Source organism: Stegostoma tigrinum, chromosome 2 (genome assembly GCF_030684315.1).
Source record: "Stegostoma tigrinum isolate sSteTig4 chromosome 2, sSteTig4.hap1, whole genome shotgun sequence".
In the NCBI taxonomy this organism is placed as follows: Eukaryota; Metazoa; Chordata; class Chondrichthyes; order Orectolobiformes; family Stegostomatidae; genus Stegostoma; species Stegostoma tigrinum.
The window spans coordinates 84,500,837-84,640,468 of NC_081355.1; the positions used below are offsets into that span (position 1 = coordinate 84,500,837).

Consider the following 139,632-nt stretch of genomic DNA (forward strand, 5'->3'; position numbering starts at 1 on the left):
GGGTTTGGTATGGTTCACAACACCATTCTACTTAGTATAGAAAAATCATGTGAATCATTTGAGATGCTTACGACAATGCGACAGCTTATTATCGCTATTTTCATCTTGTGTTAACTAACAAATTTCCAGATTTATTGAATTCAATGTCACCATTCACCATGGTAGAATTTGATCTCTTGGCTTTGGATTACTAGTAGAGTACCAAACCACACTATACTTCTCATATTACTTTGTCCATGTGTATATTTACTAATTATCAATATTTCCCACCGGTAAGTAAATGTCTGTATTGATCCTTTACGTGGACAGTGGTATAAAACATTCCTGGTTTCAAGCCACACACTACTCAAGCTCATCCATTTTGCTTTCTGTGGTATTAGCTGCTGAACTGGGTATATATCTTTCCGACCAGGTTCTGAACTACCCATTTTGCTCCTTTGATAACCATCTACCTTTCTGGGAGCACAGGGAGTAAGTTATTTTGTGCTGGTAATATTTTCTTCTAATTAGAATCAGATATCCGGATCTATGTCTCAAGAATGGACAAGGTATTAGGGGTTAGATGCCACATGCAAAACCAGAAAAAGGGAGCAAGTTAAAATTAATATATTTGGAACAAGGAACTTCTTTCTGCAATCAAAAATAAATTGAAGTATTATTAAAAAGTACAAACACAATGTTTCCGATGAAAGTGTTAAATTTTATTTTAAATCTAAGTTCCAAAGTTGGTAATTTTTAATTACATAGGACCTGTACGCTTTATTAAAAAATATTAGAAATGACAGGTATTTCACATTGTAATTGCATGAGATCTCACTAAATGTTAAGTGCACATAAATAAATGCAATGAAATATTTTGGACGCACAATATATTTAGGCTTGTGTTTTAATTTCCATCACAAAAGTAGATTCAAATGATGGATGGATGACAATCAGGTGAAGTCTCAAACAGTATTTAACTTTATGGATAATCCATGTTTGAGCTAAGCTAGTTTTGCACTGGTTTATCCAGTAGAAAAAAATTGTTAAACAAGAAACCTAATTTTAGCTTCAGAGTAAACTATAAATGGGAACATCTAATGTTCACAAATCTAAAATGTATGCAGAGATACACAACCCTTATTTTAAAACAGCGTACCATTAGCTGAAATACAGACTAGCAACTGTCACAGGTTAAACAAGAGCAAACACCTAGAAGTTCAGTATGTTAAATAAAGAAAAATCTAGTTTGATAATTCCACAAATTTAGCACGACAACAGTAATGCAAAGTGTCAGAAACAAATATTCACACAATCATGAAAACAAAGCCTTCTAAAGGAAGTTTAATACAATCTCATGTCATGTCCAACTCAGCATCACAGAACTTTATTGGAATTTTCATTGCACACAGTAAATCAGTGGCTTTGCCAGTACACTGGATTTTTTTAAAAATGCAACTTTCCCAATTTGACAATGATCATAATGGACTCCATTTTTTTAAGCAAAGACAATGTCACTACACATGATGGAAACTTTAAGAGGCATGTTGACATTTTTAAATAAATGCTATTAGTTTTGTAAATTGTTATTTTTTCATTCGGGACAAATAAACTTGTTTGTTTGGCATTAATGGCTTCAACATTCACTGTCTCCAAGACCAATGTACAATGGCATCAGTGCACAACACTCATGAGATGCACTGAAACACAACTCAGTAAATCTTCAATCCCTACCATTTAGAAGGACAAAAGCAGCAGAGAAACAGGATCACCACCACCTGCAAATTCCCATCCAAACCTTGCAGCATCCTGATTGAACTATTCAGCTGTTTCTTCATTGTTATTGGGTCAAAATCCTGGAATTTTCCTCACAATACTGGAAGATTACCTGCACTGTGAGGACTGCAACAGTTCAAGAAAGCAGCTAATCACCATCTTCAAGGGTATTAGGGACGGGCAATAAATGCTGACCTGGCCAGCCACATCAATATCCCAGAGTGCATTAATTTAATTTACAATTATGTTCTGTACAGCAAAGCAGCTATTTAAAATACATTCATTTCAACATTTTGGAAACAAAAATGTTTACTTACCTACAATCTAAAAATAAAGTTAATGTTACAAGACGGAATTATAATACTCTCCAGGCTATTTGAGGTCAGATTTGTCCCTCTGGAGGCAGCAAGAAAACAACAATTTCAAGCATGAAATTTACATCAAAATACAAGATATTGCTTGGTCTTGCCAATTTCCAGATTGAAACTTAAATGAATGTTAAAAAGTTTATTAAAATTCCTACAACCCCTTACTGTAAGGGGTTGAATCCATGCAATGAGCAATATATGGCGAATACAGTGGGGAAGAGATAGCTAACTATTTCTACTGAAATACTTTAAAAATCTTTTATTTTGGATAAATGCAGTCTTTTTAATATATATCCCATACTGAAAGTTTTAAAAGTAGTATGCACAAAATCCTGTAATATTTCTTTTATTTTGACATTAATACTTATTTGAATTTACATTGGAAATTAAGAAGAATAGTTATGGGGAAGAGAAAAGATACCTGCACTAGTTTTATGAATACATTCAAACTAAGTCACTCACAATGGACCATATTTGGTCATTCACTCAAGTTTTATTTTTAATCCAGGCTTTTCATCCGTTCCTACTGATTCTAAAAACGTAGGAACCTGTCAGTTTAACCAGGGTCCTTTTATAATTTGACAAGTACTTACTGCTCAACAATCTACGCACATTACAGAATGATTTCACTGTAAATTCGCTTATTCTGAGCAGACAACTATGGACAAGACTGTACAGTTCAGTAATGTTCCTTTAAAGTTTCATATATTCAATAAATTGTAAATATATAATCTGAATGGAATAGAATTCTCTTTTATTGGAATTCTGTGCCATGTATATACAACAAATGCATTAATGGTGCCAAATGCCAATTATCTACCTCAACTATTAAAAAAATTACAAAGCAAAACAACATTCTGGCAATACTGAACACTGTATGCTTATGGAGACATTGAATAAAAGCACCTGGGAGTATGTTTGGATCAGTTCAAAGTAGAACTAAAGTTAATGCTTCACTGGACCAACTAAACAAAGCAAATATTTGTCCTAAGAGATAGCAAGAACTGCAGATGAGGGAGTCAGAAGTAACTGCGTGGAGCTGGAGGAACACACCAAGCCAGAGGAGTCGGAAAGTTGATGTTTCAGGTCGGGACTTCAGAATCGTTCGCTTACCCGCTCCTCTGATACTGCCTGGCCTGCTGTATTCCTCCAACTCCACACTGTGTTACCTATAACTCCAGCATCTGCACTTCTTCCTATCTCTGAGTGAGTTACAACCCTACTGTGAAGCCTCTTCCAAGGATGCCCACCTTGAAGTTGTCTTCCTCCCTCTGGAAAGGCCTCAGAGGATCTCTCTCCCACTGCAATCCTCTGGTAATCAAATGTTTGTCCTAATTCTGCTGCATAAACAAATGACAAGCTGCAGTTTTCACTTCAGCGCGCTCGTTCTAAAATAGGAGCCATTAAAGGGCAGCATGGTGGCTTAGTGTTCAGCACTGCTGCTTCACAGTACCAGCGACCCTGGCTCAATTCTAGCCTCAGGCAATTATCTGTGTGGGGTTTGCATGTTCTCCCCTGTCTGCATGGGTTTCTGCTGGATGCTCTGGTTTCCTCCCACAGTGCAAAGATGTGGAAGTTAGATGGAGTGGCCATGCTAAAATTATCCATAGTGCTCAGGGATATGTAGATTAGGTGCATTAGCCATGGGAAATGCAGGGTTACGGGGACACAGTAGCGGAATGGGTCTGGGTGGGATGCTCTTTGGAGAGTTGGTGTGAATTGGTCCGAATGGCCGGTTTCCACTCTGGAGATTCTACATAAAGCAGCTCAAAAATGAAGGAATTTTCTGTAAGTTAAACTGGCTGCCATTAATTTTCAAGCTTCATTCCAATAGATATAGATTCTTAAGATTTATGCAATCAAACTTTGTACATATCAATGAAGGCCCATATCGGATGCTTCAAATCAAATGTACGCCAAATTTAACTAAATAAAATGCAGTTTACAAACTAAATAGATAGACAACTTCTAAATCATAATAATCATCTTACAGCTACACAAATTAATGGTATTTAGAATGCAGAAGCCTGTTTTTAAACTACTGAAGGTTAATGCTTTCCAAGTCCTACAGATTTCCAAGAGCAATGGAAAACTCGAAATTTTGTCAAAACCAGCTTCCTAATAAACACTATAAGCATAGAAAACATGGGAAATTTATTTTAGGTTTGGCACATTCAATACGAAGTACACATTTCAACAGTTAGTGGCTTAGCAAACCACCAAACACAAATGAAAACTACAAACATATCGGAAAAAGTTTGAACATCATGCATTCCTTAATTTCCTTAAGTCAGACCAATTTATTTATGCTTATCATAAGCAGTTATTTTACATATGGCTCAAACTAAAATAAAAGCATTTGGAAAGAAACTGAATTCAGTCATTAAACTAGGTGAAAAACTTCCACACAATCTAACAGTAAACATCACTGAATGACATTGCAGCTCTATAACACACATTCGTAGTTTTTAAAACAGGAAAAACACTTTAAAAAAAACCATAAATCTGCAAAACAATCCTAAAGAACTCACATGATTTGAAATTGTACAAAATATTTTTTGTCTTTAACACTACAACAGTAAATTTTCACATCTCAAACTACCCGGGAAATCCATTATAAACAATGATAAATTGTAAATGAAACTCATTTCAGAAAATTTTAATTAGCACTCAGCTGTTTCAGGAAAATTGCTGAACAATTATAAACTTTACCACAGTCATGTGGCTCTTCATAAGTGCAAAACCTCAAAAACAGAAAAAAGTTCATCTATACACAAAATATGGTTGACCTGCAATACTGCAAGAACTCAAATATAAGTGGCAGTACTAAAAATGTGACCCCCCAAGTGCAATAAAAACTATCAAAGATTAACATTTGGTATTATATTATACTGGACTCATTATTTTCTGTAACTGCTGGAATTTACTCAAGCCTGAAATCCTGTTTAAGTGCAGTAAATTCTTCAGCCAAGCTATCATTTCAAAATGAAGTACAATGAACAGAAAGGGACTACCATGTAAAACTCACTCCAGTTCTGGTGACCAAAACGTCCTGAAGGCTACTGAAGTCATTCACAAGCAAAACATTTTGCAAGAAAAGCACATGCAAGTAGTGGAATATTACAAATTGAATTTTAGTGCAAAATTTACTCACATCTTTATTCCAAAGACTTTCAGAAGAATGAACAATTTAGTAAAATAAATAAGGCCCAAACAATTGTGGGAATCACAAACAACAGTGTGAAGTCAACTACCGTTTGAGAAATTTGATTGACTGCATTGTGAGAAACTCTCAAATTCCCCTGCCTGCCACCTTCCTCCAAAATGATGAAATCTGGTTTTACCCACTTTGATGCATCTATAAATATTACATTCCTGCTCAATATGTAACATGCTGGGCACAGTTGCACAGTGCCTTGCTTACAAGGTCATGCTTCATGTGGTTTTAAACAATTACCACTGGAATAGTGTTAAATTGCCGAGTGCTGTGTAAACACACTTTTCAGGAGGAAATAGTTAATGTTCCTAAGGAATGCTGAACCATTCACAATGAAATCAGTGAACTTAGTCCTCATCAATTCTAGGATTTTCTAGTTTGGCTGTCTCAATGCACCATTACCTGTTGTCAACTGGAGAAAAGGCAGGGAATGTTATGTGAAACTAATTGCAAGAATTAGTTTTTAAAAGTTTTGATAAATTAGAAAGGACACTATTTTGAGAGTTCCTGATTCCGATCTCACATCCTTCTTTTAAAAATGGGTTAAAATGGCACTTAAACATTTTTGTGCTGTCACACTGCAAGATCTCTGCCATTGGCATATGTCGTTTGAAAAGTATGTTATACAACTTCAAGATATTTGCTACTGAATATGCAGATGTGAAGTTCAAAGATAATTCACTGCAAAAGAATTAAGTGAAAGATAACATACTGCAGGATCTGTAAATGTGACCTAAATTAAGATTGAAATCTTACCATGATTTAAACAGATATCAGTAACAATGATTTATGGCACCTTGCATATCAAAAAAAAAATCACACTCAACTACTTCAAACTCTTGAGCAATTTGACTAATAAAGATGGTTAAAAAATCTAATCAGGTGAATAAGAATGTGGCATCACCAAAGTTACCTGACAGTTTCCTACAAATATGTCTAGAGTTAGAAAGAACATATTGATACTTTAAAAGTGTATGAACAAGATGTGCCTAAAGCATTCTGTATGGCCATTTTTGTCAAAACACAAGTCAGATTTTTACATGAATTAACTCATGAAATGAAGTGGAAGTCTGATTTAGGAAACAGTCATGGTGAACTCAAACGTGTAATAAATCCTTAGCTCGTCTCCTCTCCTTCCCTTTCTTCCTGCTACAAAACTTTTCAAACGCCTAAATTGTAGCAGCAAATGCAATCATCTTTTTGTTAAAAAATGTAATAAACAAATTCTAGCACATTGTTAGTAAGAGCTGATATAATCAAACAATCATAAAACATAATTCATCATACAAAGTGAAATGGCTGTTAACACTGGAACTGGTTACTCAATCATACCAACTAATTTACAAATTGTTGGATATTTCACTTGTACACAGAGCAGGAGTCCCTAATTAGACCAGTGTTTCAGTCCATATTGACAACATTTCAAATTAGGAGTTTTAAACTGATTAATTTACTTTGGACAATTAACTCTTTATTCCACAAGTAAAATGTTTTCTTCACTTTAAAAGAGAGAAATGTAACAGCAGCCTAGTACTAGCAGTGGTTGAAATTTGTTGGCAGCTTACTTTTTCCAGTAATGCAACATCACAATCAAAGCCAACATATCTCTTTCAAGTCAGGAATAATTCAGTGAACGAACTCCCAGCCTATTCATTTTATCAGTGCTCCATAGAGATATTCATTTTTTCATACTGCACCTACATGTGAACTGTGAAAGAAAGCTACTTTGCCCAACATCAACACAGCATAGGGATAGAGGGAAAAAAAACGTCAAACTCCTCAGCATCAGGAAGTTATGATTTTCAATGAACTGGGATACCTAAAGGTATCCAGAATCAAACTTAATGTTAGCAGATATCCCAAAATGTTTCCTCATAAAATTGGAAATAATTGCAGTTTAAAGAAATAACAGTGAAAATATGGAAATGCTGAACTGGAAATAAAGTAACATCATAACCAACAGGTATATATCCAAATAGGAAATCCCGGGAAATAGCGTATCAAAAGATGCTACCTTTTTAGTAGTCATTCCATCAATTATCCCAATACTTAAAGTTGCTTTTGAATCGATCATAATGTAACCAAACCTTTTCATCATGTGCATTTACATCAATACGTTTTCTTCAGATTTGATATTATGACGAATTGTAGTGTTGCGCAAACTTATGCTTTCTTCCTCTCAATACACAATTCTTTGAGGTTTTTCCTCTTTATTAAATACAAAAGTCAAAATACGTACTTGAGCCTGCTCAGTCATTATTTCAGTTATTCGTTCAATCGTTCAACAGTTGACAATGTGAGAAGCCCCAATAAAAACACTGTTGCACACAGTCTTTTCAGTGCAACATAGTTATCTTTGGGAATGGCTATTTGTACAAGATCATTTGTGATTTGAGAGATTTCATGAGCAACTAGCACAAAAATAAAAGTGCTGACGATAATGTTGAGCACTGGGTTGCCAGGAATGAGTACGAGGATTCCTTTGGTATCTGCTGCAAGCCAGATATGATATTGGCATATGAAAAGCTGAAAGAAAAAGGTTTTGATATGAAAAATATGTACAAATCAGTTCAACAAGACCAAGATTCTGTTGGAAGTTAGGGTGAATATAATCAACTCCTACAAAAAAAATGCTCAGAATCTGGAAGAAGCACAGAAAATGCTGAAAATATTTGTTTATGCAGCTCTTGGAGATCAAAACAACTAACAACCCAAATCCTCTCGTCTCCAGATAATCAGAAGCCAGATGCCTGTTGAAAATGTATGTTAGTACTCTGTACAAGTGGTCCTACATGGGAACTGCCTCAGAAGTTTAACGGGTGTTAGAACGGACAATGCCTCTGTTTCCAAATATTTTCAGCATTTTCTGTTTGCTAGCTGAATGCCTGTGACTCAGCTTGATTCAGAGACGTTGGAGAGTTTTGTGATGCTTGTTTGAATAGTTACCCATCACCTTACTAGCAACTACTCATTCATCCATTCACTCACTTTCTGACATTCAAAGACTGGGCCTTACCATACAATAGCTAGTATCATAAGAAGGGAAAAAGTGTTCTTCTGCATTGATCATTTTGTCGGTCTGCATGTTAACTTTGCACTGAAGGAGTTTTTCCAGACAATACATCTGAATTTGGGTTCTTTTATATGTAGCTTTTTAACCAATTCGTATCAGATACATTGGTTTGGATGCCAATTTCAAGGTTTGGGTAATTGCTTGACATTAATAACCTTTTTCTTTTCATTCATTCATGGGATGAGGACATCACTGGCAAGTCAGCATTTATTGCCCATCCCTATCTGCCCAGAGGGCAGTTCAGAGTCAGATTCAATCATGTTGCTGTGGGTCTGGAGTCACATGTGTGCCAGACCAGGACATTAGTGAACCAGATGGGTTTTTCCAACAATTGACAATCATTAGACTGTTAATTCCAGACATTTATTGAATTAAAATTCCACCACCTGACGTAGCGGGATTTGAACCCGGGTCCCCAGAACATTATCTGGGTCTCTGGCTGAACAGTCCAGCGATAATACCACTAGGCCATTGCCTCCCCTTCAGTTTTAAGTGCTCATATGTTTCTCTCAACAGGCATTGTTAATCTGAGAAGTATTTTCAGCAATTTTTGTAATTATTTCTAATCAGATCAACTGCAATAAATTCATACTCTGATAAAAAAAATGATAAAATTAAAAGCACAAAACTTACTTTTATCAACATGCCTCATGGTTGAAACTGCTATCATCAATCAGGCTAATTGTGTTAAAAACTGACTTCTCAAAGATTAATTTGTGTATCCTTTCATATGATGGCCATGCTGTCCATTTTTAGGATCATTTTATTTCAAATTTTCTACGCACAATTTGTTTTTAGAAAGGGTCAAAATTTACTTGCTTTAAAACGGAGTGAAATTCCATTCACTTTGGCTCCACATCAATTTACAATTATCCAATTGGAGTAGTTAGTTCTGCTAATAACATTTGTTTCATGAACACAAACTGGCTGTAATGGGACTGATGAATAGTGGAACTGTTTGGATAATGTGAACTTTCTGCTGTACAGGTACAGCGAGTTTCTTTGGCGATTTCCTAGAACTTAACCGCAATTTTCTATAGCATGAGGTCACACAACAATGCTACTATCGTCTTATAGGAGAACTTTTTGTACAGAAATCACTACTCTGCAGGACATCTGAACACAGAGCAGTAATCCATTCAGGCCCTCCAATCTACTCTGCCATTCAATAAGATCACAGCTGATTGAACATCCACATTCCCTTCCATCTGTGATAGTCCACCATGCCTTTGTTTACCAAGAATCTATCCATCTCTGCCTTAAAAATATTCTAAGACTCTGTTTCCACAATGTTTTTTCTGTCCCACCTGCCCCCTCACCCCATTCCCCAAAAGGAGTGTGTTCCAGATTCCATTCGGTACAAGAACATCTCTGTTTTGAATAGATGGCCCCTTATTTTTAAATTGTGACCCACAGCTCTAGATTCTTCGAGAAGTAGAAACATTCTCACCACATCCAACCTGTCTAGACTCCTCAAGATTGTACAGCTTCAATCAAGTTGCTTCTTACTTTTCTGAAGTCCAGCAAATACAAGCCTGTACAGTTCAACCTTTCCTCAAAGCAACAGGGGCGTGAGCAAGGTAAATCTTCCGAAGAAAACAACGGGAAGGTATTCTTGTTCTCCCTTTAGAACCATGGTTTATTATATGCGTGTTCAACAGAAAAATAGGACTGCAAAGGAGTGATACCCATTCTTGCCTTATTGGATGATTTCTACTTGTCTTGAATTCAGAGCACTGCTACTTACTTTAATCCTACCTGACAAGAATGCCTCAGTTTACTTTTCACTTCTTAGCAGTTTCACAATAAAGCTACCAACTTAAATGCTGCAGAGATAATGGGAACTGCAGATGCTGGAGAATCTGAAATAACAAAGCGTGGAGATGGATGAACACAGCAGGCCAAGAAGCATCTTAGGAGCACAAAAGCTTATGTTTCAGGCCTAGATTCCTCATCAGAAAAGGGGGAGGGGGAGAGGAGGAGACAGATCGAAGATGGATAGAGGAGAAGATAAAAGACCATTTTGCAGAACACCTACGCTCGGCTTGCAACAAACAACTGCACCTCCCAGTCGCGAACCAGTTCAACTCCCCCTCCCGTTCCTTAGACGACATGTCCATCCTGGTCCTCCTGCATTGCCACAACGATGCCACCCGAAGGTTGCAGGAACAGCAACTCATATTCCGCTTGGGAACCCTGCAGCCCAATGGTATCAACGTGGATTTCACGAGCTTCAAAATCTCAACCACCCACCCACCGCATCCCAAAACCAGCCCAGCTCGTCCCCGCCTCCCTAACCTGTTCTTCCTCTCACCTATCCCCTCCTCAAGCCACACCTCCATTTCCTACCTACTAACCTCATCCAGCCCCCTTGATCAGTCCGTCCTCCCCAGACTGACCTATCCCCTCTCTACCTCACTCACCTTTACTGGCTCCATCCTTGCCCCTTTAACTTGTCCGTCTCCTCTCCACTTATCTTCTCCTCTATCCATCTTCGATCCACCTCCCCCCTCTCCCTATTTATTTCAGAACCCTCTCCCCAACCCCCTTTTCTGATGAAGGGTCTAGGCCCGAAACGTTAGCTTCTGTGCTCCTAAGATGCTGCTTGGCCTGCTGTGTTCATCCAGCTCCACACTTGGTTATCTCTTTCTGTAGTTGTTCCTGGCATACATCCCACTGAAGTAATGTCACATCTCTCACACCATCACACAAACACTCTCAACTCCACGATTTTTTTTGAAGCCTCCCTGCAATATATGCTTTTTCTTTGCATTCCTCCCTTCACTTGATTATATTCCTCTGCAACCCTATCTTCTTCTTGCTCATCTACCTTAATACACCAAATCAGCGGATCAGCTCTGCCTGCTACCAATGCCCCCACTCTGAACTGGAAAATCTGGGTTCAAGTCACACTTCAGAAATTGAGGGCAAAAACCAAGGTTGCACTCCAGTGCATTAATAGGGGGTGCTGCACTGCTGGAAGTCTCTTTGGCATATCAGGTGGATATAAAATCTACAATACAATAGTGATTACAGTTCAAACATACTTCATTGATTTCAAAGAGATTTGAGATGTCTGGCATGTATGAAAATATATGCACGTGTCTTTTTTTTTTGCTTTAACTTCATTTGATGTAAATTCCCCAGAAGTTGAACTCAATTTTTAAATTCTCAGAATTACACTTACTTGAAGTGAACTTAACATTGTATGAGTCACTTACTTCCAGGGAAATCTTGCCAAACCAGGCAAAAAATGAACTGTACACAGAGCGAACATAACCAGGAATGTTCCTAATAAGAATGAAAGACAAGATCTGGAAGAAACAAAAAGCTGAAATGTTGTATCACGTCTGACGTATATAACATATTTATAGCAGAATTTAAATTTGAATTTGAATCAAAAATGAAAAGGAAATACCTGCAACACAGAGAAGTAAGGATGAAGTTCATTACACTCAGTTTTGCTTTTACAGTTGGCACACCATATTGAATAAGTCTGAATAAATAACATTAGTTGGTTACTTGTTGTAACGTACACTTACACATCAAAAACCAAAACATATAAAGATATTCCGTATAACCTGAATTGAGATTGCTAAGTTATACACTCACTAGACTTGGAGTTCAGTCTTTCTTTCAATAAAGTAGTTGGTCTTTCAATGAGGAATACAATCTGAGTATATTAGGTGGGTTAAGAGCAAATTTTAATTTTAGTAGATTACCTACACCGCTCACTGCTTCAACAGCACCACAAATAGGTTCACATTTCAATTTCTGTGAAGCACATAACTGCAGCTTTGACAGTTTCACACTGCCCCACACCATACAAAACTAGTGTTAATAATCTTTTTTACCTACTTTATAATTTGTCAAACTCACCAAAAATACAACTACTGAGGTGAAAAGTAAGAAGGATGACAACCTAGGTGCAAACAATGTCTCGCCTTTGCCTTCAGAAAGGAGGTGACTTTTCTTTAATATACTATAGAGGAAGGCAAATACCATACCATGTAGGACTGCCTGTACAGAAACATAATAACATGGAGTTATAATTACATAGACTAATTTTAACTAATTGTAGTCATGCATGGACTTAAAATCATAGAACAGTACCATCACAAACCTTTTTTTATGCTTTATAAGGTATGCAGAATACAGTTTAAAATGATGTTAGAATGATCTGCAAGTTAAAAAATACATTTTGGGTGAGAAGTGGTCTTTGTATCTAGCTTTTAGCTTCTGTTATAGATGACCTGATATTCATACCCCAATGAGAACCTTCCCTGCTTATTCATCAAGTCTATTTAAAAAAGACAAGTCCTCTCAAGCACACAATCGCTTGTTTGAACCAAGGTTGGAGTACATCGTCATTCTAGTATTACAGCTTTACCAGGCGTAACATAACAATCTTTTTTTCCCCGTTACCAAGATGACCAATCGATAGAAGTTTTAAAACAACATCTTTCAACCAGGTTTCCTCATATACAGAATTATTGGTTTACTATCAAAATAACATTGTACAATAAATTCAAAACAACAAATTTAGCAGACAATTATTAATACAGAAAAATAAATGTTTGTCCCTTTAACTGTGCACATATGCAAACACACACACACTTCAGTAAAAGGAAAAAAAAGAGATAACAGTGTGGAGCTGGAGAAGCACTTCTTCTGAAGAAGCGTTCCTACCCGAAACATCTACTTTCCTACTCCTCTGATGCTGCCTGGCCTGCTGTGCTTTTCCAACACCACACCATGTTATTTCGGACTCCAGCATCAGCAGTTCTTACTATCTCTGATTGAGCTCTCTCTACAGATGTTGTTTATTGAAAAAAGAGACTCTGGCCAAGAGGTTTATTAATAAAGTCTAAAAGCATATAAAATTGTGGAGTCTGAAGACAACAAATGCCAGAACATCAGAGAAGGTCACTAACCGTGCATGGCTGTCACTCAAGTCTTGCCTACACAGCTTGATCAGAAAATGAAATCTTGAAAAAAAAGAACAGGCTTCACTTAGAAATCAACAAGGCCTTCCTTTCTTAAAATGAGATTGATTGGTTACTTGTTGTAGCAGGGATTCCACTAACTCAGCTTGTTCTAAGCAGGGTTCCCTCCAATTGAGCCAGATAAAACAGACACATCTCCAAGCAAATCACTGTTCACAACAGGGGTCTACAATAAAGCAGAGATAACACAAGGTGGAACTGGAGGAACACAATAGGTCAGACAGCATCAGGGTAGCAGTAAGGTTGACGTTCTGGGTCGGAACCCTTCTTCAGAAAGGAAGAAATTTATCAGTCATGTGACTTCTAGGAAGCATTGTTGAAAGAATCTCCAACATCCACAGGTGATCTTTCAATGGTCTTCTTTAAAGAAGAGTCCCAAGTATTTCCACAAGGCTCAACATAATTCTGACTTCCGTAATTCTACAAAACTCAAGTCATCCAAGCAATGTTTAACATATCGCAGCTTCATGGCAATGCCACCATGTGGGGGGGTGGAGAAAAAAGGGGTGCACAGTAACTTGTGATCAAAATAAAACTAAAAAAGAAATTAAGACAACCATACATTCATTCTCGTTTCCTCTTTACATGTAACTTATACACGTATGTCTGATATCTTCTTAGTACGAAAACAGTTCAAACAAAGGTCATATTCTTGACAAGGCATTGGCAATCATTTCTTTCCTGTAATGTGAATAATTTTGGATGTGAGTTTGCTTGCTGAGCCGAAGGTTAGTTTTCAGACATTTCATCACCATTCTAGGTAACATCAGAGAGTCTCTGGTGAAGCACTGGTGTTATGTCCCGCTTTCTATTTATCTGTTTAGGTTTCCTTGGGTTGGTGATGTCATTTCCTGCATTGGTGATGTCACTTCTTGTTCTTTTTCTCACAGGGTGGTAGATTGGCTCCAAATCAACATGTTTGTTGATGGAGTTCCGGTTGGAATGCCATGCTTCCAGGAATTCTCGTGCATGTCTCTGTTTGGCTTGTCCAAGGATGGATGTGTTGTCCTCATCAAGGTGGTGTCCTTCTTCATCCGTATGTAAGGATACTAATGTACATCAACTAGCCACAAAACGACATGACCCACTATCACTAGCATCCTTACATACAGATGAGGAAGGACACCACTTTGATTGGGACAACACATCTATCCTAGGACAAGCCAAACAGAGACACGCACGAGAATTCCTAGAAGCATGGCATTCCAACCGGAACTCCATCAACAAACACGTAGGGTGGTAGATTGATTTGGAGCCAGTGTGTTTGTTGATGGAGTTCCGGTTGGAATGCCATGCTTCTAGGAATTCTCGTGCGTGTCTCTGTTTGGCTTGTCCTAGGATAGATGTGTTGTCCCAATCAAAGTGGTGTCCTTCCTCATCTGTATGTAAGGATGCTAGTGATAGTGGGTCATGTCGTTTTGTGGCTAGTTGATGTACATTAGTATCCTTACATACGGATGAAGAAGGACACCACCTTGATGAGGACAACACATCCATCCTAGGACAAGCCAAACAGAGACATGCACGAGAATTCCTGGAAGCATGGCATTCCAACCGGAACTCCATCAACAAACATGTTGATTTGGAGCCAATCTACCACCCTGTGAGAAAAAGAACAGGAAGTGAAATCACCAACCCAAGGAAACCTAAACAGACAAATAGAAAGCAGGACATAACACCAGTGCTTCAGTGGAGACTCACTGTTGATGTTACCTAGAATGGTGACAAAACGTCTGGGAACGAACCTTCCTGCTCAGTGAACCAGCTTACATCCGGAACGCAATAAAGACCCACTCTTTTGTGGGCCGAGAAGAGGAGAGCGTAACTGTGTTGGAGCTGGAAGGAAGACGTCGGGTTGGCTGTGCACCCTTGCAACCGGTGGATCTTAATGCTGGTTTTGGCCTAACGCTGGTTCAGGGGAGCAGCCAACCTGCAACGATGGCTGCGGCGAGTGCTTGTGCCCCAGGTCAGGGGGTCCGGAACACCATCCGCGTTTCTGTGAAGAAGGTGGATGAAGGTGCACCTGTGGACCGCACCTTCTTCTGTTGGAGTGTTGTGGGTTCGCTGCTGCGGACATTTACTGGCTGCAGGATTTCCCCGGTGGAGGTTTTTATGATGTAACCTTCAGGAGTGCCAAGCTTTGCGAGCGCTTCCTGGAGGTTTTCAAGGAGAAAGGAGGTGAGGGCCCCCTCTCTGTATTGACCGCTGTCCCGCTGTTAGTGATGCCAGCACAGAGGAGCCGTATGGTGACTGTACACACGTACAACCTGCATGTGCCAGCAGTTGATGTCCTGACCTTCCTTGGAAGGTACGTGAAAGTGGAAGGGGACCTAACCAACATCATGGACGCCTTCGGCATCTGGACCAGTAAGAAGCAGGTCAAGGTGACGCTGAGGATGGGCGCGGACGGGAACATTGTACACTCACCGTCCAGCTTCGCGATCGGCAGGAGCAAGGGCTACTTGACCTACGCAGGGCAACCTAAAGTCTGCCATGCCTGTGGTAGGTCAGGTCACGTAGCGGCCGACTGCAGAGCCACCATCTGCAGGGAGGAGGGACACCTTGCAAAGGATTGCCCACAAGAAAAAAGCTGCAACCTTTGCAGGGAAGCGGGCCACCTCTATAGGGCATGCCCGCGGCGGGGGACCACCTACATCCAGGTTGCCAGCAGGGGCAATGCGGGGCAAGCCCCCACACCCCCCCGGACCCCGGAGGAGAAGGCAGCACCAGGTCCCTGCAAGGAACCCCCCTAATGTGCAGGAGGGCCAGGTCGTGCAGGAGTGCCCAGCCCCGCAGGATGGACTTGAGGCCAGCAAAGCGCCCCTGCAGGCTCCGCTCCACCCCCGACAACCCAGAGTCGATGGAGGCATCGACAGGTGACCCAGGGGAGTGGACGATGGTCCGGAAAGTGAGGAGGAAGGCGCGCCGGCGGGCCCAGGCACCACAACCATCAGGCGGGAAGAGGCAGCTACAGGGGGGCTATAGGAGCTCCTCTGACGAGGGAGATTCGGAGGAGGCCCGCCCAAAGCAGAAGCTAAAGATCTCAAGGGAGAAGGAAAGCAGCACCCGGCTTCCAGGTGACGGGAGGCGTCCTGAGGCTCCCTCCGACACCCAGTCACGTGCCGCTGGGGCCCTGGAGGGCCCCCGGAACTTCCAGGCGGGAAGGAGGAAACAGCGTGTCCCCAGCCTGACCCAGAGCCGGACTCTCCTGCCTCCGAACCCCCAACGGGGGGATGCCACCCGGAAGGCAGCCCGGACGGTTTCCTCAGCCCGGAGAGCGTCCAGCAGTTAGCCCGGGCAATAGGCATGAAGGGGCTGGACCTTGGACTTGGGTAGGGTACTGCAGTCACTGCCCACAATGGGGATACGAGTTGCAAGCATTAATGTGCGCAGCGTCAAGTCCACCGCAAGATTGTGTCCACGTTGGCCTACCTGACCACCATCAAGGCAGACCTCCTGTTTCTGCAGGACTGCGGGATACCGCACCTCGGCAGGTACGGGAAATGGTCCGGCGCCTGGACCTGTGGGCCTTCGATCTGGTCGGGGGTGGGGGGGGAAACGACTGTCGGTCCTCGGGCCTGGCTATTCTGCTGCGGGGGCGCAACTTCACCATCTCTCAAGTTCAGGAGGTGGTGGGGGGGGCGCCTCCCAGTGGCTGACATCACCTACAGGAATGCTTCCCCGAGGCTGATCAACGTGTACGCCCCAGCGGTATGGAGTGAGCGGTGGGCTGTCCTGCAGCAGCTTCCACCCCTGCTGGCTACGTCCAGGCCGGTCATCCTAGGCAGAGACTTCAACTGCATCATCGATGCAGATGGAAGATCCGGCGTGGGGACAGCGGGTTGGGGCGGGGGGGGGGGGGGGGGGGGGGGAGTCAACTGGACGTTACATCCAGATTCCTGATGGGCACGGTGAAGGACGCCAAGCTGCTCGATGTCTTCAGTCAACTGGACGTTACGTCCAGATTCCTGATGGGCACGGTGAAGGACGCCAAGCTGCTCGATGTCTTCAGCACCCCTGCAGACGGAGCGCAGCGGAGATACACCTGGTCGCGGCCAGACGGGTTTATCGGCTCAAGGATAGACTTCCTGTTTGTGTCACGGGCGTTTTTCGGTCAGGTCCACCGGCGTTGAGCCGGTGTTCTTCTCTGACCACTGCCTCCTGCTGGCCGACTGTCACTTACAGGACGACCAGCAGGCCGGAAAAGGGGACGTGGAAGATCAACACGACTCTGTTGACCCCAGAGAACGTCGAGGAGCTTAAGAGGGAGTATGCCAGTTGGAGAACCGTGAAACTCCTCTTTGAGTCTCCGGGCGACTGGTAGGAGACGGTGAAGGAGAACATCAAGAGGTTCTTTGTCCTCAAGGGTGTTCAGAAGGCGAGAGAGGGGCGGGGAAAGCTGTCGCGACTCCGGAAAAGGGTGCAGAACTTGCTCCTTCTGCAGGTGATGGGGGTCGATGTCACAGAGGACCTCCGCCAGGAGAGGGGCCAGCAAGTCTCGCTCTTCGCCGCGGAGGCCTCCAGGATAATCTTCCGGTCCAGGGTCCGCTCCGTGGAGCGGGACGAGACGTGCTCGCGTTTCTTCTTTCAGAAGGTGCACAGAGAGAGCTCTGTGCTTAGCCGGCTGAAGGAGGACGATGGCTCGGTGACGTCGTCTCGGCCCGACATTTTGAGGATCAGCAGATCCTTCTATGCCGGACTATACGACGCAAAGCCCACGGACAGCATGGCCTCAGAGTCGTTCCTGTTGTCTATCACGAAGGTCTTAGACGACGGCACAAGGGAGTGGCTGGACCAGCCGATATCCCTGGACGAGCTGACCAGAGCCCTCAAGTCCTTGGAGAGGAATAAGACTCCCAGAAGCGATGGCTTACCAGTCGAGCTGTGTTCCGCTCTGTGGGACCTGGTCGGCCAGGACCTGCTGGAGGTGTACAATAGTGTGCTTCAGGCAGGGGAAATGTGTAAGTCCATGAGGAAGGACATCATCACCCTCATTTACAAGAGGAAGGGGAGGAGGGAAGAAATTAAGAATTAGCGTCCCATTTCACTATTGAACGTGGACTACAAAATCCTGGCCAAGGTCATAGCCAACTGGGTCAGGTCTGTCCTGGAGTCAGTGATTCACCCTGACCAAACCTGTGCTGTGCCGGGCAGGAAGATCGCTGACAGCCTCATGCTCATCAGGGATACGATCGCCTACGTGCAGGACAGGCAGGTGGACAACCTGCCTCATCAGCCTGGACCAGGAGAAGGCCTTCGACGGGGTCTCTCATGCTTACGTGAGGGACGTCCTCTCCAAATTGGGGTTCAGGGAGGGCATTCGCAATTCGATCTGGCTGCTCTACACCAACATCGTTAGCGCAGTCTCGATCAACGGGTGGGAATTGGACAGTTTTCCCATCAGAACTGGAGTCAGGCACGGCTGCCCACTCTCTCCTGCCTTGCTCGTGTGCTGTGTGGAGCCCTTCGCCGCATGCATCAGGAAGGACATGAGCCTGAAGGCCGTGACTATCCCGGGCAGCGGAGGCCTTCAGGTAAAGACCTCCCTGTACATGGACGACGTCGCCGTCTTCTGCACCGATCGTCGGTAGGTGAGTAGGCTGTTGGACATCTGCGGCCAGTTTGAACTGGCCTCGGGTGCCAAAGTCAATAGGGGTAAGAGCGAGGCCATGTTCTTTGAGAACTGGGACGACCGCTCCTTCATCCCCTTCACCGTCAGGACAGACTACCTGAAGGTGCTGGGTGTTTGTTTCGGTGGAGCTGGGGCGTGCACTAAGACTTGGGAGGAGCATATCACCAAACTGAATCAGAAGCTGGGCAGGTGGATGCTCCGATCCCCCTCCATCGCAGGTAAGAACCTGGTTGTCAGGTGCGAGGGGCTTTCGGTACTGTTGTATGTGGCGCAGGCCTGGCCTATTCCCTGGACCTGCGCCGCTGCAGTTACCCGGGCCATCTTCCACTTCATTTGGGGGGTCGAGGATGGACCGGGTCCGCAGGGACACCATGTACAAAGACCTGGAAAATGGGGGAAAAGGGCGTTCCGAACGCCACCCTCACCCTGATGGCTACCTTTGTGTATGGCTGCATCAAGCTGTGCGTAGATCCTCAGTACGCAAACACCAAGTGTCACTACTTACTGAGGTTCTACCTGTCCCCGGTGTTGCGAAGGATGGGCCTGGCGTCGTTGCCGCGGAACGCTCCGAGTAGTTGGACCGTCCTGTACCACCTGTCCTTCGTGGAGAAATTTTTGAAGGGAAACACCTTTCACCACAAGGCCGTCAGGCAGTGGTCAGCACGTAGTATCCTCGAGACCCTTCAGGAAAAGGAGAAGTTGGATCCCGTCGTGTGGTTCCCCACGCAGACTGCCAAAGTCGTTTGGCAGAATGCCTCATTGCCAGAGCTTTCAAACAAGCACAAGGACATTGCTTGGCTGGCGGTGAGAGGGGCTCTGCCAGTGAGATCCTTTATGCATGCCTGGAATCTCTGCGCCACCGCACGCTGCCCTCGAGGCTGCGGGGGGGCGGGGGGAGACGAGACTGTCGATCACCTCCTTCTGGAGTGTGCCTATGCGCAGGAGGTCTGGAGGGGGATGCAGTGGTATTTGTCGAGGTTCATCCAGAGCAGCTCCGTGACGCGGGACTCCGTGCTCTATGGGCTGTTTCCCGGGACGCACACCGAGACCAACATCAACTGCGCCTGGAGGACCATCAATGCGGTGAAAGACGCTCTTTGGTCTGCCCGCTGAAAGAACTGACCCCGACCGAGTGTTGCAGGCTGGCACACTCCAAGGTCCAGGACTACGTGCTGAGGGACGCGCTAAAGCTTGGGGCAGCCGCCGCCAAGGCGCGGTGGGGAAAGAACACCGTATGAAACCCCTCGTCCAGAATAGAAAAAAGGGCCCTATCCGGTAACTGGGCCCAGCTGGCGCCTTCCCCAACTGGTCAGGGGGCCAACGGGGACTGTGCGGGGAGACGACTGCTAGGGTATTTTCTTTGTTTTTTTTTCCTTTAGTTGGTGTACGTACCCCTTGGGTAACCCAGAGCGGCTTGCATGACTGGGTAGGTGTATAAATATGTTTTATTTTTTGTACGTCTTATGAATAAAGTATATTTTTTCAAATAAAAAAAGGTGACGAAATGTCTGAAAACTAACCTTCCAGCTCAGCGAGCAAACTCACATCCAGAAACTCAACCTGAGCTAAAAATCTTCTCAAAAATCGCTACGTGAATAATTTTTAAAAGATAAGGCTGTAGTAACAGAGTCCATCAAAACAGTCACAAAAGTTAAGGGATTCTGATCAGTGGATACTAATGTCTCTCTAAGCATGGGGAACTTTCCAAATGCTGGTACTTCTCTTGCGCTTAACATCGAGACAAAGGAAGTAGGAACAGGAGTATGCAATTCAGTTTGAGCCGACTGTCATTTAAACATGGTCTTGGCTGATCTTATCCTGATCTCAACTTTAATTTCCAGCTTGCCCTCCACAGCCCTTGCTCTACGATACCAGGCTCGTTTAGAGTCTAAAAATTCATTGAGTTTATTGCCAATCAGCTAATTGTAATATTGTCAATAAAGCTTCCAGTTGCTGCAAGCGATCATTTTAAAAGCCATTGTATATCTGTACATTATTAAGGTAATCTACACCATTAAAAGGACATTGGCCACCCACTTCAGACATCAGTTTCCAGGAAGGTGCTACAGAATAGAAACAGGAGGCTAGAACAGATGAATGCATGATGAAGGAGCTGTTACAGGGAAGAAGGGTTCACAGTTTTGGATCATTCAAATCTCTTCTCAGGTAGAAGTGACCTGTTTCAGAAGGACGGGGTTGCACCTTAATTGGAAGGAGAAAAATATAGTGGCAGGGGATTTGCTAGAGATACATGGGAGGATTCAAACCAGTAAAGGGGAAGGGGGAACACAAAGACATAGTGACAAAAGAGACCGGTCTGAGACTGGCACAATTGAGAAAAAGAGCAAATCCAACAGTGAAGGCAGGCAGGAGCAAAGTGCAGAACAAGGTAGGACTGATAAATTAAATTGCATTTATTTCAATGCGAGAGGCCCGACAGGTAAGGCATAATTGGAAACATAGAACTGAGACAGAAGTTAGAACAGCATAGCCTAGGAACAAGCTCTTTGGCCAAAAGGTTGTGCCGAACAAGATGCCAAATTAAACTAATCCCTTCTGCCTGCCTTTGGTTCACATTCCTCCATTCCTTATGTTTTCATGCGCTTATCTATAAGTCCCTTAAATGCCTCAATCGTATCTGCCTCCTCCAACACCACCCCCGGTAGTGCACAATAACTTACTCAAAGCCTCTTCGGACTTTCCCCTTCTCACCTAAATGCATGTCCCCTATTGTAAGATATTTCAACTCTGGGAAAAAGATTCTGACCATCAGCTCTACCTATGCATCTCAATTTTATAGACCTCTGTCAAGTCTCCCCCTCACCGTCTACTGCTCCAGGGAAAATAACCCCAGTTTTTCTAGCCGCTTCTTATAGCTCTCAGTCTCCAATCCAGCCAGCATCCTGGTAAACCTCTTCTGCATCTTCTCTGAAGCCTGTATGTCTTCTTATAATGTAGTGACTAGAATTTAACACAACACTCTTAAGTGTGGCCTAACCAAAGTCTTATAAAGCTGCAATATGACATCCTGACTCTTGTACTCAATTCCCTGACCAATAAAGGCAAGCATGCCATATGCATTCTTTATGATCCTATCTAATTGCATGGCCATTTTCAGGGAGCTATGGACGTGAACCCCAAGATCCCTGTCAATGCTGTCCAGGGTCTGCCATTAACTGTATACTTTTACTCAACATTTTATCCCCCTAAATGCAGCACCTCTCACTTGACTGGATTAAACCCCATCTGCCATTTCTCTACCCATACCTGCAAGGGATCTACATCCCGCTGTATCCTTTAACAACTTCCTACACTAACCATAACTTTGCCGATATTTGTATCGTCTGCATACTTACTAACCCACTCATCTACATTTTCATCTAAGTCATTTATATATATCACAAACACGAAAGGTTCCAGTACAGATCCCTGTGGAACACCACTAGTCATGGACTTCCAAACTGAAAAACATATTTCCACCATGACCCTCAGTCTTCTATGGGCAAGCTAATACTGAATCCAGGCTGCCAAGACACCATGGATACCACGCATCTAAATCTTCTGGATGAGCCTACCATGAGGACCTTATGAAAAGCCTTACTAAAATGAACTGAACTGAGCCACTTAAATGAGTTCAGGGGCAGGGTTGTTGGGGGGGCTCAGCGGGTCTGGCAGTATCTGTGGAGGAGAGAACAGAGTTGGCGTTTTGGGTCCGGTGACCTGATATACCTGGTGCTGCTCCTGGGCAATCTCCTGCACTCTCCATTGAACCAGGGTTGACCCCAGCTTGATGGTAATGGTTGAGTGAGGGGATACGCAGGGCCATGAGGTTACAGATTGCGCTAGAGTACAGTTCTGCTGCTGTTGATGGCCCACAGCGCTTCATGGATGCCCAGTCTTGAGTTGTTAAGTCTGTGCGAAGTCTGTCCCATTTGGCACGGTGATGATGCCACATGACACAATGGAAGTTATTCTCAGTTTAAGGTGGGACTTCGTCTCCACAAGGCCTGTGCAATAGTCACTCTTACCAATATTGTCATGGACAGATGCAACTGCAGCTGGCAAATTGGTAAGGATGAGGTCAAGTATGTTTTTCCCTCTTGTTGGTTCCCTCACCGCCTGCCACAGACCCAGTCTAGCAGCTATGTCCTTTAGGAACCAATCAGCCCGATCTGTAGTACTGCTACTGATCCACTATTGGTGGTAGTAGATTTTGAAATGCCCCACCCAGAGTACATTTTGTGCCCTTACCATCTTCAGTGCTTTCTCCAAGTGTTGTTCAACATGGAGGAGTACTGATTCATCAGCTGAGGGAGGACAATATCTGGTCATCAGCTGGAGGTTTCCTTGCCCACGTTTAACCTGAAGCCATGAGAATTCATGGGGTCCAGAGTCAATGCTAAGAACACTCAGAGCAACTCCCTCCTGAGCCACCAACTCTGGAGCCTCTGACCTGCCGGTGGGACAGGGCATATCTAGGGATGATGATGCTGGTGTCTAGGACATTGTCTGTAAGGTATGATTCTGTGAGTTTAACTATGTCAGGCAGTTGCTTGGCTAGACTGTGAGATAGCTCTCCCAATTTTGGCACTAACCCCCAGAAGTTAGTGAGAAGGACTTGCAGGGTTGACAGGATTGTTTTTGCTGTTGTTTTTTCCGGTGCCTAGATCGATGGTGATCTGTCCTGTTTAATATCTTTGAGACTTTGCAGTGATTTGTACAACTTGAATGGCTTGCTGGACCATTTCAGAAGGCAGTTGAGAGTCAACCACATTGCTGTGGGTCTGGAGTCGTAGACCAGACCAGGTGAGGATGGCACATTTCCTTCCTTGAAGGACATTAGTGAACCAAATAGGCTTCCGACAATTGGAAATGATTTCATGGTGATCAATAGATTCTTAATTCCAGACATTTCTTAAAATTGAAATCAAATTCCACCATCTGCCATGGTGGGTCCTGGGAACATTAGCTGGGTTTCTGGATTAATAGCCTAGTGATAATATCACTAGGCCATCACCTGGCCTTTTGCAACATGAACCCAAGATCACGGTTGAGGCTGTCTTCATGGGTAGGGAACTGGAGCGGGAGCTGGATGAACTTGGGATCATTTGGGAGGCAGAGTCAGTGATAGACAAGAGTTTCAGGGAAGTAGTTACTCCTAAGCGTGAAGAAAGCTGGGTAACTGTTAGAAGGGGGAGAAAGCAGTCAGTGCAGGGATCCCCTGTGGTCGTTCCCCTGAAAAACAAGGATACCGTTTTGGATACTTTTGGGGATGGGGGGACTTACCAGGGGCATGCAGTAGGGTGCAGGTCTCTGACACAGAGTATGTCCCTCTTGCACAGAAGGGAAGGGGGGGGATAGGAAGAAAAAGTGATAGTCATTGGGGACTCAATAGTTAGAGAGACTGATGGAAGGTTTGCCAGGAACGAAAGAGACTCACGGTTGGTATGTTGCCTCCCAGGTGCCAGGGTCCGTGATGTCTCGGATTGTGTCTTTGGGGTCCTGAAGGGAGAGGGTGACGAGCCCCAAGTTTTGGTCCACATAGGCACCAACGACATAGGTAGAAAGAGGGATAGGGATGTCAGGCAGGATTTCAGGGAGCTAGGGTGGAAGCTGAGAGCTAGAACAAACAGAGTGGTTATCTGTGGTTTGTTACCCGTGCCGCATGATAGCGAGGCAAACAACAGGGAGAGATTTCAGCTGAACACATGGCTGCAGGGATGGTGCAGGAGGGAGGGCTTCAGGTACATGGACAATTGGGGCTCATTCTTGGGAAGGTGGGACCTCTACAAACAGGACTGTCTCTACTTGAACCAGAGGGATCCTAATATCCTGAGTGGGAAATTTGTTAGTGCTATTCGGGTGGATTTAAACTAGCTCAGATGGGGGATGGGAAACTGAGGTGTAGTCCTAGTACACAGGAGGATGAGAGTAGGGAGGACATGGACAGGACCTCACTGTCACAGGAGTATGCTGGCAGACAGCAAGCTGGGTTCAAGTGTCCCTACTTTCACGCAAGGAGTATCCAGAATAACGTAGGTGAGCTTGCAGCTTGGATAGGTACCTGGGACTTCGATGTTGTGGCCATTTCAGAGACATGGATAGAGCAGGGTCAGGAATGGATGTTGCAGGTTCCAGGGTTTAGATCTTTCATTAACATCAGGGAAGGTGGTTAACGAGGGGGAGGTGTGGCTTTGTTAGTCAAGGACAGTATAACGGTGGCTGAAGGAACTTTTGATGAGGACTCGTCTACTGAGGTTGCCGAGGAAAGTTTGTCGACTGAGTCAGTATGGGTGGAAGTTAGGAACAGCAAGGGAGCAGTCACCTCATTGGAGGTTTTCTACAGACCCCCAAATAGCAGTAGGGAGATCGAAGAGCTCATAGGCCGGCAGATTGTTGAAAAGTGCAAACTTAGCAGGGTTGTTATGGGTGACTTCAACTTTCCCAATATAGATTGGAACCTCCTTAATGCAAGTGGTTTGGATGGGGCCGTTTTTGTCAGGTGTGTTCAGGAGGGTTTCCTTACTCAGTATGCGGACAGGCCGACGAGGGGGGAGGCCATTTTGGATTTGGTGCTCGGCAATGAGCCAGGACAGGTGTCAGATCTCGTGGTGGGAGAACACTTTGGCGACAGTGACCACAACAGCTTCACGTTTACCACAGCCATCGAAAGGGAAAGGACCACTTACCAGAGGAAGATATTTAACTGGGGTAAAGAAAGCGATGACGCTATCAGACAGGAGTTGGGAAGTACAGATTGGGAGCAATTGTTCCACAGAAAGGGCGCAGCAGACATGTGGAGCCTGTTTAAGGAGCAGTTGTTGCGAGTGATATATAAATTTGTTCCTCTGAGACAGGTAAGAAGGGGTAAGATTAAGGAGCCTTGGATGACGGGTACAGAGGTTCTTCTTGTCAAAAAGAAGATGGAGGAAGCAAGGGTATAGCACAGCTTTAGAGGATTACAGGCTTGCTCGGAAGGGCTCAAAAGTGGATTAGGAGGGCCAGGAGGGGGCACGAAAAAGGCTAGGCAGGAAGGATTAGGGAGAACCCGAAGGCATTTTACTCATACGTGACGAATAAGAGAATGATCAGGGAGAAGGTAGGGCCGATCAGGGATAGTGTGGAGTCTGAGCAGATAGGGGAAGCCCTAAATGAGTTTTTTGCTTTGGTTTTCACTAAGGAAAGGGGCCTTGTTGTGAATGAGAACTTTGAGGAGCAGAAAAACAGGCTCGAACCGATCGAGATTGAGGAAGTTGATGTGCTGGAAATTTTAGCGAACATTAAGATTGATAAGTCGCCAGGGCCAGACCAGATTTATCCTAGGTTGCTCCGGGAAGCAAGAAAGGAGGTTGCTGAGCCACTGGCAAAGATCTTTGCTTCCTCACTCTCCAGAGGAGTCGTACTGGAAGATTGGAGGGAGGCAAATGTGTTCCTCTTTTCAAGAAAGGGAATAGGGAAATCCCTAGAAATTACAGACCAGTCAGTCTTACTTCGGTGGTCAGCAAGGTTTTGGAAAGAATTCTGAGGGATAGGATTTATGACTATTTGGAAAAGCATAGTTTGATTAAAGGGAGTCAGCATCGCTTTGTGAGGGGCAGGTCATGCCTCACAAATCTTATTGAGTTCTTTGAGGAGGTCACAAGACAGGTTGACGAGGGTCGAGCAGTGCATGAGGTGTACGTGGACTTCAGCAAGGCATTTGGTAAGGTTCCCCACAGCAGGCTCATTCGTAAAGTCAGGAGGTATGGGATACAGGGTGATTTGGCTGTCTGGATTCAGAATTGGTTGGCTGACAGGAGGCAGAGAGTGGTTGTAGATGGTAAGTATTCTGCCTGGAGGCCAGTGCTGAGTGGTGTCCCGCAGGGCTCTGTTCTTGGGCCTCTGCTCTTTGTAGTTTTTATAAATGACTTCGATGAGGAGGTTGAGGGGTGGGTTAGTATGTTTGCTGATGACACAAAGGTTGGAGGTGCCATTCATAGTATCGAGGGCTATTGCAGGCTTCAGTGAGACATTGACAGTATGCAGAGCTGGGCTGAGAAATGGCAGATGGAGTTCAACCTGGATAAATGCGAAGTGATGCATTTTGGAATGTCGAACTTAAATGCTGACTATAGGATTAAAAGGCAGGATTCTCGGCAGTGTGGAGGAACAGCGGGATCTTGGTGTTCAAGTGCATAGCCCTCTCAAAGTTGCCACCCAAGTGGATAAGGTTGTTAAGAAACATATGGTGTTTTGGCTTTCATTAACAGGGGGATTGAGTTTAAGAGCCGCGAGGTAATGCTGCAGCTCTACAAAACCCTGGTGAGACCACGCTTGGAATATTGTGTCCAATTCTGGTCGCCCTATTATAGGAAAGACGTGGAGGCTTTGGAGAGGGTGCAAAGGAGGTTTACCAGGATGTTGCCTGTACTGGAGGGCTTGTCTTACGAGGAGAGGTTGACTGAGCTTGGACTTTTCTCTCTGGAGAGTGGGAAGAAGAGAGGTGACCTGACCGAGGTGTACAAGGTAATGAGAGGCATGGATAGAGTTGATAGCCAGAGACTTTCCCCAGGGCAGGATTGACTGCCACGAGGGGTCATAGTTTTAAGGTGTTAGGAGGAAGGCATAGAGGAGACGTCAGAGGGAGGTTCTTCACCCAGAGAGTTGTGAGCGCATGGAGTAGTTTGCCAATGGTAGTCATGGAAGCAGAGTCATTAGTGACATTTAAGTGACTGCTGGACATGCACATGGACAGCAGTGAATTGAGGGGAATGTAGGTTAGGTTATTTTATTTTTGGATTAGGATTATTCCACGGCACAATATTGTGGGCCGAAGGGCCTGTACTGTGCTGTACTTTTCTATGTTCTATGTTCTAAAATCCATGTCAACAACAGCCACTGTTCTACTCTCATCACCTTATCAAAAAATTCAATCAATTTACTAAGACAAGACCCGCCCTAACACAAAGCCATGCTGTATTCAGGTGTCAGTGAGGGAGCATTTTGGAGCCAGTGATCATAATTCTATTAGTTTTAAAATAGTGCTGGAAAAAGGAATAGACTTGACCTAAAAGTTAAAATTCTAAATTGGAAGATGACAAATTTTTACAGTAATAGGCAAAAACTTTCAAAAATTGACTGGGGGTGCAATTATTTGCAGGTAAATGGATAGCTGGAAATGGGAAGCTTTCAACCATGAGATAACGAGGGACCAGAGGCAGTATGTTCCTGTTAGGTGAACGGTAAGGCTGGTAGGTGTAGGGAATGTTGGATGACCAGAGAAAGAGGGGTTCTGGTCAAGAAAAAGGAGGAAGCATACGTCAGATGTAGACACCAGGGATCGACTGAATCCCTAGTAGAGTACAACTGCAGTAGAAATATACTTAAGAGGGTGATCAGGAAGGTAAAAAGAGGACATGAGGTAGCTTTGGCAAATACGATTAAGGAGAATCCAAAGGGATTCTGCAAATACATTAAGGACTAAAGAATAACTAGTGAGAGAATAGTACCCCTTAAAGATCAGCAAGGTGGCCTACGTGTGGAACTGTAGGAGGTGGGTGAGATACTAAGCGAGTATTTTGCATCAGTGTCTCCTGTGGGGAATGATATGGAAGCAAAAGAACTTGGTGGAATAGCAATTCCTCGAAAAGTAGTCTTATTGAAGATGCGGTGATGCTGGGCCTCTTAAAATGCATAAAGGTGGATAAGTCCCAGGGACCTGATCAGGTGTACCCTAGAACTTTGTGGGAAGCTAGGAAAGTGATTGCTGGGTCCCTTGTTGATATTTTTAATCGATATCCACAAGTGAGGTGCTGGAAGACTGTAGGATAGGTAACGTGGCGCCATTATTTAAGAAAAGTGGAAAGAAAAAGGCAGGGAACGACAGACCAGTGAACCTGACATCTGTGGTGGCTAAGTCATTGCAGGGGATTCCGAGGGAAAGAATTTACGTGTATTTGGAAAGGCAAGGATTAATTAGGGATAGTCAACATGACCTTGTGCATGGGAAGTTGTGACTTACTAACCTGATTGAGTTTTTTGAGGGAGGAATAAAGAGGACTGATGAAGGCAGAGTGGTGGATGCGGTCTATATGGACTTCAGTAAGGCATTCAACAAGGCTCCACATGGTAGTCTGGCTAACAAGGTTAGAACGCATGGAATACAGGGAGATCTAGCCATTTGGATACAGAACTGGTTTGAAGGTAGGAGAAAAAGGTTGGAGGCGGGGGGGTCACTTTTCAGACTGGAGACCTGGGTATGCACAAAAATCGGTCCACAGCTTTTCTACATTTATATAAATATATAGGAGGCATTGTCAGAATGTTTGCAGATGACAACGAAATTGGTAGTGTAGTAGTGGACAGCCAAGAAAGTTATCTAAGAGCACAAGGGGACCTTGATCAGAGGGACCAAGAAGTGGCAGAGAGTTTAATTTAGATAAACATGAGGTGCTGCACTCTGCAAAGGCAAATCAGGGCAGGTCATATACACTCAATGGGAAGGTCCTGGGGAGTGCTGCAAAGAGAGACCTTGGACTGCGGGTTCATGGTTCCTTGAAAGTGGAGTCACAGGTAGATAACAAAGTGTGGAGCCAGAGAAACACAGCAGGCCAGGCAGCATCAGAGGAACAGAAAAGCTGACATTTTGGGTCGGGACCCTTCTTCAGACCTGAAATACCAGCTTTCCTGTTCCTCCGATGCTACCTAGCCTGCTGTGTTCCTCCAGCTCCACACTGTTATTTGTGACTCCAGCATCTGCAGGTCTTGCTATCTCGCTGTCACAGTTAGATAGCATAGTAATGGTAGTGTTTGATAAGCTTGCCTTTATTGGTCAGTGCATTGAGTGTATGAGTTGGGGGCGGGTCATGTTGCAGCTGTTCAAGACATTGGTTAATTTACCCATAGAATACTTCATTCAATTCTAGTCTCCCAGCTATAGAAAAGACATTGTGAAAGTTGGAAGAGTTCAGAAAAGATTTACAAGGACGTTGCCAGGGTTGGAGAGTTTGAACTATAGGGAGAGCTGAACAGGCTGGGGCTATTTTCCCTGGAGCGTCAGAGGATGAGGCATGATGTTACAGTAATAAAATCATGAGGGGAATGGATTGTGTGAATGGACAAGGTCGTTTCCCCAGGGTAGGGGATCCAAACTAGAGGGCAAAGGGTTAAGGTGAGAGGGGCAAGAAATACAAGGGACCTATGGGGCAGCTTTTTTCACAGCATGTGGTGATTGTATGAAACAAGTTGCTAGAGGAAGTGTAAGGCATCTGGATGGGTACATGAATAGGAAGGGTTTACAGGGATATGGGACAAACACTGGTGAGTGGGACTAGATTAATTTAGGATGTCAGCATGAATGAGTTGGATCGAATGGTCTCTTTCTGTGCCTGTACATCTCTATGACTCTTAATGAAATTACTTAGCATTGGAAAAAATAGTCTCGCCTGACAAAGGCTGATATCTCTTTAATTAAAGGAATATGCCAGCCTTCTTAAACTATTTGGGTAAGATGTCTGCCATTAGAAATGAGGAACTGGGTAAGAGTTTGTCTTTGTTACTACACATTAACTTGTTTGTTGGAAAGATGAGTATTTTATCATCTCAGGACACTTCGTCCAAAAATTGAAGAAAGTCATCCTTGATTGCAAGGGATTGCCTAAGAGAAGCCCATCTTTCTGTAATCATTGCAGAATTTGGTTAATCCATCAGGCTTCGGTACAAATACTACTAGGGAAATACAGCTGCTTTGACTGAACTTAATTAGGCAATTTTCTACATTTAACTTTTTTTCCATTTAATCTATTTCTCTAAACAACCAGTTCAAAGATGTTACTACGCATGTGGAGCAAGTGGGGCTTGAACCTGGGCCCCTCAGCCCAGGGTAGGGATTCTACCTCTGCACCATAAGAGCCACTCTTAGTTAATTTTCCAACATTTATTCAATTTCTGCTTTCACCTGGTCCTTTTCTTCAGTGATAAGGATACTTTTGTTTTTAAACAAGAGATTCTCCTAAATCCATTTCATATATGGTTAGAGTTGGACATCCTGGCTTGTCCCTACAGATTCCTTTTCATCCAGTTATTAACTTTGTTAAATCTTTTTAATTTTGTTTCTAAAAAATGACAGCATGGTGTCTAACTACTCTATGTTCAGTGTGTTGACTTACACCATTGACTTTGTTTAACCGTTGCACTATGCACAAAGGAAAATTTCTTGGACCTTTTTACTAACTCTTTCTTTGTCTTCACTTTGCCTTTTTATGGCTACTTGAGAAATTACAAACACCATTCTTGCCAAATCATTCCCTAGATACAAGACAACTGAGTCCATGGGTAAGCTATGGAGACCCCTGACAAGAGGCCACACTCTCGGTGCAGTCAATACAAAGATATGGGTGTATACTTCCTGCTAATACCATTTCCTAAAAAGGTATGTATTTCCTCAGCTAAAAGGAACTGAGTATATGACTGCAGGTTTACTTACCTTATTTGAGGAATAAACAGATTTTCTCTTCGACAAAAAATTCTTTGTAGCTTTCAGGTACCTTCCTTACCTTCTCTGCACTCAAAAATTTTTATACCTGTTCTCAATTACAGTCGAGAATTATACCTTTCCCTCTGTTGCACACTTGGTCTGGGCTCCTCTCTCTTGCCCTTGACCTATTACCTTGCATTCTAGCAATCGGCATGATGGTATCCCATCGCATAATGGTATAAACTCTTGGGCCTTCAGACATTACTTCCAACTTCAGCACTTTTCTTCTGTCTGGTACTCCCAGCTGTTCCTACAATTCCTGGCTACTTGCTTTCTTTCACCTTTCCATCTTCTATAATTCTCCGATTTGTGGTGATGATGGAGAAAATGGGTTTGGAATTGTAAAAACCAAAAGAACTGTGGATACTATAAACCAGGAACAAAAATAAAGTTGGAAAAACTCAGCAGGTCTGGCAGCATCTGTGAAATGAGAAAAAGTTAACATTTCGGGTCCTTCCTCACAACTGTAGACCAGCTTGAAAGCATCATCTTGGCTGCCTGCTTTGCTGTATCTGTAATAATGGGGGGAGAGCGAGAGCGAGCGCGAGAGCGAGCGCGAGAGCGAGCGCGAGAGAGAGCGCGAGAGAGAGCGCGAGAGAGAGCGCGAGAGCGAGCGCGAGCGCGAGAGCGAGCGCGAGAGCGAGCGCGAGAGCGAGCGCGAGCGCGAGAGCGAGCGCGAGAGAGAGCGCGAGAGAGAGCGCGAGAGAGAGCGCGAGAGAGAGCGCGCAAGAGCGATTTACTTTACTGAAGGTGTCAAGCATACTCTTTACTTTTAACGCTTGCACCCGAAGGTCACGTTATTTGCTTTCCCCCCTCTAAATTCTATGCAAGGCTACTCAACGTGCTTCTGGTTATTCCAAAATTACTGCCCGTAAACCTCAGGAACCAACTTGTTTATACTGAGAATAGCCTCTTTTATCACCTCAAAGAAAGGCATACACTTCATGAAATTTGACAACCTACTTTACATGAACTGTGTCCAGTTATTTATTCTTAGCTACCTTATCAGTTTATCTATATTTTCAAAAGAAATGAAAAATGCCTCAATCCTTTCAACGAAGTTTGGGAAGGCATGCAACAAGTTAAAAAGCTCCTGAGTGTGTCGTGGATTAGATTAGGATTTTCTGTTGTGAGAATGTCTGTCTCCACATCACCTCCTCCCGCTAGTCTAAAACCCTTCCATCACCTCCACACCAACCCTGATGCATGCAGTGTTCCCAAATCTGTTGCTTTGGTATTCTGGCACATGTAGCCAAACCACAAATTACACAGTCTTTCAGAGACAACCTGTTCAGTAATCTTTCAAAAGCACAAATAGGTTTAACCAGAAACTTAAAAAGAGGGTTTTCTATTTATAAACTTACAAATCAGCTCTGAGCAGCTTATTCTTCGAAAGTTTTCCTCTAAAACAGCTTGTTTTTAGCAGGTTTGTTTCCAATTAAATCTGATAAAACATACATTTTCATGACAGTCACTAGTCACAACAACCCCAACAGGGGTCTTCAGCCAAATAAGCAGTTATCACCAGCCATGAGATTTACAGGATATCTTGCTTTTAAGAAACTCAAGCATCCAGTGATTTCTGAATGATCCATTTTAACAAATTTGTTTGTGTTATTTTGTAAAAAAAAATTAAAATAAACCAATTTTCCACAATTCTCTAAAACCTGAGTTATCCAAGCGATTTTAAATTAAAAAACATCTCCAGAACTCTTTCTAAAATACGACAGTGCATATTCATCTCAACACAATCAAATCTATTTACTTCCATGCAATACTAGACAAATCAGATGTCAGTGAAACCTCACTTGATAGACCATAATCTTCATTTTTAAAATTTGTTTACTATGATGGTCAGAAACCAAGCACATCTGCATGAGACTACTAACAAAATAAAATTATTACACAAAAGAAAAACTAAATGACAGTTTTGAAAAACCTCACCATAAAAACAATATCCTTTATAGAGATAATGAGAACTGCAGACGCTGGAGAATCCAAGATAACAAAGTGTGGGGCTGGACACAGCAGGCCAAGCAGCATCTTGGGAACACAAAAGCTCCTGTTTTGGGCCTAGACCCTTCATCAAAACAGGGTCTAGGCCTGAAATGTCAGCTTTTGTGCTCCTAAGCTGCTGCTTGGCCTGCTGTGTTCATCCAGCCCCACACTTTGATATTTAATATCCTTTATAGACTCTCAATAACACTCCTATCTTCATTCCAAAATTTCTGGCTGAACTGATGAGGTCACACACTTTCTTTCAGCACTTTCACGAGATGTCATTCTCTCCATTACTATACGTCCGTGAGACACATAGGCTAACTTACTGATTTTTCTCAGATTTTGACTATTGTGGGGACTTTAAAATAGCATAAGCTATTGTGGCTTGATGACTTTCCATGAATTGTAAAATGCTCCTCTGCTAGAATGGGTCTTCTGAACTCAATCTGCTTTGGTCTCTGGGCATCTATCTTTTTCTGTAGGTCATAAAATCTCAAACCAATCTAAGCAACAATAATGTTGCCAGCCAGCAAGTTGAGTCATTTAGATTAAGTCACATCATTTCTTTGAAAGGTTGTCTTGAGTTCACTGTTCTAAATGACTTTCAGATCCTTCCTTAAACAAAAACAAGTAGTACTGAAACCTATAACGTCGTTTACTTCTATGTTAGAATTCAAGTTCCCAAATAAGCATGCCATAAATTTTCATCACATTTCCTGCAATGTCCATCGACTATAACACACTATGAAAGGTATATTAAATAGATAAATTGATAACAAATACACACCTATACAATAAGTGAAATAAGTAACCATGAAGTTTAATTGTATTGCCAACTACTACAGAATATAAGAATGCAAGTGGAAAGCTACGAATTTACATCGGTTTCTCTTTTGTTTTCCAATGCTTAATCTAACAGTGTAAATCAATCTAAATTCATACGTATAATTAAAACATATCAAAGTTTTAAAACTTTAGTTCTGCAATCCATAAGTTAGGGTAGTGAATTTAAATTATCCAACGTCAATAAGAATTAGTATAAGTAATAATCTAATTGGGGAAACAAAAATTACGTAAGCAATTTACTGTAGAAAGAACTAAATCTTTTAACTTGCAGATAGTTCTATCATTAAAACTTATAACAAATGGTTGAATATACAGATACATACAAAGCGATCTAACTTCCATCGAAACCACCATTCATGAAGGAATCCTTGCCACTCAAATAGCTTTGAAATTGGCCACACTGAAAAGGCATTTTCAAAAGATCTCTGAAAATTAATAAACACAAACAATACTTACAGATTCAACACAGCATTAAGTGAGTTCAGCTTAGAAACCACATGGAACAAGATGTAAACTTCCTTGTATACTGTGTGAACAAATCCATGTCTTCAAAGTTGGGTTGAAATTTTATGCAAATATATTAAATCATACAGTCCATGCACAGAAGCTTCAATCACTGAATTCATTGATAGCTCCCAGGAGAGCAATCCAGTTAGCCCTGAATACCCACACTATTACAACCCTGAAGATTTCTTTCCTTCAAGTACCAATAATACTTCCATTCAAAATGATCATCATCATCTCTGGTTCTACCATACGCTTTGGTAGCTCGTGTCATGTCATTTAAAAAAATACATAATTCCTTGCATCTCTTGCCCAAAGCTTTAAAATGTATCTCTTAAACTTTGTTCAAGTTAGCTAACAGGAACAGCTTATCTTTGTCTGCCTTATTCAAGCTGTCATAATTTTGTATAACTATCAAATCTTCCTTCGGTGTCCTTTGAACCAGGCCGAAATCCCTGGGGAATAGGCCAATTAATATAAGGATATGCAGATACAGTCTCCAGCTTGTACCACACTGATTAAAATCATAACCACATCAACCTCGACAAATATTTAGGACAGTAAGTTAACATTCAAGAACAGAAACTTCTACTTTCAATTGTGAAGCCATGGTGATTCAGGCTATGTGCCTTTATGACCAGAAGATGATAGCCATTGTTTTGTTCCCACAGGGGTTCCATTCCTGAAAAACCCACAAATTATGAAATTCAGGACTGCTCAGCTTGTTTAAAAGTAGGTTTAAAAGCAGGTTAAAAATTGCGGATACACTAGTTTTGCCCATGGATGTTGAATTTGTTACTTATATTTTGGTGTGGGGAGGGTAATTCATGATTTGTGACTTCACGGATGCATAGAACACAGTACAGTACAGGCCATTCGGCCCACGATGTTGTGCCGAACTTTTATCCTAAGCCTAAGGTCTATCTAACTCCAACCTTACCTTATGCGAAAATCCAAACGCCTATCTAATAGATGCTTAAATGCCCCTAATGAGGCTGACTCCACTACCCCCTCCAGCAATGCATTCTACTCCCCTACCACTCTCTGAGTAAAGAACCTACCTCTGATATCTCCCTTGCATCTACCTCCACTCACTTTAAAACTATGCCCCCTCGTAATAGCTACTTCCACCATAGAAAAAAGTCTCTGGCTGTCCACTCTATCTTTATCTCTGATCATTTTGTACACCTCTATCAAGGGGTAAGTCCTATACAGAGGATTTACTGGAGTTGGCTCAAATGATATGCCACTGAGGTTACAAATTGGTGCTCACATGAAGAAAGAGACAATAACATAATAAACCCATTTTTATTTCTTTTGATTAGTGTTAAGTTGGGAGGAAAGAGTCGAGCAAAATGTTCGAACAGCATATAATGGTATTTGTGGAACATCTTTGTTTTCTGTTCGTGGATCTGAAGAAATTGGAGTGTGACATTTTGCCAATTTAATAATAATCAAATAAATATGTGAAGAATATAAACTTTTAAAAAAGAATTCAGCCATTTAAGTCAGTCAGGTAGTAAACTTCAGACATGAGAAACAAGCCCAGTTGTGTGTAATTCATGGAGCTGCACAACCTAATATCACTTTGGTCACGAAGAATAGTACAATTGGCTTCCATAATCTTGAATTAAAATCAGCTCGGTCTCTCATTTCCAGAACGTGGCATTACTAGTGGACATTAGATCCCTGTCAAATTCAATATGGTACCTTATTCACAACTTTTTTCCAAAATAGTTCTCAAAATAGAGATGTTGACAAGCCCAGAAATCATTGTCCATCCTTATTTGCCGTTGAACTGACTGGTTGTGAGGTCAAATGACAAATAAGGAAACAGAATGGTGGCTCCGTGGTTAGCACTGCTGCCTCACAGTACTAGGGCAAGAATCCTGATTCCTTTGTCCTGTGGCAGTTCTTTGCTACATGTGTATTTGAACCACCACACTAAGTCAAAGGCTAGCTGGTAGACACCTAGGGTTGTCATTCATGAACTGGATCATGACTCCATTGGGAACTCAGCTCTGTACGTATGAACACTGTACTGTCACAAGGGTGACTATAAAGTACACTGCCAAGATTCACATCCACTAAATCTACTGCTGAACTGTTCTGAAGGAGTAGTCAGGTGAGAAAGTATTTATTTATTGCAGTCAGAAACAGCATCTGCATTTATCAGGCAAGAGGCTTTAGCAGCAGCAGGAACCTAAGAAATAGGATGGAAAAGTAGTAGACAGGAGGAAAACTACAAAACTCTCAATCTCTTTTTATCTAGACTCTAAATCACAGTATTCATGAGTGATACCAAGTCCATTAAATCCATCTTCCCAATCACCAACCATGCCAAGCTCACTGGCTTTCATATTCTTTACAATACAAAATGTGAATGTCAATTTTATACTCATTTCTGAGTACAAAAAAAAAGTTAAATCATCCTGTGCATTCCCTTCCTGACCAATCTTCACGTGCCTTTGCTTATCCTAGTAATTCTATGAGGTGTTTTACCAGCGGCTGCTAATCATTTAATTAAGACGAATACAGATGGCCTTTGAGCTCAATCTCATGAGTTCAGGGCTGAGGCCTGAGCTTAAGATTGCACTAATTAAAGCAGAGGCTGATTGTGGCATAACCAAGATTCAGTCTGACTTTAATTCTTTATTGCCATTTTTAAAATCAGCCATGTCCTTCACCCACTCTCAGTAATTGCCTTCTATCTCCACAACACTCCAAGACTTCAGGACTCTCCTAATTCATAGATTTCCTGAACTACAGCCCTGATATATCCTTGTACTTATGCTTTCAACTTGTTACAATATTTTTGTGAAGCACCTTGCAAAGTTTATTTTAAAGTGCTACCTAAATACAAACTGTTATTGCTACCCAGCACCACAAGTGCAGCAGCTCTAAGCCTTCAATGCAATTCAAAACTTTTGTCACAAACTACTTGCACTGTAATGGAAGTTGTGATATTCAGTCATCAGATATGGCAAGATAATGAATTCCACAGGTGTACTGATAGAGATGACCACCTAATTCCTTACAGGAAAATAATGAACTTCAAGCCCTTTATCAACGTCTTGCTGGACTCCTCTGTTCTCCTTGATACTATGCACAAGCTTTCTTGTTGGCTTGAATATACGAGGAACTTGTTTTTAATATATATTTCTGTAGTCTAGTCCACTGAAGTTCTCAAATAGATATCAGTGCATTAGAAATAATATGCAACCTTGCCTGCTGAAAAACAGACAAATTTGCTACCCTTCCTCCTGTTCTGGTAGATACATGCAGACACTCATCACATGTAAATGTCACAGCTACTCCATACAAAGAGATGCAATAGATCAGTGTCCAAACTGTGTGCACTGTCATGTGATAGTTTCTATGTACATGAACGTAGAGATATGCAGATAGAGATATGCGTCAATCCTTCCTGTGTTAGCAGTGACTATCTCAGGGACATATGGCCAATATGGTCTTCACCGTGAGTGCTAAAATTGAGTGAGCACTTACACTCCTCCAGTTCTTAGATGCTGCTACCTTTTTGTGCATGTCCCTTTTTTTTTCTACAAGCAATATGTAAATTTTCCAGGAAGTGTCTTGCAAAATATTTAGATGATGTTACTGCTATGGCTGAATTGCAATAAAATCCAGGTATACAACAGTTTTTAAGTGTGGAAATTAATGAGGTGCTGTTGCCATCAATGGTTAAGTACTGATTTAAGGAAATTGTTGTGTGATAAGGTATAGTGCATTGAGTAATGGGTGAGGCTATTTGTGTAGTTGGTAAGATAGCGTTGTGAAGACTGAACTTACTGATCATGATAAATGATGTAAAACCCTTAAACATCTTCTCTAACTACATTCATGTTCTTGGATCAACAGCCCTGACATTGATTTCTGCTGTGACTTCTTACTGCCTCAAGCCCATGACTGAATAACCAAGAACTCTCACCCTCACAGATACAGAATGAGAGAGGCATTCTGCAACCTCATATTGAAATTATGAGCTGCAGGATGCCTTGGAGTAGTGCTAACCACTCACAATATCTTACCCTTGGCTGATACATACAGCCACATGTCAACCATGTTGGCTGGCCTTATATTTCTACTCCTTCAAATTATATGTAATGTGCTGCCTGAAATGTGGCGCAGGTCATTTTTTTAACCAAGATCTCCACGGCAATTTTTCAGAATTATCTCTTTCAGCTATCAGGAATCTTCAGAATCTCAAGTTATCTGGAAAAGTGTAATGATTGTTTGCACTGAAAGATTATAATGATTTCTGAAGTACAATTAGAAATTTAAATCAAATTTAAGTCAAACTCTGATTGAAGAATTAAATTTCACTTATCAAAACAAAAGCCTAGTTCTGGAAAAGTGCTTTTGCTCCAACCTGAACATTTTGAAAGTTTTAAATGATAATTTCCAAGTTAGAAGAAGAATCTGCACAATGTGGAAACGGGCCATTTGGCCTAACACGTCCACAGCGACTCTCTGTACAGCATCACACCCAGACTCATCCCCTACGCTATCCCCATAACTCTATTTCTCCCTTGCTAACCCACCTAACCCGCATATCCCTGGACACTATGGACAATTTAGTATGGCCAATCCACCTTACCTACACTTCGTTGGACTGTGGAAGAAAACCATAGCACCTGGCAGAAACCCACACAAAACATGGACAGGATGTGCAAACGCCACACAGACAATTGCCTGAGGCTGTAATTGAACCCGGGTCCCTGGCACTTGAGGCAGCAGTACTAACCACTGAGCTACCATGCTGCCTGACTTTAAAAGAAAACTTACATGAAATTCAACAGCTTACAAATATCTTTCTAAAGTTGAAAATGCAAATAAGTGCATGAAGTCTGGCAACAGATCAAGTAAGTTCATATCTCAAAATAACTCACTTAATTGCTTCTACTCTATCAGGAAAGGAAAGGAGTAACCTTTTCCTTTTCATAATTTTCTCAAAGAACACAAACACCAACCTGGGAAGTTGCAAGGAGACATATGCATAAAAACAAACCAACCAGTTTGAACACCACTGCCCAGTGGGGAGAGCAAGAACCTGAAATAAAACATTGAAATTCTATATGAATAAACAGATTACTGTAAAACTATAAAAAGGACTGTGAAAACATATATTAAATGCTAAATTAATCCATGAACATACCAATACATGATGCTTAATATAATTTTACGCAACTATCCAACATGAAAATAAATCTCAGCATTTACTTTGCACTGCATTAGAAACATTTTGTAAAATAATATGGGCCATTAAATAATCTTCCCCAACTAGCACAATACTATCGTTATTTTATTTTAGAAAACTCAAATATCTGTTGTTCCAAATTGCTCAGATATTCATTTTCAAATTCATAATGTGGTGTTCTTTAAATGTTACTTGAAGAAAACGTAGCCATCTAGTTACGTTAGCTCAGGTATTCCGACCAGGGACAGACCTCATTTGACCGCCTCATTGAATTACCTTTAAAAGGTGACTTCTGCACTAGAAAACACTGGATGGGGATATCCTGCAATCCTTGAATCCAGCAGTAATGCATCTGTAGTTTAAATTTTGAGACTCTCTGAAAACTACTGTGAAAGGCTAAATATGAAAGGTTTGTGGGGACAGAGATTATTAAGTCCCATGAATTGAGAGATTGTATAGGGGCCAGGAAGAGGAGGGGTGTCAAGACTGGCAAGCAGATAGGGTTATAGAGTAATAGAGATCCATAGCAGAGATTTGAACAACTAGTGGTGATCGCTTCACAGGATATCACGTTCTGCTCACAAAATAGGACTCTGAACTACCTACTGCATGCCACTTTAACATACCACCCTGCTCCCTGGCCAGCATTTTCCAAGCGACCTTCACTTCTGAGGAGGGTTACCAGGCCTGAAACATTAACTCTGATTGTTTCTTCACAGATGCTGTCAGACTTGCTGAGCTTTTCCAACAACTTATGATTTTTGTAGGGTTTCTGAGCCCTGTCCTGGTAATGACTGATTGGAAATATAGTCCAGAAATGTAGAACACTTGCATTATGCAGTTGGTGACTGCCATACTTTAATCTAGCAATGCTCAATTAAAAATTTAAACAAGAAAGTGGAGCTTTTAAAACAATTTATGATCTCTTTCAGGTCCTGTGGACTTAATACTTGTCTATTGCTCAATGCCCATCCCTGACTGTCTCTGAATGCAAGCTAAAGCTTGGCTGCTTTGAAACAGAACAATTATGACTCCCCTGAGAAACTCTTGGTGCAATCAGATCCATGAATCAGTTACAGCACTCAGCAAACAGACAACTGAAGTGTATTAACAACAAATCATCTGCCTGGTCAAGGCAGCAATACAATCCAGAAACAGCAACTAATATAAATGAGGTTTGTCAAATGCTGGGTGGCTTTGTCCTGCAGGTACCACTAACAGTGGAAGGCCTTCAACATGATGAAGAGGAGACAAGTGACATAAAAGAAGGGCTGGAACGCAGAAGGTTCGATGTATCCAGAATTGTGGCAGCAGTCAGTGAAGAGAATTTCAGCTGAAACAATCTGTGCTTCTCTGTAGTAACATTGTATCTTTTCTCCATAAAGTAAAATACTAAAACTGATATTTATGTAACCTAGCATTGCAAGATCACCAACTTTTGCAAGAACAATCTCTGTGCAAAAATGTCAGCTTTGCTATGATGTTGGGAGGCTCAATGGTGAGCACTGCTCCTTTGCAGCGCCAGGGGCTCCGGCTTGCTTCCACCTTCAGGTGACCGTCTGTGTGGAGTTTGCACTTTCCCCTTGAGTCTGCATGGGTTTCTTCTGGGTGCTCCAGTTTCCTCCCACAGTCCAAAGAAGTGCAAGGTAGGTGAATTGGCTATGCTAAATTGCCCAGAGTGCCCAGGGATGTTTGGGTTTGACATGGAAAATGCAGGGAATCGGTCTGGGTGGGATGCTCTCCGGAAGGGGCAGTGTGGACTTGTAGGGCCGAATGGCCTGTTTCCACACTGTGGCAATTCTATAATCTAAACGAACCACCTACCATTCTAATCCCATTTCCAGCACTTGTCCATGGCCTTGTATGTTTTAGCATCACAAGTGAACATCTAAATACCTCTTAAAATGTTGAGGGCTTCTACCTCTAACACCATTCCAGGCAGTGAGTTCCAGATTCCCACCATTCTCTGTCATTCAACTGGGCAGGGAGTGTCAGGGGTTTAATTTAATATACCCACAATGGCTGTAGTTTTTCATCTTCTCACCTTTTCTGACTAGCTATTAAGCAAGTCTGACTTTTCAAATTTACTGGGCAATTCCTTCAGATTCAGCTGCATCAGGAATTCCACAAGGACCAGACATGCCATTCCAGTCTATGCTGCTCTAATGATTACACGAGTATTTGAATATCTGGGCCATTTTGGATCCACCAGTGGCACAGTGCTTTAGTTTCTTGCTTTCCAATGAAATAAATCATCAAGTTAGCATAAATAGCCTTCGGATTGTTACTTTTGTCAAGTATCGTTACAGGTAGTTCTGCTATAATGCATATTTTGTGAATGCAAATTGGCTGTAATGTGATTGGTGAACAGTGGATGCTGTCTGGATAACACAAACATTCTGCTGTACAGGTATGATGGATTTTTAAATCGATTTCCTACAGCGATTTTCTATAGCACAGTTTTTTTGTAGTGCAAGATTACACAAAAAGGCAACCATTGCGTTATAGGAGAAATACCTGTACACACTTTTAGGATACATTTCTATTTGCTAATATAAACCAAGTACTATACCGTTTTCTTCTTTTTTGCCAGTCTGTGGCCAAATGCCTAGTGTGACATAAATGACCATGAACCAAAATGTTACTAAGGGGACAAAATAATAGAACTGATATGGTCGATCCATTACAAGGCACAGCACCACCACCAAGAAATTCAGACGAAATAATATCTGCAAAGGATAATTGACAAGTCAGGTCACATTTTCCAACAGAATGTTAATAGTAGCCAACCTTAACTTGTGTAAAATTTCAATGTGGAAAAATGCTCAATTGTAAATGTAGGCAGTTGGGAATAACAAACATAAATCTCAATGTTCCCCCCTTTTTTTTTAAATACTCGGAGACATATTTTCATGAAATATCTGCTCTCTTCCAGCTCCACTTTTAAAGGGAAAACAGGGAAGCTAAGCTTATAAAAGCAGGGCTGAGCCTGTGATTTCCCTCTACAGAAGCTAATGGCCCTGTGTAATGAACAAGCGAACAAACAAATATCCTGCAGTATTGAGAAGGCATCTCTTCCCAGATGAGCCAACTAAGAGTAACACTTTTGTCAAAGTCCACGTATTCAGTTTGTTTCAAATTAAGATCTTCAATTTGGGCTTCAAACATTCTAGCTCTAAAGTTATTAGCTGAGGTTGGTTTCTCTACTCCAAAATAAAACCGCCAACAAAATTCAAGTAAGTGCAAAATACCTTTTTTTCAAACTATGAAAGGCCTCGAAGCAAAGCGTTAAATTGACATGAGCTTTACATTCTTTTAAATACAAAGCAAAATTAATTTTTGCTCTACAGTTCATTTTTATCCACAAAGGTGGTAAACACAAATTGTTTCCACAGTAAACAATGTTTAAAATAAGCACAAAAGATTGCATACCTGACAAATGCGAGAGATTCCATATTCCCCGCTTTTCCAAAAGAAAGAAAAATGTCCATAACCTGTTTGGAACAGGTATGCTGCCACAAGAACACGAACATGCATGTATACAGGTAAAAACTAAAAAATGGAAAGATGGATTACTAGATTTTAATTTTCATGGTGGTGCCAGGTAAACTTCAAAATATTGCACAAGCATTTTATAGTAAAATAAATGAATGCTGACAATGAGCATAAAATTACAAAATTCAATTTGAGCACTCTTTGAACATGCAAGAAGTAACACTTACAGTACTTGCTCCTGATATATGATATATTAGTATAATTAGCTGCATCCATCCCTTCCATTCATCTGTCTGCTCTCGGTTCAGCATAGTTGTCTAATAAGAACAAAAATAAACAGCCATAAACATGCCTGTATAGTCAACTTATCAATTTCTACCTGCTGTTAGAAAAGTGTGTAAACTGCTCTGGCTTATAAAAAACAAAGGCCAAAAGAATTGCATCAAAAATAAAAGTCATTGCTTACTTTCCATTAAATCAGAACACTCCTCCCATTACAAACAGTTTACTTGCCGTAGGAGTATACTAGAGCATCCCTTTTTGTGCCATGGGTTAGTATTTATGATTCAGATTTGAATGCAGGATGGTTGATCAGTAAGATCACAGTGGATACAAAAAAATGGTGAGTGTTAAGTTGTGAAAAGGATAGCGTCAGATTGCAGGATATTACTAATCTGATTACTTAGATTTCTGGTCAGAGAGATTGGATTGAATTCTGTTTTTTTGCCAGTCAGAGAGAGATGATGCCCTTCAGCAGGACAAACAAGAGAACACATGATGATTGGAAGGACCCTGGGAAGCACTGAGAATCAGAGCAACTTCAGTATGCATGCACACAGATCCCTTAAGGTATGAGGGCAAGTGGTTAAAGTGGTTAAGAATGCACATGGGATTCTTGTCTTTATTGGCTGAGGCACAGAGTTTAAGAGCAAGGAAGTTTTACCTGGAACTGTACAAAACCAATAAGTCACAGCTAGAGTACTGCATGCAGTTCTGGAATCCACATTATAGAAGGGATGTGGTAGCACTGGAGGATGTGCAGAGGAGATTTACCAAGATTTACACGGGCTGGACAGTTTCAGTTATGAAGACAGATTGGAAAGAGTGGGATCATGTTTCTTACAGCACAGGAGATTGAGACAGGACATGCTTGAGAAGCATAAAATTACAGGGAACAGAGATAGGAAAAACCTTTTCCCTTTGATGGAGGGATTAATGACTGCAGCATTGATTCAGATGAAGGAGTTTTAGGTATAGAAGAGGCGTGAGGAAGACAGGGAGATGGGAATCTGCCTGTAGGAAAAAGAAAACTCTTGTAACATAAGTAGAATTTAGATGTGCATTTGCGATGCTTAGATATGCACCTGTGATGCTAAGACATGCAAGGTTATCGGCCAAGTGTTGGAGAACGGAAATGGAATAGCTAAGTGGCTGTTTAAGACTCACATAGCAATGATGGGGCAAAAGGGCCTTTCTCTGAGCTCATCGAGATCTAAGATTATCCCTTACCCACAAACAGAAACCTATACGTAACCGTGCACTGGGTCACAACGGTGCCACAAAAATGTGCAACTTAAAAATGGCAGTGGCTCCTACAAAAGCATGTCTTCTGTAAAATCATTGGTTTTAGGACTTAGGAGAACCAATAGATGAATGAACCGATCATACTGACTATACAATTGAGACTTCAGATCTAAGCAGTAATTTTAGAAACTGAACAATATTCCAAAATGAATTCTGATGTTCAAATTTTAGGAAAAGGAAAACACCGTACAGGTCTGAGAATACATTTTTGATATTTTATACAATTATTTCTGCAAGGCTCATATTATATAAAGTAGCATTAGGAGGCTGCGTAAATAAGCTAATGCCATTTCAAACTAAATGACAGAGATCTGTTATAAATTGCAAAATATTACTATTCCATTAGGTTGAGAATGACAGTAATGCAAGAGTTTAAACTTTACCTCTTTCGTATTATCATAATAGAAAACTCCCAGTACAATAATATATACCAGTGGGATGAAGAACGTTGAATGTGTGTAATATTTCTGCTCCTTCATGAACAGGTCAGCTCTATCACAAAGATAGAAATAGCCCATGATTAGGCCTAATTTGGAAAGGGACAACAGTAGTTTTTCAGGATTGGACAGCGAAGTTGTCGCAGGTTTCTTCTCTTCTCCACTCTCAACATCAGTACTAGGCTTATTCTTCCGCCAATTATGACAAAAGTAAGTTACGACTATGCAGCTTATCATACAAATAATGAAAAAGCAGCCAGTCAGTTTCTGAATTAGCGAAAGGGGAGACTGGGGAAGGCAGCATGAACCATCAATGGGCTTCACAATCCTGTTGCAGTAGGAATTCAAGAGAATCATAGCATTCTGTGGAAAAAAAAATGAACAGTTTAACAGAATATTTAAAACCAAAAGTCAATGTTGAAAACCTTTAAATTTTCAAAATACTCCGCATTAGATATCCATTTTGATTAAAAATAGCTGAAGAAATAAGAAGTGGAGTAGGTGTTTCATACTTCATAACTAAGATCATGGCAGAACTTCTGTCTCAACTGCACACTTCTGTTCTATCCACAAGCTCTTGCTTCTGTCAGTATTTAAAATCCCTTGATAGCACATTGTATGAGCCCAATCCGGGTACTTATAACATCTAAGATTATGAAAAGCTTTAAGCCATAACACAGCAATATTTGCTCAGACCAAATATCAAAAAGCAGATGAGTTAGTTGTTAAGTCTCATACTTTTTAACAGTTCATTTGATAATTCCTTCATTTCTGGTAAAAAAAAATTTACTCTTGCAAATGATCCTTTCATCTCTGAATAGCATTGTGGCACACTGTACCAAATGATAATGAGAAATTTTTGTTGCGATAATAAACAGAAGTCCCTTTCTCATTTTCAAAATAAGCTATCATTAGATTATGTCACTTTGGATGTAAACTGCAATCTGGATTCATTAACAGCTTTTTTTAAAAAAGAAACAAGTATCAGTACAATACAGCAGGTTCAAATGATTATAAACATTAAAACTGAAACTCAAGAATCTGAAAAGAAAGCTAACAATTCTGACAGATTGAAATCGGATTGGTATCAAATGAAACCTGACCATTTTTAGTCCCTACCCCTAGTTGAATCCAGAAGAAATGAACAACCTGCTGCCAGTTTGCAAAGTTATTTCTGCTATGCCAGTAGCAAATGAGCTTCTTGCCAGTAGTATCTGCAGAATTGGTATTGGCTATAGCCAATTATATGATCGTTCACAACTGTCTCAGGTTTGTGGAATAAAAGCAAAGTATTGTGGATTTTGGAGATATGAAAACAATTGATAGAGAAATTCAACAGGTCAGATACACCTGTGATGAGAGAAACAAAGTTAATGTTGAGACCAATATGACTCTTCTGAAAAACAGCTTGAACTTGAAGTGTTAACTGTTTCTTTCCATACATGCTGTCAAACATGCATAGTTTCTCCAACAGTTCAGATTTTGGGATATTTGTTATAAATAAGGTCTTTTTTTCTTACGTACAAAATCCAGCTTGACAGAGAATACTCCAACAAGGTATTTTCTTAAATCAGGGAATTTGGGAACAACGGAATGAGTCAAAGCGAGAGAAAGGGTGCTGCTTTGGTCTTCTACAAAATATGGATTGAGTTGAGAAGCATAAGAACTGAGAGATGAAATCCAGATAAACTAAATTCTTCAAGCAGGTAGGTGAGCTTTAATTTTTTTTCTCCCCTCTCGAAACTAAATTAGTACAAACACAAAGCAGGGAAGTGCAAGTGCTGTTTTAAAATTTTTGTTTAACTAATTAAGTTACTTGATAATAATTACAAAACATTGAATACAGACTTCAACTAAATAAATAAACGAACCAAGATTATGATGCAGCACAGCATGTTTGACAAAGTTGCTTGGATTGCAGAATTTGTGTTTGTTGACACCCACGATATCAAGGACCCAGCCACATCCATGGTTGGGGTCTCAGTCAAGGTTTGATGGATGTTAGGAGAAGTCCATTGGTGCGATTGCTTGAATAGACATGGGGTCCCCAAAACAGATCACCGTCCTTTAACTGAAGCCAGCTAATGCAGCTAAAGCTGTTGGGCTTTCTGCAAGGTCTGGGTTTCCCCATGCTGTGAATAAGCAGCTTTGGGAATAAGGCCCTATCATGGGCATTAATAAGTGACATGAGAACATCAACAGACCTAAGTGGAAAACCTAGCTCATGGTGATAGAAACATCAAGTCAAGGAACTCGACATGGCAGGGTACAATGTACTTCGAAGGCAAAAATGGGAGGTAGATTAGCTATTCTTATTGGCGATAACAATAGCAGTAGATAAAGGGACACAGCTATTAGCGAGACAGAAACAGAAAATACAATAATTAGAATCAGGTACTCCAACCGGCTCAGTCTACAGACCATTTAATAGTAAATGGACATGTAAAAAGAAATATGTAGACAAATTAAGGCATGAGTAAAAGAAATAGGACAATCACAGAGGATACGCAGAGGCAGGTGAAGCGTCTAGGAGAATCAAATATCTACAATGTATACAGGACTATTTTCTCCCCTCAGAACAATAATTCACTATTAGATCTAATAATGGAGAATGAATCAGAGTAGGTAAAGAAGTACACGGAGGAAACTTGTGGGCTATAGTGACCACAAAAAAATCTTATGATATAGCAGGATAAGTATGATGAAAACCAGACTAACAGACCACAGAAGAGCTACTTTTAAGGAATAGGAACATAAGTTGATAAAATAGAATGGGCAAGTATGGTAGCAAACAACACAGAACAACAATGGAAAACATTTAATGTAGGGATTAGGAAAGAAGTGTATAGAACATAGAACATAGAACATAGAACATAGAACATAGAACAGTACAGCACAGAACAGGCCCTTCAGCCCACAATGTTGTGCTGACCATTGATCCTCATGTATGCAGCCTCAAATTTCTGTGACCATATACATGTCCAGCAGTCTCTTAAATGACCCCAATGACCTTGCTTCCACAACTGCAGCTGGCAACGCATTCCATGCTCTCACAACTCTGCGTAAAGAACCTGCCTCTGACATCCCCTCTATACTTTCCACCAACCAGCTTAAAACTATGACCCCTCGTGCTCGCCATTTCTGCCCTGGGAAATAGTCTCTGGCTATCAACTCTATCTATGCCTCTCATTATCTTGTATACCTCAATTAGGTCCCCTCTCCTCCTCCTTTTCTCCAATGAAAAGAGACCGAGCTCAGTCAACCTCGTATGTTAAGTAAAGTGAAGGGAAGAGTATATTATAGCTAGATGATGTAATGGAAGAGGATTATTAAAAAGGAGAGAGCAGCAAAACTTGAGGCAATGAGCAAGAGATTGCAGAATTATTAAATAATATGTAGCTTAGGTAGTTACTAGGGAGATAACAGACAGACTTGACATTGAATGATGAGCAATCAGCTAAGTATACTGAAAGTTAAAAAGGTAATGCATTCCCAAATTAAAACTCGCAGGACAGGAGTTTTTCATGTAGGCAGGCTGCATCTACATACTTTAAAAGATTCCAGGGAATAGATAGAGGCATTACTACTTTTTACTTAATTAGAAAAAGTCATGCTTATTATGCCAGAGAACCAGCAGACAGCTGGCATAATTCCCATACCAAGAAGGGTGACACAGTACCTTAAGGTAGCAAAAATAGTGAAATTCTAAATAAAGAAGGGAATGGAATAATATCTTGAAAGGAAAAAATGCAATCACGAATAAAACATGGATTTTAAAAGGGAAAATTCTGCTTCAACAAAACTGATTGAATACTTCGGAGGTAATGGACAGGAAGTGGTAAATACAGGGTGAAATTTATCTGGACTTTCCAAAGGTCTTTGATATATTATCCTGTTGTGATTGCCTAGAGACTGTTCATTTGTAAAAAGATGTTAGAATTTCCAGTGGGTGACTGGAAGGATCACACAAGATTTCAAGTTAAGATGTTAACAGTACAAGCAAACTAAAAACAACATAGTCTTAAACACTATTAAATAGGTAATAATGTTGCTGGACTCCACAACAAAAAAAACCCTATTTAACTAATAGAAAATCATCTTTTTGGGTTAAGCTTTTCACTGTACATCATGAACAATCATCTTCCAGGACCAGTGTGAAAATAAAATCTCAGTTCCTGACAGTTATTGCGTTGAGGAAGAAGAAAACGAACATTTTACCCTTAAAGTGACTTTCATGGTGTGGGAAAAACAGGAGACTCTTACCTCTAAATACACAAGCTAGGTGAGCAACCAATCTTGATGAAATCCTTATGAATGTAGTCTCTGCAATCTGAGCATAGGTTCTAACCACATTTTGCATGATAACCAGAAGGGTTGAAAACCTGAAATGTACACTTGCTTCCTCAACTGAGAATCCCCCAGCACTGTTGTCAACAGGGCCTTTAACCAGATCCGATCTATCTTCTGCACTTGCGACCCGCCCACTCTCTTCCCTCCTACCACCCCACCAGCATCCACATCCAGAAGATCATCAGTCACAATTTCCGCCATCTCGAGCGAGATGCCACCACCAGACGCTTATTCCCCTCCCCTCCCTTGTCTGCCTTCTGCAGGGGCCATTTCCTCCCAGCCACCCTGATCCACTCTTCCTTTAGTCCCAACAACCCCTCCAAAGCCCCAGGGCACCATTCCCTGCAATCATCAAAAGGTGTAACACCTGCTCACTTACCTCCTCCCTCCCCAGTATCCAAGGGCCTAAACATAGCTTCTAGGTGAAGTAGCACTTCATCTCCACTTCCTACAATCTAGTCTACTGCATTCGCTGCTCACAATGTGATCTTCTCTACATTTTGGAACAAAGCATAGACTGCTTCGCAGAAAAGACCGAGCTTCCACATGCCTGCCATTTTAACACACCACCTTGTTCCCTGGTCAACATCTGTTCAGGCTTACTGCAGTGTTCCAGCAAAGCTCAGTGTAAGCTGGAAGAACAATGCCTCATTTTCCACTTGGGGGTTCTGCAGCCCTCCGGACTCAATATTAAGTTCAATAATTTTCGGGCCTGAACCCTCCCATGTCCTAGCCCCTGACCGACATGCCAGGCCTCGTTATTAGATTCCTACTGTGAGCCACAAACAGTTTCCATTAACAGTTATTCACCCTCCTAGCCAGATTGTTACCAACTCCTTTGTCTGTCCATCTGTTCTTTTTCTCTTTGGGCTCTATCCCCACCCATCGTTAAGTTCTTACCCCAAGCCCCCACTCTATCTTCTACATATAAACTAACAATTTCCTAGCTACTGTCAGTTCTGAGGAAGGGTGATCAGACCAAAAAAAGCATTAACTGATTTTTCTTCACAGGTGTTGCCAGACCTGCTGAGCTTTTCCAGCAACTTCTGCCTTGGCTCCTGATTTACAGTTCTTTTGGTTTTTATTAGGGCCATCATTTTCTCTGCTTCATGTACAGGACAGCAGAAAAGGTAGAGGCAGCTATTTTTCCAGATTCTTGTGTAAGTTTCTGATGGAGAGATTCAGAGATATTTGAAAACCTCTGATATTGCACTGGCTTGTTCCCCTTTCAAAATCCATCTCCAACAGAACATGACTTACATGGGGCTTATAGCCAAGCAAATGTCTATTTCTATCTAGACTGTCTTCTAAATTCTCAACTCCATCCTTGTATGGAGTTAAGTACAGCCTGAAATATAAACATTTACAAACGGGAACTCCTAACACCTCCTCATCTCAAAGATCAACAGCCCATCCACCATTACCAACAACTGCTTGAAGAATGTAACACAGTATGGAGCTGGAAGAATACACCAGGACAGTCAACACAGGAGTAGGAAAGTTGATGTTTTGATCGGGACCCTTCGCTAGAAACGGGGAGGGAGAAGGGAGCTCCGAAATAAATAGAAAGAGGAGGGGCAGACAGGTGGGGCAAGTTGGCCATGGGAATGAGGGGGCGGGGTGGGAGATTTTAAAACTGGTGAACTCCACATTTAGGCCATCAGGCTGTAAGCTCCTGAGGTAGAATATGAGGCGCTGCTTCTCCAGTTTCTGGTGGTGTCTTTGTGACACTGGAGGTAGCCTAGGATGGACATGACACCCAGGGAGTGGGGGTGGGAGGAGAGAGGAGGGGGGAGGAGTTAAAATGGTTGGCACCCGGGAAGGTGTGGTTTGTCGGGTACAGAGCGCAGATGCTCTACAAAACGGTCTCCAAGTCTACGCTTGGTCTCACTGACGTTGGAGAGGCCACACTGGGATACAGAGGACCAAACTGACAGATGCACAGGTGAACCACTGTCTGATATGGAAGGTTTGTTTTGTCTTGAATGGAAGTGAGGGGAGAGGTGTAGGAACGGGTGTAGCACTTCCTGCAATTGCAGGGACAGGTGCCAGGGTTGGTGGGGTTAGTGGGGAGTGTGGAGCCGACGAGGGAGTCACAGAGACAGCAGTGCCTATGAAAGGCAGATAGGGGTGGGGAGGAAAATACCTCTGGTTGTGGGGTCATATTTTAGGCGGCAAAATGGCGGAGAATGATACATTGGATGCATTGGGTGGTGGGATGATATTGTGAAGACAAGGGGGGATTCTTTTTTTTGGGGCGGGAGGGGATGTGAGGGCAGAGTGCAGGATATGCACGATATCTCGGAGCTGCTTGGTCAGTATTCAGGAGGTGTGAATATCTTGCGCCACCACTCAGTAAAACTACCTTTTTTAAAAAATATTAATTCACAGTGAGTGGTGTCACTGACTGGGCCAATATTGGTTGCCCATTTCTACTTGGCCTTGAGATGGTAGCAGTAAACTGTCTTCTTCAGCTACTGGAATCTGTGTGTTGTAGGCAGTTATGTAAAGCATTCCAGGATTTAGTCCTAGTGACGCCTAAGTAACAGTGATCCATTTCCAAAACAGGATGACGAGTGGCTTGGAGGGGATATTGCAGGATGACCACCACCTATTTGTTTGCTGTGCTTGTCTGTCCAGATGGTGAGTCACTAGTTTGGAAGGCGATGCCTAAGGATCACTGGTGCATTTCCACAGTGCACTTAGTAATGGCACACACTGCTGCTACAGGGTGTCAGTGTGGACAGAATGAACGCACCTGGATGTTGTGACAATCTAGTGTGCCGCTTTCTCTTGTAAAGTATAAACTTCTTTAGTGTGCTGAAGCTGTATCCTTCCAGGAAAGTGTGGAGCATTCCATCACACTCCTGAATTGTGCCTTGTACATGGTAGGCAAGCTTTGCGGATCAGTTCGTGAGTCAATCACCTCAGTATTCTTAGCTTATTAGAGCTGCTGTATTTATATGGTTAATCCAGTTGAGTTTCTGGACAACGTCAACATCCTGGAGGTTGACAACGATGGATACACAGTGATGGTAACACCATTGAATGTCATGGGGTGGTGTTTAGATTGTCTGTTATTGGAGATGGCATTTTTATAGCACAAATGTTACTTGCTACTTTTCTGCCCAAACCTGGCTATTGTTTCCCATTACCCTCTATTGTTCAGGTCTTGCTGCATTTGGATATAGACTGCTTCAGTTCCCGAGTTACCACAAATGGCGAACATCAACACCCCCTCCATAACGATGCAGGCATCCAAGCATGAGATTAGAGAGAATTCAGAACTGAAATTTACCAATAGTGTAGCCAAGAAGCAGGTTAGTACATCAGTTACTTGAAAAATCACTGCAGGTTGAACTTCTCAGGACTCAGATGAGGGTTTTGAGAAGTGCTTGATCCACCGGGCAAGTATGTTTCCAGTTCTGTTGTAGACCACAAAAGACAAGACTTTTCTTTCAGGCTAATCTGCTACGAATGGTCATAATCTCCTGCCATACCTTAAGACCAACTCCCAACATATAGTTAAAACTTGCAATCTCCCAAACTTCATTCTGGCTCAAATCTGTCCATCTTCTTCAGGTCCACCATTTTTTCTCCTTCCTCCCTCTCTTTAGTCTATACTAACATGGCAAATTCACCCAACAATTGCTTCATCCAAACTTAAAAAAATGGACAATGCTGGAATCTACAGGTCTCATGACATATGCAGGGTGTGAAACGGAGTTAACATTTGAAGGGCTACAATTGTTCATCAGAACAATAAGCAACATCACATTGAATACAGATGACAGACTACCATTTATATTTCAAAACGTTATTGTGGATGATTTCCTTTTTATTAGGAAAAAAAACAATTCTCGTTTAAGAAATATCTGTTCTCCCTCCAACTGACCAACAGATTTGGAATACCCAAACCCAAATAATCTATTCAAAACTGAATTTGCTAACAATTTATTCACTATATTTTCCTCCTATTAAATGTGCAAAGGGGCAGCCAAAACCAGTGGTTTATAGCGTTTTCATCTAAGTGCAAGTTGTGGTAACATTCGCATGCATTTATAATTATTGTTTCAAAGTTACCTACTATATCTCTAGTGGTTTCAGGTAAATGCAAGCCATCTAAAGATCCTGCAATGGTTTCTTCTGCAATTAATTTGGAAGCTCTGAGTATCTTGACCTTGGCTGCCGTACTTCTGGCACTGCTGTTCAAAATGCTTAAAGTCACATCATTGTATAAACCAATCCTCTGATTAGTGATCATCTTTCTGTTCTCACTCAGCAAATCTTCATACACTGGATCTAAAAAAAATATAAAATTGACTTCACAAGTCAAATTAAAATCTCAGAATCTACAGAATGTAGAAAGCTTAGAATAATTTAAAAAACATACGATAAGGAAAGCTTTACCTTGGAGGACCCAATAGATGTCATTAGTTTCTGCTAACTTCTGCAGAAGAGGTGTAAGTAATGTAAGATTGGTTTTGTACTGGCTGAGAGCTTCCATACTCCCATTATGTATCTTAATCGACCACTATAAGCAAACAAACATTTGTTTGAAATGCAAACCTGGTGAGGAACTCTGCAAAATATTCCAACCTTAGAGAAAATTAACTTACTGTAGCAGCACCAACCACAATAAGATGGGGTTTTAGACGAGCACCCTGTGAAGAAAAATAATAGTTACAGTTTTGTAGTGAATTAGCATACATCCATGCTGAAAGTGAAAGAAAGGAAAATTATGGTACAATTAAGACAGCGAAGAAAGGTTCTTAGCATACAATAAGAAAAAAAGATGGCAAGAGGGGAAACAATAATAGAATCATGATCAAAGATGCTAAACTAAATTTCTGAAGCATTCTGGGAGGTTAAGTAAAAGGGACCTGTGTCCTCTCCACCCACCTGCTCCTTTATCCATTTTCCACCGGCCTCCCCATCTCTCGATTTATTTCAGAATCCCCTTCCCCTCCCCCATTTATGAAGAAGGGTCCAGACCTGAAACATCACCTTTCCTGCTCAGCTTGCTGTGTTCATTCAGCTGTACGCCTTGTTATATCAGATTCTCCAGCATCGGCAATTCCTACCATCTCTGTACACTTTTCACTCTTGTATTAGGTTAATAAGATGCAGCCTAAAATTGATGATTTCTGGGCACAAAGCTCAGAGAATCTGCATTGAGTTTTCCATAGCTAACATGAACAAATGACGGATTGCAAAGAGTCTCTTGACAAGATGAATTTATTCAAGATGTGGACATGGAGGAGGATGTTCCACATACCCTACACAAACATTGGCTCATAACTAAACACTAGAAATTGGTTGAGGGAAAATAAATACACATAAAAACAGAAATTTATAATATTTTGGTCATGTCAGTATAGCAGATGACAGACCTCATTCAAAGATTGACAAAAAACACCGGAAAGAGACACAGAGGATAAAATGAATGACAGGTCAACTACAGGCAGTCCATTGCAACGTATAAGGACAGCAAAAGGACAGACAAGTTGAGCTCCATGACCTTTTGGGAAGATGACTCCAAAGAACAAATAAAGTAAGCTAATCAGGCAACAATGCTATCTCTAAGAATTCACTGTGCCAGATTAGCATATATATCTGTTCATAGTAAGAAGAGCCCATTAAAAATGTTTATCACCAGCCTGCTGCACCTACTGGTCAACCACTCACACCACCTTTCCTCACTTCCACTTTGGCATCTCAAAGTCTGAGCCATTAAAATGGTGTCACCTCCGAAAAAAGTTTGGGAGGCAGAAAGCTTTTAGGGAGTGTTCAAAGACGATAGCTTCAATCTATCTGGTATTTGGTTTGAGAAATGTTATGCTCATTCAATTCTGGACAATGGTCGAGCAATGTGTTTTTCAGTCAGTGGTAAGGATTGAGAGACAGAGGCAGAAGAGAGTTGGGTAACATGAGGGCACAAGTGCAAACTGCCAAGGAAAGGCAGCATTTCAGTGAGAGAACGTGAAAGAAAATAAATCAGCATAAATTGGTGATGACGAGAGATGGCAAAAACAATGACTGATTTCCTCGATGGACACTAAAGAAACTGTGACAGCTCACCATGAAAGCATCATACAAGAAATCTAAACATTGAAGTGCTTGCAAGTACGGAAATTTGGTCAAGTGATAGATCTGTTTGTGATCAGCATAAACACAGAAGTTAGAATGAATATCCATGTCTCTGATGGATTAGTGTCAACTGTATATTAATAGAATATGTATTAATGTTTAATAATATGCAGACTAATTGTTATTGTCTAGAAATTCATTCCAATGTCCCACAAGCACAAGCTAACTGTGTTTGTTGGGTCATGCATTTGTTTACAATGTTTTATGCTAAATAAAAGTGAGAGAATATTGATTCTAGTTCCATCGTTCAAAATCTATCCTCCTGGAATAGAACATGGTTGGACTATCTAACAGAGCTGGAGAAAGTGAAAAAATGCTTGGAGAGGCGAGGTGATGGTTGCATGGTCTGACTGATCAGAATGAAGTTGAAGGAAGAACAAACGTCATGGGTGTTGTTTATAATATCCCTTCTTTTACTCGTTTTCATTCACACACAAGCAATACTTTATTTCAAAGACACAGAACATTTCTCCCAATTCATTTTGTTTATGCATGATTCAATACTTTTAATTATACAGGTACATATGATCTCTCGCAATTCTAGATGGATTATACAAACACAAAACAAAATTTTTAAACAAATGTGGACACAACAAAATCCTCAAAATTTTCAGCTGTCAATGGCACAATTTAAATTATGTTTAGAGGTGCTCAACATCATGACTAGTCTATCTATAACTGTTCTCCTTGCCAAAAACGTCAGGAACCATACTGAAGCAGGAAACAGAAGACCAAATAATGACATAAGAAAATATTTACTTATGCAGAGGAGTGATTAGGAATGGGAATACATTAGGAGTATGGTGGGAGCAGAGCAAATTGTAGTTTTCAAAAGGGAGCTGGATAAGCATCGCAAAGACAGAACATTTACAAGCTTTGGGAAAAGGGTGTGAATGAGTGAACAGCTTTTTATTGCAGAATGTTAAAATAGACATGACAGGCTATATGGTATACTTCTATGCTGATACCATTATAATTTTATGATTTAACCATAAAAGAACATCACAGAGCTTTACAGAAGCTAGGGGCAGACATTCAGTGGGAATAGAAGGATTTAGAGGTGAGGGAAATGATTCTAGTGATATAGTTGAGGATTCAGGAGATATGGGTGAGGAATCAAGATACCATAAGCTGGGGAATATTTCCCAGACGTGGCACGCCAACTTTTTGGAGAAAGTCAAATAGGACAACAAAAATCTTGAAATCAATTTCCTGGGGTTCACAAAGTTAGTAAAGTGAAGACATAAGACGAACAAGAACTTCAACAGTTCTTGTCCAATCTGGCTAGATTAAGTCAAGCAGAACAGTCAAAAGTACATTTAAGAAAACAAACTCTAAAATGAAAGCGTAGATTAAAGTTGGAGCAGCAGTGAAAATAAGATTTGGGTGTAAGCCTGTGATATTAGAATAGCTTTGCTACAAATCCAGATGGAGAAGTAAAAGCTCAGACCAAGGTCAAACAAAAATATGGCGGGAATAATTCACTGGTTTTCCTAGGAGTCTGAGTACAACCCAATGAATGCAAGTGAAGGATACTTCAGGGCAGAGTGGTGCTATGCATAATTGCTTTGATCCTGTCAACAGTTATACTTGACATCTCATCTAGACTGACAATATAGCTTGGAGTAAAATATGATGGAATCAGGCACACTGAAAATGGTGCCATATTTGTAATTCCAACAAATAACATATGGTCAACGAATAGGAGAAAACTGAAGATGGAACGTAACACCAGAAAGTGACTGAGAAGGTTTGAGTGGAGAAATCATTTCAGAAGCTGATGCTATTTGTGTGAGGTTCAAGTGAACTTGAAGCATTGGAATACAAGAGAACGCACTGATCAAGAGAAATAACTTTTAATACAAACGTTAACATGTGAGAAAGTTTCATGGGTGATGCTAGTCAATTGAAAACTGCCTACTTTCTGTACTAGCTGAAGGAAACTGCAGTATGAATTAAGCTGATTAGCTAGTCAGTTATTAATACGTCAAATCTTAAATCTATTGCTTGGTAGTACAAAGCTTAAATATTGCTGAAAAAAGATGTAGAAGCTTTGTCTTGCAGTTAAAATAGCAAACACGTGCATTTCAAATTATCACAACAACTTATACCATTGAGACAAAGGAGGCTGATTTCTTGGCAAGTTGATTCTGATTGTCCCAGGTGTTGCCATGGATAAAGTAATGGGTAACTAACAGCCCCCTTGCATCTGAATGATTTTTAAAGAAATGCAAGGCTTGAACAGATTTCTTTCACTTGTGGACATGTCCTTGGTGTATGCATATGCATTGCTTCTGGAAAGCATAAGAAGATACAGTATGACCTCATGTGATTACCTTAAATAGATTATTAGTCTAGCTATTAACTCACTCAAGATTGTTTATCAAGTATTGTCAAGGATAGATGTCATGTGACAATTGATTGTTTTGGTTTGTGTAAGTATGGGCTGGTATACGGCATTCTGCTTATCACAAACAGTTGGAGCTGCATCGTTTGATTTGATCATCCAATTATTTGTGCACACAGCCCATGTAATTAGCATCGTATTGGTCCTAAAATTCTCATATGACACTGCTCAATTGTTTCATGGTCAGAATATCTTTCTGGATTGGTGGCATCGTCTTAGTAGAAACTACCACTCTCATACTCGTTGCATTGTAGTGGCATGAAATGGCTTTTTTAACTGGTTGATCAAATTTTTGACAGCTTGACCTTTTCAGAATAATTAAAACAGACCAGGTACTTTTCAGTCCAAAAGCCCATTTGCAAGTCTGTTCACTGGGTAGCAATAATATGACCTGGATGGTCACTGTCTGACAGAATAGTATTACTGGACTCTACTTCTGTGCTAAGACTGAAAAATTGCAAATGGCTGCCAGAGTGATGATAAAGCAATCTTTAATCCCGATGTGCCCATTACCTGAGAAAAGTAGGCTTGTTACTAACATGGCTGGAACCCACTGACAGATTTCTCAACTAGTATATTGTGGGAAAGGGAGGTCATTAGACTGCTTCATTCCAAAAGAAACTGTAGCACAGAATGAAACATTTTAAAATAAGAAAATCCTTACACACAACTGCGGTTTCAAACATCATGAAAGGAAATATACATGGAGCATTGTGACAATATAATGACTTTAATAGTATTTTGGTATTTATAGCACTTATGGTATTTTGTCTTGGATTTTTTGAGAGAGGTTTGGAGCCAGAGATACAGAATTGTTTCATCCAAGCAAACAAACAACTTGAGACATGTTTGAGGTGTTTTTCTTATTTAAAAAAAAAGTTAGAACAATGGAGTATTAGTTTAGCTTTCTGTAGTGGTTGAGGTTTTGAAGTTGGCTGTGGAAGCTGTTTATCTCTCTCTGCCACACCAAAAAGCTGGAGTTCTCTGTTAGAATTTTCTCTTGGTGTTGTTTTCTCCTGGACTGGAGAAACATCGCATGTGAAACAACCTATTTTATGGAATTTGCCTTTGCCAAGGGAATGTTTATTGTTTGTTATTATATTGGAAGAATTGCTGTTTAGAAGTTAAATAAATTTATTATTCTGTTAAGCTTTCCAGTAAAGTTAGACATACCCATTGTACTTTTTTAAAAATTTCTATTTTAGTTGGATGTAAGAAATTACCATGTTTTTCTTAAAGCTAAATAGTGTGACTGTTCGAATTACATCTGGCACACAGCACCTTACGTTTGCCTTTAAGAAAGGTAAAAATTAGAGTCTCTTTCCTTAATGTATTTGAGGGGTTTGGTCTTTTCCATAACTTCATACTGTATCACTCATTCCATCAAAAACTCAGCTTTCATGGAAACCTATGAAAATACATTCATACAGATACAGAGATTCATTCTCTGAAAATATATCATTCTCTGTGTTGCCTCGGAGAATGCCTCGGCCAATTCCAGAAAACAGGTCAACTAATCAGCACCCTTTTTCTCATGTGGTATAAATAGCTGTGCCATTATTTATAAAATAATTTCCCCCATTACTTTTCAACATTGAAGAGTTTTATCATACATACCTCAGTCCAAGCTTTAAAACAATCCTTCATGGAGTTGTTTACCTCTGGGTACCACAAAAAATCCTGCAGTTCAAAACAGAGTGAAAATACCAAACAGAACCAGAGGCTTTTTAACATCTTAATTTATTTGGACAGTTGAGATTATCAAAGATAGAAACAAGGCTACAATTTATTAAGACCGAACCAAGTCATCAGAAAAGAAAGAAGTGGAAAGCTTTGGGATCATCACAGCTAAGCAAATTCTGTGCCTGTGCACTTCCCTCCATTCCAACTGACAAAGCAACAGCACTCCAAAAGCCTACGATTTAAAATAAACCTGTTGGACTATAACCTAGCATCATGTAACTTCTGACTTTGAATGATGTTGCTTTAGCCTGACTATTCTTGTCTTTGATCACTAGTCTCTTCCCACATTTTGAGCAACTCTAGATCTGCCCACAACTCAGCTTTACTTTTTGTAATTGTTTTCAAAAGTTATTTCTTCACATTTTTTAATATAAAAATAAACTTATTTACTTGATTTAATTGGTTTCCTATTGGTTAAGGCTCCGACTTTTCTAAAAAAAAGACGTGATCCAAACTTTGATGTATATTCCACACCAAAATTGCCAATTATCAGACACTGCACCAGTATTTGCTTTATTTATACTAATGATTCACAGAAATGATTGTCAAACTGTCCCAGTTCAACAGTTATCAAAGGTATAATTAGAAACAATACCAAAAAATTTTGGAAAGTCTAAAAAAAATGCAGCGCTTACAACTTTCAACGAAGTACTTCTATCTTCAAAGGAAATGTTTTCATGCTGTAAATTAAGTAAATTGTTTAATCAAATTAACATTAACTGAAAAACATGTAAGCAAGCAACAAAACCTAAAGCATGGCAATTTATAAAGTTCACACACATTGTAAAAGAGTCAAACACTGTCCGATTGAAACTACCGCACTACTTTTACACTTGTTGCTATAGTAACTGGGAATTAATCCTTAAAATTTAATAACCGTGTGTGTTATTAGTAATCCTACTTGGTACGAACTTGCAAAAGTTTAGTCACACCACAAGCAGAAGGATGAGTAATTGTTTGGAATGGGAGCTAAACAGGACAGCTCAGCAGCTGCAGCAGAACAGAAATATTTCTCTGCACTCTTCGGAAAAGCAATGAAATTATTAGCAAACTGAACAGTGGACTTAAACAATAGCAGCTCAATTAATTAGGCCTTGAATATAATTTTAATGGATGGATCTTGCAATTGGCTCTGTCACATCTGCAACACACAAATCCATTGCCAAAACAGACATTCTAACCACCACTTGAAATTCAGTGATGTTACCACTATTGAATCCACTACTAACAACATTCTGGCAGGGGGTGGGTTTTATCGTTGACCAGAAACTCAACTCGACTCACTACATTAACACTGTGGCTACTAGAGCAGATGAGAAGCTAGGAATACTGCGGTGAGTAACTCAGCTTCTGACTCCCCAAAACCTGTACCTTGTAGATGATGGACAAGTCAGGTATGTACTGGAATACTCCCCATTTGCCTGGATGGGTGTAGCTCAAACAAGAAGCTTGACACCATCCAGGACAAAGCAGCCCACTGAGTGGTGCCACATAAACAAGCATCCATCCCCTCCTCCACCAATGCTAAGTAGCATGACTTTCTATTATCTATTTTTCTCACGTTGGCTTTCCTTCCACACCAAGACCAGAAACGATCCCAAAACCTCACTCAAACATCACCGTCACTGAAGCAAAAGCCCAGCACTTATAGCGCCACTAAGCGGTCACAGCCAAAAGGCCAAAAACAACACCTGGTCTCAGCCAAAAGGCCGAGTCTATTAACAATGCTTTAAGTTGTGTCATATAAACTTTTCACCATACTCCTTTGAGTACCTGTGACAATGAAGCTATTTCAATTCAATTCACTTTCAAGTTGACAAAGTGTGGAGCTGGATGAACAAAGCAGGCCAAGCAGCATCTCAAGAGCACAAAAGCGGACGTTTTGGGCCTAGACCCCTCTCTGAAGAAGGGTCTAGGCCCGAAACATCAGCTTTTGTGCTCCTGAGATGCTCCTTGGCCTGCTATGTTCATCCAGCCCCACACTTTGTTATCTTGGATTCCCCAGCATCTGCAGTTCCCATTATCTCTTTAGACTTTTTGTACTGTTAAAGAAAGGCCATCTATGATGACACTTAGCATAAACTCAGCTTATTCAAAGAGCTTTGCTGGGAATGAAGTACATCGTAACGCAAAGAAAGCCAACTTATGCACAGAAACAGCATAACTGTCAAGAGATGAATTAACCAGATACACCTTTTCCAGTGATGCTTATCAAGGGTTATATGCTCACAACAATCACTCAATGTTGGCCAAAATATTAAATTTAGGTTGGAATAGAGCCAACCTATGACCATCTGACTCAGTCACTATGCCGGTGACTACCTCAATACACAAATAAAAATGTTGAAAACAATGTTGAACCCACGGTCTGCACACATCTATCTGTCTAGAATGCTGATTACAAAACTCACTGGCACACAGTTTGAATACTGGTTTATTCTGAGGAACAATGTAATACAACTGTAGCAGAATGCTAAAGTAAGAATGATGCAAAGTTAAGGTTCATGAAGACCATTGGCAGCTACAGTAAATCCTTTATGTATTTCATTTACAAATCTTTTATTTCATCCAAATATTGCTCTTTTGTTCTTGGAGAAAACCCAAGATATAGCCATCCAGCTCGACCCCACCTCCCTCACCTGTTCTTCCTCTCACCTATCCTCTCCTCCCACCTCAAGCCGCACCCCCGTTTCCTTTCTACTAACCTCATCCCACCCCCTTGACCTGTCCGTCCTCCCCAGACTGACCTATCCACTCCCAACCTACACTCACCTCTACAGGCTCTATCCCTGCCTCTTTAACTTGTCTGTCTCCTTTCCACCTATCATCTCCTCTATCCATCTTCGATCCGCCTCCCCCTCTCTCTCTATTTATTTCAGAACCCTGTCCCCCTCCCTCATTTCTGAAGGAGGATCTAGGTCCGAAACATCAGCTTGTCTGCTCCTAAGATGCTGTTTGGCCTGCTGTGTTCATCCAGCTCTACACTTTGTTGTATAGCGATTCCTCTCTAGTTATATTTACCTTTTGATTTTGGGGTCGTGGATGATGCTGGCAAGACCACATTTAAATCTAATTTCTAACTGTCTTTTGAGAACAGCTGCAGCCTTAGAAATGGTGATCCTTAACAAACAATTTAGGTCATGTTTAACACAAATATCCCAAGGTGCTTCACAGAAATAGATCACAGGACAGTACAGCAGAGTACAGGCCCTTCGGCCCACGACGTTGTGCCGATCTATTATCCTACTAAGATCTACCTTGTACATTGTACCAGCCTTCAAGTGCCTATCTAATGTTCTTCATAAGAAGATTATAAAACAAAGCATGATACCAAGTCACAAAGGTGGTGGTGTTAGGTCAGTTTTGGTCATACAGCACAGAATCGGAGCCTTGGGTCCAATTCGTCCATGCCAACCAAGTTTGCCAAACTAAACTAGACCCATCTGCCTGTGTTTGACCCATATACTTCTTAACCTTTCCTATTCATGTGCCTGTCTACGTGTCTTTTAAATGTAGGAGCTAAGGATTTTTCTTCACAGATGCTGCCAGACCTGCTGAGCTTTTCCAGCATCTTGTTTTTTTTTTCTCCCACTGATTTACAGCATCTGCAATTCTTTCAGTTTTAAGGAATGTTTTTTAAAATTCTTTTGAGAGATTTGGGCAACTGTCCCCAGTTGCCCTCGAAGTAGTGCTGAGCTGCCTTCTTGAATGCTGCAGTTCATGTGCTGCGGGTGATCCAAAAAGCCTGTAGGGAGGGAATTCCAAGGTTTTGACCCAGCAACTGTGAAGGAACATCGATATATTTCCACGTCAAGATGGTGACTGGCTTGGAGAGGAATTTGTAGGTACTGGGGTTTCCAGGTATCAACTGCCCATATCTGGTTTACTAACTGGAAGTGGTTGTCGGCTTGGAAGGTGCAGTCTAAGGATCTTTGGCAAATTTCTGCAGTGCATCTTGCAGGTGGTGTGCACAAGTGGAGGGAGTGAATGTTTGTAGATGTAGTGGCAATTAAGTGGGCTGCTTTATCCCAGATGGTGTCAAGCTTGAGTGCCGTCGGTGCTGCACCCATTTAGTAGTCAGGATTATTTCACCACACACTTGACTTGTGCCTTGTAGATAATGGATAAGCTTCTGGGAGTTAGAAGGTGAGCCACTCATCATAGTACGTCTAACCTCTGACCTGCTCTTCTATCTACTGCGTTTATGGTACAAGTCCGGTTGAAATTCTGGTCAATGATAACCCCTAGGAAGTTGATAGTGGGAGATTCAGTCATGGCAACACAATTGAATGTCAAGGGGCTGTGGTCAGATTGTCTCATTGAAGATGGTCCTTGACTGGCATTTGTGTGATGTCACTTGTTAGCCCAAGACTAGCTGCATTTGAAGATACTCCTTCAGTATCCAAGGACTCACAAATGGTGTTGAACATTGTGCAATCATCTGCAAACTTCCCCAATTTTGACCTTATGATGGAGGGAAGGGCATTGATAAAGGTGGTTGGGCCGAAGACACTAAACAGAGGAACTTCTGCAGAGATGTCTGGAGCTGAGATGACTGACCGCTGACAACCACAACCATCTTGTTATGTGCCATATGTCTCCAACCAGTGGAGGAGGATTTGCCCCAAAACCCATTGATTCCAATTTTGCGAGGGCTCCTTGAAGCGACACACCGTCAAACGCAGACTCAACGTCAATGTCAATAGATGTCACTCTCACCTTGCCTCTCTAGAATTCAGCTCTGTCCATGTTTGAACCAAGTTGTAATGAGGTCAGGAGTTAAGTGGCTCTGGTGGAACATAAACTGGGCATCAACGAGCAGGGATAACAAAGTGTAGAGCTGGATGAACACAACAGGCCAAGCAGCATCTTAGGAGCAGAAGAGCTGACGTCTCAGGCCGAGACCCTTCATCAGTAATGGGCGAGGGGGAAAGAGGGTTCTGAAATGAATAGGGAGAGAGAGAGAGAGGGGAGGCAGATCAAAGATGGACAGAAGAGAAGACTGGTGGAGAGGAGACAGACAAGTTAAAGAGGCAGGGATGGAGCCAGTAGAGGTGAGTGGAGGTGAAGAGGTAGATTAGATTAGATTAAATCAGATTCCGTACAGTGTGGAACAGGCCCTTCGGCCCAACAAGTCCACACTGCCCCTTGGAGCATCCCACCCAGACCCATCACCCAATAACCACCTAATCGACACACCCCTGAACACTACGGGCAATTTAGCATGGCCAATCCACCTAACCTGCACATCTTTGGACTGTGGGAGGAAACCGGAGCACCCAGAGGAAACCCCCGCAGACAAGGGGAGAATGTGCAAACTCCACATAGACAGTCGCCTGAAGCTGGAATCGAACCCGGGTCTCCGGTGCTGTGAGGTTGCAGTGCTAACCACTGAGCCACTACTTAAGGAGTATCTTCGGCGGGGGGGAGGGACACGAGGAGGGGGGAAAACAAGAGTGCGTTGCAGTTCTTCAAAAACGAGGACGTTGAGATGTATGGGAGTGGAATGCCTCATCCTGGGAGCAGATGTGGCGGAGGCGAAGGAATTGGGAAGAGGGGATGACATTTTTGCAGGAAGGTGGGTGGGAGGGAGGTGGTGTATTCTAGGTAGCTGTGGGAGTCAGTGGGCTTGAAATGGATGTCGATTTCTAGGTGGTTGCCTGATACGGAGACAGAGGGGTCCAGAAAGGTGAGGGAGGTGTTAGAGATGAGCGGGTATTGCTTAGCAAGTGCTGTTTGATAGCACTATTGATGACACTTTCCATCACTTTACTGATGATCAAGAGTAGACTGATGGGGTGGTAACTGGTGTGTTCAGAAAATATTTGAGCAATTTTCTACATTCAGGTAGTTGCCAGTGTTGTGATCGTACTGGAACAGTTTGGCTAGGACAGCAGCAAGTTTGAGAGCACAAATTCTCAGTACAATTGCCGAAATGTTGTCAGAGCCCACAGGTTTTGCAGTATCAAGTGCCTCCAACTGTTTTGTTTAACTATTACATGGAAGGGCTGAAGGTTGGTATATGTTACGCTGGTGACCACTAGAGGAGGATGAGATGGATCATTCACTTGGTACTCTGGCTGAAAATTGCTGAGGATGCTTCAGTCCTATCTACTGACATGCTGGACTCTTTCACCATTAAGGATGGGAATGTGTGTGGAGCCTCCTCATCCAGTGAGCTATTTAACTGTCCACCACCATTCATGAATGGATGTGTCAGGACTGCAGAGCTTAGATCTAATCTGATGGTTGTGGGATTGCTTAGCTCAAATCGATCAGTTGCCGCAAGTAGTCCTGTTTAGTAGTTTCACCAGGTTCACATCTCATTTTCAGGTATGCCTGGAACTGCCCTTGGCAAGCCTGTCTGCATTCTCCAGTGAACTATCGTTGACCCTTGGCTTGATGGTAATGGTTGAGTGGGGAATATGGTGAGCCAAGAGGTTTCAGATTGTGGAGTATAATTCTGCTTCTGTTAATGGCCTGAAGTACCTCTCCGATGCCCAGTCTTGAGTTGCTTGCTCTGTGCAAAGTCCGTCCCATTTAGAATGATGATAATGCCACACAACACGTTGGAGATATTCTCAACATGAAAGTGGGACTGCATCTCCACAAAGACGGTGTGGTGGTCACCCTTACCAATATAGTCATGGATAAATGTATCTGCAGCTGGCAGATGGCAAGAGCGAGGTCAATTTTGTTTTTCCCTCTTGTTGGTTCCCTCGCCACCTGCCACAGACCCCATCTAGCAGCTGTGTCCTTTAGGACCCAACTTCTCGATCAGGAGTGCTGCTGCTGAGCCGATGTTGGTGGAGGACAATTACATTCTCCATTCAGAGTACATTTTGAGCACTAGCCATGCTCTGTACTCACTCCAATTATTTTTCAACATTGAGGAAAACCAATTCATTTGTCAGGGGAAAATGGTTCATGGAAATCAGCAGCAGCTTTCCTTGGCTGTGTTTAACCTGAAGCCCATAAAACTTCATGAGGTTCAGAGTCAATGTTGAGAACTCCCAGGGCAAGTCCCTCATGACTGTCTACCACTATGCCCCCACCTTGCTGAATGTGACCTGCTGGTGTGATAGGACATATTGAAGGTTGGTGACGACGGTGCCTGGGAAATTGTAAGGTACAATTTCCTGAGTATGACTATGGCAGGCGTTTGTTTAACTAGTCTGTGAGAGATCTGTCCCAATTCTGGCACTAGCCACCAGATTTTAGTAACGGCTTCAGTAAAGTTGTAGGGTCAACAGGGCAGTTTGTGCCCTTGTCTTTTTTGGTGTGGCCAATTTAATTTCTTTTTGTCAAACTTCATCACAATTGAATGGCTTGTTTGGCCATTTCACAGGGCAGCTGAAAATCAGCCACGTTGCTGTGGGTCTGGAGTCACATGTAGGTCAGATAAGGTGAGGGTAGCAGACTTCCTTTCTTGAAGGACAGTGAGCAAGTTGAGTTTTTCTGAAAATCAGCAATGGTTTCATTGTCATCAGTAGATTCTTACTTCCATACATTTTTCCTAAAAGGAGGAAAGAGAGGAGGAAGCACAAAGAGGTGCGACTGAGCGTATATGTGCATGCTTTAGGGAGAAGTGAAGAATTACAGAGCTTACAGCCAAGCATCTAAAGGCATGGCCACCAATGGACCCTGTTACGACAAGTGTGTGCACAAAACTGCATTCAAAACTACTTACCAATAACTTTCCATCATGTTTAAAAATCTCCTCTTAGCTACAGGCCAATAAAAACTTCAATCAAACCCTTTAGAAGTTTCATGTTTTGAAATCTCACTGTCCCTTAAGCCTCTTAACACAGTGGAAATAATGTAAAATTGATGGTATAGCTGTCAATTAAGGAGACCCAAGGTCTAACAACAGGCTAATGGATTTCTGGACAATCAAACAGCTCCTTCTAATACCACAACCTCTATTAGATAGAAGGACAGTAGTAACAGTTGCATGGGAACACCAATTACATGCTTCTTTCTGAATCACACAGCATCCTGACATGAACTTCTTCATGGCTCCTGCAGAGATACCAGTCAAAATATTGGAAATTACCTCCTAACATGTATGTGAATGCACAGTGCACACTAACAATGAACGAATTGTTTCAAACACTTGGATATGACGAGTATTGATCTGCTTTATATAGTTAGACAATTAGACTATTTCTAATTTTGCTCAGTAGTAGCACACCTATTTTGGAATGCTACAGGTTGAAGTTTCACTCTGGCACATCAGTTTATGATCTAGATTACACAAATGTGAATTAGAAGCAGAAGAATGCCACTCTGTCTGTAAAGCCTGCTCTACTATTCAATAAAATCATGACCGATCTGTTTGTGTTCTGAATTTCACACTCCATCTATCCCTGATGCCTAACATAAATCTATTTGCCTCTGCCTTAAGAATATTTAGTGATCCCACCTCCACCAGTTTCTGAGGGAGTATTCCAAAAGTTACACATTCCTGTGAGGAAAAAGAAATTACCCCTCTTCTGTTACAACAGTATCCCATAGTTCTGGACTCACCCACATCAGGAAATAAACATTCTACTTCCGCATTACAAGATCAGTCAAAATATTATATACTTCAAGGGAGTGACTTCTCATTCTTCTAAACTCCAACAGAAACGAGCCTAGCCTGGCCAAAACATCCTAAGGCAAATTACTCACTCAAAATAGCAATCTAATAAACCTCCTCTGAACCACCTACAAGCTTCCTTCAACGAGAAGACTAAACTGCATGTGTTCTCACCAATACTCTGTATGACCAAAGCATAATAGTTTGATGTTCAACTGATTTCATAATGAATGATAGCATCCAATTAGCCATCTGATTACGAGCCATGCCCTTTTGTGCCTCATGCACTACAGCAGCTAGATCTCTCTGCATCTCGAATTCCATGGGCATTCTCAGTTTAAGTAATACTCCACAAGTCCACATTTTCCCACATTATACTCAATCTGCCAAAGTCTTGCTCATTCACTCAATCAACCAATCTGTTTAAATAAAAACTGAAAGAACTGCTAATGCTATAAATCAGACAAAAAAAGAAACTACTGGAAAAGCTCAGCAGATCTAGCAGCATTTGATTTCTCTCCAGAGTTAACGTTTTGTGTCAAGTGACCCTTCCTCAGATGCTGCCAGACCTGCTGAGCTTTTCCAGCGTTTCTATTTTTATAAACCAATCTGCGCTGTTTAGGTCAAGCTCACAACATATTTTCCCATCTAATCTTATGTCATCAGCAAATTTTGCCACAATACCTTTGATCCCCTTATCTAAGTTATGGATATAAAACCAAAAGGTTGGCTAGATGCCACACAATCTGAAAAAGACTTAATTATGCATACTCAAAATTATGCATAGGGTGGCATGGTGGCAGAGTAGTTAGCACTTCTGCCACACAGCGCCAGGGACCCCTGGTTTGATTTTAGCCTTGGATGACTGTGTGGAGCTTGCACTTTCTTTCCGTGTCTGCATGCGTTTTGGCTGGGTGCCCAGATTTCCTCCCACGGTGCGCAGGTTAGGCAGATTGACCATGCTACAGTGCCCATAGAGTCTCCAGGGACATGCCAACTATGTGGATTGGCTATAGTAAACACAGAGTTACAGGGATAAGGTGGTTCTGGGTGGGGTACTTTGCAGAGGGTTGGTGCAGATTGGATTTCTGAATTTAAACAGCTCCTAAAACCTGAGGACTTTTTCATGTGGGACTTCATTAAAGGCTTTCTGACAATCTAATTGCAATAAATCAAGGGTATCCCTTCTACCCACTGTTTGATTGCTTCAAAGAATTCCTATAAAGCTGAGTTTAAATTTCATCCATCTACAAGTTCGCTTATGACACCACTGTTGCAGGCTGGACATCAAACAATGACGAGTCAGAATACAAGAAGGAGATGGAATGCTTGGCCTTGTGGCACGAAGATAACATCTCTTTCTCAATATCAGCAAAACTAAGAACTGGTCATTGACTTCAGGAAGAAAGGAAGAGGACACACCCCCGTCTACATCAATGAAGTGGAGGTGGAGAGGGTCGACAACTTCAAGCTCCTAGGAGTTACGATAACCAACAATTTGTCCCACATAAATGCAATGGTCAAGGTGACACAACAATGCATCTTCTTCCTCAGGAGGCTATAGAAATTCAGTATGTCCGTAACGACCCTCACCAACATTTACAGTTGCCCCATAGAAAGCATTCTATCTGGGATGTATCACAGCTTGGTATAGCAGCTGTTCTGCCCAGGACCATAAGACACAACAGAAAGCTGCAACCACAGCTCAGACCATCCTGCAAGCCAAACTCCCATCCATGGACTCCATCCACACTTTTGGTTGCTGCAGAAAGGTAGCAACAAAGAGCCCTCCCAGCTCAGTTACAACATTTTCCAACCGGTAGAAGATACAGAAGCTTAAACACACGTGCCAACAGGTTCAAGAACAGCTTCCTTCTTCCTTGCCATTATTAGACTACTGAACAGACCTATCTAATTTCAAATCTAATATTGTGTAGCTGCTGTGCAGCCATAACCTTGTATGCCTCACTCTGCCTAAATGCTCTATGGTCTGTATGTCCTTGAAGATATAATCTGCTTGTACTGTGTGCAAAACAAAACGTTTCACTGAATGGAGGCACATATGACAATAATAGATCAAATCAATCCATACAGAAGCATGCTGGTTACCTCAGTGCAGTACTGAAAACGTGCTCCATTAGAACAGTTCAGCACAGGAACAGGCCCTTCAGTCCGCCATGTTTGTGCTGACTATGATGCTATTCAAAACTAATCCCATGTGCACGCACATCGTCCGTATTCCTCTATTCTCTGCTTGTTCATGTATTTAAATACCTCTTAAATTTTGCTATCATACCTGCTTCTATCACTCCCTGGTAATGCCTCCACGCAGCTACTACCGTCTGTGCAGAAAAAGATGCCCCCTGCACTTCTCCTTTAAACTTTCCCCCTCACATCTTAAACCAATGCCATGCCCCTAGTATCCGACATTTCCATGCTGTGAAAAAAACTCCAACTATCCACGCTTCTCAATTATATATCAGGCAGCGGAGTCATCTTTCATATTAACAAACAGCGACCCAGCTTCCACTTTCACACAGACATGGACACTTATGGCTGCACATACCTGCAAAATCTATTATCCCCAACTAATTTAAATGTTAAACCGATTAAATTATTTTACTTCTCTCGCACTTGTTATAATTGGCTCTGTGAAAATTGGCTGCTGAGCGTTTACAAATGAGTGATGACGTTTCATTTTATTCATTGGCTATACAATGCCTGACATCATAAAAGTTTTCTTATGCATCCTGGGCAAAGGATGCGTAATGGTTTCAAAACCCGCATCGAAGTTGCTCTACAAGTGAGTGTGTTGGCATCATTGGTAAGGTCAGTAATTATTGTCCATTACTAAAGATCCTCAAGGTGGCGATGGTGAGTCTTCATCCTGAATTACTATGATCTTGCACTGAAGATGTGTTAGTACCACTGGGGAGAAAACTCAATTATGTGCCACAATAAAAATTTTTCCTTCTTTCCTTGCTCAAAGGAGTAGGGAAATGTCAGCATGTTTCATACTCAAAACCTACTATAATTGTGTTACAGGGTCTTCTTCCACTGCTGAATAACAGAAGTAGTGAGTAACAATCATGTAGTTTCCATCTCCTTATGTCATCCAACTCCACACGTGCCTCAGTTCATCCTTGGCTCATTATAGCTGCTTACCAGTCCAATGAACCCCTAGACAGCCTCTGCATTCTCTCCTTCAAAACTCAAGGGCACCCAAAACCCATTTCCCCATGTGCTCATGTAACTGACATTTGCTTCAGATTATGCTACACTATTTTAAACTCTCATTTTCAAACTCAGTCAAGATCTGAACCTCTTTAAAAGCCTTTCTGCCCTACAAACATTGGAGATCTGCACACTTCCAAAACACTGTACCCAAGCATCCTGGATTTTAATCACTTTAACAATGTAGACCTGCTGCAGTGAATGAAACATTCCATATACGGAAAACTCAATTAAACTTTAACATACTGTGCAATCAACCTTGACACATGCTGCTAAAGCCAATATAGAACATGTATTAAGTTAAATTATTTTGAGCAACTCAAAAATCAAACCGAAATGCAAAGTTTCAAAGTGAGCATTATTCAATGTATAGTGGCAATTAAGTTTCTTAGTGCAAATCTGTCCCGCTATTATTGACACTGTCTAAATCAAAGCAAGGAAGTTCAGATCATACCTTGTTACCTTCTTCTTTAATGTCAGAATTTATAATTTTAACAAAGGCATAGAAGAACTGCCGAATTCTGGAATCTCCTACAAAAGCTATGTATTTGTTCAGTAGACAGTTCTTTACTTCACTAAAAAAAGAAACAAAAAAGTGTAAAGTTAAACAGAGAAGTAATAAAAATTAGGACATTTGATTACAACACATACATCCATTTTTCCTATTCACCCTCCCAGCCTGATCATTAGCAACTCCTTTGTCTGTTCAACTGTCTCTCGCTCTCACTTTGGGCTCTATCTTATTGTTTACTCTCCACCCCACCCACCTCCCTATTTTGTGCAAATAAAGTGATGTTTTCCCAGCCACCATCAGTTCTGAGGAAGGGTCACCAGACCCGAAACATTAATTGTTTTCTCCTTCACAGCTGCTGCCAGACCTGCTAAGCTATTCCAGGAACTTTGTTTTTGTTCCTGATTTACAGCATCCACAGTTCTATTGGTTTTCATCCATTTTGCCTGTTATATTTGAAGTGTCACAACATTTCCGTCTTAGGTGACCATGTAAACACTATTTGGGGCAGTTAAGTGTCTAGAAGCTGTACTAGATATGAAAGCTAAAAATATTTTCTGCGAACACGTTAACAGCAAGCTAACCAATACAAAGGTAGTGCTGCTAGCAGCAACGGGGACAAAGCTGGTTAACAAAGGAAGTGAAAATTGTTGCAGGATTAAAAGAAAGGGCCCCATAAAGGTTGCCAGCAACAGGAGTTAAATTGAGGATTAAGAAGATTTTAGAACACAGCAAGAGAAAAGGACCAAAATACCGATAAGGAATTAGACAGCAGTACAAATATTAGCTAGCAAATCAGAGATATAGGCAATAATACTTCCAGCAGATATGCAAAAAAAATTAATTTACTTAAGACAAATGCGGGACCACGACAGGCAGTATCAGAAGAATTTGTAATGGGTAAATAAATGGAAGAGAAACAAAATAACTGTCTGCTTTCATTGGAGAACTTAGAAGAAATCTCTCTGAATTAGAGATCCAAGAGCCTGGCCAGAATCAAGATTTGAAGGAAAGGAATATTACTAAGAAGACTGCTTTGGAAAAATTAATGGGACTCAAGACCAATAAGTCCTTGACATTCCACAACCCAGACAACTGAAAGAGATAGCTATGAAGATAATGATTATATGGGGGTCATCAAAAGTTTTCCAGATTTTGTAACTGTTTCCACAGATTGGGAGATAGCAAATGTCACCTCAATATTTAAGAAGGGGCAGAGAGAAAACAGAGAAAACCTGTTAGCTTTATATCAGTGAAAGGGAAATAGATAGAACCTGTTGTAAAAGATGTGATGTGATAAATGACCAATAAGATAAGTAACGACCTGATGGGGCACAGTCAACATGGATCACTGAATGAGAAATTGTGTGCTATTTGACAAAACTGTTGAGAGTGTTTTTAAGAATGGTACTAACAGAACCAAGTGTCAGTGGACTGAGCAAACTTACGATTTTTAGAAAGCTTTTTAATAAAGTCTCTACAAGAGGTTAGTTAGCAAATGGGATAAGGGGCAATATATGAGCATGGATTAAGAATTAAGGATTGGCTAATACGTAGAAAACAATAGGAATAACTCAGTCACTCTCAATTTGACAGCATGTGATTTGCACAAATTGGTAGTTCGATCCGAGCTGTTCATAATATGTATCAATGATTTGAATGTGGAGACAAAATACAAGACTTCCAAGTTTGGAATGACAAAGCTAGGTGGGAATGTCTCCTGCAAGAAAGATGCAAAGTGGATTCAAGAAGATTTTGGTAGGCTTAGTGAGTGGGCAAGAACACAAGAGGTGGAATATCATGTGGGCATAAAAAACAGATCATCTAGTTTTGTGGGAAGAACAGGTATGCAGACCATTTCTGAAATGGCATTGGTTAGAAAGTTTAGCACAAAAGCAATCTGGGTGTTAACAGTCACTGAAAATTAACACATGGGTGCAGCAGATAATTAAGATAAATTGCACGCAAGCCTTTAATCATAAGTGGATTTCAGAATAGGAACAGCAAAGTTTTCCTTTGATTGCACAGGAAAGTAAAGCAAAGAACTGTAGACACTAGAAATCTGAAACAAAGGCAGAAATTATTATAAAAACTCAGCAGGTCTGGTAGCATCTGTGGAGAGAAAGCAGAGTTAATGATGAGTCCAGTGACCATTCTGCAAAAGTGAATCCAGATAGGGGGAGGAAGCAAGGGAGAAAGAGTGAAAGGACAGCAAGCAAGGAAGTGGAGAATGGTTCAGCAAACAAAGATTGCTGAAGACAAGCTGAAAAACAGAATTGGTTGGAGGGTGCTAACTAGAAATAAAATGTTTGAAAATTGGTTCGCTGCCTTGGGAGCAATCCACACATAATGGAATGCAAGTATTTGCGCGAAGATAATGAACAAGGAAGAGTGTGTTCACATTCTGAAACCGTTAAGTGCAATGTTGAATATCAGGTACCTAGCCGTTTGATGGGGTGTTGTTCCTCTATCCAATTCACATTATGCCTTGCTGGAACACTGCAGTAGGCCTTAGACAGAAACATTAGCCTGGGAAAATGGTTGAGTGTTGTATTGGCAATCAACTGAACCTTGGGGTCATTTTTCCAGACTGAGCATAGTTGTTCCTCAAAATAGTCACCTACTGTTTCATGGTGGAGGTTGAACTTTGAATGGTGTATACAATAGACTAGACTGAATAAAGTGCAGGTAAATTGCTGCTTCATCTGCAAGTTGCTTCTGCAGCATGGATAGTGAGGAGGGAGCTGGTAAATGGGCAAGTACTGCACCTTCTGCACTCGCATGGAAGGGGCCGTAGGAGTATGGGGAGGTGTTGAAGAGGACGAGTTGGCCAAAGTGCCCCAGATGGAATAGCCCCTGCAGAATACCGAAAAGGGAAGGGAGAGGAATATATGTATGGCATCCCACTGAAGGTGGTGGAAATGCTGGCTCATCATCCTTTGGAGGCTAGTAAAGTGGAAAGTGAGAACTACCCTATCTTTGTTGGAAAGAGGAGAGGAGAGGAGAGAATGGGTAAGGGTGTTAATGCGGGAAATCGGTTGAACAGAGCTGAGGACACTGTCAACCTCTGTAAAGCAATCCTTGGTGGACATTTCTGACATTATCCTACAGAAAGTGGTATTATTAGAACAGATGTGACTGAGATGGAGGTACTAGTAGAACTGGATGGAGTCCCCACAGGAGACCGGGTGAGAGGATTTATGGTCGTTAACTATAGGAGACACTAGGTTTGTAATGGATTTCAACGGCTAAACTATCCCCAAAAGTAGAAAAACAGATGTCAAAGAAATGAAGGGAGGAGTCAGAAATGGGCCAGACTTGGTGTGGCAGAGTGGCTCAGTGCCAGACTTGGGAGAAATACAAGTTTTCAAAATAATATTAGAAGAAAGAGTACCTAAGATATGGTGCGTCCATTTGAAAACAGATGATGCAATTAAAAGTGTTCAAAAAGATAAAAAATTAATTGAGCACAGGAAAATAGTCTGTACGAAACAGTAAACCAAAAATGTGAATAATTTAGTGCAGTGTAGATACAATACACAATCATTTTGGACTTACATGTTAAGACTCCACTTTTGCAATTAAGTAATCAGGTAAATGACTAATTTTAACTGGGGCAAATGTCAATAGCTAAAGGATAAAGAAGGTAAAGTAATGAGGGGGCAAGAAATGTTTGAAAAAAAAACTTGCAAGGGATATTAAAATTAACAGCAAACATTTTCAGTTATATTGAGGAAAAATGATAGAGAAATGTGGACTAGGAAAACCAGCTACAGGCAAGACTGTAACAGACAAGGAGGATATAAAGACATGCTAAATGAGTATTTGATATTCTTTTTCACATTATGAAAATGAGACAATATGCCAAATGCAAAAGGGAACATGTGTCTAATCGAAAAGAAAGAATTTAGTAGATGTAATTTTCGTAAAAACATTATAATGGAAAAAAACACTCGGATGTAAGATGACAAATCACAAGGCCTGGCAGCATACGTGAAAAAAAAACAGACTTCATGTTACGTGTCCCATGACCCTTTCTCAGAACTGATGGTAGCTGAGAAAATGTTCGTTTGTAAGCAGAAAATGGGGAGGGGGGGATAGGGTTTAGAGTTAGAGTTATCGACAGGATAAAGGATAGAGCCTAAAGAGAGAGAAGAGCAGTCGGATAGATTCTGTCCTTTATCTTATCATTAACTCCCCACCCTAACCTCCTCCCTAGTTTCTGCATGTAAACTGATGTTTTCCCAGCTACCACCAGTTGAGACCTGAAATGTTAACTGACTCTTTTCACCACAAATGCTGCCAGACCTGCTGAGCTTTTCCAGCAACTTCTGTTTTTGTTCCTGATTTAAAGCATCTACGATTCTTTCAGTTTTAAAATCTCAAGGCCTAATAGATTCCGATAGAGTACGAGAAAAAGCAGGTTAGTAAATTACAGTCATTTAGTCATAATATTTTAAATTTGTTTTCTCCATTCATTCACAGACTATGACTCAGCCAATATTTATTGCCCATTCTGAATTGCCCTGTAGGTGGTGGTGGTAAACTAAATTTTTGAACTGTTGCAGTCTTTGGTTGTAGGGACACCGACGATATTGATAGGAAAGAAGTTCCAGGATTTTAATTTGGTAACAGCCTGATTTAGCTGGAGGAGAAATCACTCATTTGATAAATTAAAATAAAAAAACTAGTAAAAGTAGTGAGGCACTGGTCATTTAAATATTATAAAAGCAGTGAAAATTAATGTGTATCAGCTGTTTAAAGCACTTACCACAAGTGAGGAAACAAATCAAATATGGAACAACTTTCCTGTATTTACTGTCTAGTCCTGCTAGAATTTTAGATTTGTCTGAGACTCTACCCATCATTCTTCAAAGCTTCAGTAAATAAATTCATAACCAATCCAGTCCCTCTTCCTAAGTCAGTCCTGCCATCTCAGGAATCTGTCAGGTAAACCTTCTTTGCACTTCCTCCACAGTCAGACCATCCCTCCTTCGATGAGGAGGAAACTAAGACTACACACAATATTCCACGCACATGTTCTGAGGAAGGGTCACCAGACCAGAAACATTAACTCTGATTTTTCTTCACAGATGCTGCGAGATTTGCTGAGCTTTCCCAGAAACTTCTGTTTCCGTTCCTGATTTACAGTATCTGCAGTTCTTTTGGTTTTTACAGATTTGGTCCCACCAAGGTCCTGTACAATTGCAACAAGACATCCTCCTCCTGTGCGCAAATCCACTTGCTATGAAGACCAGCACACCATTTCCCTTCTTCACAGCTTCTTACTTTCAGCAGTGTACAAGGACACCTAGGTCTCATTTCTCCTTCCCCATAATCTCTCACCATTCAGTTAATAATCTGCCTTTCTGCTTTTGCCAAAGCAGATGACCTCACATTTATCCACATTATACTTCATCTGCCATGCAGATGAGCTCGGTAACTAAAGATACTGCATCCGCTTTATTTGTGCTAATACCATGCTTGACTTATTATAAACTGCAGAAAATTCATGTAAATTCAAGTACAATAATGACTGGCAATTTTTTCAATCACTTGCCTGATCTTGTATTTATGCATCATGCAGCCATTAGGTTGCCAAACGTTTTCACCAAGGAATCGGCCACTAGATAGGAGCCACTCACAGGTATCGCCACCTAGATGGAGGTGATCACAGAGTAAGAAGAAATCTGTCATGAAGATGTTTACTAAAAAGAAAAAGAATCAAACAGCAAGTGGGTGCAAAGAGATTGGAAGTGGCAAAACAATTTAACTTTTTGGACAGGATGAGACTCATTCATGGAACACCGATCTACATGATTTAAATCTTGTCTATCCACGTCTACTGGGGGACATTTTAAAGAAAAAACTACAAATATTTATCAAATTCAGCTTAAACAAGGCCATGAAATCCCACACAAACTAAAACAAAGAACCACAATTGCTGGAAATTGGAAACAAAAGCAGAAATTGCTGAAGACACTCAGCAGGTCTGGCAGCATCTGTGGAGAGAAAGCACCGTGAATTTTCGAGTCCAGTGACCCTTCTTTAAAACCGACACACAAACTAGATCTGTATACAGCATAAGCGCTTAAAAATCACAGGATGCAAGTGTCACTAGCATGGCCAGAATTTATTTCTCAACCCTAACTGGCCCTTGAAGAGGTGATGAGCTAACCTCCAAGTTCATGTGATGTAGGGTCATCCAGATTGCCATTACAGAGGGACTTCCATGATTTTTACCAAGTGAAAATGAAAGAACGGTAATGTAACGCTAAGTCATATTGTGCATTGTTTGAAGGGACGTATACAGATGATATTGGCATTCTCCTACTGTCTTTATTCTTCCAGATGGTAGAGGTCATGGGTTGGAGTGCGCTGCTGAAAGGATCTGAATTTTTGCAACACATCCTGTACAAGGTTGCCAATATGTACCAATGGTAGAATTGTGTAATTTTAGGATGGTAGATACTGTTATGTCCTAGTTCGTGTCAAACTTCTTGAATGCTGTTGCACTTATCAAGGCAGCTTGATTCTATCACATTCCTAACTTAAACCATATTGTAAGCAATCTATGAGAGATAGTCTACAGCTTCTGACCTGGAAATATTAATAGAATAGAACAGAATCCCTAAGTGGGGGAACAGGCCATTTGACGCAACAAGTCCACATAGACACTCCAAAGACCATCCCAACCAGATCCAAACCGTCTACTCTATGATTATAACCTTGCACATCCCATGGCTAAAATCACCTAGCCTGCCCATCCCCAAACACCACGGGCAATTTAGCATGACCAATCCACCTAAACCGCACATCTTTTGCTGTGGGAGGAAATTGGAACACCCAAAAGGAAACCATCACAGACAGGAAGAATGTGCAAACTCCACACAGGCAGTTGCCTAAGGCTGGAATTAAACTCAGTTCCTTGGCACTGTGAAGCAGCATTGTCAACAACTTTTCACTCAGGGAGGTATGGGCTGCTCCCTCATTAGAGAGATATAGCTTATACTGAATTTAATAGGAGGGTCACCATGCTTTAGGCAGCACCAAAGGTTGAGAAGGCAGGACCTTCATGATGACCTCCACTGATAAGGGAATTGAACCCATACTGTTAGCATCATTAAATCACAAACAAGCTGTCCAGTCAATTGAGCTACACAATCGCCTGAGCTACTAGCTGCAAAATATTTTAATTCTTACTTCATTCGAGGTTAATTCTGTCTTCTCATGATTACAGCATTCTAATAGAGCTCAGCTCAAGCTTTAGAAATTGTACCTCACATTTCTGTCAGACACTTTACAACCTCTGGACTCTTTGTAACAATGTTGAACTCTTGAACTAATCTTCTCTATCACAGTTTGCTTCCAAGTTTCAGAAGTGAAATTAGTAGTTTGAAACAGCACAGTAGGGTGCAAGGAAGTCTTGACACATACAGGACTTAATACAGCTATATTTTCTGTCTGCAGAACAAACATGTTCTGAGAAAAGTCAATTGTGACTCCACAAGAAGGTAGGTAAGTGTTTGAATGAGGAGTATTTTAGGTTAGATTAGATTCCCTACTGTGTGGAAACAGGCCCTTCGGCCCAACAAGTCCACACCGCCTATTACAGCGTCCCACCCAGACCCATCCCCCTATAACCCACACACCCATGAACACTATGGGCAATTTAGCATGGGCAATCCACCTAGCCTGCACATCTTTGGACTGTGGGAGGAAACCGGAGCATCCGGAAGAAACCCACACAGACACGGGGAGAATGTGCAAACTCCACGCAGATAGTTACCCAAGGCTGGAACTGAACCCAGGTCCCTGGCGCTGTGAGGCTGCAGTGCTAACCACTGAGCCACCGTGCCACCCACAATTTTGCTCAATTATTTATCAAAACTAATGTAATTCATCAGGAATAAACTTTTATGAATAGTAGTAAAGGTAATTTGAACTAGTAGATTTAATTTGGAATAAACCCTAATTTGCACATAAAAATGTGAGATCAGGTGCGTTATTGCATGGTTTGCAGACTTTGTGAATGCAAGTGGGGGTTACAGAGTGGATGAACAAACAAATCATGGTACTGTGGTACGCAAAGTCACTCAAGCAAAGGAGGGTGCTAACAAATACATAATTGTAGAGTCAGAGTGTAATATAGGCCCTTCGGCCCAAACTGGCCCATGCAGATCATGGCGCCCATTAGCTAGTTCCAAATACTCACATTTGGGTCATATCTCTCTAAACCCTTCCTATCCATGTACCTATCCAAATGTTTTTTTAAAGGTTGCTATTGTACCTGCTGCAACCATTTTCTCTGGCAGACCATTCCATATACACACCACTCTCTGCGTGAAGAAGTTATCCTTCAGGTCCTTCTTAAAACTATCCCCTCTCACCTTGCCCTCTAGTTTTTAATTCTCCGTCCCTGGGGCAAAAGAAATGTATATGCATTCATCCTATCTATGCCCTCATAATTTTGTACATCTCAATAAAGGTTGCCCCTCATTCTCCTATATTCCAAGCAATAACTTCCTATCCTGGCCAACCTCTCCCTGTAATGCAGGCCTACTCATCCTGGAAACAGCCTCGTAAATCTTTTGTGCACACTTTCCAGTTTAACTACATCTTTCCTATAAAGAAGGTGCCCAAAACTGTACACAATACTCCAAGTGCAGCCTCACCAACGACTTATCCAACTGTAACACAACGTCCACCTCCATACTCAACACCTCGACCAATGAAGGCCAGCATGCTAAATGCCATCACTTTCTTGGAGTCGGGGGATAGCACTGTCAGGGTATTAGATAGTTCTCTGCAGTTATGGGCAGAATCTGGTTTTGTTACCTGCCTGGTACCAGAATTGCTCTGAGGTGATGAGAAACTTACAATGGGATAGGGAAGATCTAGATGTCATTGTCAATGTAGGTAAAAATAATGTAACTAAGAACAGAATAGTAGTGGTAGCAGGAACTGCAGATGCTGGAGAATTTGAGATAACAAGGTGCAGAGCTGGACGAACACAGCAGACCAAGCAGCATCAGAGGAGTTGCAAGGCTGATGTTTCGGGCCTAGACCCTTCTAGGAATGAGAAGCTAATTTAAAAAAGCAAAACCTTAGGAATGGAATGATCTCCGGATTTTTACCTGAGCCATGAGCATGTTGTCACAAGGTAAAACTGATTAGGGGGTTGAATATGCAACTCAAAAGGTTGGTGTGGAAAACTGAGCTTCCATTAATAGGCACTACCATCAGTTCTAGAGAAAATGAGAACTGTATCATTGGATAGTCTTCAATTGAACTGCACTGGGCCCAGTAATCCACTGAGTCATAATTAGGGCAGTAGAGAAGGCTTTTAACTAAATTGTGGGGGATTTTAAAACTTGGATCAAATGAAGGAAGATGTCAAGATGTCATTAACTGTAAAGACAGGGGATGACCTAGTGGTATCATCATTGAACTATTAATCCAGGCTCCCAAATAGTGTTCTGTAATCTCAGGTTTGAATCCCACATGGCCCATTATGCAGTTTGATTTCAATAAAAATCTGGAATTAAGATTTTATTGATGACTATGAAATTATTATCAATTGTCAGAGAAAACAATCTGGTTCCTTTAAAGGAATGAAACTTACCTGTCCGACCTAAATATTACTCTAAACCCACGGCATTGCAGTTTCCTCAAGTGCCTTCTCAGCAATTAGGGATTGGCATCAAATGCTGGTGATGACCACATCCCTATTTAAAATTAAAAGACAAGAGCAAGGCAGCAATAATCAGAAAGTGGACCCGAATATTTAAAGGTCCATGATATTTGGAAGGACAGAAAACTGGGAAAATGTGAAGAACGGCCTTGTTAATTGAGGACGAAATTAGCTTTAAAAGTCAAGATGTAGAATTAGTTTGAATAGTGATGGAGGAAACAGTAAGAAGTCAAATCAGTTGTGGAAGCAATTACACCTCTCTGCCACAGTATCCACAGGCATGAGAAAAAAAGGTACAGAAATGGCCATGAGTGATTTTGACCTATATAAATTGATTGGACAAAAATCAGTTTGGTGAAGATGAGCTCATGGAGTATCTTCAAGGCTGTTTTAGAACAACATATTTTATATCCAACCAGATAGCAGCCTATTTAAAATGCAGTAGTAGGCAACAAGACTGGATTAATTAATTGAAACATAGTAAAAGGTGCACCTAGATTTGGTGGCAGGTTATTCTTTTGAAAAAAAACAACTTAAAGTAGCAACAATCTTAACATTATTGAATTTTGCATTCAATTTGAGGGAAAGAAGAGTTGTTTAAGGTTTGTCTTTTCAATTTGAAAAAGGGCAATTATGAAGGTTGAGACTGAGGTGGCTAAAGTTAAATGCGCGAAGTTAAAAAGGTAAGTTCACATGCCTAACTGCCTCAAAATGCACTGTTTTTAATTTTGCAGAATTTTCCTAGATTCTGAGTCCAATCAAATTGGAAAATAACAAAAATGCAACTCTATTCAGCAAAGGAGGAAACAGAAAGCACTGAATTATAGGCTTGTTAGCTTTACATCTGTCACATGGAAAATTCTGGAATCCATTAATTAAATTAACTGACAGGAAGCCATTGGTGGAATGAAGATTTTTTTGGGGTTGACAAGATATGATTGGACTTCCTGAGATTAATGCTGGGACCTTATATTTATAATTAACACCAACGATTTGAGTGAATAAAGACCAAACATACAGTTGCTACATATGTTGATCCAAAAGATAGGTAGGAATTAAGTTATGACAAGAACATTACAGTCCTCAAAAGGATAGGGTGAGGTTGAGCAAAGGTTTGATAGATGGTGTGTCACATGAGAAAGCATGAACTGGTTTACGTTTGCAGAAAATAACAGAAAACCAACATATTTAAATGGAAGGAAGATGTGGAAACTCTATGGTAAAGAGATCCAGGTGTCCTGGCACACTAATCACAAAAAAAATGCAGCAACAGTAAATGATTAGAAGGGAAATTGACTGTTAAAATTTACTGGATCAAGAATGAAATATAAAAGTTGGCAAATTTTAATGAATTTATACAGGGCATTAGTAAATAACTACTCTTGAAAAAGTTAAAAGTAGTTCAGCCAAGGTTCATTAAATTGATGGCTCGAATTGGAGGGCAATGCAGAGGTCAAAGAAAGGTTGTGTCAGTCTAGAAGGAAGAAGAGTGATCATATTACTTCAATGTCAGATCTTGAAGACTCTTTACAGGGTATATGCAGAAAGGATGGTTCTTCTTGACAGACTAGAACAAGGGGACAGTTTGAAAACAAAAAGGACATTACTATTAAAAACTTTTTTCTCTGACAGTGGCTAGTCCGTGAAATTGTCTTCTGCAGAGAGTAGTGGAGACAGGTTCATTGAATATTTGAAAGGAACAGGCAGCCAGATTTTTAATTAACAGAGGTGTCAGCAATAGGCAGGAAAGAGAGCAGTTGAAGCCACAATCAAATCAGTCATGATTAAATGGTAGAACAGATGCAAAGTGCTGAATGATTTGCTCCTGTTTCAAATTCATATGCTCATATGTCACTTGCACACTTCATATTGCTTTGCTTGATTTTACTCTTGCTTTCGTTACTGGATGCACAAGTTCATTATTCTATCATTGCCACCCTAATAATACATCTTGTTTGCTCCTTTTCCTGCCTCGTAACGACTCCATTGGGTCCAATACAATTAATTCTTTGCTCATTTAATCCCTCCTGTCTTCCAACTGGGCAAAAATTCCATTTTGTTAGTTCTCTCTCAATCTCTTATTTTACTTGCTTAAAAATTGTTATACTTCAGACTCTTGCCAGTTGTGATGCATGGTCATTAATGTAACCCCACAGTTGCCAAACACAGAATTTGTCAGCAATCACCCTCTTTATGTCAGGGAGTTACTGTGGTCCTTTGCCAGCAATTTAAAATTTTTCCAGCAGGAATTCTAAGAACTTGGAGTTCTGCAGCAATTAAATTACGTCCCAACTCCCCAAAACCTGCCCTCCATTTAAAGGCACAAGGTCAGAATAGGTACAACTCTAACACTCAACGAGCTTAACAGGGCAATACAAAGCAGGCCACTTGATTGGTGAACTGTCCACCACCTTAAAACATTCAGACGGTGGAAGGGTGTACCATATACAAGGTGCAATGTGACAGCTCAAAGCTATGACCACTCAAATATAGGTGGACAAGGACAGGAAAGTTCCCCTCCAAGCAACACACTGACTGACTTTGCAATACATCACCATCCCTTCCATATTTTAGTCACAGAGTTACAGTTATACAGGACGGGAACTGACCCTTTGGTCTAACTTGTCTGTGTCAACCAAATGAGCTAAACTGATCTAATCCCATTTGCCAGCATTTGGCCCATATGTGTTAAAACTGTTCCAATTCATTTACGAATCCAGATGCATTTTAAATGTTGGAACTGTACCCGCCTCCAGTACCTCCTCTTGTAGCTTATTCCCTATATGCACCAAAAGCTTCCCCTCATGTCACTTTTAAATCTTTCTCCCCTCAGCTTAAACCCATAACTCGTGATTTTTTCTAAAACTCTACAAGGTCATCCCTCAGCCTCCGACTCCAGCTTCTCCCTATAGCTCAAACCCTCCAATTCCAGCAACATCCTTGTAAATCTCATCCTGGAACAAACTTCTTTACAGCACTGCGAGTGTAACTGCACCCCACGGACTGTACAGGCTCAAGGTGGCCGCTCACCAATGTTTACTCCAGGGCAACTAGGGATGGGCTATAAATACTGGCCCAGCCAAAGCCTATATCCCACAACTGAATAAAAGAAAAAGCACCATATACCACTCACTATAAATGCTTAATTGTTGCAAATATTAAAAATACATAACTAATTCACTTAGCAAGTCATACAAGATTTTTAGATTTAACTAAAGACTATCTTTTAGATTACCAAATAAAAACTGAAAAACTAAATCTACTCCATACAAAAGATTCAGTGCATCTAAAATTCCAACATACAAAAAATTACCAGTTACCCAGAAAATTCACTTGAAGTTCCTTATTCCTGTCTATTATCATGGACCAAAATAATTGACAATTAGATCAACTTCAAACCTAACAGTAAATTCAAATCTTTCACACAAAGAAAATATACCAACTTTGAATGTTTTCCATTTGCAGTATCTGCAATATGATTATACACTATTGAAAATTAGTTAAATCATAAAACAGATGAAACAGTGTTAAGATTTGATACTATGAGTGTAAAAACAGACAAGTACTATACTGAAGACTGTATGCAATGCAGCTGACACGCAGCAGATCTTTAATGAATAGGCACATTTAATTCAATGAGCAGCTGATGTTGGCAAACATCAGAAGGAAAATAAAAGATGCAAAAGATTACTTGCAATGAAGCATAACACGGAACAGTAAAATGACTACAGTAATTTGCAAGATCACAGAAGGTAGCTTTGACAATTTTAAAAAATAAGTCGAATAATGTTGATCCATCTCATCACTTTGATTTATGCCATTGTAGTTAGCCAAATCTGTTGTCAAGCAGATCAAATACATTCCAATTTTCCTCTGACAAACTTAACCGTAGCCGAAACATTATTGAACACTACTACTTGCAAGGTATACTCGGCAAAGTATATCGCACAGGTTCAAAGTTCCCCAATCCAGAGGACTGTGGAAACATGGTTATCGAGTGTGTTAGACACTGAGGTTAGTAGATTTCTATGTTCTGAAAATTTAAATCTAATCCATACAAAAAAGATTCAGTGCAGCTAAAGTTCCAACATACAAAAAAATAAATTTACCAGTTACTGGATTGAAGAGGTAGTGTGGGAAAATGATAGTTGAGGTAGAAGATTTACCATAATCTCACTGAATGGTGGAGGCGGCTTGGAAGGATGAGTGATTTACTCCTATTCTTATGATTTAAGTATCACTAGGTAAGTCAATGGCTCAATTTCAATTAGCAACAAATGCGGCCCTATTTTCAGTCTCTTGTGAATTTTCTCCAGTAGCGTAAACAATAATAAAAATGTATTTCCACTCCTTTGCACAATTATTAAAGCTTTTACAAGAAATTCAATGTTAAAATATACTGCTCATTCTTTACAGAGCAGTTAATTGCTGATTGTAATTTTAAATCAGGCAGTTGGCAGAGACAGCCAGTGAACTGACTTTAAATCCATGAACAAGTCACTCATTCTTTTACAAAATATGAAATATGATGCTGAATGAATAAGTGGTATGTCTACAACAAAAACAAAAGTTGCTGGAAAAGCTCAGCAGGTCTGGCAGCATCTGTGAAGGAAAAAAGTTAACATTTCGGGTCCGGAAAGGTTAACCTTCAGAGAATCCTGGACTAGCACTCCCAGATCCCCTCGTACTTCGGCTTTATGAATTTTCTCACGTCTAGAAAATATTCCATGCCTGTATTCTTTTTTCCAAAGTGCAAGACCTTGTATTTGCTCATGTTGAATTTCATCAGCCTTTTCCTGGACCACTCTCCTAAACTGTCTAAATCTTTCTGCAGCCCCCCCACCTCCCCAATACTACCTTCCTGTCCATCTAACTTTGTATCATCAGCAAACTTCGCCAGAATGCCCCCAGTCCCTTCATTCAGATCATTAATATATTAAGTGAACAGCTGAGGCCCCAACACTGAACCCTGCGGGACACCACTCGTCACTGGTTGTCATTCCGAAAAAGAGCCTTTTATCCCAACTCTGCCTTCTGTCAGACAGCCAAGCCTCAATCCATGCCAGTAGCTCACCTTGAACATCATGTGCCCTCACTTTACTAGCAGCATCCCGTGATGCAACTTATCAAAGGCCTTTTGGAAGTCTAGATAGGTAACATCCACTGGGTTTCCCTGGTCAAAACTACTTGTTACGTCAAAGAATTCTAACAAGTTGGTCAGGCACGACCTCCCCTTACTAAATCCATGCTGACTTGTTCTAATACAGCCGTGCACTTCCAAGAATTTAGAAATCTCATCTTTAATGATGGATTCTAGAATTTTACCAACATGCGAGGTTTGGCTAAGCGGCCTATAATTTTCCATCTTTTGTCTTGATCCTTTCTTGAACAAAGGGGTTACAACAGCGATTTTCCGATCATCTGGGACTTTCCCTGAGTCCAGTGACTTTTGAAAGATCACAACCAATGCCTCTGCTATTTCCTTAGCCACCTCCCTCAGAACTCTAGGATGTAGCCCATCGGGGCCAGGAGATTTATCAATTTTTAGACCTTTTAGCTTTTCTAGCACTTTCTCTTTTGTAATGCCTACCATACTCAACTCTGCCCCCTGACTGAATTCCTAGAAGCATGGCATTCCAACCGGAACTCCATCAACAAACACATGGGCTCCAAATCAATCTACCACCCTCTGAGAAAAAGAACAGGAAATGGCATCATCAACACCAGAAATGACATCACAGGGAATGACATCACCAACCCAAGAAAACCTAGACACAAATACAAAGCGGAACATAACACCAGCGCTTCACTGGAGGCTCACTGAAGATGTTACCTAGAATGGTGACGAAACATCTAAAAATGAACCTTCCAGCTCAGCGAGCAAACTTACATCCAGCCCCCGACTCTCCTTAATTGTTAAGATATTACTCATGTCTTCCACTGTGAATAGTGACGCAAAGTATTTATTAAGTTCTTTAGCTTCTTCTTTATCTCTCATCACTAGTCTTCCAGCATCAATTTGGAGCGGCCCAATGTCTACTTTTGCCTCTCGTTTGTTTCTTATGTATTGAAAGAAGCTTTTACTATCATTTCTAATATTACTGGCTAACCTACGTTCATATTTGATCCTCTCCTTCCTTATTGCTGTCTTTGTTATCCTCTGTCTGTTTTTGTAGCCTTCCCAATCTTCTGATTTCCCAGTGCCCTTGGCCACTTTGTAGGCTGTCTCTTTTTCTTTGATACGTTTCCTGACATCCTTTGTCAGCCGTGGCTGTCTAATTCCACCCCCCCAGATAATCTCTCTCTTTTTTGGGATGAACCTCTGTACTGCGTCCTCAATTACACTCAAACTCCTACAATTGTTGCTCTACTGTCTTCCCCACTAGGCTCTGCTTCCAGTCGATTTTTGTCAGTTCTTTCCTCATGCCCCTGTAATTACCTTTATTTAATTCTAACACCATTATATCCGATTTTTCCTTTCTTTCAAACTGCAGACTGAACTCTACCATATTATGATTGCTGCCTCCTAAGTGTTCCCTTACTTTAAGATCTTTGATAAAGTCTGGTTCATTACATAGCACTAAGTCCAGAATAGCCTGCTCCCTTGTGGGCTCCATCATAAGCTGTTCCAAAAAGCCATCCTATAAGCATTCCATGAATTCCCTTTATTTGGATCCATCGGCAACATTATTCACCCAGTCCACCTGCATATTGAAGTCCCCCATGATCACCGTGACCTTGCCTTTCTGACATGCCCTATTTCCCGGTGCATCTTGCACTCCGGTCCTGACCACTGTTAGGAGGTTTGTACATAACACCCATTATGGTTTTTTTTTGCCTTTGTGGTTCCTCAACTCCACCCACACAGACTCCACATCATCTGACCCTATGTCATTCAGTGCCACAGATTTAATTTCATTCTTAATTAACAAGGCAACACCACCCCCTCTGCCCACGTCCCCGTCTTTTCAATAAGTTGTAAATCCTTGGATGTTTAACTGCCAGTCCTGAACCCCCTGCAACCAAGTCTATGATGCCTACCACATCATAATCATACAAGATGATTTGTGCCATAAATTCGTCCACTTTGTTACGAATACTACGAGCATTTAGGTAAAGTGCCTTAATGCTAACTTTCTTATCATTATTTGAGATATTGGAAATCATAAGATGTCCTAAGTTATCCTTCCTTTTCGCTCCATTCCTAGTCTGCCTCAAGCTTAAGCCGACTTGCACACGTGTTATCCTGCTGCTTAGCTTTCCATTTAACTCCATACTCTGTCGCTTTCCCTTCCCCCAGCTCAGAAGTTCAAAGTCCTACTGACCACCCATTTATACTTTTCGCTAGAACACTGGTTCCAGATCGGTTCAGGTGGAGACCGTCCCAACGGTACAGATCCCACCCCGGTTCCAAAACTGATGCCAATGCCCCGTGAAATTGAATCACTCTTTCCCACACCAATTCCTTAGCCATGTGTTTACTTCCTTAACTTTCTTATCCCTATGCCAATTGGCACATGGCTCAGGCAGTAATCCGTAGAACATGACCCTTGAGGACCTGTACTTCAATTTCCCTAGTAGTGCTTCATAATCCCTGAATAGGTCCTCTACCCTAGCCTTGCCTATGTTGTTAGTCCCAATGTGGACCACAACAACCAGATCCTCCCCCTCCCGCTCCAAAATCCTTTCAAGCCGGTCAGAGACGTTCTGCACCCTGGCACCGGGCAGGCAACGTGCGGGACTCCTGAACGGGCTTGCATAGAATACTATCTGTCCCCCTAATTATAGAATCCCCTATAACATCTACTTGTCTTTTTGCTCCCCACTCCTGAATGGCCTTCTGCACCATGGTGCTGTGGTCAGCTGGCTAATTCTGTCCACAGCCCTTTCCCTCATCCGTACAGGGAGCAAGAATCTCATAGCTGTTGGACAAGGTCAAGGGCTGAGGCTCCTGCACTCCTGCCTCAGTTATAGTCACACTGTTGCCCCTGAAATGGTATGTCTAGTTTGTTGTGTATGTGTGAAAGGTTATTCACTCGTGTCCAATCATACAAGTTATGAAGATTTGTTTCTCCCTCAGGAGTGAAACATGGATAGTGCTAACTCTACATATCTTGTTCATACTTTGTCCTTTTAATATAGTCGGAAGGAACAATGCAGAAAGACCGTTGATTTGACTTCATCGTGAATCTCCTCTTTTCAAGGCATGTTTCTATTGCATTGAAAATAATGTGGGTGGAGAATGCAAAAGCAAAAATAGCCTAATCTGTGACCTAGAATTCCACAGGAAAATTTTCACACCAGTGTGGTGGAAGTCGAGCAGTACCACTCGGACAATCTCTAGCTGAAGACTGTGGAAGGGGTGGCTTAACCTGTAATTTGTTCCTTGCCCCTTATTTGGTGCCATCATGGAAAGGGTCTTTCCCATGTTGGCCAGAATTGTCTGTTGCAGGTTTTGAGTTCTTGTTACACAGAGGAACATCTTACTATATTATAATCTAAGTAGAATGCACCATACACACTCCAGCCAGCCTAATGGGGCAGTAGAGCCAAAAGGGAAAAAAAACATCTTGATATGCCTGCAGTAGCAAGAGTGCTCCTTCAAGGCTCACTGGAAAACTGGAGGCTCATTTTCTCATCCTGTTCATAAAAAGCAGTCCTGAGGCAATTATTATATTTTAACCCTGGCACCAATAGCATTTGTCATTTGATTTCCCCTTTTCTTGTCATCTCCCCAGTAGAATCACCGCTAGACTTTACAATGTAGACATTTTTAATTACTCCAATTTGCTAATATTTTGGACCTAGTCTTATGTTAATTAAACAATAATAGTCTGGATTGGTATACTTTTTGAGACGTCAATTTATCAGCACTATCATTTTACAGATATTGGGCAAGTATAAATGGAGAAATAAGAATCTTGTCCCCTTTGGGAAGTTGTGGCAAATTAATGTGTAATTGAATATGACATGGTGTCGCTTTCTAACAAGCTTACTGCAAATCAAACATCTGAGTGGCACAGTGGCTAGCACCACTGCCTCACAGCTCCAGGGATCCGGGCTTGATTCTAGTGACAGGCGACTCTCCCCTTGTCTGCATGAGTTTCCTCTGGGTGCTCTGGTTTCCTCCCACAATCCAAAGACATGCAGGTTAGGTGGATTTTCCATGCTGAACTGCCCATAACCTTGAGAGATATGTAGGTCAAGTGGATTAGCCATGGGGAAATGCAGGGTTACAGGGCATGGGATGCTGTTTGGATTGTAGGTGTGGACTTGATGGGTCGAAGGGCCTGTATCCACAGTGTCAGGATTTTATGAAAAAAGTGAGGACTTTTTTGTACTATTTATTTCCATATGCTTCCGCCCAATCCCCATGTTCTCTCCTTCACAACTTAAGACCCTCCAGCCCTGATAATGGATGCATTTTAGTGTAAAACAAGTTTAAGTTACAATTTAAAGTTTATGCACAAACTACAAAGTCCATGCTCTGAACCCATTTAATCTTTATTTTTAACTATGCTTGTTTGAATACATAGTATGCTGCTACAATGTGATTTGCATTGACTGAGACAAGTCTTGCATTCTTCCATCAGTTACAATGCTAAACTGTGCTACGAGTTAATCGTTGAACTGTTCCACTACCAAGTAATTTCATGTTTAACATAACCTTGTCTAGACTAGCACCACTTATTCTTCCCAAACTGTCACCATCTTCTACACTTCAGTGGATCGTTACCTTCTTAAAAATACATTAAGATGAGTATCTAGATGTTATTCTGCACTACAGTTCTTCGAAACCATTTCATGACTCATGTGACTAGCAAGGTTGTATTTGACGAAACCACCTCCACGAATTAGTCAAGTTATGGACTTTTTCTTCACTCACTCATGGACTGTCTGTTATCGACTGATGGGCGGTTGCCACAGTGCATCTTGTAGATGGAACACATTCTGCTACTGCGCTTTTTTATACTGTCACTGAATGTTGAAAGTGGTGGATTGGGTGCCAGTCAAGCTGGCTACTTTAATCTGGATTATGTCAAGATTTGAGAAGAGTTAGTCATCACAAAATTGCCATCCTGATTGGTTGCTTTGTACCTCCAGTATTTACATGGCTGGTCTGAGTTCAATTTCTGGTAAATAGAAGGCCAAAGGCGTTGATAGTGACAAAATTCGGAGATGACAATGCTATTTAATGTCAAAAATTGATAATTAGATTCCCTCTCGTTGACTGTTGCCTTTCTGCATACGTGTAAGAACTGCTTCACTATCTGTGCAGTTGCAAATGGCGAACATTGATCAATCATCGGTGAATACCCCAGCTTCTATTCTTATGATGGATTGTAGATCAAAGATGGCATACTTAAGATGATTGGGCCTAAGACACCATGCTGAGGATGACGGGCTCAAGGTGCAGTGATGGTGCTCCTACCTGTTGGCCAGAAGGTCTGGATTTAAAATCTACCTAATGCAGAGACGTGTCATAACATACCTGCACAGATTGATTTTTTTTAAATCACCAAGGTAGAGGAATCCTTTTTACACATCTTTGAGCCATAGGTGTCGGGTTCAAGTCCAACCTGCCTCAGAGGTGTGTCTGAACAAGTTGGTTAAAAATATCCATACTAAGGAACAGTGTGTTCTTATTACACAGTGCTAGCATCCCTACCTCTGGACCAGGAGGCTTAGATTCAAGCCCCACTTGCTCCAGAGGTATACCTGAAGAGAGAGGTACAGAACAACATTTCCGTACCGGTTGATTAGAAAATATCTACCTTGAAATGCTACTTTGGTGATGACTGCCATTTATAGTGATTGAACTCCAACTTCTACCATCATTCTTTGTGCTAGGTATGACTGAAAGTCAACAGAGAGCTCTCCTCCCTTCCTCAAATCCCACAGACTCCAGTTTTTCTAGGATGAAGCCATACTCAGTCAGAAGCTAACTGGAGTTAAAGGGTGACCACACCTACGTCACTTCTGGAGTTCTGTCCTTTATCCTTTTTACAGCCTTGGCAGAAACACGGTCAGGATTTGAGTGACCCTGGTAGAATCCAAACTGATTGTAAGACATAGGAGCCTACTGAATCTGCACTACCATTCAATGGCTGTTCTGATAGTCAACTCCACCTGACCTTTCGATAATCTTCAATTCTTATAGTGATTACAAAAAAACCATCTCAGCATTGAATATAGTTTAACAACCCACCTTCTACAGCTCCTTGCAGTAAAGAATTCCACAGACTTGCTACCCTCTGACATAGTAGTATTAAATAGGTGACCCTTTTTTCTTAAATTATATATGCTACTCCTAGATTCTCCCATAAGGGCAAGTTACCTTTGGCATCTACCCTCTCAAGTCCCTTTGAACCTTGAATTTTTCAAGAAGGTGGTCCCTCATTCTTCTAAACTCCATTGTGTACAGGTAAAACTGTTTACAAATCCAGCTATGTGGTCTGACTAGCACCTTTAAACGTTTAGGAAGACCTCCCTACTTTTATAGTCCATTCCCTTTGAAACAAAGACCAATATTCCATTTGCCTTTCTTATTATCCATTGAACTTGGATGCTAGCTTTTTGGAGATTTATGAATAAGGACTCCTAAATTTCTCTATGCTGTAGCATTCTGCAGCTTTCTCCATTTAAGTAATATTCAGCCCCTTTATTCTTCCAAAGTGTTAAAGTGCAAAACTACATACTTCTTCACATTATAGGTCATGTGCCAAGTTTATGCCTAATTGTTTCATCTGTGTTTGTTCCATTGTAGACTGAGTCATCCTCATCATTTGCATTCCCAGCTATTTGTGTCATCCGCAAACTTGATTGTAGCATATTCACTTTCCTCATTCAAGATATTATAATAACTCCACTATTTACAGGTTGCCATCCTGAAAATGGCCCTCATATTCCAACTAAATCCCCTCACCCAAGCTCACCTCCTGTTGGGTATTCACATCCTTCCTTCCTAACCTTCTGCTCTCTGATACCGAATGTTCTGTACCCAAAGGTCTTGGCTTTATTCCTCTGCGTCCCCATCCTAACGGATTTTGGGCACGATATGACTTCGAACTCTTTTACCGCCATCTTTGCCTCCGTGCCCCTGTTTTTTTAAGACAAAAGCCTCTCCTACTCCCACAGGCCCCTTCACCCAGTTCCAACACTCCCCCTCCACCTGGACCCCTCCCTCTGGCCATTTACCTGCACTCAATCTGTTCATTGAGAACTGTCAATGTGATTTTGCTCACCTCAATTTCTCTACCCCCTCCTCACTAAATCATACCCATCTCCCTCCAAAATGGCAGCACACCATGCACTTGGAACTAACCCTGACTTTGCTACTAAGCCTGCTGAGAAGGGTGGTGCCGTTGTAGTCTGGCATACTGACCTCTACATTGCAGAAGCTGAGCGCCAGCTCTCAGATACCTTCTCCTGTCTTCCCCCGGACCATGACCCCACCATGACGTATTAGGCCATTGTATCTACTACAGTAACTGATTTTATCTGGTGACGCCCCCCCCCCCCCCCCCGCTGCTTCCAAGCTGGTAGATCCCAGCCCCGCACAGCTCGCTTCTACCTCCTTCCAAAATCCCACAAACAGGACTGTCCGGGCAGAGCCATTGTTTCAGCCCGATTCTGCACTCACAGAACTCATCTCTTCCTACCTTGACTCAGACTTCTCTCCCTGGTCCAATCCCTGCCCACATATATCCATGATTCCTGCAACACTTTATGCCGGTTTCAAACTTCCAGTTTGCAGGTTCCAGCCACTTCCTGTTTACCACGTAAGTGCAATCACTGTACTTGTCCATTCCCACCAAGAGGGTCTTAGGGCTCTCCACTTGAAACAGCAAAGACCCTAACCGCCCCCCTCACCACCATTCTCCTCCGCTTGGCCGAGCTCATTCTCTGCCTCAACAACTTCTCTTTTAACTCCTCTCATTTTCTTCAGGTCAAAGGGGTGGCCATGTCTTCATGGGGTACGTGGAACATTCCTTCTTCCAGTCCTATTCCAGACCCCACCCACAACTCTTTCTACGCTATATTGATGATATCATCAGTGCTGCTTCCCTCTCACATCCAGAATTGGAAAAGTTTATCGATTTCACTTCCAATTTCCTTCCTGACCTTGCTTTCACCTGGTCTATCTGACTCCTCCCTTCTTTTTCTTGACATATTTCAATTTCTGGGGAGACTGGTCATGAATATGCACTATAAACTCACTGACTCACGTAGCTACCTGGACTCCTGAGCTTTTCCAGCCATTTCTGCTTTTGTTCCTGATTTACAGCATCCACAGTTCTTTCAGTTTTTCTCTCATATTCCAACTGTCTGACTTCTATTGGTTAGCTAATTCTCTATCCATGATAAACTACTACCTCCAAATTCATAGGGTCTTAATAAGTAGCCTAACACATGGTACATTATCGAGCAGTTACTCGAGGTTAGTAAACTCCACTCCAGGGCATCTCTACAGGAGCTCCTCAGGATAGTGTCCTAGGCCCAACCATCTCCAACTATTTTAATAATCTCCTATCTGCCATAAGGTCAGAAGTGGGATGTTTGCATATGATTGCACAATGTTCAGCATTATTCATGACTCCTCAAATATTGAAGCAGTTCATGTCCAAATGTAGCAAGACCTGAACAATACTTCTTGTGTTGGCATACTCCCCTTTTGCCTGAATCAGTGCAACTCCAGACACATTAGAGAAACTTGGCCAAATCCAGAACAAAGCAGTTTGCTTGATTGACACCACATCCACAAATATCCATTTCCTCTACTATAGGTGCTCGGTAGCAGCAGTGAGCACCATCTACAAAATGCACTGCAGAAATTCAAAAGATACTTATCTCTTTCCATAACAGTCATCATTCTGATGTGGAAATATATTGCTGTTGCTGGATGAAAATCCTGCAATTCCCTCCCCAGTGGCGGTGGGTCTATCTACAGGACCTGGGCTGCAGCAGTTCACCACCACTTTCTCAAGGGCAATTAGTGATGGATAATAAATGATATCCCAGACAATGATGCCCATGTTCCACATGTGAACATTATATTTTTCGCAAGTTCCGTTTTTATTCTTTTTCCTTTTTAAAAGTGTCTTTACATTCCTTTTTAATTTCTTACTTCCACCCATACGCATTCTATATTTTCCGATCCAAGAATCCAAAATCGTTCTTTTCCTACCATACCTGTTCCACCCTGAACTGACAATGCTGCCCGACCACCTTTCCTTACTTCCTGTACTTTGAAAGCAGCGCTGTTGACAACCTGTTCCATCATTTGATGATGATCAGGAGTAGAGAAATGGGGGAAAAGTAGTTAGATTTTTCCTGATTCTGTAGACAGGATTCTGCAGGGCAATTCTTGGGCACTTTTCCAAAATTTAATGATTTTTAGAAGAATGCTACAACTGTATCTACCGATGCTTTCTATCAGGTCCACTTATTGGTCTTTAGCCCCATTGCAGTTTTTCTGTAGTGACGGTCATTTATTTCCTCTCATCTTTTTGAACCTTGGAGAATTTTGTAGTGATATTCCTTTTTCTACTGTGAAGACCAATGCAGAGGAGTTGAATAAAAATTTTGCAAATTCCTGGATCCTCATTATTTCCCCAGCCTTGTTCTTCAAGGGGATGATATTCACCTTATCCTTGTTTTTCATTTTTACACATTTAAAGAAACTTATGCTGTTCATCTTGGTATCACTTACAAATGTTCCGTGCCTATTCATGTATGTCAAGATGCCTCTCAAATGTTGCTATCCTACTCTACCACCTCCTTTGGCAGTGTACTCCTGGCATTTAGCACCCTCTGCATTAAAAAAAACTTCTCTCATCTCCTTTAAAACTTTCCCATTGAAGCAGCTGCAGACATTGGATAAACTTGGTTTGTTTTCACGCGAATGTTGGAAGTTGAGCAGCAGCTTGATAGAAGTGTACACCATCTACAAAGATGCTCTATGGCAACTCAGGTTCTTTTAACAGCACCTTGCAAACTAGCAACTTCAACCATCTAGAAGGACAAGAGCAGCTGATGGATGGGAATACCACCTGCAAATTCTCCCCCAGGCCACACACCAATGGACGTATGGAAGACTTAGAAGTATTTCAACATTGGGAGTTTAAGGAGTAAGCTAGCAAACAGTACGGTGGGTGTACCCACCCCCACGGTCTGCAATAGCTCAATGCCATCTTCTCAAGATGAATTAGGGATGGACAGTACCTACAAGTAGCAGTGTGGGGGGAATGGATGATTGCCGAGAAAAAGTTACCTCAAAACATGAAACCACTTGGAGCAGTGAACAGCTGTAACAGTTAATGTGAAGTATCGGCCAGTAGTGTAACTCTAATAAGAGAATGCAGGACTCAAAAGTCAAAATCAATCCAAATCAAACGGCAGCAGCATACCAACTGCTGTAATAACAGTTCCTACTATCTGATGCTGCTTGGCCTGCTGTGTTTAACCAGCTCTACACCGTGTTATCTCATATTCTCCAGCATCGACAGTTCCTATTATCTCCCTACCAACTGCTGTAATAAGCATTGTAAAAACAAAGATTAAAGAATTTCAAAGCTTAAACAATTAGTCTAGGCATATAGCATTAACTAAAATGCATCCACGATTAGGGCTACGGCAACTTAAGCTGTGGAAAAGAGGGGATGTTGGGGAGGGCTGGACGGAAATAGATAATAAGTACAACTATCTAAATCTTTCACTTGGAATCTATGGCGGACATTGCTCAATCACGTTCAACATTCACTTTATTCACCATCAATGCAGAGTGACAACAAAGGAATCATCTGGAAGAGGCATAGAAGGTGCAACTCACCAGGTTCTTTTAACAGTACCTTCCAAACCAATGACGTCTACCACCCAGAGCAACAAGGCAGCACATTTTTGCAACATGACCACCTGCAAGCCCACTCCAAGAAACGCACAAACTTGACTTGGAGTTATGTTGCCATTCTTCCACAATTCCATGGTTTTGACTCAGCAACTTTCTTCCCAATAGTATGTGCATGTCCCTACTGTTCTGCAACTGCAGCGAATCAAGAAGTCAGCATACCACTACCTTCTCCAGGACAATTACACATGAGAAATGAATGCTAGCCCAGTTAACCACACTTAAATCACAAAAGAAGGCAAAATAAATTCCAATACAGCAGCCACAAAGCTATTCCATTCCGAACTAAATGCTAGTTTGATTTCAAGTGCAGCTATTATGCAATGTTACAAACATGAAATATTAAACATTTGTCAGAACCATCAAATTTGCTTTCTACTCCATTTTGATGGTACAGAAAGTTACAAAAGAACATACACATTCTCTAATGATCTTAATTTGATATGCTGCCTTCAATGAGATCCTACACTGACATCCACTTGGCTTTAAGTGCAAAAAATTCTGCAGCTCCATTCAAAGAACACATAGGTGAACATATGGATTAGGAGCAGAGGTAGCCTATTTGACCCCTTGAGCATGCTGTGCCATTCAATAAGAGGGCCAGTGAACTTCCCCTCATGTCCTCATAAGAGTTGTGTATCCACAATAATTAAAATATGCAGCTGATTACTTATCTCTGCTTCTCATGGAAGCTTCTACACATTAACTGGCTGTGCTATGTTGCATTCCTATTGTAGGAAAACAAAGCATTTTATGGCATATAGAGGTTTCTGCTTTAAAAGTTACATATTTCCAAGTGGGGAGGTGACAGCCTAGTTGTGTTATCACTGGACTGTTAATCCAGACACCTAGGTAATATTCTGGGGACCCAGGTTTAATTCCCAGCACAGCAGATGGTGGACTTGGAATTCAATTTTAAAACATCTGGAATTAAGAGTCTAATGATGACCATGAGCTAATTGTCAATGGTCAGAAAAACTAATTGATTCACTAACATCCTTGAGGGAGGGAAACTGCTATCATTTCCTGGTCTGGCCTATATGTGACTCCAACCCACAATGTGGTTGACTCTATTGCCCTCTGGGCAATAAATGCAGACCTAGCCAGTGGCACCCTTGTTCTTTGAATGAATAAGGGAGGGAAAAAAAATCCCGTTTGGTTTGCGATGACATTAAATGTTATGTTTTCATCATATCCTTACATGTTGTTAAGAACTACAGCAGTGCCATTTTTCACTCTTTCTGAATTCACATGGGAGCCACTCCTCTTAATCCCAAGTTTTATGAATTACAGGCTTTTGTCTTCATTCCACATTTTTCAGCAACTGGAGTACTTTATTACAGTACCTTTGTAAATACAAACAATTGCTGTTTCTAGCTGTCAAGACTAGAGTTCAATCTCTGATGTTGGGCATATTCATTTCATCAGGAATCTAGGATTCATGCTAATGTATGGACCTGTAGATTGTAGATTCACTGAACATCATTCCTTTGTATTTGTCCTAGTTCTGTGACCTAATCCCACTACCCAGCTCTTTTTCCTCCACAGTCCTGTAAAGTTTGTGTTCAAAAAATAATTCAATTCTACCTTGAAAATCATCATTGAATTAATCTCTACCGTGTGCCCTGCCAAAGAGTGGATCCTAGCTACTCACTACCTAAAAAACCTTTTCCTTGGGTTACTTCTAGATCTTTTGCCAAGCGATTAAATTGACAACCTCTGCTTCTTAGTCTTTCCACCAGGGGGAACAGTATCTCTCTTTCTATCCTGCCTTGACATCTGATGATTATAAATATTTCTATCAAATATTTCCTCAACCATCTCTGCTCAAAAAGAGAAAGACACACTTTTGCCACTTTTCCTGAAACAGAAATCTTTCATCCCCTGAACCATACTTGTTAATATCTATTCCATCACACCCTTTAAATGTAATATCCAGAACTGCGCACCACAGTTGAGGTTAAACAAGTACTTTTATAAAAGTTCATTACTTTTGTATTCCACAGCTCTATTTACAAAGAATCCTGCAGGCCTAACTAGCCATTTTTTGAACTTGCCCTGTTGCCTTGTCACCACATTCCTCTGTTCTTCCACCTTCTTCAGAATTGCATCCTTTATTTTACATTGTCTTTCTTCATTCCCTGCAAAATTATATCACATCACATTTCGAAAAGTTCAATTTCATCTGCCACATGTCTGCCATCAGTCTCCCACTATCCTCCTAACAGTTCACTACATTTTCAAGTTTTGTATCAACTGATAATTTTGAAATTTGCCCTGCACACCAATTCTAGGACATTAAAATATAGAAGGAGCGCAGCTTTCTTCAGGAAAGCTCACTATATGCCTTCCTCCAGTCCACTAAATGACCTTTCATCACTTATAGTGTAGTAATTTATTGTTACATGTATTTATGTAAATACAATAAACCGTGTAAAAGTTCCCATAATTAATCCAGCACCATTTAATTATATAAGTTATAAAAACTGCATGCAATGTTGCGACAAATTTCACTTTTGTTCCAACCACACCACCCTGATTTCACCAGTGGCTTTCGAACACCTGCTGAGCTACCCCTAAAGCCACATCGTCACGGAGGAAACACACGGACACAGCCCCCACCACTGCTGACCAGACCCAGAAGGTCATAAATGAAAAAATGAGAAACTGTTTCTTCTTAATCAACTGTCATGCTACCACTGTCCCTTTTATCCTAAGGCTTTCACTTTTGCTGACAAGACTATCATGAGTCACTTTGGCAAACACGCTCTGATTATCCATGTATACAACCAAACTGCACTAATCAACTGTTACTTTGCCAAAATACAAAGTAGTTACCTAGTTTACCGTCAAGAAATTTTTGATTAAAGCTACAAATCACGTCTGGAACACAGCACCTAACATTTGCCTTTAAGAGTTAGAGTCTAGGCTATGTTTTTCGAATGCTTTTGGAGACTGGGGTGGGGGTGGAGTGTTCTGGTTTGGTCAATAACACATCTGATTTTGTCCCAGTGAGTTTAGCTATCAAGTTCCTTCTAAAAATATGTCAAAGATCGGAACTGCATAAGGATAGGATTGCACTGAGTTACGATGGCCTTGTTTGAGAAATAGCCTTTTATTAATTCACTGTCATAATGCACACATGAAGAATGGCAAAGATCCAGAAAAATAAAAATAAGATTTTACTGAAGAAATAAAGAGTAATCAGAAAATAGGCAAAAACCGACAATCTTGAGGCATCTGCCCAAACCAACATGCCTAATGTTTTATCCTGCAGATTCATTTTCTGATCATATTAATGCACAAACTAATTAGAATCTATGTTCCTTATCGACAAAAATAGTTAAACATAGTGAATGAACGTTATGCCACCAACACAGGTTCCAACTCATCAACACATATACTGGTATGATTTATAAATATGCTCAGACTACACAAGAAAACACTTCAAAAAAGGATACCCTCTGCTTCTGTATTAGCAAGAAATTATGCAGAAATTTCTTTTTCAAAAATTACAAGTTTTCTGAAAGACAAGTAATGTATTTAAAGAGAATATAAAGTGAGCAGGCCATAACCTACATTCCTGAAACAATACATACTAACTTCACCATGCCTTTACATGCAGGAACCTTCTTGATCATGTCCCATAAAAGTTGTGAACACCTGTTTGGACAAAGTATATTTTCAGCTGTTCATGTTTCTACAGACCAATGATTTCATTGACACTGTTGGTGTGAGACATTATTAAAACAGCTCAATTAAATTACAAGAGCTCTGAATATAAGTAGGGCAAACTGAATATTTTCTGGACAGTTCAACTTCTAAGAGAAGGAAACATCAACATGCTCCTTTTGTTTTAAACATCTTCCTACTTTTATGATACATGCCATTTGATTGCAACATGTTAATTACTTCTAGGTTTCTTGGTCCAACTAATTGTTTGGAGCCCTAAGCCACATCCAAAAGTGGCTCCCAACGAACCGAAACACCAAACATTTCTTTACAACATGCCGCCATACTCAGTGCTGTATGTATGGAATGAGCTGCCAGAAGTAGTAGTGTAGGCTGGTATAATTACATTTAAAAGACATCTGGAGGGGTATATGAAGAGGAATTGTTTAGAGGGATATGAGCCAAATGCTGACAAATTGGGGAGTGATGGCCAAGTAGTATTGTCACTGAACCATTAACCCAGAGATCCAGATATTGTTCTGGGGGCCCAGGTTCGTATCCCGCCACGCCAAATGGTAAATATCTGGAGTTAACAGTCTAATGATGACTGTGAATCTATTGTCGATTGTTGGAGAAACCCATCTGGTTCACTAATGTCCTTTACGGAAGTAAACTACCATCGTGACCCGGTCTGGCCTACATGTGGCTCCAGGCCCACAGCAATGTGGTTGGCTCTGAACTGCCCTCTGGGCGATTAGGGACAGGCAATATATTCTGTCTAGCCAGCAACACCCTCATCCCTTGAATGAATAAAATAAAATAATCTAAGAAATCTAGTTGGCATGAAAAATTGGACTGAAGGGGCTGTTTCCAGACTGCACATCTCTATGACTCTAAGAATCAGATCAGATTAGATTTACAGCTGCAATTAATTAACATGTTTAAACATTAAATGTTCCACTCCCACCTACCGAATGCATCTTCGTGATTTTACTTGAAAATACATCAGGTTTCACACATATGTTAATCACATTTAGCCGTAGAGCACCAATACTTCTTTTGACATTTCCAGTGTCACAAGCAAAATTTCCTTTAGTTAAACATTTGAAAGATCTAAACCAACCCCTTTTGGTATCAAATATGCTTTTCAGCAAAGCACCACCTTCCACAAACTGAGATAACAAGGTGTAGAGCTGGATGAACACAGGTCAAGCAGCATCAGAGGAGCAGGAAAGCTGATGTTTTGGGCCTAGACCCTTCTTCAGAAATGGTGGAGGGGAAGAAGGTTCTGAAATAAATAGGGAGAGATGAGGAGGCAAATAGAAGATGGATAAAAGGAGAAGATAGGTGGAGAGGAGACAGGCCAAAGAGGCAGGGATGGAGGTGGGGAGTTAGGGAGGGGATAGGTCACAAACTGCAAGTCAGCAAAATTTGGGATGCTTGCATGCTGAGTTACATCAAATGGTACTCACCTCACTCCGTTGTTCACTGGCCCACAAATGATCAGTCTGACAAAGCCTTGATTTTAAAATACTAATTTCCAAATTACATCCTGGCCTTGCCTCTCATTATGTCTGTGCTTTTCTCCAATCCTACAAAGCTCCAAGACCTCTATGCTACTCCAACATTGGTTTCTTGCACACCCATATATTGAATACTGTAATGCTGCCAGCTCACTTTTAGTTGCCTACACCAAACTCTTGAATGAGTTCCTTAAACCTCTTCACCTTTAGCGTACTTCTTTTAAACCTATTTGACCAAGGCTTTTGGTCTTCTGTCCTAACAGTTCACCTGTTTGGGCATATTTGCTTTATAAATGCTCCTATGAAGTATGTTGCAATGTTTCAACTACAATATAAGGTGTTATTTAAACACCCATTGTTGTTGCATTGAGATAGCCTATATTAGTTTGTTGAGAGTTTCAACGTGCTCAGACGATTGCTCACTCGCAATACCAGAGTTAAAATCACTGCAATAAAACAAGCGAAGGTACTTCTAATAATCCACTATACAACTATGAATTTGTGCAATCAGTACAATTTCTAACAAGACATTTACTAAGTAAGAGCACATTGTGTTAGAGGTCACTTCGAGATATAAAGTGAAATGGAAGTTGGAATGCTTTATGCAGAATATCAGGAACATTTTGCAATTTGAACATCAAGGCTGCAAATATCATTTGGCAATGAAATACAATGTTACATTTTGAACCTGAGAATCTTTCTAGTTAAGGAAGTTGGGCCTGTCATCAGCCCTCTGATTGGATGAGCTTTAGGGTTAAATAGCTATAACTATCAAGAACAGCAGCAAAGAAACATCTAAAGCCTTCAAATAGATAAGATAAATCTATTGCTGTGGGGAAAAAGACGAAGAAACCAAGAAAGCTTAAAAAAAATCCTAAAATAGCACTTATCAACCATGGAATTGAAGAGCAACTGTTAGCCGAGAGGAGACAGCATGTCATTGCAAAATTTTAGGGTTGAGAAAAATAATTTCTACCTTGTGATCTGCACTTTTGATCTTTGGACTTTTTGTTTAACTTGTCTGTATTCATTTTGCTATCCAAAGAATGTGTATTAAACATTTTGCCTTTTGTTTTGACTTAATCATGATTGAATGTGTGCGCATTTGGAGATTTAAGGGATATCATTTAAAGTATGTAGTATTTCTAGTTTATGACATGCTTTACAATTGCTCTTAAAGTGAATGACATTACAAGAAATAGATTTCACAAAACGTTATTTCAGTTACTGATACAACCTGGTATGAATTAATTTTGTCCTGAATGACCCTGAGCCAAGCAAATTGGTCATTTGGATGGTCTTATCAGGATTTTATTCATTTGTGTGTTTTATGATGGTTTATGGAATACTGGGAGATGATTGCCAACACACTCTTCCCAGTTGATTGTCATGACAATCATCTCTTCACCTCTCCAAAAACATGACTCCTCAGGCCAACCATTAGCTGCACACAATGCCAACATAGCTGTAGATTATACCAGCCACAGCATTTAAATACCTTCCAGGCAAAGTTCTCCATCTGGTTTTGGGGGAGTGGGGCACACAAAACTTATTCAATCATACAAATGATTCTACATAAATGAACACATTTTACAAAAATGTCATGTCTGTCCTTGGAAGCAAAAAAAAAATAGATAGCATATAAATCCATAATGGAAACATTTAAGGGGTGATTTACATCTGACCCCTCTGTACATATAATTACGGTATATCTCCAGTATTTGCAACCCGTTTATATTTCTGCATCCTCACCCTATACTAAGTCTACTTAAATAACATTTTATCCAACCATTTATATAACTTTGCAGTTTTTCTAACAGAACCTTTTCAAATATGCTTAGAGACAAAAAAACAAACAAACAAACAAACATTCTCAAGGTCTCAATCCTCGATTGGAATTCAAACAGTTTTAGATACAAATGGAAACCCTACACTTACCCTGCAGTCTTGTAGCCTGCTCCTTCCAGGAGATAATTATTTTAAAGCAGGTGTCTATAAGCAACATTGCCAGCTCTTCTACACACAATAAACAATGTGCAAATACAAATGGGCTGGAGTCATCCAGTATTCTGCCTGGAATATGCAACTTAATCCAAATCAGTTGTCTCAAACTGGAGGAAGGCAAGTCCGCAAGTCCATAACAGAAAACATTACCAGCATAGTAGTATTTCATGCATAACTTTTAAAGCCACACAAAATTCAGAGATGCTAACATTCACCACAGTTCAGACAACTCAAACTCACAAGCTTCTCTCCCAAGGGATGAAAGTCGTACTCCAAAATTTGAGCATACTAGGCTTACATCTCAGTCATAATACTGCCCCTCCAAAGATGATCACCCTCCCAAGTGATCCATCAGGAGCTCCTCGCTCTTGGTAGCGGCACTAATGGCAACAAGGATGGGAGGTAGGCTTGGCAGATAGGTGACAAAGCAAGGTTTATAACGTTGTCAGCAGCATCTCTGCCCTACCTTCCAGATTCACTGGCAGAACTGAACAAACACTCGTTTTCTTTTTAAACCTGATTCAAGAATTAGCCAAAGCAGCTACAAAACAAATCCAGTATTTTACAAGTGGCTGGCTAGGCCATTTAAAAGGTTAGTTAAAAATCAACCTCGTTGCTGTGGTTCTGGTGTCACACACAGGCCACACCTGGCAAGAAATGCATATTTCTTTCCCTAAATGATTCAACTTTTTTTTATTGACAATCAATAATCACTGTACAGTTGAGGAGATACCTTTAGTTGTAGACATTATTGAATTCAAATTTCACCATATGCTTGGGTGGTATTCAATCTGTTCCCAGAACATTAGCTTGAAGCTCTGGATTACTAGTTGCCTGACATTACTAACACACCTGACTTGAAGGGTGATAGATATGATAGGTGCTAAATAATGACAGACAGATTTGGTTTAGTACGGTAACATGAACCAAAATAGTGAAAAATATTGTATTGCAGGCTGTTCATCAAATCATACCTTACCTAAGTACATAAGGGTAATAAAACAGAATGCAGAATTTAGTACACCAGCTACAAAGAAGGTGTAGAGAAAAATCAACTCTAATGTATGAGAGGTTTGTTCATAAGTCTGATAACTACTGTTCTTGAATCTGGTGGTAAGCATTTTCACACTTCTGTGTCTACTGCCCAATCGAAGAGGTGAAACAGAGTATAAGCTGGTTGGAAAAGTTCTTTGATTATGTTAGCTACATTCCTGAAGCAGCAGGAAGTACAGATGGAATCAACAAAAGGCAGGCTGGCTTACAGGATAGACTGAGCTGCATTCACAACTCACTAAGGTCTCGCAATCTTGGGCACACCAGGAGCCAAACCAAGGTGTGATGCTTCCGGATAGGATGCTTTCGATGGAGCTTCTATAAAAATTGATAGGAGTCATTGCAGACATGCTGAAATTCCTTGACCTTCAGGGCAATTTTGAGGTGTTGGGTGTGCTTTCTTGACTGTCACATCAATGTAGATGGACCACGATAGATCGGTCAGTGGTCAGGGGAGGACTGCTAATAGTAAAGATTTTGAGGTAAAAGGTGAAGCTTTAGCTTTTCCAATATTATCTGCAGGAATTAAGTCTTTGCCCACGTCTCACGTAAGATCACCGTGAGACGGTGGAGCAGCTGACCTGGAGTGGTACGCAACGTAACTCAGTGGCACATGGTTGAAACTGGCTCCGTGTCTGTGGACGACGTTACTCGGTGTCAGCCTCCAGATGAGGAGAAACAAGGCGACAGGGATGGATCTTCACGGTCTCAAGAGGAATTGATGGAGGGACAAAAGGAAACTACCGCTAGAAATTATTTTCGGGTACACAAAAGACGAAGCTGTATAATCCTGCTGAAACAGTGTTTAACACTTCTTTGGCTTGCTTCATTCTTAACTCTACTTTTCACCCTTACGGCGTCGCCATTTGAACATTTAACCAAGTGATATACATGGGAGGCCATGTGGCCAAACTACAATCTACTGGTACAAACTAAATGTTGAGTGTAATAGACCGGAATATGCTTTTGATCAACGTAGTATTTCTGAGAAAGATTTCAAAGAACCAGTGTATGTTTTCGCCTGCCTGAACAGCCTTTGATGGAGTAACCGGGCTCCGCAGCTCTTGTTTCGTTATCACATATCCGCGGCTGTAATTCTGGATGTTTGGGTTTTCTGCTCCAAATACAAAAGAAAGACTGAGGGAGCGGGGTGGGGGGAGTGGATACCTCGTCTCCACATAACGAAACACAAAAGGCGGCAGCGACTGAAAACACTGCTGACAATTTGCAGCATGACCACCGATGCCCGACTCTGCATTGAATGCATAGAGGCTGCTCTGAGCGCAGTGTTTATAGCTCGTTTCTTTCAGCCTAGGCGCAAAAACACCGCTTGGTCCCTGGCCCAGCCACGGTGGTCCCTGTCTCGGCTCTAAGTCTGTCGCCAGGCCTGACCCGGCAGACACTAAGCTGAATGTCAGAGACAAATGCAGCGCTGGCCCCCCACCACTGAGCCCATGCTACCCGCCCAGTGCCGTTTCATTGCTTTACCTCCATAGCTCCGGTGAATCCCATGACCAACGGTTAAGACGAGCACAAAGCTGATGGCGAGAAGCTTGGCATTCCTGATGTTGAAGTGTTGATTAATTTCCCGACTGCCCATCGCGTAGGCCTGCGCCGCCATCTTGGCTCCCCCATGACAACTGAATGAGAATCGATCGCGCAAACCACCTAGTACCAGAGACACATGAAGGCGGGGCCACAGCTCCGTGGGGGAGGGGCAAAGCCCGGCCCGGGTGGAGGGTGAGGACGGGGGCAGTACAGCCGGGAGGGGGAGGAGGCAGAACTACAGCCTCCTTGTTGGGGTTGGGGTTTGGCGTATTGACAAGGGGTTTGTTCTGGTAGGGAGACAGGTGCAAAGGGAGGGGCGGGGTCAAGCCTACAGGGAGGGGCTACGGGGCGTCTAATATGTGTGGTCGTCGCGCGGAATGAGGGCGGGACTCGAGAGGAGTTGGCATTGAAGACACGAGTGCGGGTGATCCACTGGTATGAAGTGGATTTAAGAATAACAGGTGGAGCGTAATGCTGGGGGCATATTACTGAGAACAACAGAATCAAGTGGTGGGGATTTTGCAGCAACGCAAGGAATACTTAATAGGGGAATACGTCTTACTGCATCATTGTAAGCTGCTAGAAGAGGACCCAAGACCTCCTACTGCAACATGGAGGGTCTGCCAGCCATCCGAGCAAAAGGGGAGCATTAAGGAGTGTGGAGTTGGAGGAGCACAGCAGATCAGGCAGTATCAGAGGAGCAGGAAAGCTGACGTTTCGGGTCGGGACCCTTCTTCAGAAATGTCAGCTTTCCTGCTCCTCTATGCTGCCTGGCCTGCTGTGTTCCTCCAGCTGCACCAGGATAGCACTGTGTTATCTCTGGCTCCAGTATCGGCAGTTTTTTTACTATCTGATTAAAGAGTGAACGGAGATAGTAAAATATGGAGCTAGGCCATACTGTAACAGTGGGAGGGTGGAGTATAGAGCGTCAAGTCAGGGCCAAAGTGCACCATTGAAGGTGGTACAAGTGTGAAGTCATTACACTAGCGAAGCTGGTAGAGGATGAAGGCATTGCACCAGTAAGGGCGACAGAGTGTAAAGCTTAAAGCCAACTGTACAAATGTATGTGGTACAGTATGGAATTGGGCCACACTGCACCAGTGAGTGTAGTAAACTGTGAAGCCTGTGCCAGTAAAGGCTGTAGAGTGTGGAGCCAGAGCTGTACTGCAATAGTAGAGGTAGAGTGCAATGCTGAGAGCCAAAGGTAGCAGTATGAGTGATAGAGATGGCCAGCAGGGATATATCCAATCGTAGAAAAGCCACACCCTTCAGAGATAAGAGATAATGGGAACTGCAGATGCTGGAGAATTCCAAGATAATAAAATGTGAGGCTGGATGAACACAGCAGGCCAAGCAGCATCTCAGGAGCACAAAAGCTGACGTTTCGGGCCTAGACCCTTCATCAGTGAGGGGGATGGGGAGAGGGAACTGGAATAAATAGGGAGAGAGGGGGAGGCGGACCGAAGATGGAGAATAAAGAAGATAGGTGGAGAGAGTGTAGGTGGGGAGGTAGGGAGGGGATAGGTCAGTCCAGGGAAGACGGACAGGTCAAGGAGGTGGGATGAGGTTAGTAGGTAGCTGGGGGTACGGCTTGGGGTGGGAGGAAGGGATGGGTGAGAGGAAGAACAGGTTAGGGAGGCAGAGACAGGTTGGACTGGTTTTGGGATGCAGTGGGTGGGGGGGGGGAGAGCTGGGCTGGTTGTGTGGTGCAGTGGGGGGAGGGGACGAACTGGGCTGGTTTAGGGATGCAGTAGGGGAAGGGGAGATTTTGAAACTGGTGAAGTCCACATTGATACCCTTCAGAGATAAGACATGTTAGAGGATGTCAGAATTAAAAATAGACAAAGTCCTGGATAAATTCAGCAGGTTTGGCATCATCTGTTTGGAGAGAATCAAAGTTCATGTTTTGTTATCAATATGACGTATTCACAATTGGCCCTTGACAAGATATAAAGGAAGATAGTGATGATGAAACCAATAAAAAAGAGTAAAGAGGTGGTACACTGCCCACACAGTTGGGAGACAGGGAAAGAAATATGAAAAATTGTAATGCATAGGCCAGACATGACACTCTTCCAGTTATTAAAAACACAGCAGAGCTCATTGACAGGAGACAGATTTCACAACAATGAGAAACAGAGCCAAACACTGACAGTGGAAATATATACATTTGAAATAAATAACCTATTAATGTTTTAGATTTGAAATTATCAGACCTGATAGTTGCTGTTGAAATAAATCATTCCAAACTGATCTAATTTTAAAACTGAGCAAAACAAAAAAGATCAGCTTCACCGTAATAACTGTTACCTCTGTCGGGCAGTGATGTTGTTTCTGTTGGCAGATTGCTAGATTTCTGATCCATTTGTGTCTCTGACAAGATTACAGGTAAAGAGATTGCAGCAGGTATATTCACAGGTGTGCATGATATGAGGCTTCCTATCACTTCCTCCTCAAGATGGTTTCTGCTTATGTGGCACTTCCTGTGTTACCTTAAAGGGAGACTGCCACGCAATACTCAATGAGGCAGTGTCTCTGTTATGGTTTCAATTTATAGTAAAATGTGCAAAAAGTCAACCAAGAAAAGCAAATACACTTTTAGAGGGGGATGTTGTCATTGTCTACATAATAAAGTTGTATCATGACATTACGCAATTATTGTGACAATGATTGGCATGAAACAGTCTTCACAATTCAAAATTTGTTCAAAGATCACAAGGGAAAATAATAAAAGAAAGAGCAGGACAGTTGGATTAGCCTTGGATTGTTGTTGTGAAAAGTTGGAACATAAAATACTGAAGAAATGGACCACAGAAAAAAATAACCAGGATATTGCCAGGAGTGGAGGATTTGAGTTATAAGGAAAGGCTGGATAGGCTGGGACTTTTTTCACTGGAGCTTAGAAAGTGGTGGGATGACCTTACAGTGGTTTATAAAATCATGAGGAGCAGAGATAAGGTGAATAGCAAAGGCCTTTTCCTGAGGATGGGTGAGTCCAAAACTAGGAGATACATTTTTAAGGTGAGAGAAGAAAAATTTAAAAGGAATCTGAGGGCCAAATTTTCACACAGAGGGTGGTTCGTATATGGAAACAACTGTCAGAGCAAGTGGAAGCTGAAGGTACAATTACAACATTTGGACAGGTACATGAATAGGAAATGTCTGAAGGGATATGTGCCAAACACAGGCAAATGGGACTAGTTTAATTTGGGAAACTTTGTTGACATGGATGAGTTGGACTGAAGGTTCTGTTTCCTTGCTGCATGATTCTCTGACTTTGTTTTCTGTATGCCACTCTTTAAGAAGAATATGAATGCATTGGAGAGATTGCAGAAGAAGTTTACAAAAATGCTTCTGGTAATAATAAACTTCAGTTATGAGAAAAAAATCAAGAAGTTGAACTGCTTTCTTTGGAGAGGAGATGACAAAGTGGAGATCTAATAGATTATTTCAAAATCGAGTGTCCAAACAGAGTGGATACAGGGCCTGAGGAAGGGTCACCGGACCCGAAGCATTAACTCTTTTTTTTCCTCCACAGATGCTACCAGACTTGCTGAGCTTTTCCAGCAACTTTGTTTTTGGTCCAGCATACAGAGTGGAAACAGAATTTCCACTTGTAAAAGGGTCAAAAACTGAGGAGCATTTGTGAGACCACATCCAAATACGATGTGCAGGTTTGCTTTCCTCATTTAAAGAAGGATGTAAAAGTATTGGAGGTGGTTCAGAGCTGGTTTACTTGATTCATACAATGGATGTGAATTCTAAAAAGTACCCATTTAATCTATTAAAATTATATTGGTTAACCATTCAAAAGTGAATAGGTCTGTGTACCAAAAGTGAAATACTGATATTCTTTAATTCAGTCAAATTGTTATGGGATGAGGTAAGTGCGTAAAGTGGTTAGGTGAGTGGTCATGATGGTGGAGAAAGAGTTGGGTTAGGGTGTGAAGGGGTCAAACTATGGGTCAGGTCTGTTGTGGGGAGTATGTGGGGTAAGCGTAAATAGAAGTAAAGTTGAAGTGTAATGTTTAGGTTGGGTAGAATGACAGTATACAGGATGAATAGGGTGGGTTGGAGAGTGGTCACATCAGGAAGCACATTGTCCAAACTGGAAATATATTCTGAAGAAGGGTCACTGAACCCAACCGTTAAGCCTGCTTTTTTTCCATAGATGCTGCCAGACCGGCTTCATTTTTCTAGCAATTTCTGTTTTGTGTTGGAAATATATCACCAATTCTTTTTCACTGGGACAAAATCATGGAGTTTTCTCCCAAATAGTACTGGCAGGTCTTCAGCACAGTATCATATTTCAATATGTGGATTCACCAGCACCACCTTGAGGACCTTCAGTAATGGACAATAATTTACTGACCTTGCCAATTGTGCCTACACTCTTGCAGAGTTTTAAAGTAGAGCAAATTTTGATGTATTTTTGAAATGATTATGTATCTTTTGCCTGGACCAATAAGGTAAAACTTTTATGATCTCAGATATTTTATAGCTAATGAATTGTCATCACTGGTTTGTAAATACTCAGCAGCCAATTGGCAGACAGCAAGTTCTAACAAGTAACAAGAGAATTTAACAATTTAATCTATTTAACATAGATTGTTGTTTGGGGGATAAAACATTTTGCGGGAGACCCTCTAACCTTCAAATAGTGTCATAACAGCATCTGTGTCCATTTGAAAGTGGAAACTCAGTCTGTTTATTGTCTCACCTGAATGATGGCCCCTCTGCCTGATAAAAGTATATAAAATTGAGAAGCATGGATGAGGTGGATAGTCGGACTTTCTTTCCTAAGATGGAGAAAAGTCAAATACTAGGGCACATAGGTTTAAGGTGAGAGGGCATAAGTTTAAAGGAGATGTACAAAGGACGTTTGTTACACACACAATTGTAGCTGCCTGGAAGGCACTGCCGGGGAGGTGATAGAAGCAGAAATGATCGCACTATTTAAATGGAATTTAGATACATGAAGAGGCAGAGAATAGAGGGATACAGACCATGTGCAGACAAATGGAGTTAGTTTAGAGTAGCATCACGGTAGGCACAAATGTGGTGGGCTGATGGGCCTGTCCCTGTGCTGTACTGTTCTATATTCTGTTACTCATGCCTTTCCAGTTTCACGCATTGTTTTCGGTGTTGATTCTAATAGGCTTGTTCAGTTCAACAACAACACCCCCTTGAGGTTTTCTCCTCCCCCCCCGACCTTCCACCAATAATGCAAATTGTAGAAGCTTTGATTAGCAGTGATATTGGTTGCAAGCAAATGAAAATGTGTTTATGGTTTGAATCTAACAAAGTGGCAATATGTGCAGATTTGGCAGTTATAGGAGGATCCAAGATAACAAAGTGTGCAGCTGGACGAACACAGCAGGCCAAGCAGCATCTTAGGAGCACAAAAGCTGATGTTTCGGACCTAGACCCTTCATCAGAGAGCATATACGAGGATCATTTGGTTCTGTGCATGTGCTGTACCAGAGAGCTTCAAAGAACAGCCTTAAAATCAGCAACCCTTCCTCCTTCAATAGGAGTTTTGATTCAAAAGTGAGTTCAGAGAAGGCTGTTCCAAATTAGATAAATATTTGGAATTTAAAACAAGTGTTCAGCAGAATGGCATTCGCTGCATGTTTTACAGTGGAAAGCAATGGCATGATATTTTCAATTAGTTGCTATTGCTTATCTTATAGTTGAAGCATTTGTGCAGCAGCTTATATTGTTACAGAGCTATCTGAAAGCGCAGTTGTCACAGCCAATCTTTGCTCGTTGAGTCTTTTCAGCATGCCACATGCTAAATTCCAGAGTCTTACAAAAACAGGATTAGCTGGTTTTGTTCAACCTTAAGTTTTCTTTTGAAGGCATTTGTCTCCACAGTGTTCTGATGGAAATGTGCAACTAGTCTGTTTGCAGGCACAATGGTACAATCCATACCATATGAAGAAAAGCCATTGTTTATGGCTAGCTGCAAAGTATGTAAAAACACAGTTGACAGATTCCGATGTAACATATTGCCATGTGTTCACAAGCATAATGTGGCTTGCTTCATTACGTCTAAATGCCAAAGCATGGCCTGCCAGGCCACATCTTTCCACTTTAACGTTTAACTTATCAACCAAATTTTCTGCTGTATGTCATTCTGCTATCGTTTCTAAAACTGCAGATCCAAGCTCTCGATTTCCAATATAATGGAAAGTATAGCTTTCTGTAGTTAATGCTGTCCTGCAGTCGATGATGAAAGCCTCAACGGAGTGTTCCAATTTATATTGTAAAGATTTCACACAGAGATCAATAACTTCTCTAGATACGAGTTTACTGTCTCTCTCAAAAGCATGCGGCATTCAAGTTCTAAAAAACTTACCAATACATGAAAACCTGAGATAACAATATGTGGAGCTGGATGAACACAGTAGGCCAAGCAGCATCTTAGCAGCATAAGAGCTGACTCTTCACGCCTCCCGAAACGTCAGCTTTTGCGCTCCTAAGATGCTGCTTGGCCTGATGTGTTCATCCAGCTTTGTTATCTCGGATTCTGCAGCATCTGCAGTTCCCATTATCTCTAATGCATGAAAACCCGTTGCCTTAGCCGACACTCTAAAGGCAGCATAACTACAGTGATCATAGTGCACAAAACAATATAATAGCCTTTATTGTCACGTGCACCCAAGTGCGTGCAGTGAATAGTTTGTAATGTCACCTCTTGGTGCCATCTGAGATCAGGGTACCTAACAGATACTTCCGGTGTTGTTGCAGAATTGAAATAGTAAAAAGAGACTAGCACGGCAATATAGAGTTCAAAAGCCAGAAATGAAAATAAAAAGAGTGTCTTCAAAGTAATCAAGTTATGCTGCTTTTCTCATTGAGTCCATGCCCACTGGGCTTCAGAACATGAGGCCATGCTGTCTCTTGTGCTGGCCTCCGTCCAGGACTCCCCCTGGCTGGCCTGACCTCACTGATCTCGCTTCGGGCTCTGACTCAGCGCCCAGCTCATCCTGCGTTCACTCTGCTCCCATTCCAGGCTCCAGCTAATCTCCCAGCTCGGCCCACGCTCATCTGCTCCCGCTCCGGGCTCCGGCTCAGCTCCCAGCTCGGCCTGCGCTCAATCTGCGCCTGCCCCAGGCTCCAGCTCATCTCCCAGCTTGGCCCGCGCTCATCTGCTCCTGCTCTGGGCTCTGGCTTATCTCCCAGCTCGGCCTATGCTCATGTGCTCCCGCTCCGGGCTCCGGCTCAGCTCCCGCTTGGCCCGCGCTCACTTTGCTCCTGCGCCAGGCTCCGGCTCAGCTCCCAACTTGACCCGTGCTCGCTCTGTTCCAGGTCTGGCTCAGACCCTAGCTTGGCCTGCGCTCACTGTGCTCACGCTCCAGCCACAACTTGCTTCTGGGACTCTGCCCGTACTTGCCCTGCTGCCACTTCAGATGCAACTCGCTTCCAGGGCTCAGCCCCTCCAGCCGCAACTCACCTCTGTGCCAGTCTTGTCTCAGACTCGGTTGTCCATTCCCTCCAGGTAGGGTACCATTAGACGATAAAAGTTGGTGGGGTTGTGGGCTAAGAAAAACTGCAGCAACAGGTAAAAAATGAAAGAAAACGAAGAGGAAATGGAGCTGGCGAACAGGGGATCTCTAGATAGAGGGCATTACTCTGCTGCTGTCTTAACCACCGACTCAGTTTATTGACGTTGCATTTTCTTGAACTGCTAGAAACACATTCTGCTCGCTTTGTTTTTTTTTTCTCTCAGTTTCACGTGAAATAGAAGGATGTTTGAACTTTAAATAGTTCAGCCTTGCACCAGTGCAATTTACACACCTAAGCACTACACAGTTTATATTTAACAGTCGTTTCCCCCTTGTTGTCAAATGATTCCAGACACAACTCATTTCAATTGCTCCGTTTTGAGAACACGGTTATACTTCTGACAGTAGAAAAATTGCTTCCTAAAGGTATGGTAATCCAGGTGATCCAGGTTAGTATTGCTGTGTATTTTTTAAAGTGGTATTATAATGTCAGAAAATTACTTCACCAATCTGTGTTAAACATTAACTACAATACATTAATGAAAAGATCAATACTTCTTGATTAACTGTTTAACCATTTATTACTTTACGCAATTAATTGATTACTGAAAAGAATAGCCTGTCTTCCAAGGATATGCTGGGTAGGCGGAGTTTGTTTTCCTTGGGTTTAGTAAAGAGAGGGCTGACTTGATTGATATGTGTATGGTCCTGAATCATCTTTATAGGACAGAGGTGAGAACTTTTTTCTCCCCTAGTGGGTTGTGTGTTTTGGAACTCTCATCCCTCTGAAGGTGGTGGGAATGGGATAATTGAATTTTTTTTAAGGTAAAGGCAGATAGTTTGATGTTGAATGATCGAACAGGCTAGTGGAGCTGAATGCCCTACTTCTGCTACTGTTTGACCTGTTTATTTTCCAGGAATATGGATTAGAATTGCAATTTTCCAGAAGGAAAGGTACAGATTCCTCTCTCTGGGGTGATGATGGGAGTACGGTTGGGATGTGAAGAGTTGCAATCGGAGACCTCCCTCTGACGTTTGAACATCATTTTGTCATCAGCTGTCCAAGCAGGCCACATCAGATGCAAAGCAGCAGAGGCCATCTTCCTACCACTGTCATTTTATTTCCTTAATGCACCCAGAGATTTGATGCCATTATGTGTGTAAACCTACCCAACAGAAATGGAAACATGGTAACGTGTGTCCCATAAATATTTCTCCATGGATGTGAGTTTGCTCGCTGAGCTGGAAGGTTCGTTTTCAGACGTTTCGTCACCATTCTAGGTAACATTATCAGTGAGCCTCCAACGAAGCCGCCGGAGGCTCACTGATGTTACCTAGAATGGTGACGAAACATCTGAAAACGAACCTTCCAGCTCAGCGAGCAAACTCACATCCAGAACCTCAACCTGAGCTACAAATCTTCTCAATATTTCTCCATCTCAGGCTCAATGAAAAATTCATGGTGCCCTGCCAAAAAAAGTCTATTCATCTGCCACTTCTATCCACTTACATTGCACTGTTATTCTTGAGCAATCCTTTTCAGATCTATATGCATATGTATCAATCAAATCGCTCCATTCTGTTGTGTTGTTATCCACACTAACTGTCCTATTCCATACATTCAAAGTATTGTGTTTTTCAAATCCCAGGAATTATAAACTCAAGGGCATTGGAAAACAATATAACAATTGCTTTAGATGACACATAAAGCCTCTATTGTGTATTATATATAATGGGCCATAGATAACTTTACCATCATAAAAGAGGGTGTGTTGCTATCTCAGTTAGAACACAGTGACCTCCACAAAACACCGATTATCACTGATAAAATGTTCAATCCTGCCTAATGCCTTCACCATGAATAGGATATAGACGTCATATATGGCAAAGAAACAAGCTCCTGAATACAATTCACAGGAGGTTTCACGACTCCAAATATAGTTGCTATGGGATTGATTTTGTTTTTAACTGTTTAATTTTGCTGGTTTCATTACAAATCACATGGATGCTCTCACTGTCATCTCTACCGAGTAATTAGAATAGTGTTGCATCATACACTTGTCAGTTTGTGTTTTTCGATATGTGATAATGTGTTATTCATTTTCAGGACTGTTGCCAAATACAACAAATAAGCAAATAAAAGCATAAATTGCTCATATAAATTTAGTAAAGCCTTTGAAAGATTCCACATGGTTGATTAATGTATTAAGTTACATCGGATGGAATTCAGGGTGTGTTAGCCAGTTGGATACCAAATTGGCTCGACAGTAGGAAATAAGAATTTGGTGGTGGAGGGTTGTTTTTTGGACTGGAGAGCTGTGACCAGTTGTGTTCCACAAGATTGGTTATTGGATCCAATGTGTGGAGCTGGATGAACACAACAGGCCAAGCAGCATCCAGGAGCACAAGATGCTGCTTGGCCTGCTGTGTTCATCCAGCTCCATACTTTGTTATCTGAGATTCTCCAGCATCAGCAGTTCCCATTATCTCTGGGTATTGGATCCACTTCTGTTCGTCATTTATGTAAATGATTTGGATGAGAATAAAGTAGGATGATTCATTAATTTGCAGATGACACTAAATTGGTGATATAGTGCACAATGAGGAAGTTTATCTAAGATTACAAAGAGATCTTGATCAATTGGGTAAATGGGCTGTGGCATGGCAGTTGGAATTTGATTTGTATAAATGCGAGGTATTGCATTTTGGCGAAACGAATAAGAACAGAACTTATACAATTAATAGTAGGGCCCTGGGTACTATTGTAGAACAGAGAGAGCTAGGGGTTCAGGCATATAATTCTTTGAAATTTTTGTCACATGTAGACAGGGCTGTTAAGACATTTAGTATGCTTGTCTTCATTGCTCAGGCCTTTGAATATAGGACTTGGGACATTATTGTGAGGTGTAAAGGACGTTGGTGAGGTCTCTTCTGGAGTACAGTGTGCAGTTCTGGTCATCCTGCTATAAGAAGGATATTACTAAATTCGAGATGGTTCAGAAACGATGTACCAGGATGTTGCCAGGACTCGAGAGTTTGAGATATAAAAATAAGCTGAGACTTTTTTCACTGGAGTGTAGGTGGTTGAGGGGTGACCTTATAGAGGTTTACAAAATCATGAGCTTCATAGATAAGTTGATCAGCAAAGGGTCTTTTCCTGAGAGTGGGAGAGCTCAAAACCAGGGGCATATTTTTAAGTTGAGAGGAGTAAGTTTTAAAAAGGACATGAGAAGCAATTTTTTCACACAGAGAGTAGTTTGTGTGTGGAATGAACTGCCAGAGGAAGTTGTGAATGCAGTGAATTTACAACATTTAAAAGACAATGGAATAAGTGCATGAATAAAAAGGGATTGGAGGTATATGGGCCAAACACAGGCAAGTGGGACTAGTTTAACTCAGGAACATAGTTTGCATAGACTGGTTGTCCCCCAAAAGGTCTGTTTCCATGCTGTATGACTCTATGCCATAACTCATTGAATAAAAGGGATAGTAGCAACATGGATATGGAATTGACTGAATTACAAGAACCAGAAAATAATGGACAATGGATTTTTTTGGGCTGAAGGACAGTTTGAATTGGTGTTCACAAGGGATCAGTGTTTACTTGTTAGTAATTAATTAACAAAACCTTGGGATCTAGGGCATTCTTTCAAAATTTGTACATTTTACAAAACTTTGGACGCTTTGCAACTGGTGAAGAGAATTTACTGTGGATCCTAAAAGGTACAAAGACAAGTTGTTGGATTGGGTGGATAAGTGACAGATCGACCTCGATGTGGAGAAATGTGAAGTGATAAGTTTTGGTGAGAAGAACATGGAAAGACTATACAAAATAAAGGACACAATTTCTAAGGGAGGTACGAGAACAGAGGGATTTGAGTTTTGTGTATAACTAACAGAAGGTCTCAGATGTGTTGAGAGAGCAGTTAATAAAGCATAGAACATAAGAGGCTTTGTTAATGGGTATTGAGTACAATAGCAAGGAAGTTATGCTGAATTTGTACCACATGCTGCCTTTGCCTGCATGTGAAGTATTGTATCCATATCTGCCTTCCACATCTTAGGAAGAATGTCAACATATTGAAAGAAGTGTGGAGGAAGTCTAAAGAGCATTAGACCATAAAACATAGGAGCAGAAGCAGGCCATTCAGTCCAAGTCTGCTTTACCATTTAATGAGATCATGACTGATCAGAAAATCCTCAAATCCACCTTTATGCCTTGTAACCATAACTCTTGATTCCCCTCCGATTAAAACAACCTGTCTACCTCAACCTTGAATATAATTAACGTTGCATTCTCTATAATCTCCTGTGGTAAAGAATTCCACAAGCTCACTTACCCCTGAGAGAAAAAAAATCCTCCTCATCTCAGTTATAGGTTTACTGGTATCATTTCTGGGATGAGGAACTTCCGTTACGAAGATAGATTAGGAAACTTAGACAGTTTTACTTGGAGAAAAAAAGGTTGAGAGATTTGATAGAACTAGTAAAAATCATTAGGGCTCTAGACCGAATAGATATGGAAAAAGTCATCAAATTATAGAGTTACACAGCATGGGAACAGACCCTGCGGTCCAAATAATCCAAACAACCAGATATCCAAAACTGATCTGGTCTCATTAGCTTTCATTTGGCTCATTTCCTTCTAAGCCCTTCCTAGTCATGTAGCCATCCAGATGCATTTTAAATATAATAATCTTGTAAAATTCATTCACGAGATAAGGGTGCTGCTAGATAGGCCAGCATTTATTGCCCATCTTTAATTGCCCAGGGGGCAGTTAAGAGTCAACCGCATTGCTGTGGGCCTGGAGTCACATGTAGGCCAGACCAGGTAAGGATGACAGTTTCCTTCCCTAAAACATTAGTGAATCAGATGGGATTTTCCCAAAAATTGATAATGGATTCATGGTCATTATTAGATTCTAAATTCCAGATATTTATTGAATTCAAATTCCACCATCTGCTGCAATGGGACTTGAACCCGGGTTTCCAGAACATTATCTGGGTCTCTGGATTAACAATCCAGCAATAATACCACTGTGCGATCATATCCTCCTAGTTATAATGGTACCAGCCTCCACCACCTTTTCTGGCGAATCATTCCATATACGCATCACCCTCTGTGTGAAAAAGTGTGCCCGATAGATCCCTTTTAAATCTTTCCCCTCTCAACTTAAACCTACGCCCTATAATTTTGTATTCCCTGCCACGGGAAAAATACCTTGACTATTCACCCTATTCATACCCCTCATGACTTTATAAACTTCTCAAAGGTCACAGTATAGGCTGTGTTCATCCAGCTTCACACTTTGTTATCTTGGATTCTCCAGCATCTGCAGTTCCCATTATCACTGATACAATTTTAAACTCACTGTGAAGCCTCTTGCAGGGATGCCTAACCTGAAGAAGTTACCCTCTTCCCTCTGGACCTATACTGTCCTCTTCACCTATCTTCTTTTCTCTCCAACTTAGGTGCGTCTCGCCCTCTCTCCCTGTTTATTCCAGAACCCTCACCCCATCCCCCTCTCTGATGAAGGGTCGAGGACCAAAACGTCAGCTTTTGTGCTCCTGAGATGCTTGGCCTGCTGTGTTCATCCAGCTTCACACTTTGTTATCTTGGATTCTCCAGCATCTGCAGTCCCCATTATCACCTTATTTAAGGCCCAACTTTATGAAAACTCTGAATATCCACCCTCTCCATGCCTCTCATAATTTTATATACTTCTATAAGTTTGCCCCTCAGCCTCTGTTGCTTTAGCAAAAACAATGCAAGTTCGTCCAATGTGTTCTTATAGCTAATACAGTCTAATCCCAGTATCAACCCAGTTACGGGGTAGTAGGAACTGCAGATGCTGGAGAATCTGAGATAACAAGGTGTAGAGCTGGATGAACACAGCAGGCCAAGCAGCATCAGAGGAGCAGGAAGGGTGACGTTTCAGGCCTAGATCCTTCTTCAGAAATGGGATTTTCTGAAGAACGGTCTAGGCCCGAAACATCAGCCTGCCTGCTCCGTTCATCCGGCTCTACACCTTGTTATCTCTATCAACCCAGTAAACCTCTTTTGCACCCTCATCAAAGCCTTCACATCCTTCCTCGACTGAGCAACTAGAATTGCACGCATTTCTCAAAATTGGCTTAACTGAAGTTTTATACAGACTTGTCTACTTTTATGGTCAGTGTCCCTATTGATAATGGCAAGCATGTCATATGCTTTTACTACCTTATCTACTTGCATTGCCAATTTCAGGAAGCTATGTACTCGCAGCCCAGAATCAATGCTCCTAAGGGTCCTGCCATTTAGAGTGTATTTTTGTCTTGCATTTGACCTCAACGTACCACCTCACATTGACAAGTTGGGAGATAAGTGGCAGATGAAGTTCAGTGCAGAGAAGTGTGAGAAGTCACAGTTTGATAGTGAAAATATGGAGAGTATAAAACAAGGCAAGACTACTATAAAGGGTGTGCAAGAACAGAGACCTGAGTGTATACATGCATCAGCCATTAAAGGCAGCATATCAAATGAGAGCGGATGATAAAGCACACTGTATCTTGGTCATTATCCTAGTTGTTATTAGCAGGGACATAAAATACAAGAGTAGAGAGGTTATGCTGAATCTGTGAAAGGAACTTGTCAAACCCAGCTTGAGTATTGTGTACAGTTCAGACCACCACTTTTTAGGGAGGATATGAACGTATTGGTGAGCATTCAGAAGTTTACAAGACTGGTTCCAGTAAGGAGAAACTCCAGTAGTGAGGAAAGTCTGGAGAAGGTGGGACTACTTTCCTTGGTGGATGTTTTCGAAATCATGAGAGGCCTGGACAGAGTGGATAGGAAGAAATTGATCCCACTTATAAATGGATCAAAAACTAGAGGACAGTTTTAACATATTTTGCAAAAAGAAGTGCGAGGTGATGAAAAATGTTTTCATGCATCAAGTCATTAGGGTATAGAATGAAGGGCGGTCGGGCAATTGAAAATTTCAAGAGGGCATTAGATGATTATATAAATATAAACAGTATGCAGAGTTACAGGTCAGAGAATGGTATTAAGTTGCTGTGCTCCTTTGGAGAATCAGTGCAGTAGTAATGGGCTCAGTGGCCAATTGGTGCACCAGCTCACCCTAGTGAGGGATCTGCATGCTATTGCCATCAGTGCAAACAGTCCCACACTTGAAGCAGCAGATAAAACCAGAGACAGTTTCTGCACGGACTCCAATCAATCCCCCAGCCAAGATTCACTAGGTGATAAATTGATCCTGTCGGAGATGTTGGAGATTTCAGCACCAGAGTCAGGAAGGATTCAATCACTGGAAGCATGCGATAGAGAAGGAAAGGATAAAGAAAACAAATTCCTTCTCCTGACACAATGTCCAGAACATTATCATATCATAACTAACATCCCATTCAGTGCAGTTGTGAGTATAAAACGTTATGGCAACACCCACTGTTCGAACACTGCATTTGCTCAACCATGTCGTTATCCTAGGAATGCTTCACAGAGATGTTGGGTGTAGACTCATTGGGATTTGGAAAAATGAGAGGAGAGCTTACTGAAACATTAAAGATGCTTGAAGGAGTTTGATAGGGTAAATGGCAAGAAATTGTCTCCCCATTTTAAAAAACTGTTTTTAAAAAGTAGGGATCCAAAGTAGGGATCTTCTTTTTAAGTCTGAGAGGAGAAGGAATCTCTTACCTCAGAGGATCATTAGTCTTTGGAATTCTCTTTCTCAGCCAGCAGTAGAGGTTTGCATCACTATGTATATTCAAGGCTGAGTTAAGCAGATTATTGATTGAAAGAGGAGTTCAGTGTTATGCGAGATAGGTGGGAAAGTGGAATTAAAGTGGCATCATAACACCTATAATCTTGATTACTGGAAGAGCAGTCCTGATGGGTCCAAAGCACCTCCCCATCTGTTATGCTCTTTGTCCATGGTGCCCATGCACAGGTACTGATAACTGCTGGGCCAAATGCTGCCTTATCCAGCCTGCCATCTCGATTGCCCTGGCCCCAAGTAGCACAGGTAATGCTGCGAGAAAGTTCAAATTGACGACCTCAAAGATCCCAAATAGCCAGCGATTTCCAGTCAGGGTCTCACTGTTCAAGTCTCTAATTTAGGCAGCTGTTTGTACACCCAAAAGCCCTCCATAACAAATACCTGAGGAGAAGGCTTAGGTCAGGATGCATCATGAATAATATGACCAAGTAACACAGGGGCAGATTGAGCATTATTGCAAAGCTTTCACTGGTAGGGAAGCATTACCATTGGCACGAGAGGAACATAGAATGCCTTACATGCTGGGATCTAGCCAGAACTGCAGCTACTTAAGGCAACAGGTGTCATGGGGTTGGTGGGGAGCATAAAGCAGGTGAGGGAGTCACAGAGAGAGTGGTCCTAATGGAATGACGAGGGGAATATCTCTTTGCTGTTGGGGTCTGATTGCAGGTGGCAAAAGTGGCGGAGAATGATTTGTTAGATTCAAAGGTGGTGGGGTGGGGTGTGAGGATGTGATTGGGAGGAGGGGCTTTGAGGGTAGAAGTGTGGGAAATGAAGGAGATGCAGTGGAGTGCATTATGAATCATGGGAGTGGGGAAGTTGCGGCCCTTGAAGTAGGAGGATATCTGGGATGTCTACGAGTGGAACGCTTCATCCTGGGAGCAGCTGCAGCAGAAGCAGGGGAATTGAGAGTATGGGGTTGCAAATCACACCCTGCACCTTTCCCTGCAACCACAGGAAGTGCTACACTGCCCCTACACCTCTCTCACCGGTCCAAGGCCACAAGCAAATGTTGCATATCTGATAGGGATTCATCTGTACATCTTCTAACCTGGTCTACTGCATCTGTTGCTCCTAATGTGGTCTCCTCTACTTCAGAGATACCAAGCGCAGACTCAGTGACCAATTCGTGGAGCGCCTGCGCTCAGTACACTCCAATCAACAACACTTCCAATTACTAGCCATTTCAACTCTCATTCCCATTCCCTTGCTGACATCTCCATCCTGGGCCTCCTCCAATGCCACAGTGATACCACGTGACAATTGGGGGAACAACACCCTATATTCTACCTCAGGAACTTACAGCCCAATGGCCTCAAAATAGAATTCACTAGGTTCAAAATCCCCATCTCCTTGACCTGACACAACCTTTCCATTTTCCTTCTCTCTTACCCACCCCACCCAACCTCCACAACCTCCTAACTGCATCCACCTATCAACGACCCCGCATACTTTCACTCATCCCTATCCCCACCCCATTTATTTCTGAGTTCCCTTACCCCACCCCAGTCCTGATGAAGGGTGTAAACCCAAAACATCGACTTTCCTGCTTCTCGGTTGCTGCCTGGCCTGCTGTGTGCCTCTAGTTTCGCACTGTGTCGACTCTGCCTTATATGCTGCTTTTGTTTATATTCACTAATGGAACATGGGCATTAATGGCTGGGCTACTGTTTATTGCCCATCCCCAGCTGCCGTTAAGCTGGTGACGTCTTGAACTGCTGCAGTCACGTCTGCTTATGGCAACAATATGGCAAAATAAATCAACCAAGTAAATCAAACAGTTTTTCTCAATCAGGCAATGGATGCCTTCCTATCTGACTTCCCTTTGGAATTGAGGGTTTGAAAGCAGTACCAAATAAAAGTTACATTGGCGTAAAGGTGTTAACTCTGTTTTCGTCTCCATAGATGCTGCCAGACCTGCTGACTTACTGTGGTAGTTTAACATTGCAGAGTAAGTCACTGACCACATGTTCCTGTTTTATGGAAAAAAGCAGGAGGTTGGCACTTGGTAACGATACTCATTCGAAGTGCCAGTGCAGACACGATGGGTGAAATGGCCTGTTTCTGTAATTATGCAATTCTCCAGCAATTTTGATTTTTATTTCACATTTTCAGCATCTGGTGCATTTTGCATTTTTCAAATGATTGAACTCTTCTGTTTTTCTAGTCTTTTCTGCGTATAATTCAGGGTTCCCATATTTGGAGGGTTTGTTATTTTTACATAATCCTTAATTACTTCCTTCATAATGGAATGTTCCTGATGAGCGATCAGGATAAAGGCTGAACTATATGTAAGTCTGAGGACCTGCCACTTTAATGGAACAATTCAGGTATGTTGCATTATGACTGAAAAATCCACTTCTTTGATCTTTCTTCTGGTGCAACTTAGAGTAAGCAGTCCACCCTTTGTATCCAAGCACAATTAAAGGAGAATCTGCCCTCCAGTGTTCACAATATGTGATGGCATTAATGCATAGTTTGAAAGGCATCAGCAGATCCAGAAGAGTTATGATATGTTTGGACAATTTGTACTTTACCTAAATTTTTTAAAAATGGAATATTAAAAATAAAGGTAGCCAGATGATCTTTTTGACCTAATGTAACTATTTTACTGCTATAACAGCTAATGCTGAGATGCTGCAATATGCTAATAGCTGTATTTGTAATAATTCAAATCTATTGGCAAATACACATCTATTTGTTGTGTCATAGAATGACACGACACAGAAGGAGGCCCATCAGCTGTATAAGTTCTGATCGAACTATCCAATTAGAATCCATCCCTTGATTTTCCTCATACCCTGGAATTAATCAGTTTTAAAGTTTTATCAAATTTCCTTTGTAAATTTCCAATTGAATCTGCTTCTGTCCCTTCAAATCAGTGCACTGATAAAGAATCACCATCAGAAATGTTTCTTTATTTCCTTCTCTCTTTCTCTCTCCATTATTAGAGGCAATCCTAGTCACTCTCCTCCATTCTCTTTAAGGTTCTGGTCTCTTTCCTAATGTGTACTGTTCCTGACTTTTGCTCCCATAGAGGCCTAACTTTGATTTTATAAAGTTTTGAATTAGTATCTATGCTACTGTATTCTATGCCTGTATCAATGATGCCAAGGATTCCACTTGCTTTTTAATCACATTCTCAACTTAACCTACCACCTTCAAAGATTTGTGTAATTACTCAGTTCTTGCTCCCCTTAATATTGATGAAAAGCTGACATATATCCTGGACCCGATTACCTACATTCTAGGGTCTTAAGTAATAAGAGTTCACGGGTGCTGGGAATGATAGATTAGTGTGATTAGAAAATTGTCTACCTAACAGGAAATGCAGAGCTGAGATAAAGGGCCATTTTCAAATTAGCAAACTAACGCATGGATTGTCACAGGGATCAGTGATGAGGCTTCAACTATTTATGTTCTGCATTAAAAACATAGATTTTCAGAACAAGTGTGTTGTAGCTCAATTTGCCAACAACATTGGGCTGGAAGCATATTGATAAAGAAGGTTACCGTGTGCTCATCTTATTCTTTTACAATATCATTTTAATTTAAATTATTGCAGATGAAGACCCCATCATCATTATGCCATAGCTTGTGCTCCTCCATATTCTTCCAACTATTTAGTAAACTATAGAAACATTGTAAGGTTTTTGAATAGTATTGTACTCTAACAAAATACAAACTGTCCTTCATTAATTCACAGACTCACTGTCTGACATTTAATGATCTGCGTCATAAATACTGCCATAGCCATCCTCTGTTCTTTCCTTCATTGAGCATCACGTGTCTAGGAATGTTTAATACTCAATTCTGCACATTTTGAAGCCAACAATATCCTGCAGCTCATGGACTGCAGTGGTTCAAGAAGGCAGCTCAAGACCATCTTCTCAAGGGCAACTGGGAATATACAACGAACTTTGGCCCAGTCAGTGATGCCCATGTCCTATAAATGGAAACTAAAAATAGAAAAAGGGTATACTCCTAAATAGGCTTCAAGAGGGGATGGACCTGGATGCATGTATGTATAAATATTTGAATATGGAAAGACACGTTGAGAAAGCATTTAAAAAGCATAAGCTGTCCTGAAATTTATCATAGAGGAATGGAGTACATAAGTAAGGAAATGGTGGTAAACAAGTGGAAAACACTAGTTTGGCCTCAACTGCGTGTTATGTCCATGTTCTTAGCATCACACTTTAAAAGGGATATGAACCCATTGGCGAAAGTGCAGAAAAAAATTGCAAATATGTTTCCAGAGATGGAACAAAGAACAAAGAAAATTACAACACAGGAACAGGCCCTTCAGCCCTCCAAGCCTGCACTGATCCAGATTCTCTACCTAAACCTGTCGCCTATTTTCCAAGGATCTGTATCCTTTTGCTCCCTGCCCAGTCATGTATCTGTCTAGATACATCTTAAATGATTCTGTCGTTCACGCCTCTACCACTTCCGCTGTCAACGTGTTCCAGGCACACTCTACCCTCTGCGTAAAGAACTTTCCATGCGTATCTCACTTAAACTTTTCTCCTCTCACCTTGAAATTGTGACCCCCAGTAATTGAGTCCCCCACTCTGGGGGAAAAAAAGCTTCTTAATATCCACCCTGTCTATATCTCTCAGGATTTTGTGGACCTCAATCAGGTCCCCCTCAACCCCTGTCTTTCTAATGAAAATAATCCTAATCTACTCCACCTGTCCTCATAGCTAGCACCCTCTAAAATCCTGGTGAAACTCCTCTGCACCCTCTCCAAAGCATCTACATCCTTTTGGTAATGTGGCGACCAGAACTGTATGCAGTATTCCGAATGTGGTCGAACCAAAGTTCCATACAACTCGGACATGAGCTTTGGTTATTTCGAAAGATCAGAGAAGTTAAAGCTGTTCCTCTTGGAGAACAGAAGATTGAACGAAGACTGGGGATAAGTACATTTGAAACAATGGGTAAGGGCTGCACAGCCATAAACTGTTCCCATTGTGAAATGATTGAGAACAAGATGAGACAGATTTATGGTAAGTGACAAAAAAGCAATGGCAACACCAGGAAAAAAAAAGTTCATTCATTAAACACTTAGGTCCTGGAATATATTGTCTAATGCTGTGGTAGGAGCAGAGTAAGTTGAAATATTTAGCAGGGAATTGAATAACAATCTGTGAAAGGATTGTTTGCAGGGAGTGGCAGTGGATGTGTTGCTCCTTCAGAGGGCCACTATAGATATGATGAGCTGAATGACCTTTGCTGTTGTGGCCATTCTATGATTCTAAATAATGGTCAGTCCAATTAATCATTCTATTAATTTGAAAATTTGGGCCATAAGAATTCTGTTTATATGAAGAAATAAGTGGATAAAATTTCAAAAAATGAGTGGTGATCTCATTGAACTCTACGAAGTACTTAAAGGTAGCAAGAGCTGCAGATGCTGGAGTCAGTCAACACTGTGGAGCTGGAGGAACACAGCAGGCCAGGCAGCATCAGATGAGCAGGCAAGTCGATGTCGGGACTCTTGGGTCGAAATGTCAACTTTCCCGTTCCTCTGATGCTGCTTTTCTTGCTGCGTTCCTCCAGCTGCACACTGTGTTGAAAGTACATGAAGGAATAGATAGGATAAATGCAGGTAAGATGCTTCCTCTGCTTGGAGTGTGTAGAACCAAGGAGTTCAGTTTGAAAATAAGGGGAAACCACTTGGGGACCTATCCCCTCCCAACCTCCCCACCTATACTCTCCTCTCCACCCATCTTCTTTTCTCCATCTTCGGTCCGCCTCCCCCTCCCTCCCTATTTATTCCAGAACCCTCACCCCATCCCCCTCTCTGATGAAGGGTCCAGGCCCGAAACGTCAGCTTTTGTGCTCCTGAGATTCTGCTGGGCCTGCTGTGTTCATCCAGCCTCACATTTTATTATCTTGGAAACCACTTGGGACCAAGATGCTGAGAATTTTTTTTCCCATATCTGATGCTATTCCAGAACCAGACACTAGGTGGTGCACAAGAATCATGGACTGATATTATTTTGTAACAGAGATGAAAGCAAAACCTCGCAGATGAAAAGTTATTGAGTTGAAACGTCAACTCTATTGTCTCTCCATGGGTGCTGGCAAGCCAGCTGAGCATTTTCATCATTTTTAGATATCATTTGGACATAGAATTATCAAAAAATTGAGCCAATTGCACCCAGGTAAAAGTATGAGCTGATAGTGATGGCTGAGACATAATTGAAAGTTAAATAAGACAGGCACTTAAATGAAGGGTATTTGACACATTGGAATGGCAGAGAACTAGGGAAAGATGGCAGGCTAGCTCTGTCAATTAAGGATGTCATTAATTCCGTTCTGAAGAAGGCTTTGAAAGATCAAAATATAGTATCGGTTGGGTTAGATAAGTACATAATACTTTGTAGTTTGCATCCCACATAGACAGGGAGTTAAAAAGGCATTTAGCACACTAGCATTCATTGCTCAGTCCTTTGAGTATAAGAGTTGGAAAGCCAGGTTAGGAGTGTACAGGACATTGGTGAGGCCTCTTCTGGAATACTGTGTCCACTTCTTGTCGCCCAGTTATAAGAAGGATATTATTAAGCTGGAGAGGGTTCAGAAGAGATTTACCAGGATATTGCTGGGTATGGAAAGCTTGAGTTATAAGGAAAAGCTGGATAGGCTGAGACTTTTTCACTGGACCATAGGATGTTGAGAGGTGACATTATAGAGGTTTATAAAATCATGAGGGCTATAGACAGGGTTGATGACAGGTTTCTTTTGGGGATTTTAGAATGGGGGATTTCAAGACATTTTAAAGATGAGAGGAGAGAGATTTAAAAAAGACACGAGGGTGCAAATATTTTGCCCACGATGGTTCATGTGTAGAATGAACTTCCTGAGGAAGTGGTGGATGTGGGCATTGTTACGTTTAAAAGTCACTTTGATAAGTACATAAATAGGAAAGGTTTGGAGGGATTTGAGCCAGGAGCAGGCATGTGGGACTGGTTTAATTTGGGAACACGGTCGATGTGGACTATTTGGACTGAAGGGTCTGTTTTTGTGTTGTATGACTGAAAGAAATAATAAAGGCAACAGGTCGCTTTTAGTCATAATCAGTAGGTAGCAGTTATATTGTCGGACAGTGTATTCAGGAAGAAATTAATGGCATCTACAAGAAATGTTCCACAGTAATTGTGTGTGACCTTATTCTACATGTAGGTTGGGAGAAACAGATTTGCAAAGGCGGCCTAGAATTGAGTTTATTCTATATCTTCAAAACAGTTTCTTAGAGCAATAAACTCTAGTGCTAACCAGAGAGCAGAATATCCTAGACTTGGTAATTGGCAATGAGACAGGATTAATCAATAACCTCATGGTGAAAGAGCCTCTGGGTGACAGTGATCATAGCATTATAGAAGTTACTCTCCAGTTTGAAAAGGAGAAATGAGGGCCCATAAATTCCACCCCTATTCCCAATTCCTTTGCTTCTGGCGCATCTGCTCCCTGGATGAGGCATTCCACTCCTGTACAGCTCGGATGTCCTCGTTCTTCAAGGACCGCAACATCCTCCCCACAGTGGTCGAGAACGCCCTTGAACATGTCTCCTGCATTTCCTGAAACTCATCCCTCACACCCCCTCCCCGCAATAACAACCAAAAGAGAATCCCCTCATCCTCACGTACCACCCCACCAACATCCGGATCCAACACATCATCCTCCGATACTTCCACCATCTACAATACAACCCCACCACCAAAGACATTTTTCCATCCCCACCCCTGTCTGCTTTCTGGAGGGACCACACTCTCCGTGACTCCCTTGTCTGCTCCACACTCCCCTCCAACCCCACCACACCCGGCACTTTCCCCTGCAACCGCAGGAAGTGCTACACTTGCCCCCACCCCCATCTCAGGCCCCAAGAGGACTTTACACATCAAACAGATGTTCATCTGCCAATGTGGTATACTGCATCCGCTGTGTGGCTTCCTCTACATCGGGAAAACCAAGCGGAGGCTTGGAGACCGCTTTGCAGAACACCTACGCTCAGTTCGCAATAAACAACTGCACCTCCCAGTCTCGAACCATTTCAACTCCCCCTCCCATTCCTTAGACAACATGTCCATCATGGGCCTCCTGCAGTGCCACAATGATACCACCTGAAAGTTGCACGAACAGCAACTCATATTCTGTTTGGGAACCCTGCAGCCCAATGGTATCAATGTGGATTTCACAAGCTTCAAAATCTCCTCTCTCCCCACTGCACCCAAAACCAGCCCAGTTCATCCCCGCCTCCCTAACCTGTTCTTCCTCTCACCTATCCCCTCCTCCCACCTCAACCCGCACCTCCATTTCCTACCTACTAACCTCATCGCTCCCCCTTGACCTGTCCATCCTCCCGGACTGACTTATCTCCTCCCTACCTCCCCACCTACACTCATCTCTACTGACGCCATCACGGCTCTTTGACCTGTATGTCTTCTCTCCATCTACCTTCTCCTCTATCTATCTTCGATCCGCCTCCCCCTCTCTCCCTATTTATTTCAGAACCCTCTCCCCATCCCCCTTTTCTGATAAAGGGTCTAGGCCCAAAATGTCAGCTTTTGTGCTCCTAAGATGCTGCTTAGCCTGCTGTGTTCAACCAGCTCCACGCTTTGTTATTTCGGATTCTCCAGCATCTGCAGTTCCCATTTTCTCTGGGCCCATAATTAGTGTTTTAAATAAAGATAAATGCAATCAAATAAAAATACCCAGCAGATCAGAAAATAGAAAATATATAACACCTTCATTGAAGAAAGCAAGGCATCAGAAAGCAGGAAACAATAGGCCAGTTGTATTAACATTAATCGTGGAAAAGTGCTGGAATCAATCCATTATTTGGAATGTTATGCTTGGAAGATCATCATGTGAACAGGCAAAGCCAACAAGGTTTTGTGGAAAATAAATTATAATGAACTAATCTAATAAAGTTTTTGAGGATTAACATTCATGCTGGTTAAAGGGGTCTGGAAGGTGTGGTGAAATTGGATTTTCAGCTGCACAGGATAAGAACACATGGTGCAGGGGAAACATATTGGATAAAGGGGTGACTAGCTAAAAGGAAACCATTTTGTTAGGCTGAAAATGCTGAATGTCTTCGTCTGATCAAAATGAATACAAGAAGACATGCGGTTTAATATAGAGCAAATTATTAGCTGAATCTAATTAAAATATATGGAAACTAATGAGTTAAGTTATTTCCTTAAACTACTTTAGAGCTATTCAATGAGTCTCATTGGTTTCTGCCTGTCAGGAAAGTCTGGATGATAGTTTGCGCTTGGAGCTGTACCTCAGTTTTCACATGAACCCCAGTCCAATAGTGAAAGTCCACAGCCCCAGTTCGTGAGCCATAGTCCGATGGTGAAAGGTCCCTCACAACTAGGAAACATTCCCAAATTAATGTTGTTCAGAATCTAATATTACATGCTGTATTGTCATTCCTCAGGACTTTGTGCTTGGTCATGGCAAACAAATCCAGGTATCGCTTGGTCTGTTTCCAAACCAAGGCAAGTTTGTTTCAGTTTTTTACATGAAGCATGTTTTTCATGCATTTTTCCTTCAATTGCTTATTGCTGTGCCCAATTAACGCTTGACAATTAATTCTTAATGATTTTGTTTGGAGGTATCATTCTCAAGCACAGATTTGGGATAACAGGGCCATTTTTGTTTTGTTGGCAAGTTGTAACAATTGAAGTGCCACGGGGACCAGTGTTCAGACCTTAATGATTTACAATGCATATGAATGATTTGGTTAAGGGGTCCAAATACATGGTCACTAATAAAGATTGGTTTAATAAAGAGTGCAGGAAGCAAAGCCAGGAACAGCACCAGGCATATCTAAAAATAAGGTTAACCCAGTGTTAACTACAATGCAGGATTACTTGCATACCAAACAGTAGAAGCAGAGCACTAAGAGATTCCATACATGATGGATTTGCTGCATTTGATATCAAGAAACAATGGAAGACACTGGATACAGCAAAAGCTTTGGGAGCTGAGAAATTCCACTGAAGACTTGTGTTCCAGAACTAGATGTGCCTCTAGATGAGCTATTTCATTTCAATGAGAACATTGACATTTAACTGTCAAGGAAGAAAAATATTTAGATATTTCCTGTGCACAAAAAGCAGAACAAATCCAATATTGCAAATTATTCTCCTATCAATCTAATCTTGATCATCAACAAAGGTGTGGAAGGATTCACTAAAGGTCATCAACAATATGTAGTTTGGGTACCGGCAGGGCCACTCGGCTCCTAACATCATTACAGACTTGGTCCAAACATGGACAAAAGAGCTGAACTCCAGGGATGAAGTGAGAATGACAACCCTTGATATCAAAATAGTATTTGACCAAGTGAGGCATCAAGGAACATCAGAAAAACTAATTCAGCAGTGGGATAGGTGACAGCGCGAGCCAGAGGGCAACCAGGTAAGTGAACTAATCTATCCGGGCAGAGGCTAAACCCGAAACATTACACATGTAGTAGTTCCCACCCGTCCTCATCTTCTAACCAAAAGAAAAGACTGCATGGAGGGTCGATAAGGTAAGGCTTTTTTGTTTCTTTATCTCTTTTTGGCAATCTAGAGTAGAGGGCTTAGAAGCTCAGGCAGGTTCATTCTCCTCTTGTAGGATGTGTGAGGTAAGGGTCACCACTAGTGTCCCTTCTGACTTCACCTACGAGAAGTGCGCCCAATTCCAGCTCCTCACAGACTGTGTTAGGGAACTGGAGCTGGATGAACTCCAGATCATTCGGGCGGCTGAGGGGGTGATATAGTGAAGCTATAGGGAGGTAGTCACTCCGAAGTTACAAGATAAAGATAGCTGGGTGACTGTCAGGAGACGGAAAGGGAATAGGCAGAAAGTGCAGGGATCCCCTGTGGCTGTTCCCCTCAATAATAAGTGTAGCACTTTGGATACTGTTTGGGGAATGACCCACCGGGGAAAGCCACAGTGGCCAGGTCTCTGGCACTGTGCCTGGACCTGTGGCTCACAAGTGAATGGGAGAGAATACAACAGAGATATGGATAGGAGATTCAAAGGTTAAGGGAACAGACAGGATATTCTGTGGTATCAAGTGAGAGTCCTGGATGGTATGTTGCCTCCCAGGTGCCAGGGTTAGGGATGTCTCAGATCAAGTCTACAGGAATCTTAAGGGAGAGGGTGAGCAGCCAGAAGTTGTGATACACATTAGTACCAATGACATAGCTAGGAAAGGGGAGGGGGACCTGAAAAGTGAATATAGGGAGTTAGGTTGGAAGCTAAAAGGCAGGACGAGCAGAGCAGTAATCTCAGGATTATTACCAATGTCACGGGCTAGTTCAGCTGAGCACGTGGCTACAGAGCTGGTGTCGAGGGAGGGCTTCAGATATATGGATAATTGGGATATCTTCTGGAGGAGGTGGGACCTGTGCATGAAGGATGGATTGCACCTGAACTGGAGGGGCACCAATATCCTGGGTGGGAGGTATGCTAAAGCTCTTCGGGAGGGTTTAAACTAGTTTGACAGAGAGATGGCAACTAGAGCTATGGATCGGAGGATGGAGAAGCTGGTGTTCAGGCAGGTACAGCATGCAGAGAGTCTGTGAGGAAGGATAGGCAGTTAATAGGACAAAGTTGCAGTCAGTGCAATGGGTTGAAGTGTGTCTATTTTAATGCAAGAAGTGTCAGGAATAAGGGTGATGAACTTAGAGCATGGATCAATACTTGGAGCTACGATGTTGTGGCCGTCACAGAGACTTGGATGACACAAGGGCAGGATTGGTTGTTGGATATTCAGCGGTTTAGATGTTTCAAAAGAAATAGGGAGGTAAAAGAGATGGGGGTGTGGCATTGCTGATCAGGGATGGTATCACAGCTGCAGAAAGGGAGCTTGTCGAGGAGGGTTTGTTTACGGAACCAGTATGGGTGGAAGTCAGAAACAGGAAAGGAGCAGTCACTTTATTGGGAGTTTTCTATAGACTGCCCAGTAGCAGCAGAGACACTAAGGAACAGATTGGGAAGCAGATTTTGGAAAGGTGCAGAAGTAATAGGAGTTGTTGTCATGGGTGACTTCAACTTCCCTAATATCAACGGGAACCTTCAAAGTGCAAATAGTTTGAGCAGTTTTTGTCAGGTGTGTTGAGGAAGGATTTCTGACTCAATATGTAGATAGGCCAAATAGAGGGGAGGCCATATTGGATTTGGTGCTTGGCAATGAACCAGGCCAGTTGTCAGGTCTCTCAGTGGGAGAGCATTTCGGTGATAGTGGTCACAACTCCCTGACCTTTGCTATACTCATGGGGGGGATAGGAGCAGGTGATATGGGAAAGCATTTAATTAGCGGTGGGGGGATTACAATGCTACCAGGCAAGAACTGCGGAGCATAAAATGGGAACAGGTGTTCTCAGGGAAATGCACAACAGAAATGTGGAGGTTGTTCAGGGAGCACTTGCTGCGAGTACTGGATAGGTTTGTCCCACTGTGGCAAGGAAGGGACGGTAAGGTGAAGGAACCTTGGATGACATGACGTGTGGAACATCTAGTCAAGAGAAAGAAGGAAACTCACCTAAGGTTGCAGAAGCAAGGATCAGACAGGGCTCAAGAGGGCTACAAGGTAGCCAGGAAGGGACTGAAGAATGGACTTAAGAATGCTATAAGGGGTATGAGAAAGCCTTGGCAGGTAGGATTAAGGGTAACCCTAAGGCTTTCTATAATTATGTGAGGAACAAGACGGTGGCCAGAGTGAGGGTAGGGCTCATCAGGGATAGTGGAGGGAACTTGTATGCAGAGCCAGAGGAGGTAGGGGAGGTCCTTAATGAACACTTTGCTTCAGTGTTCACCAGTGAGAGGAACCTTGATGTTTATGAGGGCAACATGAAACAGGCAAATATGCTCAGATAGGTTGATGTTAGGAAGGAGGCTGTGCTGGAAACTTTGAAAACGTGAGGATAGAGAAGTCCCCTGGGCCAGACGGGATATACCCATGGTTTCTATGGGATGCAAAGGAAGAGATTGCTGTGACTTTGGTGATGATCTTTGCATCCTCACTGTCCACAGGAGTCATTCCGGATGATTGGAGGGTGACAAATGTTATTCCCTTGTTCAAGAAAGGGAATAGGGACAACCCCAGACATTACTGACCAGTCAGTCTTACTTTTTACAAAGTGGCATAATTTTAAGGTGATTGGAAGAAGTTATCGGGGAGATGTTTGAGGCAGGTTCTTTACAGAGAGTGGTGGGTGCATGGAATGTGCTGCCGTCAGTGGTAGTAGAGCCAGATACATTAAGGACATTTAAGCAACTCTTTGATAGGCACATGGATGATAGTAAAATATAGGGTACGCAGGGTAGATTGATCTTAGAGTAGGATAAGATGTCAGCCCGACATTGAGGGCTGAAGGGCCTATACTGCACTGTACTCTTCTATGCTCTATGTTTAAAACTTTAGTTAATGGATATCAGAGAAAATATCTCCACTGGCTACAGTTATACTTAGCACAAAGGAAGATGCTGGCGTTTTTCTAAAAGAAAGTTGTCCTATAGAATGTTGGTAAGGCCAGCATTGTTTCTCGTTCATAATTGTCCAGAGGGCAGTTAAGATTCAACCACATTGCTGTGGATTTGGAGTCTCATGTTGGCCAGACTCGGTAAAGATGGCAGATTTCTGCCTGTTCTCCCTGCCACACTTGCCCAGATCCCACCACCCCTATGGGCTATAGTGGGAGTGGATGTGGAAGGCACAACAGTTACTTGTTGCATCTTGAATGGTATAAGTTGCGGATGACCTTATCTCTGAGGCTTTATGGTGGCCTCACCAACTTTGCTGCCAGTGCTCAAGAGTGCTGGTGTATCTACAAGATCGTGCCAGCCCTGTAACAATTCAGAGTCTAGAAATGAGTTGAAAGATGTGATGATGAGGTAAAGCATGCAGTCACCAGTGTACTTGTCAAAAAGTGACGTGTTTCCTGAAGATGTTATTGAGGTACAGTATGTGAATGTGAAACAGGAATAGGACAAGGATAAATGCTTATGAGAATTTGGAAATACAGAATGTTAATGAAGGCTTTGCAAGAGATTCCTTGGCTATGCTAGGAATAAGAATGAAACCAGGTCAGTTTAATATATCAAATTTCTCAGTCAGAATACAAATAAATTCTTAATACAATAATTGTTTCATTTGTAAACAACATTAATATTGAAATTGAATTTGCTGAAGTAGCTCCATGAAGGTCAAAATACCACCACCAAGTCACCGTTTATTTCCTTTGGAATTGTACATGACACTGACACAGTTACCACAGAGCCGGGTCCTAGAGAGAACTCCTCCACTCCTTCTGTCTCTTTCTCTTTATTTCCCCACTTTGGTCTCTTGGTGGATCCTGGCTTGGTCTCCCAGTGGCTCATTGTGGGCCCTGTGCCTGGTTTCTCAGCAGTGTGGCGTCTCTCAGCCTGGCCTTTTGGCAGCATCTGGCAAATCCCAGCCTGGTGTCTCAGCAGCTCGTTGTGGGTCTGGGGCCTGGTCTTTTGGCAGTTCATGGCAGCTGTCAGCCTGGTCTCCTAGTGACTTGAGCTGGGGTCCAGACCTGGTCTCCCAGCAGCATGACGTTTCTCAGCCTAGTCTGTTGGCATCTCATGGTGTGTCTCAGTCTGGTCTCTGTACCTCTCAGTGACTTCTAGTAGGTCCTGGATCTGGGCTCTCAGAGACTCTCATCCTGGTCTCTTGGTGGCTCATGGCAGTGTCTCAGCTGGGCATGCAAGTGGATCCTGCCTGGGCATGTTCCCGAGGGGAGATTGGAGAGATGGCAGCTTCAGCAGCAGTGACGGCATCTGACAGTTGAGGTCTTCCTGGCGAGTGAGATAAGCGGAGGGGTCATCAAAAATTGTTGAACTTTTAGCTTAGAATATAGAACATAGAACAGTATAGCACAGCACAGGCCCTTCGGCCCACAACATTGCGCTGACCTATTATCCTACTAAGATCAACATACCCTACATACCTTACATTTTACTATCCTCCATGTGCCTATCCACGAATTGCTTAAACATCTCTGAAGTATCTGACTCCACTACCACTGCCGACAATGCATTCCACATGGCCATCACTCTCTGTGTGAAGAACCTACCTCTGACATCCCCCCCAACCTTCTTCCAATTGCCTTAAAATTATGCCCCCTCATAATAGTCATTTCCGCCTGAGAGTAAGTCTCTGATTATCCACTCTATTTATACCTCTCATCATCTTGTAAACCCCTATCAAACCACCTTCATCCTTCTTCGCTCCAATGAAAATAGCCCTAGCTCCCTCAACCATTCCTCATAAGACCTGGCCTCCAGTACAGGCAGCATCTTGGTAAATCTCCTCTGCACCCTCTCTAAAGCTTCCACATCCTTTTTGTAATGAGGTGACCAGAACTGAACACAGTAATCCAAGTGTGGTCTAACCAGAGTTTTATAGAGCTGCAGCACAACCTCACGGCTCTTAAACTCAATTCTCTCGCCAATGAAAGCCAACACACCTTATGCCTTCTTTACAATCCTATCAACTTGGGATACGCCTTCTTTACAACTTGGATTTATTCCTTTATTTTCCTAGCTTAAACTGCAAAAGACTCTAATGTAAACTATAACCTATTTCTTTATTCTTCTACTCTTCTTTGAAATAATATTTAACGTCTTGGCACTCATTTCTTTTATTAGTTTGTGCCCAAGCTTTTTTTACACTTGGGTACTTTGGCACCTAAGATGGTGCCATGTGTGTTAACATTATACACTTTTTACAGCAGTCCTATACTTCTGTACTTAACTACACAGGATGATAAAATCTAAAATCTAACCTCCTGTTTATATCTGTCAGCCAGGGATCCCTGATTGACACAGGTTAACAGACCCAGTCAGGGAACTCATATTCTACGAGGTACAAGATAATAAAATGTGAGGCTGGATGAACACAGCAGGCCAAGTAGCATCTCAGGAGCACAAAAGCTGACATTTCGGGCCTAGACCCTTCATCAGAGATGAAGGGTCTAGGCCCGAAACGTCAGCTTTTGTGCTCCTGAGATGCTGCTTGGCCTGCTGTGTTCATCCAGCCTCACATTTTATTATCTTGGAATTCTCCAGCATCTGCAGTTCCCATTATCTCTTCTACGAGGTACAACTAGTTTTAATTACTGCATCCCTCCCCTTCGAAGGCCTGGGACGTAGGCCTGTTCTTTTCCCTATAGTTTTTTTTCCTGGAGCATTTCTGCACTGGGTCTAGTTCCTCTGACTGTGCCTCAGATAGTTGTGTACTAGACCGTAGCCTGTCTTTTGCACCCAGAGAGTCACGGCTG

General features: G+C 41.7%; 1 protein-coding gene across 4 annotated transcripts; it reads right to left on the bottom strand.

The window, feature by feature from the left end:
* Positions 1 to 712: 712 nt before the first annotated feature.
* casd1 (CAS1 domain containing 1) lies at positions 713 to 115,700 on the bottom strand. 4 transcript variants are annotated; one of them, XM_059655157.1, is made up of 19 exons: positions 110,338 to 110,507; positions 107,968 to 108,147; positions 78,187 to 78,283; positions 72,570 to 72,690; positions 60,936 to 60,980; positions 60,175 to 60,237; positions 54,620 to 54,664; positions 54,411 to 54,534; positions 54,088 to 54,302; positions 45,597 to 46,013; positions 43,857 to 43,946; positions 43,567 to 43,686; positions 42,707 to 42,863; positions 39,950 to 39,987; positions 34,736 to 34,837; positions 12,293 to 12,433; positions 11,832 to 11,909; positions 11,635 to 11,727; positions 715 to 7,866 (listed from the first exon to the last, which is right to left on the bottom strand). In XM_059655157.1, the coding sequence occupies exons 1-19, from the start codon at positions 110,390 to 110,392 to the stop codon at positions 7,606 to 7,608; spliced, it is 2,442 nt and encodes an 813-aa protein (XP_059511140.1). In that variant the 5' UTR covers positions 110,393 to 110,507; the 3' UTR covers positions 715 to 7,605. The 4 variants fall into 4 exon arrangements, with proteins under 4 accessions (XP_048410786.1, XP_059511140.1, XP_059511143.1 ...); XM_048554811.2 differs by having other exon boundaries at positions 716 to 7,866; positions 39,908 to 39,987; positions 110,338 to 110,503; XM_059655160.1 differs by lacking the exons at positions 107,968 to 108,147; positions 110,338 to 110,507 and adding an exon at positions 115,487 to 115,700 and having other exon boundaries at positions 39,908 to 39,987.
* Between the last annotated feature and the right edge of the window lie 23,932 nt (positions 115,701 to 139,632).

What these genes read in the sequence shown, in the direction of transcription:
- casd1 (XM_048554811.2), bottom strand. Translation starts at nt 110,392, where the DNA reads ATGGATCAGAAATCTAGCAATCTGCCAACAGAAACAACATCACTGCCC. An exon ending in ATGCATAAATACAAGATCAG is followed by an intron (nt 72,691 to 78,186) that starts GCAAGTGATTGA and finishes TTCTTTTTTTAG; the next exon opens with TGAAGTAAAGAACTGTCTAC. An exon ending in GTCTCCTTGCAACTTCCCAG is followed by an intron (nt 34,838 to 39,907) that starts GTTGGTGTTTGT and finishes ATTAATTTTCAG; the next exon opens with AGATCTTTTGAAAATGCCTT.